The sequence below is a fragment of the Telopea speciosissima genome, chromosome 4, assembly GCF_018873765.1.
Source record: "Telopea speciosissima isolate NSW1024214 ecotype Mountain lineage chromosome 4, Tspe_v1, whole genome shotgun sequence".
Taxonomy (NCBI): domain Eukaryota; kingdom Viridiplantae; phylum Streptophyta; class Magnoliopsida; order Proteales; family Proteaceae; genus Telopea; species Telopea speciosissima.
In genome coordinates this window covers 65,953,851-66,098,029 of record NC_057919.1, presented here as the reverse complement: position 1 = coordinate 66,098,029, position 144,179 = coordinate 65,953,851, and the positions used below count along the sequence as shown (strand labels likewise).

Genomic DNA, 144,179 nt, shown 5'->3' with positions numbered 1-144,179 from the left:
TATCAAATTAAAATATTAAGCGGACCAGATTAAATAAAAGTGGACATTCAAGAATGGACAAAGTTTTCCTCCACCCATAGAGGATGGTTCACCCACCATCCTAGGGTTCACAAACCCCTCCTAGGGTTATGTTCCAAAATACCCTCTCAATATCCATTCCCGCCTTCTCACGCCCCTCAGTGAATGAATCTCATTCACCGTGGGTGGAGGGAAACTCGATCCTTCAAGAATTATAGAAGAAAGTTTTCCTTCTCCTTTCAACCAAACAAAAATGTTAAGTCAAAAATACTTTTCAAGCCATTATGATAACCATCTCACCCCCATTTATTTCATTGGTGAGAAAATTCCTCATTTGCTGTGGCTTAAGGAAAGTTTGATCCAAAATTATAAGGGGGTGTTTCCACAACATGGTAGTAGTGAAGCAGTTTTAAGAACCCAAGGGGTGTTGGCTCACTGGCGAGCTGGGGCAAGCTGTAAACTCGGACGTCCTAAGTTTAAATCCCACTGCCCTCATCTTGGGTCAGCCATCACTCCATCTCAAGCCAGTTGGCCGTTGTGACGGAGGTTTCGTGCAATAGTAGGCACGATGGCCGTCTTGTTGCAGGGGGGATTAGTTGGGCCAATGTGTGCAGATACCTCTCGTTATTAAAAAACAATAAAAGAAGAAAGAAGCAGTTTTAAGAGGTACTAGAAACCAGTAGTAATGAATAAAACCATGAATATGGTGATCCCATCAAAGCTCAAGCCAGCCCACCTGATAAAAATCACATAAAAATCACAATTTGAGTACATTCTTATGATCTTCTGTTTTTTACAGTCAAGCTAAAGCCCAAGCCCAAGCCCAAGCCTAAGACCAAGACCAAGACCAAGGTTGGATAGGGGCTTGGACTGGGCCTCCCCTCTTTGTCGTCAAGTTGGAGTTCAACCACAAGCATGCCAAATCCCACCTAATTCCAAATCCATCCTCATGTGAGTAGTCTTTAGCTTAAGAGGAATCCACAGGTTACACACCCATATATTAATATCATACACGTTTAGAGGAGGAGAAGAGCTTTAATGGATGTCTATTCGTATACAAGAGAATCCACATTAAATGAAAAAAATGAAAGAAGAAAGAGAGTCTACGAGGGACATGTACAATCAGTCACAGGCCCACCTTTTCCCCTTGGACTTTGCAACACGGCTGTGCTATTTGAGGAGGTAACAATTTATATACTGAAACACTAAAAACTTTTATCTTTTCTTGTTGGGGTATCTCAATCTGGTTTTGTCCCATTTAATGGAATTTGTGTGGGGATTTGGAGGGGTCACTGGGACATGTGAAACAGAGAGGGATACATATGAGTGTCTTTTGGCAAGAGATCATGCCGGGGAAGGGTGCGGTGATGGTGGTTTGGGGCAGCAAATTATGTTGAGCTGTTGCAGGAGGAGGAGACCAGAGTAGCTGATAAGAGGCCCCATGATGTATTGTTGGCTTGTTGCTTTGTTTTGGTTTAACATGCATTGTTGCCTTTGTTGGTTCATTCTTTGCTCCACTCACGTTGAGGGATGTAGACATAAGAGGCTATCAAATCTTTTCTATTTTAAATAATTGTAGAGGACCCTTGATATTTCCACCACATCAGAAGCTGGTCTGGGCTGTTTATGATCCAAATTTTTTGTTTTGTTTTGTTTTGTTTTGTTTTTTGTTTTTTCCTTACCTGTAGGGGTAACTTAGAATAATTATCACCTCCAATTCCTCTAATAGGAGGAGTGGACCCCATCTTGGGCAGTGTTTTTGGGCAGAGGGTAAGGTGGTCATTTCCACCCCCATATGAGAAATTGAAGGGGGTAGCAAAATAGCAAATTGGAGAAGATAACGATTCGGATAACTTATTGACTTGCATAGTAGTGGAGGGTTCAACGCAAAACTTTTTAAGGCATAGGTGGATAGAGTTCCTCAAGTATATTAAGGTACCAAGCCATATGTAGAACTATAAATCTATTAAATTCCATCTAAACATATACCCTTGTCCTTGTTAATGTGGGTTGAAGATTTTTACCATCTTCAGAGCCTCTTTAAGGTCCATTAATAAGCTAAGCAAGAGAGGGAAAGACAGAGAGAAGGTAGCCCATGCAAGTGGTGCAAACTTCATCCTTCTACCATTACCTTTCGATTAAGTGAGCAACGAATTCTATTGAGAATGATTCGAGGTAAAAATTCTTCTAGAAGGAAGACATTACCAGTAGAGTGCAGGCTCCTAGGAGATCTCAGGTTTATGTCGGTTTATGTGATAAGTTTTATGATTTTAGTTTGAACTTCACTTTTTTTGCCTCTATCTTTGATTATTAACTCTCCTCATTTCTCTTCGACAATTCCACACTTATGCTCATTTCCTCTTTCGTGTCTTGTTTCATCAAGGCCAGTACAAGATATTCCACAATCTTGTACGAATCGAAGAAGTGAACCAAACGAATCAAATAAACCAAAATACTGAGGCCTATGTATGAACCAAATGAAACTGAATATATAATATCGCATCGACTCGATTCAGTTTCGATTTGAAGGGTTTTTTTCCCTTAGTTTTGATTTGTATATATTATATTTTGAACTAAGCCAAAATTGAATGGAAAAACCAAAACTGAATCAATTAGCACCCCTTGTTTGCGAGCTTCCTTTATTTCAATTAGGGAAAGGGCCGATTATCTAAACAAGAGGTATGTACAATCGAGGCACGATGAAATTATTTCGTACATAGGAGGATTACATAGGAAGGCAACAAGATCATTTCATGTAAAGAAAAGATAGAGTTCCCCCATACCTAGAGAGTCTTTTTTCTTTCAATTATTATTATTATTTTTATGATAAAACATTCCAATTATTATTGATGCTAAAGAAACATCAAGACTACAGGAAACACATGCCATGATGTCATACCATGCCATATATGCATGTATGTCTGAATGTCATGGTATGTGGTATCTAATCAACCATGCATTTTCTTAATTAAAAATGGGAATTAATAAAATTAATCGAGGTTAATTTGTGTTCAAACTTCAAATTGATCTTATTGGGGCAACCATTTCTTAATTTATTATCATTGAAAAAAGCTTCTGAAATGTTTCAGGAACGTTCTTTTGGTCGGTATTGGTCGGTTGAGGTTGGGATTTGACTAATTAGGTTTGAGAAAAGCCTGGAAATATCCACGTGTCATTCAAATTATAAAGATCATAACCTAATCCAAAGGGGTAGAGCGGGAATTAAAGCAAAAGACAAAAGTCCCAGATTCCCAATCCCCATACTTAAGCTGCAACCTGTCTGATCGGCTGTCGGGATGTCTTCTCTGATTATTACACTTTCATTGGTTAATGAACCAAATGGTCTCCTTTTAACTATTTTCGAAAGAGGTAAGCATATTTTGGTAATTTTAAAAATTTTTGCGGGAAGAGAATTAGGGGTGCAAGTTTGGTCATGTCGGCCCGAACTGTTCTGAGCTCGAACATGGACTTGAGTAAGATATCTTGGTCTTGAGGGCGGGTCAGGATTGGAAATTTCTAATCCTGAGTCAGGGTCGAATCGGGTTAGGGTTGAGGCCTCAGGTTGAGTTTGGCCCAGCTCGATCCGGTCTGATCATATTTTAAGTTATACCATAAAATATATATTGATATAGTATATATTATAAATTTTAAATGTCACCCACATTTTGTTATATAATATATTATATATAAAGTTAATAAGTGATATAATCATTTTATTATAGTGTTATTTTAAGTAAAATTGATAATTTTCTCTTCGGCCCAGTCCAGCCCATACATCTCCCTTCCCCCTCCCCATGATCAAGGCCAATCAGGGTCAGCCCAGCCCGACCCTGAGGGTAGATCAGGGTTGGATTTTTCTGGCCCTGAGTCAGGGTCATGTCGGGCTGAGCCTGGGCCCAACTAAGAAAACTTAGGGTTAGGCTAGGATTTTTTAAAACCCAGCCCAACCCGACCCTGTTGCAACCCTAAAGAGAATGATGTTTGATCGTGTGACCTTGCACCAGCATGGAGCCAATGGGAGACGAGTGTGAGGCCCAATAACACGATGTGATTCCATATCACGTCCCTAAGTGGGGGGACTTGATCCAACACGGGGGGACTTGATCCAACACGGACACAACAGATTGGGAAATGGAGAGGATAAAAATCTAAAATTATCATCAGCCAATGCATTCGTGAATGCAAGTATGGTGATGTATGTCCATGTTGATCTTTAACAGTTACAGTTAGTTTTAGTTTTACTTGGTGTAGCTTTATTAACTTGAGTCTTTGTGTCTTGTCTCTTGACCGGAGTCCCAATTCCAAAGTGCAAAGCTCCAAACCCCAAGTCCCCAACCCACGCCCTTTGATTGACCTTCGGAGTTTGTACAAAACGCGCTGCCTTGGGAGGTGGAGGATGGTGGTGGTGGCAGGTGGTGATTGGTTATGTCCACCGTCCACCATCCACTCATCCCACACCACGTCCGCCGACTAGCCGCCCTCCCCCACACACACTTAAAAAAATGCTTTGGTCTTTATCAAAAAACAAAAAAAAAAAAAAAAGCTTTTGCCAAACAAAATGGTTCGGTTTGACTCATAACAGCTCCTTCGGTAGGGACTAAGGAGACAATTGAAAGTTTAGTTATTATCGATTTAATGGATATTGTTGAGAAAAAGGAAAGATAATTTAAGTGGGTCCCACTTTCTCCTTACAGATGGACCTTATTTTATGGTTGTGTTGATGATGTGCTGTTATGTTAGGTAGGGTCCATCTCCATCAACTTCTGGATAATCCTTTAAAATCTTTGTTTCTATCAACTACTTTTAACTGTCATGACCATTGACCATGACTAGAAGGAACCTTTTTTTTTCTTTTCATTAGGTGTTTGTTTGATGTTTCTCTTCATCTTTTCATAAATTCAAACGGCTCACCAATTTATCCTCAACATAGTCAATGAGCTCATATCGTTGGATATTCAAGCTGTTATATGTTAGACATCCACACTAGTATTATAGAAAATTGAAGAGGATAATTTTCTGACTTAGTAACCATGGATTTAGGTATCGATATCGTATCGATCAATATCAGTATCGGTTACAATAAAAAATTGGTTGTTTGTTGTGTTACAATTGATCCAACATTGGCTAATATACAATGATACCATGTTGAAATGTCCAACTCAGAAGCTTAAGTTATTTAAGTGGAGCCCAATTAGTATTACGAAGTCATTTAAGATCCCAAAGTTAAATGATGTAGGGCTATTCCCAACGAATCGTTGTCCCCTCCAATTCGTTGACCTCTCCAGTTCCTCACATGGGGGCAGAAATGACCACCCTGCCCGAAGACACTGCCCAAGATAGGGTCCACTCCCCCCCTATTAGAGGAATTGAAAGAATTAGAGGTGCCCGCGAATTGGAGGTGATAATTATTCATTCCAAACACCCTAAGCTACCAATTTCTGTTTTCTCTAGTTTGAACTTTGAAACAGACTCTCTCATCAGTCATCTCAGGGGTAGAATCTGGAAATCATGGCTTACATGTTCCTTAACTTCCAAGGCATTGAGTCCATAAGAACATGACCCATCAGATCAATTTACTTAATGACTAAGGTAACAGAATTTAACTAGAAAATTAAGAAATTAAAGAAAATAGTGTGGAGATGGGAGAGAGGATTACTGTTTGTAAAATAATGGACTTTAGATTATATTCCTTTACACCAAAGGATTGAGTCCAATACATCCTTCTCACCTTTACATTATTTAGATAATATGTTGGCCTATTGTATATAGAACTGAAATTAACAACCCACAAGCCTTACTTCAAACCTCACCCTAAAACTCAAAACACTAAAACTAAATAGAGAATACAAACATCAGATATGCCTCCACATTCCTCTTTCCAAGGAAGGTCCAGGTTCAGCTTTCCATCAGCAAACCACTCAAAACTCACTTCAATACCATTCAAGCAGCACTTCTTAGGGGACTCATTTGAGTAAGCCAAGAACTTCCCTCCACCCTTAACCTTAATCTTCACACTAATCTCCACAGATGATTCATAGTACTCTAATTCTTGTATGGTCCCTCCACTGTTAAACATGTTCGTTAATCCAATCGGAGCGAATTTAGTAGTGTGGCCAAGCTTCTTGATTGGAACAAAGCTGAAAATCTCAAATGATGATGGTTGGATTGTCATGTGAATGACATCTGATTTAGGAGTTATTAAGCTTAGTTCCTCAGCCTGGTTGAGGTAGACAGCAAACTCTTCTGCTCCACCCATCTCGGCCGCTTCTTTCTTTTGGTCCCATTCAACTTCATTAACATGTGCCGAGCCAGACATTTGCTTGTAACACTCTGAGTATCCCTTAATCCTTTGCTCCTTTGGATCCCAACCGGCTCCCTGACAGTTGAATGCTCCTATCACACCTCCAAACTGCAAAATTAAGAAACAAAGTGAAGATTTATGAACAAAGACTTTTGCACTCAGTAGTATCATAGAGTCTAGCAAAACTTGAAATTTATAAATGCAAACAAGGTTTAGTCTGAAAGGGGATACCTTGTTTAGATTCCAAATCTTGAGAATGGTCTTGCTATCAAACAGAGGGTTCTTGAAGAGACAGTCTCTTGTAGGGAGGGCAAAATGCTGGCACTTGGGGATGGTTCCATCAGGAAACACAAGTTTCTTTATCAGATCAAAATCATGGCCACCCACAGAGTCACTCACATAAACAGGTCCACCACAGATGGCCCTAGAACCAGCATGAAACTTGGCACATAGGTGATCAGACTGAAACATATCCCAATCAGGTTGTATGATCTGACCCATCCACATGCTGTTGTAAGCACAGTGAATCATATGAACTCCTTGCAACCAGTAGACACCCATTGGATCTCCATTGGGATCTTGAAACCAGAAGTCATCTCCTGTAGCAAAACAAACACAAATAGATCCCCAGTAGCTTAATTAATTGTACAAACAAAGGTCAAACTTAACTGGTTTCATTTGATACTAGAGTTACAAAATTCTCACCAACTCTTCCTAGTGATATCTGCCATGTGCCTAGAAAGAAGAAATCATTGCACTGCTGCATGCTTGAAATCAAGCCTGTGCCATTGAAGTTCTTCACAAGGGACTCTGTTAGCCCTTTGTAATAAGCTTTTGCAAGCTCCACACGCCCTCCCTCCGTATTCGTCACCTACATACTCCAGTGTCTGCACCAGAACCACTCATTCTTAGGTTTTGTGCATTTTTTGTTACATAAATAGATATCAGTAGTGCATACATTCAAGGCTCAGGGGTTTATACATCTCAGTATATGCATTTCAAATGAAAAAGGGATGGAAATTAAGAAATGAGTTAAAGAGTCTTACATGAATAACATCGACCTTGAGTCCGGTAATTCCGACTTTGGAGAGGTAAGAATGCATTGAGTCATAAAAATCAACTGCTTGATCAGGATGAACAAGCCCAATACCACCTTCAACGATCTTCACAACAGCAAGATCGTTCATCGTCCAGTTGAGTCCAGGAGAGACCTTAACAGGGATTACCTTTGAATTGAGATGCGTTGCTCCAGGTCTTACACCCCCCCAAGCACCACAGAGTGCTTGCCACACATACACATCATCAAGCCCTTTAAATTTTGTTCTCAAGTCCTTAGTGAATGCCTTCATCCCATATTCACCTGCTTTACAGGAACAACTCCCACAGCCTCCACGTGAAACATTACCAATCTCTGGTTCTCTGCCAAACATCTCATCTAATTCTTGCTTCAATGCTTTGATCTTCAATTCAAACTTCGACAAGTCAGTGACGCCGGACTGAATTGCCTTGTCTCGGGCCTTCTCTGCATGCTCAATCTCAATTGCCTTGGAGATCAGCATCTTTGGTTTTTTGGGATCAAATGATGGGGCATCAGGGGCCAGCATGGTTCCACCCTTATACTTCCTGAACTTTTCACACTCCTCAAACCTGTAAAGCCTGGCAGTCATCTGGGTACCCCCCAGCACAAGATTCTTTGCATCTTCATCTGGGTTCTCCCCATCCAAGTTGATACTCTGCCAGCCATCATCGATTATGAGAAATCTTGGCGAGACACCTCCATCCACGAAGCCCTTCAACCCATGCCACACGCCGACGGGATCTACAGTCAAGTAGAATGCATCCCAAGTGCACCAACCAAACTTTTCTACTAAAGTTGGGACTGACTTCTCTTCTAACAACCGAAAAGTATTGAGATGGACTCTAAGAGCACTATAGGCCTCTTTCATCAAGTTGTATGGGTTGTCAGATATGTGAACATAAGCAATGGCATTGAAACAAGAAGCTTTCACTTGAGTAGAACCACTCTCAGCACAGAGCATGAGATTCCCATCGACACCCGGATGAAGAGCAGACCTGAACTTGCCTTCAATTAGTGGCAGGATCAGAACATAGGACCTTAGTTCAGGGACATCCAAGAGTACCCACTGGGTTTCCATTTGTATATCTGAACCACTATTCCCAACCCACATGGTAGACCACCAGGTCTTGAATCGAAAAATGCTCAAGAAATGCCTATCAGTGAACCTACCCAATGAGTTCATCAACCTATCAGATGGTTCCTCTTTGCTGAAACCAAGGAAGCCACCTTTGTATGATATGGACTGAACTTGCTGGAACAGGGTAGGTGGAGCATCAGAAGACTGACAGATTGAAGAGAAACTAATTAAGGAGACATTACTGGGAACTTCAGAGAGCACTGAAACCCCATTAACACTGAGTTTCCCTCCCAATAACTCAAAACATTTCATATTATCAGTTGGGATCTCACCCAGAACTGAGTTGGAAGTTTCATTCGGAGGCGCCATGAACAGGGGAAAACAGAGGAAGGATGGCCAGATGAGTACTCACAAGCTCGAATTCTAAGAAACTTTGAGGTGGTATATAGAATACCCAATTGACAATTCCAGCAATATAAGCTGATGCAAAGGCAGAAAATTACAGGAAAAAAAAAAACTGAAACAGTAGGGACTGAAAACAAAGCAGATTCAAGGAAATGTGACTAAGATCAAGAAGATGGGTTGAGACTAGAAGTATAGGAAATGGGTTGGTAGTAATAAGAAGGAATGAGAAACAGGTATTTATAGGGAATGGACAAAGAGAGAGTAAGTGGGAATTGAGAAGAAAGAAAAAAAGTAATCTATAAAGATAAGAAAGTGGATAGTTGTCGGTGAGTCATGGTGACTATAATAAGTTTGGGAAAACTATATACCTTCTTCTCCAAGTGTCTAGAGAAGCTGATATAAGAGATTTCCTGATAATGGAAACTCTTTATTCGGTATCCCTGATTAGTTTCTCATTCCTTATAGACTTCTATCTATTAATGGCATGTGATATCACTCATATCTTTCTTTCTTTAACTAGAATCTATTGAATTGAGATGTTGCATTAAGTTTGACCTGTAAAGATCGATGAAACCGTTGGAAAAATGAAAGGGAGAACCAGAGAGAAACAAAAAACTTAAATTAAATTATAGCAAAAGTCGGTGGAACCGTGGAGGGCTTTCAGTTTCAGAAATATGGAGACATTGGAATGCTGAAAGTCATTTGTTTACATTTTCACGTTTTCTTTGGTGGGGTTGTGGGGGAAGAAGGGGGGAGTTGTAGAAAATTTTGAAAAAAAATAATTGAGAGGGACATTCTTATTTATTTATTTTTTAAATTATTATTATTTCTTCTATGAGAGGGTTCTCTGAGTGACATAGAGGAGTGTGTACCAATGAGGTGTGACCGAATGGTTTGGATGTGAGGGCAATGAGGTCATTCCACCCCTAGCGGTTCAAGAATCTTTTCCGTTCTTTTATAATTTTATGAGAAAAATAATTTTGTGGCCGAAGAGTGGTCCCTACACCCAAACACAGAGGGAGGGCGAATGACCGCCTCACCCCCATGAAAGGTGGAAATGTCTGCCCTCTTGATGCTTCCACGTGCGTTCTCTTTGGCCTCCACATGCGTGCAGGGGATACACTCTACCACAAAGAACGCTTCCCCTAAATTTATTGGGGGGGGGGGGGGGGCGCCTTCTCTGAGTGGGGTACACTGGCAACTTCTCTCTCTATCCTCCCATGAAATGATCTCACTGCCCTCTTAAATATTTTTTTATCACATCTTATTGGTGCACTCTTCTCTGTCGCTTGCTCAGAGAATATTCTCTTTTTTATTAGGTTCGGAAAATAATCGCTATAATGCAAAAGTACTATTTTCCTCTCACATGGTGTTCTTTATTAGGGAGAAAGAATGCCACCCGGTCATGCTAGACACGCCGACCCTGTGCCCTGACACAGTGGCGCGTGAAATGACCACTGCACCCTAGTCATTTCCAGGGTTCTAACTTTCTAAGGGGTGTGGTGGTCATTTCACGTACCCCTGTGTCAGGCGTAGGGGCGGCATGATATGGACGACCAGGTGGCATTCTCTTTCCCTCTTTATTATTTTTTCTCTCCTACTTTAACCCTATAGGTCCTATGTGGATGATACTGTTCTTCTATGGCTTTTTTTTTTTGTGATTACATCAGGCTGGCGAAGAGGGAATGGTTGGTGAGACTAGTTGTAGAAGCCTGGAAATGGTTGGTATTGACTCCCCTAAGCTTTTTTAGAAACTTCTTTCTGAGGTATTCTAGTTGATACCAGTGCTTCTCTTCTTCTAAAAGGATCAAGCATATCCAATTAGATGTTAGGTAAAATCTTCTTCATTTTGTTTGGTATCCAATTCCCCAATCTCTCAAGACAGGTTCAGATGAGCCCATAGAGGTGATCTTACATTCATTTGGGGAAGGTAGCAAAACCATTGTACAAATGGTTTTCTAATTTCAGAGGGGAAAACCTTATACTAATACTCTCTCTCTCTCTCTCTCACAGTAGCCCCATGGGCCCTGGCCTACCAAAATAGGCTAATGGAATGATGCAGATGAATTTGTTGGACCTTATATGAAACCAAATACAGGGTGCACCCCTTGGGACCACTCAACCTGAAAACAGTTTCATGGTTCTAATGGACCTCGTTCCCGGTTCATGTGGGTTGCGGGGTCTTTCACGGACGGCGGACCGGGGCCTTGGAATGAACATGTACTAGTCATGAGTCATGACTTGACAAACTTTTGCCAAAATGAAATACCTTTGTTGGATGGAAGGAATCCATGACAAAACTAAGATAACCATATTGATGTTACATTCGGATGAGGAACCACAAGAAGTAAGAAGAAACATCCATATCACGCTTTTGAGTCCTCACCTTAGAACATTCCCTCCCCCTACATTTGTTTCCCCCTCAAAGCAACAACACTTCTTGGACCACTTCTGAATTCCTCCTTTGGCCACTTATCTTTCTTAGTTGGGATATTCTGAAGTGGCTTTGAGTGACTCCTTATAAGTTATAAGAGGTTTGGAGAAAATGTTGTTGCTTCTCTTTCTTTAAAGGAGTAAAAGGAAGAACTTTTGGATATGGATCGAATCGAATAATCTTCATCATTGAGAGAGAAGGTAATCAGCTTCAGTTTTCAATTCCTTCTATTTCTTTCCTGTACTCAACTTCTTTCTTCTTTTCTTTTTTGAAGCTAAATCCACTTTGTTTCGTCAAGAAACCTCTGGTGGGTCCTCCAAGAGTAAGACCTGCATAGAATAGTAAACAGACAAGAGAAATAAGTGTCGGTGGGGGTGTTGGTGAGGAACTCTCCTATGCCTAAGTTAGGTCTCATTATCAAACAGACAAAACAATGAGAATTTCAAAAGTTCGATCCCCTTGACCTTCCCATTTATAGGGTTGATCCCTATAGGTTGTTGTGATAATGTAGAGGTCCTGATGTGACCAATGATGGAGCCCTCCTATCTTGTGGAGGTAGAGTGTTTCTCTGTCTCAGATGTGGAGAGTCCCACGTGAAGAATATTTTATCGAGGAAGGCCTCCAACATGCGTAGGGGCTTCTTTCGGGGGGCATCATTAAATGCCCATAAATGCGGTGGAAATGTGGAGTGGTTTTCGTCACTGGATCACCACATTTGATGGTCGTTGATGTGCCAAGGGCCCCTGTAGAGCGCCCACACCTATTGAGAGGTGATGTTTTAAGGTGTTTAGTGCCTTTGATAGGCTAACTGACCTGATGGATGTGCCAACTTCTTCTTGCTTCTTTGAGGGAACCTTTGGATTTCTCAACTACGGATCTTGGGCGGGTATTTCTTTACCTGATAACCCTAGCTGACTGGCTTTGTCCCATTGCTTCTTTTTTTTTTTTTTTTTTTCATTTGGCTCTATACAACAACATTGTCTTGACAATAATGGATGAAAACAATTCCATTCTGAGTTCCAAAAAAATAATCAATTTTATCCAAAAGAAAAAAAGCTTACTTTATGGATGAAAACAAACAAGTAGATGTGTATATTTAAGTGGATCAGACTTACATGCTCTTTAAGTAGTTGCACAATGTATTTCACAATTTAATGGCCATTTTAACTCTCAGATTTCAGAGACATTATGGCTTAAATCAACATAGTATGGGCTAAAGGCTATACAACTTGATATTTTGCTTTAGTTCTTTATTCACATCTCCTTGTGAGGATCATCAATTTATTTTTACAGCATCAGTAAAAACTCGGAATCAGGTACAGGATTGGTCTCAATTGATTCTGATTCAAATCATTCCAGAATCGGCCAGACTTGGTCTAATTCAGTCAGACTCGATCAGTATGTGCAAAATTGAGGTTAATCGGAATCGGCCCAGATCGATTCCAATTTGAATTGGCCGATTCTGATCTAGGTTTTAAAACCATGACATAAAATGCCTTCCATCCTGACTCAACTTAGAAGCTGCAATCATCCAAAAAAAAAAAAAAAAAAAAAAAAAAAAAAAAAAAAACTACTAACTTAGAAGCTGCTATGGTAGTAAAAATTAGGGGAAAACTAGTTGTCTTGGAAATCCTAACCCTAAGTTGAGTGAATTGATCTGTAGTAGGTTAAGGAAAGAAGTTAAGGTGGAATCATACGCACAGTTAATAGAACATAAGAGACAAAAAAGATATAAGATAATCAATTCATCAAATCAAGATTAATTATAGAATAGGGAGAGAACTTATGTTAGTACCATTCTCTTATTTTCTATTTCTCTCTCTACTTTTTCCGATTAAATGATCAAAAAGCATCTCAGCAGACTATCTAAAATCCCGGGAAACTAATACTGATAAAAGGATAGTTAATTCATCCAATCAAAGATGATGTTCTAACGTTCATGAACATTATCAACATCTTTTCTGAAAGGATAATTAAAACTTGTGAGGGTGTGTGTTTATGACAAAACAATGCCAGTAACTTCAATTCCTTTACCTCATATATATTGATAAACACTAGAAATCCCCATTTGAATATTCAGTCTGTCTCCCATATTTCACCCAACTACTGAAATTAATAGTTGGATCAAGAGAAGACTGGATTCTGGTATTGTATCAAAGAATCAATGTTTAATTTATGATTATCTATCAAACACATTTAACTGAAAAACAAAAACAAAAACAAAAAAAAAACAATTAAAAAGTAAAATATTAATAGTTTTCATCGTTAACCTGTACGCATGTACTGGTAGGGTGAGCATTGAATCAGCATAGTAATAGTCTTCTTTGAAGATCTTTGCTACACTAGTATTGTATGATTTTGTTGTTGTTGATATTGTTTATTGATTCTTGTTGCTGTGTTTTGATATACAAATAATCAATAAACAATATCAACAGCAACAAAATAATGCAAGTGCAGCATCATATCAGGAATTGCAAATGCCGGATCGAGAAGCCATTAATTAATTAAGCATCTCGATCTTCGAGATCTTCGAGAAAGGTAAGCAGCAACAGCAGCAGGAGGAATCGATCGATTGAGAGAGAGAGAGAGAGAGAGAGAGAGAGAGAGAGAGAGTGAGAGAGAGAGAGTGAGAGTGAGAGTAGGGATCGAGGAGGAGGGAGAGTCTTTACATTCCATAGAGAATTCCAAGAGATGAGGGGTTTCAATAAATAATCCATTTCTACAGGAAGAATTTGTGGAATGGCTAGCTGTCGCAACAACATCCAATTTCTAACTAACTCTCTTTCTCTTTCTCTTCTCTTTAACTAACATATCAATCATAAATTAACAAATAAAAAAAACCAGACAAGATTTGCTGCTAGATTCGGGGTGATTGGGTCCACTATCATGCCATGCCACGTATGAAATTACACCATCAGCAATCAAAATATTAGGGCAACCAAATGTTGTCACCTGTATCTATCCTCTCCACCACACTATCCACATGCTATAAGGGTGTCTATCGGTACGGTATTGGTACGGCCGGTACATTATACATATCATACCGTATCTATTCAGAATAGATCGGTATAGGTATTCGGTATAGTATGGTTCATTTTTATTGTTTCGAATACCAACTCAGTACAAATATCTCATATCGATATCATATTGAATTTATTTGGTACGGTATTGTATAAGCGGTATGGTTTCATTATCGGTACACGGTATTCAAGGTGAATTCTTAGAAATTCTAACAGAATTAACAGTGTAAAAGGTTGATGAAGATATCCAATCAAGTTTTAGTGAAAGAGGAATCCCTTAACCACTGCCATCAATTTTAACGGTGAGAATTGTAAACTGAAATCGTTTACCGAAATCGAATTGAACCGTATCCAATAATCCTTTACTAATTGGATCGTTTACCAAAAAAAAAAAAAAAACCAAACTAAACGGTTTAAAATCATTTAAATTGTCGATTTTGAACCGATACGCTACTGAACCGATATACATGATATACCGATTGAAAAATCAGTTAGTCCCGGCATTCTATTTATGCTCTTTTGTATTTTCTTATGGATTTACCCCATGCACCCTATTTTAAAATGTTTTTTATTTTTTCAATCACAATTTGGGCCTAGATGCTGTGGTTCAAGCCCAATTGCATCAGGTAATTTTATTGGATGTTACACATAAGTTCGTTCCTAATTGGGACCAGAATTGTTTACTCAAATCGAAATCATAGGTTATGGTACATCTTTTGGTCCCCTCTTCCCTATCTCCCACACACACACACAAATTGCTGTATGCGCCGGGTGTATGGGTTTAGTCCCACATCGAGTACCATGGTGAGTGTGGTGTGTATTGTGTATATCCACCATTTCGCGATCCTAAAGTTAACCTTTAGGTACTGACGTGTGGTTTGTATGTTTATCAATATCTCTCACACTCCCTCCCCACAATTCCCCCCCCCCCCTCCCCATTTCATTAACTACTTGTCCTCTCTCTCTTCTTCATCTTAAGTTATTTATTCCTCTTCCTCTATCCTCATTTTCTGCTTCTTATTTTTCTTCCAGGAACTTTTTTTTTTTGGTGAATTTTTTTTTTCTTTTATTCCAAGAACCGAGGATGCCAGAGATGGTTTGAAGTATTGGTTTGGTATCGGCCAATCCGATACGAAACAACTAACATTAGAACTGATTTCGATATGAGATGAGACTAACATAGATTGGAGGTAGTGAATGTAATTGGACCGATACCACATTGGAACCTCCTCTCCCTCTTCTTCATTTAAAATTAGTATCGGTATTGGTATCGGCATCTTTATCACTATAAGAACAGTCATTTTCGGGTACAGCTTTGGGTGACAAATTTTTTATTATCATTGATGAAAACAATATAGGGAGACGGAAGCTTCAAATATCGTCACCTAATATATAGTTTTTGCAATAGAAGAAAACCCTAAATTATTTATTTTGACTGGGGAAATATATCCGTTTTCGAAAATAATTTTATATGATAGTAAAACGAAACCTATCACCCTAAATAATTTATTACGATGGTAGAAAAATAAAAATCATTGTCTACATGTATATCGTGACAAAAGAAAATGTCATAATATATAAGTTTACCATGACAGGAGAATAACCGTCAGCAAATATTTATAGTATTTTGTGACCGATTCTTGATACGATATCCATATACATCGATACCAATTCGATCCAATAATGATATAATACCGATCAAGGACTCTTCGCTTCACAACAAAGCCCTTCTGGCGAAAACAGCATGGCGTTTATTCTCAGAGCCGGACTCAGCTTGGGCACTTCTCAAGAAGGATATTTATCTTCCAAAGGTTACTTTTATGGAAGCTCGTCTCGGCCACAACCCCTCATATGGGGGTGGAGAAGCATCATTGAAGGCAGGTCAGTGATTGAACCTGGTTTATACGGAAGATTGGATCGGGTACTAAGGTGAATATTTGGGAGGACCGTTGGATCCCTAGCTTAACTGACTTTCTAGAATGCTAGTAGAGCCAAGCAACATGCCTACCAACCATTCAACCAAAAACCTCACTTACACACATCACATGGGAGTACACTTACCCTGTCACTCCAACGTGTTCAAGCAGAGCAGCAGTACTGGACAATTAAAATCAACACCTTCTGTTGCGCTCTTCACGCGGTAATGGAAGCTATGATGATGAACCCATCTACTGTTCAGTCTTTGCAATACGTGAATTTAAAGTTTTAGGGAATAAGAGTCGGAGGAGGAGGAGGCGGCAGTAGCGACAGTGGTGGTGGTGGTGGCGGTGGAGGAGGAGAGAAATAGGTGTTTTAAGGTTGAAGATGATGAAAAGGGTATCATTGTAATTCTACTTGTGGTGTTTTAGAACAAGGGTACAATTGTCTTTTCAAACCATTAATTGACAACACCCTAACACAATCAGCCATAAGGGGTCAAAATGTAAGGTGGAAAAACCAAGGGGAGGAACGTGTAATTAGAAAAAATATAGGGAAGGGGTACGTAATTTTCCCTATAAACAATGATTTCGCTACAAGTTCTATTTATTTATTAATTTCATTATTAGTTATCTTCCCCTTATAATTTATCCCTCTTTATTCCGTTTACAACATGAACACAATTAAATTTCTATTTTCCTGGTTGTTTACTTGTTTGATTTGGGGAAGATGATTTGAGGTATTTTTGCCGAATCTTTCCATACCATAGGTTATGAATATAAGATTATATTGTGGTTCAAGCCTGAAAACAAACCAATGTAAACCAGTATTAACGCGATATTGAAAAACCAAAATCGCACCGGACCGAAACCGACTTGACAACCGAAGTTCCTTAACGGTTTAATTGTGGTCTCAGTCATTTCCATACCAAAACCATTTTAACCCAATTGAAACCGAGCCAAACCGACCGTTTGATATCCCTAGTTGTGCGTATTTGTGACATTGGACTTCTCTCTAGGGGTGAAAGGACCAGAGTTACTTCTACCCCAAAAAAAAAAGAAGACCAGAGTTCTCCATTGTATAAATGAAAAGGGCGAGGGTTTGATTATCTTGTCTACTTCTTGTGAAGCTAATTTTAGTCAGCAGTGGAATGGTTGAAAAAAATATTAAATATTCAACAAACCACATAATTTTGCGAGTAAACACCGGATCAAACTGAGAGGGGGGTGAATCAGTTTCCCCTTTTTTCTGTTTCCTGTAAACAACACAGTCGCTTACAGTCTCACCTCGCACCACCAGAATGTGGCCAGGTCTACCAAGACTGTAAACCAACTCTGCAAAATAGGGATTAGTCTCCAACAAAAATAGCAGGCAACGAGACAAGATTTACGTGGTTCACCTCACAGTATGTGAAGGCTACGTCCACGGAGCAATACCCCTCAGGGTTTCGTATATGCCCAATACTCAACTCAAAATACAGTAAGCCACCCCTACGGCTAGGATACCCCTTACCTTGCTTCAACCTCTCACCTCAGTGAGGGCAAGGACCTCAGTCCCAATAAAATAATGGCCTCAGCCTTACAATCAATCAACCCAAAAAAAATAGATTCAATCACAAACCCCACCCACAACAGATCACACTCTAGGTTCTACCCAATACATTCAAAACAAGAACTAAACCTAGAACAGAGAAGTAATGGTTTGTGATCACGTTTACCTCCTCAAAGGCAAACCTCCAACTACAAGCGACTACTGTGAGATCTTCAATAGAACGAATCAAGCACTCGAATCCATCGCCAACACCAGATCGAAGCTTTCAGATGATCTCCTTCGCGCCTTTGCTCTCGAATCACGCCAGAACGATGGAACACAACTTCTCCTCGATTTCCTTCTTCTCTAGGGCTCCAAAAGTGCATTTTCGGTCATTATAAGTGAATATATATACTTTCCAATAAATACCCTTTGGGCCAAAAATAAGAAAACGCAAGCCCAAAAATACTGTTCCCACAACCATATGTTGATGACCACTGCTGCCAAACCTTGTTGCCAACAATGATAACACTGCCATGAGCACTAACATTGCGGTTTTTTTTTTGGATTTATACTCAAAACTGCTTCATCACTAAACTAGAAACCACATAATTGAGTCCAAGTACAGAATTTGATAGATGACCAATCTACATGGTTTCTTACTTTCTTATTTATTCAATGGCTAGAATGGATACATCCATCTTCAATACTTTAAATACTTAAATGCCTGAGATGATGAGAAAAATTCAATCTATGGCGGCGAACACCTTAAATGGCCAATAAAATTTAAAATAATTCTATACCAAAACTATTAGAGTGGAGGGATTGGGCAACTTAATCCTACATAAACATTTTTTTTTGGGGTGGTACAAACACCCCCATTGAAGGTGGGGGGGGGGGGTGCTATTATTAGGCCACAAAGGGCAAAAACATGTATACAAGCTTTAAAATATCCTCCGGAAAGGAGTACCCCCAAAGACCCTAATGTGGGGGGTTAAGAAACTGTCCATTTAGAAATGACATGGGGAACATCATTCTCAAATGGGAAGAAGAACTTTGTCCGGGCACTCCTGTGAGTTTATCACTCTATCTACCTCCTCTCCATATGAAAAAACATCTTTGTCCCCATGTTTTGAGGAAGAGAGAGATAACACATGGGAGTGCTGGCATAGGCCACACTCCCCGACAGAAAACTACTTCCTATTGCTTACATGTATAAAAGAGCAGTGCTCAAAACAAGTCTGCAATAACTGAATGTCAACAACTATGGTGGATATCTACGATAGCGAATTTGGGACGAAACCTAAAATATACACTGGATTAGAACCTTACAGTTTGAATGAAGGGTAACTGAAGAAAGAGCAAAGGCCTCGCCAACTAAAACAGGTCTAGGGAACCAACTACTGCCTAGCTCAGTTGGTGGGCCGTGGTGCGCTTCATGCCTATGCTCACCAGGAGGTCTCGAGTTCGAGTCTCCTGGCTGGTACCTTACCCCCTCCCCAGTTCGATCCCCCCCCCTCTATACAAAATATATATATATATATAGCTCCCAATTCCAAAAAGGTCTAGGGAAGAGATGGTCAATGGTAACAAGAATAAGCTTTCTACTAGCATTCTTCATGCCTATGCTCACCAGGAGGTCTCGAGTTCGAGTCTCCTGGCTGGTACCTTACCCCCTCCCCAGTTCGATCCCCCCCCCTATACCAAAAAATATATATATATATATATATAGCTCCCAATTCCAAAAAGGTCTAGGGAAGAGATGGTCAATGGTAACAAGAATAAGCTTTCTACTAGCATTCAGAGCATAGCAATCAATATCCATGGCCTTTGTGGCTTGTGAGATAAAGCTGAATTTGAATAGATGAGATAGGAATCACAAGGGCAAGTGGGGGGGGGGGTATTGAGAGGTGATGTTTTAAGGTGTTTAGTGCCTTTGATAGGCTAACTAACCTGATGGATGTGCCAACTTCTTCTTGCTTCTTTGAGGGGACCTCTGGATTTCTCAGCTACGGATCTTGGGCGGGTATTTCTTTACCCGATAACCCTAGCTGACTGGCTTTGCCAATACCATGTGTTATGCTACCATTGGGTGGCCAGTATATGGTATAACACACTTCATGGTATCAATATTTCCCTCTTCTCTTTCATGGTCCCATTGCTTTTTTTTTTTCTTTTCATTTGGCTCTATGGAACAACATTGCCTTGACAATAATGGATGTAAACAATTCCGTTCTGAGTTCCAAAAATATAATCAATTTTATCCAAAAGAAAAAAGCTTACTTTATGGATGAAAACAAACAAGTAGATGTGTATACTTAAGTGGATCAGACTTACCTGCCCTTTAAGTAGTTGCACAATGTAGTTCACAACTTAATGGCCATTTTAATTGCCATAAGGGAAGGATTTTTGGAGGGAATTAGTCTTGCTGCTGACCAGCTCATGGTTGAATCGAATAATCACAATATTATCTCCTATCTTCAAGATCATGCGAAGCTGGCTCCTTTATCGGTGGAGCCTATCATTGAGGACATCAAATATCAGAGTATATGTGTGTTAGATTGTAAGTTCTATTTTGTTCCCAAGAAAGTCAATTTAGTGGCTGATACTCTAGCATGGAAGGCGTAGTCAACGCCGTGTACGACAGTTTGACCGAACTCCACTCCGTGACTGGTTGAAAACTATAGTTTATCCACCACGTGTACTTCACGAGCTTATCAATAGATTTCTTCTTATCAAAAAACCTCTCAGATTTCAGAGACATGATGACTTTAATCAACATAGTATGGGCTAAAGGCTGTAAAACTTGATATTTTACTTTATTTCTTTCACATCTCCTTGTGAGACTCGTCAATTTATTTTTACAGCATCAGTACAATTGGAAAAATGGTTAGGCCTACATTTTGGAAGGTGGCTTGTTTGAACTCCGACTTGCTATGAACTTCTGCATTTTCTTAAACTGTTCCTTTGTCATTCCATCATAATAGCTTTGAGCTCTCTCCTGGAAATATATAATATAATATATATATATATCACTAGTTAATCATTACATTTTTATCTTATAAAAACTGATAAAAGTTCCCCAACATAGAGTAATTACGGATGACAAACAAGCACAAACTCGGTGTTGCTGCTTTATTCTGATCGGGCTGAAGTAGATGACCTGTAAGAAAGATGGTAGATGGTCGGGTGACCGGGAGGTTAACCCGTGGTAACTCCGATGGCTAAGTCAGAACCGAGCAACGATTAATATTTAATGAGATGAGATTCGGGTCATAAAGTCTGTACTTGCTTCTGTCAGATACTGTTCTTTATATATACCAGGTCGGTTTGCCCTACGATTTGACTGAGTGGATGGTGAGCTGTAACAGACCGACACTGTTGCTAGGTCGGTCTTCTCAGGTCGAGATATTATAAGTGCATTGATGATGAGGGCCCACTTGGTCGTACAATGTCAGAAGTCCTTGTAATTGTATCGACACTTGTATGAGTATATTTTTATGTATATCACTCGGAATCAGGGATTGGTCTCAATTGATTTTGATTCAAATCATTCCGGAATCGGCCAGACTTGGTCTAATTCAGTCAGACTCAGTATGTGCAAAATTGGGGTTAATCGGAATCGGCCCTGATCGATTCCAATTTGAATTGGCCGATTAAGGTTTAAAACCATGACTGAAAATGCCTTCCACCCTGACTCAACTTAGAAGCTGCATTCATCCAAAAATTTTAAAAAACAAACTTAGAAGCTGCTATGGTAGTAAAAGTTAGAGGAAAACTAGTTGTATTGGAAATCCTAACCCTAAGTTGAGTGAATTGATCTGTACTAGGTTAAGGAAAGAACCTAAGGTGGAAGAATATGCAGAGTTAATAGAACATAAGAGAAAATAGAAATAAGATAATTAATTCATCCAATCAAGATTAATTATAGAATAGGGAGAGAACTTATGTTAGTACCATTCTCTTATTTTCTATTTTTATCTCTATTTTCTCTGATTGAATTGTCAAAAAGCATCTCAGCAGACTATTAAAAATCCCAGGAAACTAATACCGACAAAAGATGGTTAATTCATCCAATCAAGATGATGTTCTAACGTTCGGAACATTATCAACACCTTTTCTGTGAAAGGGTACCTCCAACAGTAAGTCCCAATTATTTGAACCTAAAAAGTGTGACAAGTTTTTGAGCCCCAGAGCTGTTTATGGTTCCTGTAGCACTAAACCCAAAATGGTTCTTGTTATTGGTGAAGTCTGATCTCAGTTCTAATCCAGAAAGTATTGTGATTTTTCGGTGGGCTGTTTCACCTTTGAAACACGCCAAAAGGGACAAAAAAATGTATACATCAGTGCCATAGGCCTGACCCCTGAAGAGCTAGTCGAGATCTTAGATTTGATATATAATTCGCCTTACGTTGGTTTGTAACTCGAACCAGACCGGGTGGGCTTCTGGGGGTAGTTTTGTACTTTCGTGGGTTAAGATTTCTCTATATTGTATATATATATATATAGTGGTTATCTCTTTGAGAGATGTAAGGGGTGTGAGAGAAGTTTTGTATTTTTTTTCACAGAAATAGTGGATCTGGACTATCGCTCTGCCGTGAATATAGCCTACCTTCTTGGAAGTAGTATCCAAGAGATACCTCTTTGCTGTGCTGCGCATCACTTCTGCAATGTTTTCTTCAAACATCCAATTCCAAAATTTTTATAGAGTTATGGGAACATGAAGTGCTTAAGCTTAATTCATAAAAGCCAAGGGAATACCTTCTCCAGTGTAAGAGCGTGACCCAAGTCCAGCTCAAAGCCATCATTGATGACAGACTTGTACCCCCAACCACATAACTTTGCGGTTTTCTTTTCTTTTGTACTCAAAAAGGCTTCATCACTAAACTATAAAACCACATAATTGAGTTCAAGTACAGAATTTGATAGATGACCAATCTACATGGTTTCTTATCTATTCAATGGTTAGAATGGGTAGAACAATCTTCAATACTTTAAATACTTAAATGCCTGAGATGATGAGAAAAATTTAATATCTGGCGGTGAACACCTTAAATGGCCAATTAAATTTAAAATAATTACTATACCAAAACTTAATCATGCATAAACATTTTTTTTTGGGGGTACAAACACCCCCCATTGAAGGGCGTTGGGCTCCTCTGTAGCGCGACATGATGTGTAGCACATATCCAACTGCCCACACCCCGCCTGTGTGTTGGGCTGCATGCCTGTAGTGGATGGTGCGTTACACACCATGTCGCACTATGGAGGACCCAAATCCCATTGAAGGGGGGTGCTATTAATAGGCCACAAAGGGTAAAAACATGTATACAAGCTTTAGAATATCCTGTGGAAAGGAATACCCCCAAAGACCCTAATTTGGGGGGTTAGAAACTACCCATTTAGAAATGACGTGGGGAACGTCATTCTCAAATGGGAAGAAGAATTTTTAACACTCTATCTCCCTCCTCTCCATATGAAAAGACATCTTTGTCCCCTTGTTTTGAGGAAGAGAGAGATAAACACATGGGAGTGCTGACATAGGCCACACTCCCGGACAGAAAACTATTTCGTATTGCTTATAGAGCAGTAATCAAAACAAGTCTGCATTAACTGAATGTCAACAACTATGGTGGATATCTACGACAGCGAAGTTGGGAAGAAACATTAAAAATACACTGGATTAGAACCTTACAGTTTGAATAGATGAGATATGAATCACAGGGGCAAGAGCAAGAGGGGGGGGGGGGGAGATTGTGATGAGAAACTAAATGACCCAAGAATGAGTGACAATGCCGGCCTTCACCAATGAAACCATTAGTCCTCTCCAAATCATTTAACCCATTAAACAAATATCAAATAAAACTGTAAAAATCGAAGCAAGCAAGCAAGGCCAATTCTCAAAAGATATATCCTCGATATATTCAAATAGAACATGGCTTCCAAATAATCAGTTTGACAATCCTCCTCTATCTTCATGATTCTTTAGACCATCAAACAAATTTCTTCGATCTGCGTTTCATCATCAAGAACTGCATGGTGGACTTCAGTCAACCCTGACAAGAAGAGTATCTAAGAAAGAAGATAATTCTCAGAAATGAGAAAAAATTAAATACGCCAAACCCTGTGAATCCTAGCCCGAACCATCTCTGTTTCATTCGAAGAATAAGAGAAAATTGCACAGAAAATTAAAAGGAACAATGTTTAATTTATGATTAATATCTATCAAACATATTTAACTGAAAAACAAAAAAAAAAAAAACAATTAAAAAGTAAAATATTAATAGTTTTCATCGTTAACCTGTACGTACGTACTGGTAGTGTAAGCATTGAATCAACATAGTAGTAGTCTTCGAAGATCTCTGCTACATTAGTATTGCATGATCTTGTTGTTGTTGTTGCTGTTTATTGATATATGAACCATCAATAAACAGCAACAGCAGCAACAAAATTATGCAAGTGCAGCATCATATCTATCAAGAATTGCAATTGCTGGATCGAGAAGCCATTAACATGTCGATATTCGAGTAAGGTAAGCAGCAGCAACAGCAGCAAGAGGAATCGATCGATTGAGAGAGAGTGTGAGAGAGTGAGAATGAGAGTAGGGATCGAGGAGGAGGGAGAGTCTTTACATTACATAGAGAATGAAAGAGATGAGGGGTTTCAATAAATAATCCATTTCGATCTACAGGAGGAATTTTAGGAGTGGGTAGCTGTCTATTTCAGTGTTTTGGGCAACAACATCCAATTTCTAACTAACTCTCTTTCTCTTCTCTTTAACCAACATATCAATCAATTAACCAAATTAACCAACAAAAAACAGACAAGAATTGCTGCTAGATTCGTGGTGATTGGGTCCACTATCATGCTATGCCACGTATGAAATAACACCATCAGCAATCAAAATATTACGGCAACCAAATGTTGTCACCTGTATCTATCCTCTCCACGCCACTGTCCACATGTTATAAGGGTGTCAACCGGTACGTACAGAATCCAGTTTTCAGTACGGTATCAATACGATACGTACATTATATTTATCTCATACTGATATCGTATCGAATACCGATCGGTATAGGTATTCGATACGATATGGTTCATTTTTATTGTTTTGTCCATACCGATACTGTACTGAATACCGACTTGATACATGTATCTCATATCGATACCATATCGAATTTATTTGGTACGGTTTCGGTATCGGTACACGGTATACGGTATGAGTTGACACCCTTAATGTTATATAAAATAAACATGAGGCTCGGGTTTCCTACATCTTCTCAATTCTTGTTACGTGCCTAGTGGGGTCCACTCTAGTGTATGGGCGTTAGATTGGGGCAGCCTAATATGGGATAGGTTAAGGGCTTGATTTAAAACATTCCATCAACTCTGGAGCTTTTGGTGTATCGGTTAAGTACCTAACATTTCGTATCAAAACCGGTCACCATGTCACGAGTTTGAGTCACGGAAAGGGCTACCTGGTGTAAAATTAAACCCGTCAAGAAAGGGCTATATGCCGTCAGGTGTAGGTACAACACGCATCGACTGATGACAACTTTTTGCGGGGTGGCCAACGTGAGGCCTCACGGCATTGATGTCCCTTTTTTGTTAGCGACTCAAATTTAATGGTTCTTATGGTTCACTTTTATAAACCGGTGATGGGGGTGCGGGGAAAAATACAATTTAAAATAACAGAAGGGAGTCACGCCTAGGTTGTGAATGGCCAAGAACCCTACATAGGTAGCTCTATCCTAAATCCTGGTTAGAGGATAGAGCTATGATTGATTCCATATGATTTGGCTTGAGAATTGGTAATAGGTCAGGTTAAGGAGATGGGAAGGTTTTACACACTCTGTCTGGAGGAGCCGGTCATTCGTGTTAAATGCTAGGATTCACAAATTCTCTCTAAATAAGGTCTCATATAACAATATGCAAGGTTGATATAAGGTCAAAATATCATGATCATGCATCATAAGATATTAAATATGCAAACCAACATAAAATAACAAAAATTACCCAAATACCCCTATAGGGCATAAAGGCATAAAATTCAAATAAAGTCATGTTTGAACATCACCACTAATCTAAATATGATTAAATGCATTAATAACATATGTATGAGATATTGTAAACATAAAAAAGGCAAACTAGTTTAAAATGACAATAATTACACAAACACCCCCTGAGTGCAGAATTGTGCATAAAACCATGTTTAAACATCACCAATGATATTAAACATGACTAGATATGTTAACAAAACATATGTGAGGTATTCCAAACACCTGAAATGCAATCCAACATAATTTAACAATAATTATCAAAATGACCCTAGAAGGCAGAATTGTGCATAAAACCATATTTAAACCTAGGGGTGTCAATTTTGGATCGGAATCGATAACCGGACCGAAATTGTCCCACTAGAAACCGGAACCGACCCGCCCAACAGCATATTGGTCCAAATCTGGTCTTAGTGATAGATTATTGGTCTAGATCTGGTCTGGTCCCCGAAACCGTTAAGAAATTGTTGGAACCGGAAGAAATGCATACACTTGAACTTATTTTGCACCATTTTTTCTATTTTAAAATGTTAAAGATGATCTTTGCTATTTTAACATACAGTTGAAGTGACTTTTATTATACAGTTGTTGTCCAGTTGCTATTAGAACATGATCCAAGACTAAGCAAGACACTTGGCCCCTTAAATTCCAATATTCTACCCCTTTCATATCTGTTGCACATAGAGGACACACACCAGTAGTTAATGAATTGCTTTTGAAATATTCTAGTTTACTCGAGATTTCTAGTTCCAATGGAAAAAATGCTTTACATTTGGCTACTCAACAAGGGCATGTTTGGACCCAATTAGAAATCGGAACCGGACCACCCATTAGTTAATGGTCCCAGATCTCAAATTTGGAACCGGTGAGCTTATTGGTCCGGATCTTGTCTTGACACCTTATAGTCGGAACCGCTAGAGAATCGGACCGATAGCCCAGAATAGGACCAGTTGACACCCCTATTTAGACCTCACCAATGATATTAAACATGACTAGATATGGTTTTGATATATATATGAGATATTCCAAATTTCTGAAGTGCAATCCAACATGAAATGATGATAATTACCAAAATGCCCTTGGAAGGCAAGATTGCTAAAAATGCATGAAAATGATGCCTTATGTCTCAAAACATGCTTAGTAATGTTAAAACACATGTTACAATTATTAGAAATCCTCCCAGGATTTTAAACAAATTCTTACTACAAAATGACCAAAATACCCCTAAGGCCATAGTGGTAAAAGGGTGTCGAAAAAGACACTCTAGGGGGTTGGAAAGATCAAAAGTGATGTTTATCAACTTAAGATGACCAGACATACTAAATAGTATTACTGGAATGGGATTTTGGGTCTGTAACCCTAACCTAGAAAGTACAAAACTACCCCCAAAACTCACCCGATCTAGCTAGCTTGACCGAAATAAGACGGTATACATATCAAATCGAAGCTCTCGACGAGCTCTACGAGAGTCAGTGCCTAGGGCACTGTTGTATGCACTTTTTGGTCATTTTAGCGCATTTCGATGGGAAACACCCCACCAAAGAATTACCACAATACTTTCTGGACTGAGATCAGGCTTCACCAATAACGCTGGTTGGGCGCGCTGACTGGATGCATGTCGGGATGTGTGTCAGCCAACCCAATCGTTAGATTCCTCATTAATGGGCACTCACTAGGTGATTGCTTCATTGGAGAAGAACCGGATCTACGTTGTAGGGGTGTCAAAACCTTATCTAAATTGGTAAACTAACCAAAAAATGATCAAATCGAACCTGTCTTTGTCGGATTGGTTTCGGGCTGAGATATGATGGGACCAGTTGAAAACTGGACCATACTGAACCGACTAATATTCAGACTTAAAATCACACTGAATGAAATCGATAAAAAAAACCATTTGTGTAAGAGATTATGAATAGGTGAAGTATTATCTATTGAAGGGGAGTTGTTACAAACCATTTATTAGTTGAATAGGGAAATTAATTCGTAAGAATACTTCCATTGATCTCCTTGTTGACTATACAAAATTATTTAGATGGTTAAATTAATGATTTGATAGTAGGGTTCATTTTGTGATTTCTATATTAGTTGTCGTTTCATTGATTAGTTATAATATAAACAATGATTTGATTTCTAACAATTTTGCTACAAACTATCTATCTATTGATTTCAACATTAGTTATCTTCCCCTTACAGTTTATCCCTCTTTATTCTGATTACAACATGAACACAAATAAATTTCTATATTCCTGGTTGTTTACTTGTTTGATTTGGGGAAGATGATTTAAATTATTTTTGTCAAATCTTTCCTTACCATAGGTTATGAATATAAAATTACATTGTGGTTCAAGCCCAAAAACAAACCAATGTAAACCGGTATTAATACGATATTGAAAAACCAAAATTGTACTGGACTGAAACCAAAACCGACTGACAACCGAAGTTCCTTGCAGTTTGGTTTTGGTCTTACTCATTTTCATACCGAAACCATTTTAACCCAACCAAAACTGGGCCGAACTACCCAATTCATAACCCTAGTTGTGTATTTGTGATATTGGACTTCTCTCTCGAGGTGAAGGAACCAAAGTTAGAAAAACCCAATGACTCATGAATTCACATGGGACTCAAATATTTAAGGGTGCGTCATGTTTGTCACCAAGTAAGATACCTAAAAAGTTATGATCTTTCCTTTTTTACCCCTCTTCTTATTCTCCAAAGTTATTTAATGCAGGAGTGCTGTTGTCATTTCACGGACAATGACAACTTTTGAAAATAACTTAATGATAAATTATTTTCAATTTATTTTGAAAATCCTTTTTTTTTATCCATGACTAAAATAATTTTTGAGAATAGGACAATGGACAAAAAAGCAAGGTTACAATCTTGTTGTAAACAACCTTGGTTATTGGTTACAGTAAGATTTTCCAGTTACCAAAAAAAAAAAACAATAACCTAATATTTAAAATAGAAAAAATGATAAATAAATCCAAGTAACAGAAATTTTTAATTCTAGCGTCGTGGGGAAGTTTTTCCCAAAAAAAATTTTATATAAGAATTGTTAAAACAATTAAATTGATACGGTAATACGGTAAGGTTTCGGTACGGTACAAAAAAAGGTACTTAATACCATTACCGTACCATACCGTTTAGGAGTCCTATTTTCAATACCGTTACTGCTATGGTACGATTTTGGTATGGTATATAAAAGGTATGCAAAACGGTATGAATACGGTACAAAACAGTATGAAATTCTATTTTAACAAAACGGTATGAAATTCGATTTTAGGCTTTTAGCTTTAGGCTTTTAGCCTTTAGGTATTAGTATTTAGTGTATCACCGTATGGTGTATGTTCTTTTATTTTTCATTTTTACATGTTTACACCCCAAAACGGTATGGTTATGGTACAAATTCGGTAAAACGGTATGGTTTCGGTACATACCGACGGTATGACCGTAAAAACCATTACCGTACCGTACCGTGATCAATACTGTTTGACCATACCATGCCGTACCATTTTTGCAACAGTGCGATTTGGTACGATTTTACGCGGGTGGTTTCGGTATACGGTTTCGGTTCCAGATTGATACCCTTAATTAGGGACCGGTACAAGAATATTAAACCATGTAAAAACAAAGACAACTACTTGCAGAGTTGGTTGGTGCAGGTCACTTGTTTGCCCATGTTGTGAACACCACAATCTATTCATTTGATAAATTTCAATGATAAAACATTATACCGCATGATATAATGTTCATAATTTTAGTCAGCAGTTGAATGGTTGAAAAAAAAACAGTAAATATTCAATAAATCATATAATTTTGTGGTTTTCTTTTATTTAATATGTGGTTTAAGTGCTCACTTGTTGAACGCTTGGTCATCGATTCAAGTCCTGAAAACAGAGATAAGGCTACGTATATTTGACCCTCTCCAGACCCTACTAAAAGCGGAAGCCTTGTGCACTGGATACAGCCTTTTCTTTTCTTTGGTACTCAAAAAGGCTTCGTCACATAATTTTGTGATTTTCTTTTATTTAATATGTGGTTCAAGTGCTCACTTGCTGAACGCTTGGTCGTCACAGATTCAAGTCCTGAAAACAGGGATAAGGCTACGTACATTTGACCCTCCCCAGACCCTACTAAAAGGGGGAGCCTTGTGCACTGGATGCGGCCTTTTCTTTTCTTTGGTACTCAAAAAGACTTCATCACTAAACTAGAAACCACATAATTGAGTTCAAGTACCGAATTTGATAGATGACCAATCTACATGGTTTCTTATCTATTCAATGGTTAGAATGGATAGATCAATCTTCAATAGTTTAAATACTTAAATGCTTTAGATGATGAGAAAAATTCAATGTATGGCAGCGAACACCTTAAATGGCCAATAAAATTTAAAATAATTCTATACCAAAACTATTTGAGTGGTGGGATTGGGCACCTTAATCCTACATAAACTTTTTTTTTTTTTTTTTGGTTGGGTACAGATACCCCTATTGAAGGAGGTGCTATTAATAGGCCACAAAGGGCAAAAACATGTATACGAGCTTTAGAATATCCTCAAAAAAGAAGTACCCCAAAAGACCCTAATGTGGTGGGTAAGAAACTACCCAGTTAGAAATGACGTGGGGAACATCATTCTCAAATTTGCTTATATGTATAAAGGCCAAATGTTTTCTGTGCCGGAGGCACAGGCTGCGTCTAGACACATTGGGGGTGGGCGAAATGACTGCCTTCTTGAATGGTGGAACTACCACCCCCATGTGTCTAGGTGCAGCCTGCGCTGCGACATAGAGAACATCATCCCATGTATAAAAGAACAGTTCTCAAAACAAGTAAAACAAATCTGTATTAAGTGAATGTCAACAACTAGGGTGGATATCTACGACAGCAGTTGGAAAGAAACATCAAATATACACTGGATTAGAACAGCCTTTACTGCTGAGTGAAGATCAGTCTTAAGAGCAAAGGCCTCACCAACTAAAACAGAAGTAGGGAAGAGATGGTCAATGGTAACAAGAATAAGCTTTGTAATAGCATCCAGAGCATAGCAATCAATATCCATGGCCTTTGGCTTGTGAGATAAATCTGAATCTGAATAGATGAGATAGGAATCAATAGGAGCAAGAGGGAGGACTGTGATACTGGTGGCCATAATGCCCCAAGAATGAGTGACAATGCCGGCCTTCACCAATGAAACCATTAGTCCTCTCCAAATCATTTTACACATTTATTTAACAATATAGATTGAAATAAAACTGTAAAAGTCGAAGCAAGCAAGCAAGCCCAATTCTCAAAAGATATATCCTCGATACATTCAAATAGAACATGGCTTCCAAATAATCAGTTTGACAATCCTCATCTATCTTCATGATTCTTCAGACCATCAAACAAATTTCTTCGATCTGCGTTTCATCATCAAGAACTGCATGGTGGACTTCAGTCAACCCTGACAAGAAGAGTATCTAATCAAGAAGATAATTCCCAGAACTGTGAATCCTAGCCCGAACCATCTCTGTTTCATTTGAAGAATAAGAGAAAATTGCACAGAAAATTAAGAGGAAAAATGTTTAATTTATGATTAAAATCTATCAAACATATTTAACTGAAAAGCAAAAAACAATTAAAAAGATAAAATATTAATAGTTTTCATCGTTAACCTGTACGTACGTACTGGTAGTGTAAGCATTGAATCAACATAGTAGTAGTAGTAGTAGTAGTAGTAGTAGTCTTCTTCTTCGAAGATCTCTGCTACACTAGTATTGCATGATCTTGTTGTTGTTGTTGCTGTTTATTGATTGATATATAAACAATCAATAAACAACAACAACAGCAACAAAATTATGCAAGTGCAGCATCATATCGATCAAGAATTGCAATTGCTGGATCGAGAAGCCATTAACATGTCGATCTTCGAGTAAGGTAAGCAGCAGCAAGAGGAATCGATCGATTGAGAGAGAGAGAGAGTGAGAGTAGGGATCGAGGAGGCCGGAGGGAGTGTCTTTACATTACATAGAGAATGAAAGAGATGAGGGGTTTCAATAAATAATCCATTTCGATCTACAGGAGGAATTGTAGGAGTGGGTAGCTGTCTATTTCAGTGTTTTGGGCAATTTCTAACTAACTCTCTCTCTTCTCTTTAACCAACATATCAATCAATTTACCAAATTAACCAATAAAAAACAGACAAGATTTGCTGCTAGATTCGGGGTGAATGGGTCCACTATCATGCCATGCCACGTATGAAATTACACCATCAGCAATCAAAATATTACGGCAACCAAATGTTGTCACCTGTATCTATCCTCTCCACCACACTATCCACATGTTATAAGGGTGTCTATCGGTCCAGTATTGGTACGGTCGGTACATTATACATACCATATCTATTCGGAATAGATCGGTATAGGTATTCGGTATAGTATGGTTCATTTTTATTGTTTTGTCCATACTGACATCGTATCGAATTCCAACTCGGTACAAGTTTCTCATATCGATACCATATCGAATTTATTTGGTATTATTATTTAAATGGTATGATTTTGGTATCGATACACGGTATTCAAGTTGAGCTCCTAGAAATTCTAACCGAATTAACAGTGTAAAACATCGAAGAAGATATCCAATCAAGTTTGAGTGAAAGAGGAATCCCTTAACCGCTGCCATCAATTTTAACGATGAGAATTGTAAACTGAAATTGTTTACCGAATTCGAATTGAACCGTATCCAATAATCGTTTACTAATTGGTTCATTAACCTATAAAAAAATAAAAATTAAATGGTTTGTTTTTTATTTTAAAAGGTGAAATCTTTTAAATTACTAATTTTTCCTTCTGAAAGAAAACCCTAAAACAGCTAACTAAATAGGAAGAAGGGAGATTGGAGAGGGGGTGGGGGAAGAGACCGATGCTTCACGATGGTGGAATCGGTAAAGGTGGAGGAGTTGGAGGTGGTGCTGGAGGTGGGTCTTCACAGTGGTGATGCTGTTAATGGTGGGTGGTAGTGGTGGTGGTGGTAGTATTGGGTATGTAAAAGAAGAAGATGATGATTTGGGGAAGATGAGGGTATTTTGGTCTTTTTAAATTTAGCAAATAGGTCAGGGCAATTAGGTCTTTTCAAATTTTAGAAAAGATAGAAGAAAGGGTAGTTTGGTCATTTTTTAGCATTTAACACCTGGTCTGGACTTAAATGGCTTTAGGGGGGTAAAGTAGGGGTGGTACATGGAATTTTCAGGGGTGGTACGTGGACTTGTCAGAACCTTAGGGGGGTACGAAGAATATTGGGTACATTTTAGGGGGGTACGCGTATTTAACCCATAATTTATTACGATGGTAGAAAAATAAAAATCATTGTATATATGTATATCATGACAAAAGAAAATGTCATAATATATAAGTTTATCTTGACAGGAGAATAACCGTCGGCAAATATTTATAGTATTCTGTGACCAATTTTTGATACGGTATCCGTATACACCGATACCAATCCTATCCAATAACGGTATAATACCGACCAGGGACTCTTCTGTTACGTGCCTTTATTTTAATAATTAAGATTTTAGTTATTAGTAGTTATTTATATATAATTAATGGGAAGGAGTTAAAAGATAATGGGGGTTGTATTGTACGTGGGTGGTTTTGTGGAGGAGTTGTAGGATTTATAACTAATTGTTTTTAAGCTTATTTAATAGGAGCAAGAGAAGTGAATGGATATGAATTGAATCCCTAAAAATTCTCTATTGAGAAAGAGGCATGACTTCCTCCGTAAAGTCAAGAGGATCGGCTTCCTCCTAATTAAGCCAAACTCATCCCCTATTTTCTCTCTCTCTTTCTTTCTCTCCCTATTTTTTTCTCTTCTCTTTCTTTATTTTATTTTAGATTATCCGTGCACTTATCATTTAATGTTACGTGCCTTTATTTTAATAATTAAGATTTTAGTTATTAGTAGTTATTTATATATAATTAATGGGAAGGAGTTAAAAGATAATGGGGGTTGTATTGTACGTGGGTGGTTTTGTGGAGGAGTTGTAGGATTTATAACTAATTGTTTTTAAGCTTATTTAATAGGAGCAAGTGAAGTGAATGGATATGAATTGAATCCCTAAAAATTCTCTATTGAGAAAGAGGCATGACTTCCTCCGTAAAGTCAAGAGGATCGGCTTCCTCCTAATTAAGCCAAACTCATCCTCTATTTTCTCTCTCTCTCTTTCTCTCCCTATTTTTTTCTCTTCTCTTTCTTTATTTTATTTTAGATTATCCGTGCACTTATCATCTTCACTTCACAACAAAGCCCTTTTGGCGAAAATAGCATGGCGTTTATTCTCAAAGCCGGACTCAGCTTGAGCACTTCTCATGAAGGATATTTATTTTCCAAAGGTTACTTTTATGGAAGCTCGTCTCGGCCACAACCCCTCATGGGGGTGGAGAAGCATCATTGAAGGTAGGTCAGTGATTGAACCTGGTTTATACCAGAAGATTGGATCGGGTACTAAGGTGAATATTTGGGAGGACCATTGGATCCCTAGCATAACGGACTTTCTAGAATGCTAGCAAAGCCAAGCAACATGCCCACCAACCATTCAACCAAAAACCTTACTCACACACATCACATGGGAGTACAATTACCCTGTCATTCCAACGTGTTCAAGCAAAGCAGCAGCACTGGAAGATTAAAATCAACACCTTCTGTTGCGCTCTTCACGCGGTAATGGAAGCTATGATGATGAACCCATCTACTGTTCAGTCTTTGCAATGTGTGAATTTAAAGTTTTAGGGAATAAGAGTCTGAGGAGGAGGAGGCAGCAGCGGCAACGGCAGTGGTGGTGGTGATGGTGGTGGCAGTGGAGGAGGAGAGAAATGGGTGTTTTAAGGTTGAAGATGATGAAAAGGGTATTATTGTAATTCTACTTGTGGTGTTTTAGAACAAAGGTAATATTGTCTTTTCAAACCATTAACTAACAGCACCCTAACACAGTCAGCCATAAGGGATCAAATTGTAAGGTGGGAAAACCAAGGGGAAGAACGTGTAATTAGGGCAAAGTATAGGGGATGGGTATGTAATTTTCCCTATGAACAATAATTTCGCTACAAACTCTATTTATTTATGGATAAATTATAGATCACACCTTGGTTTTCAATCGAAACTCATATCACCCCCTGGTTTTTTAAAAACTCAAATCACCCCTGGTTTAGACCCCAAAATGACAAATTAGTCTCTACCGTTAGTTTTATGCTGTTAAGTGATGATGTCAGCCAGAGTAATAAATTTAAATCCCTAAACTACCCTTGACCAATGTTAAAGACGAAGGAATGGTAGTATTGTAAATTTAATTCTAATATTTTAGTACAAGGATAAAATAGTCCTTTCACACCAATAACTAACAGCAGACTAACACCGTTACTATAGAGACATTTGAGTTTTTTCAAAAACCAGGGGGTGATCTATAATTTATCCTTTATTTATTGATTTCAATATTAGATATCTTCCCCTTACAATTTGTCCCTCTTTATTCTGATTACAACATGAACACAATTAAATTTCTATATTCCTAGTTGTTTACTTGTTTGATTTGGGGAAAATGATTTAAAGTATTTTTGCCAAACCTTTCCATATCATAGGTTATGAATATAAGATTACATTGTGGTTCAAGCTTGAAAACAAACCAATGTAAACCAGTATTAATGCGATATTGAAAAACCACAATCGCATCGGACCAAAACCGACTTGACAACCGAAGTTCCTTAACAGTTTAATTGTGGTCTCACTCATTTCCATACCGAAACCATTTTAATCCGATCGAAACCGAGCCAAACCGACCGTTTGATATCCCTAGTTGTACGTATTTGTGACATTGGACTTCTCTCAAGGGGTGAAAGGGCCAGAGTTACTTCTACCCCAAAAGAAAAAAAGACCAAAGTTCTCCATTGTATAAATGAAAAGGGAGAGGGATTCTCTTGTCTCTAATTTTAGTCAGCAGTGGAATGGTTGAAAAAAATATTAAATATTCAACAAACCACATAATTTTGCTTTTTTTTTTTTTTTTTTTGATACTCAAAAAGGCTTCATCAATAAATTAGAAACCACATAATTGAGTTCAAGTACAGAATTTGATAGATGGCCAATCTACATGGTTTCTTACTTTCTTATTTATTCAATGGTTAGAATGGATAGATCAATCTTCAATACTTTAAATACTTAAATGCCTGCGATGATGAGAACAATTCAATATTTGGCGGCGAACACCTTAACTGGCCAATAAAATTTAGGGAAAATATCATGTACCTCCCCTGAGGTATGACTTATGTACACTTTCACCCATGAGGTTTGGGAAATTTCACGTACCTCCCTTTGTTTCCAAACTTAGTACCAAAAACACCTACTCCGATAATTGTAGACGTTAAACATTAGAATTTTGATTTAAATGGCCAAATTGCCCTCATCTTCTTCCCCAAATCGTTTCTCCAAAACATGAAACCCTAAACAACCCATTTTAGGATTTCAAAACCCCACTGCCACCTTTAGCAGCGGCCAAACCAGAGGGCCGCCCGCCAAATAGTGTTGATCTCAGGTAGCATTTCACTAGGATTTCGTCCAAAGATGAAACGAAATCCAAAAGTTGCGGCCTACGATTCAGAAAACTTCTCTGGGGCTCGCTAGGATCGGCATGCCTCAACTTCTTTGGCGGCGGCAAACAATTAGCAGAGTCATTCGTCGATTGCGAAGACCCAAACTTGATGCTTGAAATACCGAATCCCAGCCATCGTCTCTGGTGATTCTACAATAGGCGAAGGGAACTCTGAAGCATCATCACCTACCTCTTCAGCCACAGGTGCATCTCCACCCTGTAATTTTGCATCTATCTCTGGCTCTGTTTCATGGTAACAATCAAACCCTAAACGAGATTAGGGCCATACCCATTTGGGAATCCTTATTTTTCTGTCAGAGAACCTGTAGTTCTTGGACCTTTTGGTGGGCGCAGTGAATTGTTACCAGGAGGCGTTGATTTCCCTTATGGCTTAGCTACTCCCCGCTTGATAGGGCGTTGACATGTTGGTACCCGTTGTAACCTGGGTTTTAATCTCTATCCTCACAACTTGAAGAATCCAACTTGGGAGAATGGAATTCAAATATGCTTCCTAGGCCACTTAGATGTCTGTGTTTGTTATTTGGTAGGCTTTCGGTAAAAAGGAAAAGCAAGTTGAATATATTCAGTTTCAGTTTGGTATTTTTAAAAAAAAAACGGAGGAAGACGAAGGAGCTTGCCTAGGGGGTTACAGGGTTTGCAACGAATAGGGGAGAGGGTAGAGGTGGCAGTGGAGAGGAGAGGGTAGGGGTGGGGATGGTGGCGCAGCACGTATAGCAGGGGCGGTGTTTGTAACGATGGCTAGGGGTGGGGCTGGTGCTTGAAGAAGACTATTTGGGGAAGAAGATGAGGGCAATTTGGTCGCTGGAACATGGCTATCACTCTCCGGGAATCTAAAGGGCACCCATGAGCTAATTTGGCCGTGGCTGGCGCCGATAAGCAACGATCAAAAAGGGGATTTTCCCCTGTTTTCCTTTCTGGTTCCTTATTTCACGTTTAGGATTGTGGGTTTCAAACCCTAAACAATTTGGGGAAGAAGATGAGGGCAATTTGGCCATTTAAATCAAAATTCTAACGTTTAACGTCTACAATTAACGGAGTGGGTGTTTTTGTTACTTAGTTTGGAAAGCAAGGGAGGTACGTGGAATTTCCCAAACCTCACAGGTGAAAGTGTACATAAGTCATCCCTTAGGGGAGGTATGTGATATTTTCCCTAAAATTCAAAATAATTCTATACCAAAACTACATAAACATTTTTTTTGGGGGGTACAAACACCCACATTGAAGGGGGTGCTATTATTAGGCCACAAAGGGCAAAAACATGTATACAAGCTTTAGAATATCCTCTGGAAAGGAGTACCCCCAAAGACCCGAATGTGGGGGTAAGAAACTGTCCATTTAGAAATGACATGGGGAACGTCGTTCGCAAATGGGAAGAAGAATTTTGTCCAGGCACTCCCATGAGTCTATCACTCTATCTCCCTCCTCTCCATATGAAAAGATATCTTTGTCCCTTTGTTTTGAGGAAGAGAGACATAGACACATCGGAGTGCTGGCATAGGCCACACTCCCGAAGGTACAGAAAACTACTTCCTATTGCTTATATGTATAAAAGAGCAATGCTCAAAACAAATCTGCAATAACTGAATGTCAGCAACTATGATGGATATCTACGACAGTGAAGTTGGGAAGAAACATTAAATATACACTGGATTGGAACCTTACAGTTTGAATGAAGGGTAACTAAAGAAAGAGCAAAGGCCTCGCCGACTAAAACAGGTCTAGGGAACCAACAACAAACTGCCTAGCTCAGTTGGTGAGCCGTGGTGCGCTTCATGCCCATGCTCACTAGGAGGTCTCGAGTTCGAGTGTCCTGGCTGGTACCTTACCCCCTCCTTGGTTCGATCCCCCCCACCCCCCTCTATACAAAATATATATATAAAGCTCCCAATTCCAAAAACAGGTCTAGGGAAGAGATGGTCAATGGTAACAAGAATAAGCTTTCTACTAGCATTCAGAGCATAGCAATCAATATCCATGGCCTTTGTGGCTTGTGAGATAAAGCTGAATTTGAATAGATGAGATAGGAATCACAGGGGCAAGACAAGAGAGGGGGGGGGGGGACTGTTACACTGGTGGACATACGGATGAGAAACTAAATGACCCAAGAACGAGTGACAAGGCCTTCTCCAATGAAACCATTAGTCCTCTCCAAATCATTTGACACATTAAACAATATCAAATAAAACTGTAAAAGTCCAAGCAAGCAAGGCCAATTCTCAAAAGATCCTCGATTCAAATAGATCGAACACGGTTTCCAAATAATCAGTTTGAGAATCCTCTATCTTCATGCTTGTTTCAGACCATCAAACAAGTTTCTTCTGCGTTTCATCAAGAACTGCATGGTGGACTTCAGTCCAATAGTTAACATCAACCCTGACAAGCCCTTGTCAAAGAAAGAAGATAATTCCCAGAAATGAGAAAAATATGAGAAAATTGCACAGTAAATTAAAAGGAACAATGTTTAATTTATGATTAAGAAATCTATCAAACATATTTAACTGAAAAAAAAAAAAAAAAAAAAAAAAAAACAATTAAAAAGATAAAATATTAATAGTTTTCATCGTTAACCTGTACGTACGTACTGGTAGGGTAAGCATTGAATCAACATAGTAGTAGTCTTCTTCGAAGATCTCTGCTACACTAGTATTGCATGATTTTGTTGTTATTGCTGCCGTTTATTGATATACAAACAATCAATAAATATCATTAAAGTGCAGCAACAGCAACAAAATAATGCAAGTGCAGTATCGTTGGATCGAAAAGCCGTTAATTAATTAATTAAGCATGTCGATCTTTGGGTAAGGTAAGCAGCAACAGCAGCAGGCGATCGATTGAGAAAGACAGAGAGAGAGAGAGAGAGAGAGAAAGAGAATAGGAATGGAGGAGGAGGGAGAGTGTTTACATTACATAGAGAATGAAGAGATGAGGGGTTTCAATAATACATTTATACTGGAGGAATTTTAGGAGTGGGTAGCTGTCTATTTGAGTTTTTTTTGGGCAACAAGAACCAATTTCTAACTAACTCTCTTTCTCTTCTCTTTAACCAACATATCAATCAATTTACCAAATTAACCAATAAAAAACAGACAAGAATTGCTGCTAGATTCGTGGTGATTGGATCCACTATCATGCCATGCCACGTATGAAATTACACCATCAGCAATCAAAATATTACGGCAACCAAAATCCTCTCCACGCCATTGTGATCCATGTGGTATAAGGGTGTCAACTGGTACAGTATTGGTACGGCTGGTACATTATACATATCGTATCGTATCTATTTAGTACAGATCGATATAGGTATTCGGTACAGTATGGTTCATTTTTATTGTTTTGTCCATACTGATATCGTATCGAATATCAACTCAGTACAAGTATCTCATATCGATATCATATCAAATTTATATTTGGTATGATATTATATAAGTGGTATGGTTTCGGTATCGGTACACGGTATTCAAGTTGAGCTCTTCGAAATTCTAATAGAATTACCAGTGTGAAACATTGATGAAGATATCCAATCAAGTTTTAGTGAAAGAGGAATCCCTTAACCACTGCCATCAATTTTAACGGTGAGAATTGTAAAATGAAATTGTTTACCGAAATCGAATTGAACCGTATCCAATAATCGTTTATTAATTGGTTCATTTACACCACCACCCCCCCCCCCAAAAAAAAAAAAAAAAAAACAAATTAAACGGTTTGTTTTTTATTTTAAAAAGTGAAATCTTTTAAATTATTGATTTTGAACCGATACCGAATCAATATACATGATATACTGGTTGAAAAATCAGTTAGTCCTAGCATTCTATTTACAATTTACGCTCTTTTGTGTTTTGTTATGGATTTACACCAAGCCCAATTGCATTAGGTTATTTTATTGGATTTTACAAATAAGTTCGTTCCTAATTGGAACCAGAATTGTCAATTGTTTACTCAAATCGTCAACAAAACCGAAATCATTGGTTATCGTACATCTTTTGGCCGACACATGGATTCCACCAAAATCCTAATCCCTATCTCCCACACACACAAGCTGCGCTGTATGCGCTGGGTGTATGGGTTTAGCCCACATCGGATACCATGGTGAGTGTGGTGTGTATTGTGTATATCCGTCATTCCGCAGTTCTAAAGTTAATCTTTGGGTACCGACGTGTGGTTTGTGTGTTTACCAATATCTCTCACACTCCCCCTGAATCGTTATCCTCTCCTGTTACTACATGGTGTTGTACTGCATTGTGCGGTGCTGCAAAGGCCATGTGGTCCAGTGGACCCCACATGATGCACATGGCCTCTGCAGCCGTCGCACGATGCATTACAGCACCGTGCTATAACAGTAGAGGATAAAAATTCCACTCCCCCCCCCCCCCATTTCATCAACTACTTGTCCTCTCTCTCTCTTCTTCATCTTAAGTTACTTATTCTTCTTCCTCTATGCTCAATTCCTCATTTTCTTCCAAGAACCGAGGATGCCAAAGATGGTTTTAAGTATTGGTTTGGTATCGGCCAATCCGATACGAAACAATTGACATTAAAACTGATTTCGATTTGACACGAGACTAACACAGATTGGAGAGAGTGAATGTAATTGGACCGATACCACATTGGAACCTCCTCTCCCTCTTCTTCATTGAAAATTAATATTGGTATTAGTATCGGCATCATTATCACTCTAAGAAAAGTCATTTTCAGCTACAGCTTATTTGGACGACAAACTTTTTATTATCATCGACGAAAACAATATACGGAGACGAAAGCTTTAAAGATCGTCACCTAATATATAGTTTCTGCAATAGAAGAAAGCCCTAAATTATTTATTTTGACTGGAGAAATAAATCCGTTTCGAAATTAATTTTATATAATAGTAAAACGAAACCTGTCACCCTAAATAATTTATTACGATGGTAGAAAAATAAAAATCATTGTACATATGTATATCATGACAAAAGAAAATGTCATAATACATAAGTTTACGCCGACAAGAGAATAACCGTCAGCAAATATTTATAGTATTTTGTGATCGATTCTTGATACGGTATCCGTATACACTGATACCAATCCGATCCAATAATGATATAATACCGATCAGGGACTCTTCACTTCACAACAAAGCCCTTCTGGCGAAAACAGCATGGCGTTTATTCCCAAAGCCGGACTCAGCTTGGGCACTTCTCATGAAGGATATTATTTTCCAAAGGTTACTTTTATGGAAGCTCGTCTCGGCCACAGCCCCTCATGGGGGTGGAGAAGCATCATTGAAGGCAGGTCAGTGATTGAACTTGGTTTATACTGGAAGATTGGATCGGGTACTAAGGTGAATATTTGGGAGGACCGCTGGATCCCTAGCTTAACGGACTTTCTAGAATACTAGCAAAGCCAAGCAACATGCCCACCAACCATTCAACCTAAAACCTCACTCACACACATCACATGGGAGTACAGTTACCCTGTCACTCCAGCGTGTTCAAGCAGAGCAGCAGCACTGGAAGATTAAAATCAACACCTTCTGTTGCGCTCTTCACGCGGTAATGGAAGCTAAGATGATGAACCCATCTACTGTTCAGTCTTTGCAGTGCGTGAATTTAAAGATTTAAGGAATAAGAGTCCAAGGAGGAGGAGGAGGCAGCGGCAATGGTGGTGGTGGCGGTGGAGGAGGAAAGAAATGGGTGTTTTAAGGTTGAAGATGATGAAAAGGGTATCATTGTAATTCTACTTGTGGTGTTTTAGAACAAGGGTAATGTTAGAAAAAAACACTGATATCAAAAGAAGAGGACAAAGAGATAGCCTGAGTCGAACAAGAACGTTCTGTCCTTAAGACAGTATTTGCACCCTTACTACTGCACTGGGTTGCAGCAAATCTGCCTCCTAAGATAAAACAGACTGGACTAATTACTGATTTGCAGAGGCAGTCATCACTTGAAACTATCAAAGAATCAAGAATTTGATAATGCCTGACTGACTGAAATCGTACCATAAAAATTGAATGATCTGGGCTGTCCATTTCACCTCTATTTATAGTGGTGGATGTATCCCTTCAAGACACCTCATGAAATGGGTGTGTCCATTGACATGAGTGGATAGGATTAAAAGATTCTAATCCAAGCACTTATATGTAAGTGTTTCTTGAAGATACCCCATGGTATAGGTGTGTCTCTTGGTTCAATGGATTAGATTTAAAAGATTCAAATCCAAGTGCTATGAATGCACTTATACTAAATGGATACGTCGCTTTGAAGATACATGTCACTTGGATATGTATCTTTGAAGATACATGTTCCTTAGCCAAAAAACCAAGCCAACATTGAACCAAAGAATGATCTAAAATCACCAAAAAATCAGGCCAACATTGAACCAAAGAATGACCCAAAACTGTTCACACAATTATTGAAAAAATTCCAACAAGTAATATTGTCTTTCCAAACCATTAACTAACAGCACGCTAACACAGTCAGCCATAAGGGGTCAAAATGAAAGGTGGGAAAACCAAGGGGAGGAACATGTAATTAGGGCAAAGTATAGGGGAGGGGTACATAGTTTTCGCTATAAACAATGATTTCGCTACAAACTCTATTTATTTATTTATTGATTTCAATATTAGTTATCTTCTTCCCCTTACAATTTATCCCTCTTTATTCCGATTACAACATGAACACAATTAAATTTCTATATTCTTGGTTGTTTACTTGTCTGATTCGGAGAAGATGATTTAAAGTATTTTTGCCGAATCTTTCCATACCATAGGTTATGAATGTAAGATTACATTGTGGTTCAAGCCTGAAAACAAACCAATGTAAACCAGTATTAACACGATATTGAAAAACCAAAATCGTACCGGATCGAAACCGACTTGACAACTGAAGTTCCTTAACAGTTTAATTGTGGTCTCACTCATTTCCATACCGAAACCATTTTAAACCCGATCGAAACCGAGCCAAACTGACCGTTTGATACCCCTAATTGTACGTATTTGTGACATTGGACTTCTCTCTAGGGGTGAAAGGACCAAAGTTACTTCTACCCAAAACAAAAAAATAGAAAGACCAGAGTTCTCCACTGTATAAATGAAAAGGGAGAGGGTTTGGTTCTCTTGTCTACGTCTTGTTAAGCTAATTTTAGTCAGCAGTTGAATGGTTGAAAAAAAAAATTATATATTCAACAAATCACATAATTTTGCGGGGGTTTTTTTTTTTTGTTTTGGGGGGGGTACTCTAAAAGGCTTCATCACAAAACTAGAAACCACATAATTGAGTCCAAGTTCAGAATTTGATAGATGGCCAATCTACGTGGTTTCTTACTTTCTTATTTATTCTGGTTAGAATGGATAGATCCATCTTCAATACTTTAAATACTTAAATGCCTGAGATGATGAGAAAAATTCAACCTATGTCAGGGAATACGTTAAATGATCAATAAAATTTAAAATAATTCTATACCAAAACTATTTGAGTGGTGTGATTGGGCAACTTAATCCTATATAAACTTTTTTTTTTTTTTTGTTGTTGAGTACAAATACCCCTATTGAAGGGGGTGATATTATTAGGCCACAAAGGTAAAAAACAATGTATACAAGCTCTAGAATATCTTCCGGTAATTAAGAGACCCCCAAACACCTTAATGTGGGGGGTAAGGAACTACCCATTTAGAAATGACGTGGGGAACGTCATTCTCAAATTTGCTTATATATATATAAAGGCCAATTAAATGTTTTCTGTGTCGGGGGCACAGGCTATGTCCTGACACATTGGGGGTGGGCAAAATGACTGCTCTGCCTCCTTGAATGGTAGAAATACCATTCCCATGTGTCTGGGTGCAGCTTGCGCTGCGACACAGAGAACATCGTCCCCATGTATAAAAGAACAGTTCTCAAAACAAGTAAAACAAGTCTGTATTAAGTGAATGTCAACAACTAGGGTGGATATGTACGACAGCAGTTGGGAAGAAACATTAAATATACACTGGATTAGAACTTTACAGCTTGAATGAAGGGTAACACAGCTCAGAACAGCCTTTACTGCTGACTGAAGATCAAGTCTTAAAGAGCAAAGGCCTCACCAACTAAAAGAGAGGTAGGGAAGAGATGGTCAATGGTAACAAGAATAAGCTTTGTACTAGCATCCAGAGCATAACAATCAATATCCATGGCCTTTGGCTTGTGAGATATAGCTGAATCTGATACCAAGAATGAGTGACAATGCCGGCCTTCACCAATGAAACCATTAGTCCTCTCCAAATCATTTTACACATTTATTTAACAATATAGATTCAAATAAAACTGTAAAAGTCCAAGCAAGCCCAATTCTCAAATAATCAGTTTGACAATCCTCCTCTATCTTCTTCATGATTCTTCAGACCATCAAACAAATTTCTTCGATCTGCGTTTCATCATCAAGAACTGCATGGTGGACTTCAGTCAACCCTGACAAGAAGAGTATCTAATCAAGAAGATAATTCCCAGAACTGTCAATCCTAGCCCGAACCATCGCTGTTTCATTTGAAGAATAAGAGAAAATTGCACAGAAAATTAAGAGGAACAATGTTTAATTTATGATTAAAATCTATCAAACATATTTAACTGAAAAGCAAAAAACAATTAAAAAGATAAAATATTAATAGTTTTCATCGTTAACCTGTACGTACGTACTGGTAGTGTAAGCATTGAATCAACATAGTAGTAGTAGTAGTAGTAGTAGTAGTAGTAGTAGTAGTAGTAGTAGTAGTAGTAGTCTTCTTTTTCGAAGATCTCTGCTACACTAGTATTGCATGATCTTGTTGTTGTTGTTGCTGTTTATTGATTGTTTATAACAATCAATAAACAACAACAACAGCAACAAAATTATGCAAGTGCAGCATCATATCGATCAAGAATTACAATTGCTGGATCGAGAAGCCATTAACATGTCGATCTTCGAGTAAGGTAAGCAGCAGCAAGAGGAATCGATCGATTGAGAGAGAGACAGAGAGTGAGAGTAGGGATCGAGGAGGCCGGAGGGAGTGTCTTTACATTACATAGAGAATGAAAGAGATGAGGGGTTTCAATAAATAATCCATTTCGATCTACAGGAGGAATTGTAGGAGTGGGTAGCTGTCTATTCAGTGTTTTGGGCAATTTCTAACTAACTCTCTTTCTCTTCTCTTTAACCAACATATCAATCAATTTACCAAATTAACCAATAAAAAACAGACAAGATTTGCTGCTAGATTCGGGGTGATTGGGTCCACTATCATGCCATGCCACGTATGAAATTACACCATCAGCAATCAAAATCCTACGGCGACCAAATGTTGTCACCTGTACCTATCCTTTCCACGCCACTATCCACATGTTATTAGGTGTCAATCGGTACGGTATTGGTACGGCTGGTACACTATACATATACATATCGTATCGTATCTATTCAGTACAGATCGGTATAGGTATTCGGTATTGTGTGGTTCATTTTTATTGTTTTGTCCATATTGATATCGTATCGAATATCAACTCGGTACAAGTATCTCATATCGATATCATATTGAATTTATTTGGTATGGTATTGTATAAGTGGTATGGTTTCGGTATCGGTACACGATATTCAAGTTGAGCTCTTAGAAATTCTAATAGAATTAACAGTGTAAAACATCGACGAAGGTATCCAATCAAGTTTTAGTGAAAGAGGAATCCCTTAACCATTGCCATCAATTTTAACAGTGAGAATTATAAACTAAAATCGTTTACTGAAATCGAATTGAACCGTATTCAATAATCGTTTACTAATTGGTTCATTTACCCAAAAGAAAAAAAAGAAACCAAATTAAACGGTTTGTTTTTTATTTTAAAAAGTGAAATCGTTTAAATTGTTGATTTTGAACCGATACACTACCGAACCAATATACGTGATATACCGGTTGAAAAATCAACTAGTCCTGGCATTCTATTTACAATTTGGATCCTCTACTGCCAAGCTGCTTGGCAGGATCGTGCAGCCCAGACATGGCGAGGCACGCAATGACCGCTTCACCCCTACCCGAGCGCCTTGCCCTAGTGGGGGTAAGGCGATCATTGCGTCTCATCGTGTCTGGGCAGCACGATCCTACCGGGCAGCTCGGTAGTAGAGGATCTGGATCCTGGATTTGCACCATGTAACTTATTTTAAAGTGTTTTTTATTTTTCAATCATAATTTGGGCCTAGATGCTGTGGTTCAAGCCCAATTGCATCAGGTTATTTTATTGGATTTTACAAATAAGTTCGTTCCTAATTGGGACCAGAATTGTTTACTCAAATCGTCAACAAAACCGAAATCATAGGTTATCGTACATCTTTTGCTCGACACATGTAAGGATGTTAATTGGATATGAAACCGAGTATTCTGTCCAGATCCAATTCAGGTCCAAGTAGTGGCAATGGGATCCAGATCTGTACCAAATCCCGAAGCGGTTCTAGAATTGAAAACCAGAACCTTTCCTGAACGATTTCGGTTCGGATCTGATCACAATCTGGTTCTTGTATTTGGATCTTATCGGGCTATTACATCCAGTTACAATATCCAATTTAAATTCGGTTATGCCATTCAGTTCTTGTTCGGTTATGATATTCACGAGACAAAGCAAAGCAAAAGTTTGAGATCAAAATATATCGAGTAAAAGATATATTGATAGAATATTTTAATTGAAAAAGAATATTAATCAAATTGGAACAATAAAGACTAAAGAGGAAGAAGGGGAAGATGAAACGGTAAAGACTAAAGAAGAAGAAGTGTGAATTGAAGGGTTAAGTTAATCACGTAACCGTCAAGGTGTCAACTAGAGTCTTTTAAACCTAATAAAATATTAGGATTTTATGTTAATTTTTAATACGGATATTCTATCCAGATCCAGATAGATCCGCCAGATAGGTGGATAGATCCGGATCCGGATTATAGATCCATTTTCAGATCCATGACTTAACCATATTAAATTTGATCTAGATTGAAATCGGGTATTCGGTCCGGATCCGGATCAATACTTGGTTACCATATTATTTATTCAATGATTAGAATGGATAGATCAATCTTCAATACTTTAAATACTTAAATGCCTGAGATGATGAGAAAAATTCAATATATGGCGGCAAACACCTTAAATGGCCAATAAATTTTAAAATAATTCTATACCAAAACTATTAGAGTGGAGGGATTGGGCAACTTAATACTACAGAAACATTTTTTTTTTGGGTACAAACACCCCCATTGAAGGGGTTGCTATTATTATTAGGCCACAAAGGGCAAATGCATGTATACAAGCTTTAGAATCGCCTCTGGAAAGGAGTACCCCCAAAGACCCTAATGTTGGTGGGTAAGAAACTGTCCATTTAGAAATGACATGGGGAATGTCATTCTTAAATGGGAAGAAGAACTTTGTCCGGGCACTCCCATCAGTCTATTATTCTATCTCCCTCTTCTCCATATGAAAAGACATCTTTGTCCCCTTGTTTTGAGGAAGAGAGAGATAGACACATGGGAGTGTTGGCATAGGCCACACTTCCCAACAGAAAACTACTTCCTATTGCTTATATGTATAAAAGAGCAGTGTTCAAAACAAGTCTGCAATAACTAAATGTCAACAACTATGGTGGATATCTATGACAGTGAAGTTGGAAAGAAACATAAAATATACACTGGATTAGAACCTTACAGTTTGAATGAAGGGTAACTGAAGAAAAAGCAAAGGCCTCACCAACTCAAACAGGTCTAGGGAACCAACAACTAACTGCCTAGCTCAATTGGTGAGCCATGGTGCGCTTCATGCCCATGCTCACCACGAGGTCTCGAGTTCGAGTCTCCTGGCTGGTACCTCTCCCCCCCCCCCCCCCCCTCTCTATACAAAATATATATATAAGGCCCCCAATTCCAAAAATAGGTCTAGGAAAGAGAAATTCAATGGTAACAAGAATAAGCTTTCTACTAGCATTCAGAGCATAGCAATCAATATCCATGGCCTTTTTGGCTTGTGAGATAAAGCTGAATTTGAATAGATGAGATAGGAATCACAAGGGCAAGAGGGGGGAAGGGGGGGGGGGGGGAGACTGTTATACTGGTGGACATATGGATGAGAAACTAAATGACCCAAGAATGAGTGACAATGCCGGCCTTCACCAATGAAACCATTAGTCCTCTCCAAATCATTTAACACATTAAACAAATATCAAATAAATCTGTAAAAGTCCAAGCAAGCAAGGCCAATTCTCAAAAGATCCTCGATTCAAATAGATCGAACACGGTTTCCAAATAATCAGTTTGAGAATCCTCTGTCTTCATGATTCTTCAGACCATCAAACAAATTTCAGTCCAACGAACAATATAGATTACTGAGGTTTTGTTCCAATGAGTTTAGCTCATGGTGAATCAAGTTCTTGGATATGACAGTGGAGATAGATTAATTAATTATCCATCTTCAATCATCAAATCAAGATAAACTTTCTGCAATAGAAACTGAAAACTCAGAAAATCTGTACAGGTAAAACTGGACATTCTATGTATATGATTCAAATTACAGATTTCAACTATAGTCTATATTCTTTCATCATTCCGAATCCTTTAACAGTCATTCAAAAAACAAAAAAGACCAAAGAAACCAAGAATCCTCTGTAAGAGTTTAAGATCCAGATTCAGAATCCCTCTTGGTCATCCCATCAAGAATCCAAAAAAGAGAACCCCCAAAAAAGCAATATCTAGCTTGCAGTTGCAGTAGTAGTAATTAAGGAAATAGTTCAAGGACGGTAGTTCCAAGCTTTCAGTTTCTTTCCAATTTCAAAAGAAAGATTGGAGTCCACGCACGCATACTGCACCTGATGGTCTGTAAGCCTCCGATCGTCCCAGCGGCTCCTACCAATAAACTCAGGCTTCTTGATTTCATGAAAACCAAGGATGTCGCTCGCCATCGTCTCCATCGAAGCACCCCTAATGTTGGCCATCGAACCAAGTTCCACAATACGATTCACATACAGGTTGAAATCTTTACTCAGCATACCAGAATCAACATAATTCCTGACCCCAACAAAAGTAGTAAGATGATCGGAGAGGAATCGCCTCAGAATTCGAGGAATGTTATTTGCGTTTATGATTTGGAAGACGAGGCACTGGCGACCAACACATAATTGCAGAGTTGCTGCAACTCTGTAAGACAGATTTGGACGCCATTGAACACCAAGACCTACCACGAGTCGGTGCCTTTTCAAGCGATGTTGGAAGCGAATTTTGTAAATCCACTTCCTCACAACAGAGGATCTGCAAGTGACGGTAGTGTATACCCTCTTTCCAAATACGTTAACAGTGAAGATTTGACGGAGATGGCCATCCGCATTGCAGTGGGCGTAGATGGAGATGTTGTCTTCGTTCATTTTCGAATCAAAACTAGGGTTCAACAAGAAGAAGAAGAAGAAAGAAAGGCAAAAAGCAGGATTTGGAAGACACAGAAAGCCAGAGAAATATATTTTTCTTTGTCCAAGTAAGTAACCGTGGAAGCATTGAAGAAAAGGATTGAAACTATTTATAAGGATTTTGAAGTTGGAACTTAATAAGATTACTACACTGAAAGTTGAAACTATAAAAGTTTCCCGTACAAGACATTTGATATGGTAACTGGTAAGGGAGTCGCGGCTTCCAGTGTCTTCTTTTCTCTCCCACCAAATTTTAAAAGCTTAAAGTTAAAGGGTTGACTACTTGACTGGGCCAACTTTCTTTGGCCTAGGGCCTAGGCTGGCTTCCCCCACTGGTAGACCCAAAAGGATTTTGTTCAGCATCCTGCTCGGGTTGTATGTGCAGTGTCGGACTTGGTGAGGCGTGAAAAGATCGCCTCACCCTTGCTTGGGGAAGGCACTTGGGCAAGGGTGAAGCGATCTTTTCACACCTCACTGTGTCTGGTGTTGCATATGCAGCCCAGGTAGGGTGCTGGATAGGAGCCGAGTCCAATAGTAGACAACTGAAGTATAACTTCGCAAGTATAGCTAATTTAAGGGTGTCAATCTGATTTTGGTTTTTGGGTTTGGTTTGATTTAAGATATAATTAATTTGAACCAAAACTGAGTAAGAGCCTATTTTACAAATAAAAAACAAATTGATTTGGTTTGATTTTTATTCGGTTCACTATTCACTTTGGGTCCTATTTTAAGTGTTTCAAACAATTTTTTACATCTTCATCCAAACAAACAAACCCCTTTATTGTTAGGATCTTAATCTACTAAATTTTTCCAAAAATTTAATAAAAAGAATAAAATTTATAATCTATATTGATTAAAACATTAAAAAAAGAATATGATTTAATCTATTCAGTTCAATTTGATGGTTTCAATCATGAAATCAAACCGAGAAAAGTTTTCAGTTTTATAAACCAAAAAATGGAACAAATTGTTTTCGGTTGGATTAGATCATAAACAGCTAGTTTCGATTTCGGTTTTTTATTTTCAATTTTAATTGAAACCCTTGAGTTAAGTAATATTATATTGTGTCATCCAATTAAATAAATCCATATATATTAATTAATGACTAAGGAACCTTGGTAGCTAAGAAGCTTTTAATTAAGACTTGGCAAATAGGCATTAGATTAAGATCGATGTCACTTACTAAATCAAGTAAGTTTTACATTGAAAACATTAAGATATAATTATGCAAGAAGTTTCAATTACAAATGTAGTGTTTCTTGAGAATAAGCCTTCATGTATCTTTCTCAGGAAAATACATGAGAAGTTGTCAGTCATTACACAAGCAAGTGCATTAAGTGTATCAATTACCAGTTTAGATCGATTTGTTTTTGGATTTGAACCACAATGAAATCTTACATTCATAACTTATACTGAGGAAAGATTCGCCGAACACATTTTAATTCATCATCCCCAAATCAAACAAATAAACAACCATGAATAGGAAAACTGATTTGATATGTTCATGTTGTAATCCGAATTCCGAACAAAGATGAATAAATAGTAAAAGGAAGTTACTATTATTGAATTCAATGGATAAATAAAGTTTGTAGTGAAATCATTGTTACAAATTATATAATTATTTATCATTAATTGTAAAGGAAAGATAGCTAATATTAATTGAAATCGTAAAATTCCCCTACTATCAAATCATTCATTTGACTATATCTCCAACTAATTTTGTATAGTGAACAAGGAGATCAATGGAAACACAAATCAATTTCCCTACCCATAACCTCATTCTCATTGATTTATAACAATTTCCCATATAACTAGAAATTTTCTCATTAATATTGAAATCAATGGAAAATCAATTCACCTATTCTCTACCCAAAAAAAAAAATCACATATTCATAACCGTATACACAATATTTTTTATCGGTTTCATTCGGTTAGGTTTCCGGTTTAGATATCGGTCGATTCAATACGATGCAATTTTCAACCGGTCCATTCATACCCCAGTCCAAAACAAATTCGATAAGAATCTGTTTGATTCGGTCCGGGTTTTTTCGGTTGGTTTCGATCGGTCTTATCATATAAGAATCATTAAAACAATTAAACTTATTAGGGACCAATACAAGAATATTAAACTAAATAGAAGATGGGAGAAAAAATGCTAATTGGTGTTGTGCCTCGGTGTGTAGCTGGGCCAGGCATAGCCGCATGCAAAATGATCGACACACCCCCTGGAAAGGCGGGAAGCACTAGGAGTGTACCAATCAATTTGCATAGGACTGTGCCTGGAGCCATGTACAGTCCAAGGCGCAACACCGGTTAGGGTTCCTTTTCCCATAGAATAAAGACAACTACTAGCACACTTGATTGGTGCCAGTCACACATTCAACTCTTCTGTCTTCATCATATGCCCATGTTGCTAACATCACCATTAATTCATTTGGTAAATTTCAATCATAAAACATTGGATTGAGTTTCCCTCTACCCACGGTCCATTCATCATGGGGTGTGAGAGGGCGGGAATAGATATCGGGAAGGTGTTTTGGAACATACTAAAACCCTAGGATGATGGGTGAACGTCCTCTATGGGTGGAGGAAAACTGTCCTAAAACTTTATACCACACTATATAATGTACAAGGCTATTTTAATCAACATTTGAATGGTTGAAAAAAAAAAATTCATTAAACCACATAATTGAGTTCAAGTACAGAATTTGATAGATGGCCAATCTATATGGTTTCTTATCTATTCAATGGTTGGACTGGATAAAATTAATTTTTCATAGTTTAAATACTTAAATGGCTGAGATGATGAGAAAATTTCAATATATGGTACACCTAAAATGACCAATAGAATTTTAAATAATTCCTAACAATACCCAAACCATTTGAGTGGTGATAAGAGATTGAGCAATTTAATCCTTCTTTTGTACACACCTCCATTGAAGATAGTGAAGGGTATTTAATTACAACTAAATTGGTATTGCATTGTTCGTATCACCTAAAACGTATCGGTATTGTAAATCCTCGATCTCAATACCATGATGTTACCATATTGGTGAAATCGTACGGACAAGGGATAAAACTAAAGATGTAAACGGATCAGATTCAACTCGGATAGTGCTATATCCGCATCTGCATCCAATTAGCTTTTAGACGGATTCGGATAGTGTTAAACAGATATGAACACGGATACGGATCGAATATTTTATTCGTTTACATGTAAAATAGTTTTTCGAATAGCTATAGCTTATCCGTATCTCTTTAATTTTTAGATGGATTCAAATAATATTAAACAGATGCGAAGAGGAATACAGAAACGGATTTCAACTGTTCATTTACATACCTTAAAAAACAATAGAAAATCAGTTATTAAAAGTGAAAACCATGACTTGGGAAAATGATATCAATGTTTCTCCCGATTTTCTTGTAAAAGTGAGAGAGTGGGGGAGATAACGTGTACAAGTGTACAAAGCTTATGTGCACTGAACGGCCCTGCTGCGCTACCCTGACGTTTTTTTTCTTTTGCCCTCCTTTCGTGTGCGCCGTGTTCCATGGTAGGCGGTGGCGGCCGTAATCACTAATCAGTGGTTAATGGGAGAGCTGCTACGAGAAAGAAGAAGAAAAGAGGAAGAAGTTGATGCGAAGGGACGGAACTATATATGAGTTCAGCTCATGATGAATCAAGTTCTTGGATGTGATAGTGGAGATAGATTAATTAATTATCCATCTTCAATCATCAAATCAAGATAAACTTTCTACAATAGAAACTGAAAACTCAGAAAAATCTCTAGAATTAGGCATTCTATGAGTATGATTCAAATTACAGATCTCACATTCTAAAACTATGCAAGGTAGGGTTCATCATTCCGAATCCTTGGAACAGTCATTCAAAAAACACAAAGACCTAAGAAACAAGAATCCTTTAGAAGAGTTTAAGATCCAGCAGATTCAGAATCCCTTGATCATCCATCCTATCAAGACTCCAAAAAGAGAACATCCAAAGTCGTCGAACCCCCAAAAAAGCAATATCTAGCAGTTCAAGGATGGTAATTCCAAGCTTTCAGTTTCTTTCCAATTTCAAAAGAAAGATAAGAATCTGTTGCGTTAAGAAATCGTCGAGCGGTCCTGCGAGTGCCGTCACCTGCAAGTGGACCAAGGGGTCAACAGAGAGAACCGGTGTGGTTCCGGCCTAGGGCTCTCCGATGCCAAAGTTAGATCTCCTGGCGCAAATAGATGAATAGTGATTATTCATTATGAGTTTAGATGTCCTTGATGGGGTTGTGTACCTTGCCTTTTATAGTAGCATATGGCGGTGTGGAGAGTCCCAGTTTGATGACGATTGTGCCGTTGAGTGGATAGAGGCCTTGGGTAACGGGGCTCTATCCTGATTGACCATCTCCCCGTGGGAGGGAGTGTCCTAGTGGCATTAGGATCCTTGGTGGATAGATACCCGCGTGTGGTGATAACGTCCTTGGTGCTTGAGTCCGTCTGGGTGACGTGACCTCTAAGCGGCGGTCTAGAGTCCTGATAGTGACATGAGTCTTAGCGATACGATCGGATCGTAGATGGGTAGCCCCCACCTCACGTGCCCACGATGTTGTGCCTGGGTGCAGGCCGCGCCTGGGTGAGGCCGCGCCTAGATGTGTGGTCGCGCCTAGGTGAGGCCGTGCCCGCCTGGATGTGTGGCCGCGCCTAGGTGAGGCCGCGCCCGAGTGGTGGCCGCGCCTGGGTGAGGCCGCGCCTAGGTGAGGCCGCGCCTGGGGTGAGGCCGCGCCCCGGATGTGTGGCCGCGCCCGAGGGGTGGCCGCGCCTGGGTGAGGTCGCGCCCTAATATGTGGCCGCGCCTAGGTGAGGCCGCGCCCTAGTGGTGGCCGCGCCTGGGTGAGGCCGCGCCCGGGTGCTGAGACCCGATTCGTTCTCCTTGGCTATGGAACGGGTCGCCTATGACACATGGCGATCGTTGATTGGCCCGGTGAATATTGGATGTATCATTTGCCCCCCACTCTCTTGGGATAGGATGTCCAAGAGAGTAAGTGCCTTTGCATAGTAAAGGGTCTGCTGCGAATTGACTTTCCTTGTGGGGTTTGTCTGTAAATCCACTAATGAGGTAGGAGAGGTTGGGGGTTCAAACCTTTCCTCCTACACTTTTTCTTTTTTTGTTTTTTGTAGGTATATGTTCCTTCCTCTCACTTTCTCTTCTTTCACTTCTCATTTCTCTTTCTTACTTTTTGTCTCCCCTTTTGCTCTCCTTTAATTCCTCCTTTGCATTCCCCTTTTTGTCTTTTGTCCTCTCTTTGGTGCCCACCATGTGCTTGTTTTTGGGTCACCTCCACTAGTATCCACTTTGCTTGATTTTGGGTCTTTGTGTTTGGGTTGTGTTCTCTTGGTGCCTTGGTTTGCTTGGAAGGCTTGAGTGGTGCTTGGCTTGAGTGTCTTGCCTCTTGTGACCTCTATCCCTTGATTGTGCCTCGTGGTGTGGCTACGTCATCGCCGTGTGCTTGTCCTTCCACGCGGTCGCCTTTTTTCTGAGGTAAATTGATCCCCTTTCTTTCTTTTTCTCTTTTTTTTTTTTTTTTTTTTTTTTGTAGGGTGGCTCCTAGGTGAGGTCGTGCCTGCGGGTGTGGCCGCGCCTCGATGAGACCGCGGTGAGGCCTCTCCTGCGGGTGTGGCTGCGCCTGTGGGGGTGGCCGCGCCTCGGTGAGGCCGCGATGAGGCCACGCCTCGATAAGGCTGCGCCTCGGTGAGGCCGTACCTGCGGGTGTGCCCGCGCCTGGGTGGCCGCGCCTGTGGGTGTGGCCGCCTGGCAGCGTTGGGGTGGCCGCGCCTGGGGTGGCCGCGCTGGGGCGGTCGCGCTTGGGGTGGCCAGGCCTGGGTGTGGCAGTGCCTTGCGAGTGTGGCCGCCTGGGTGGGCGCGCCTGGGTGTGGCCGCTCTTTGGTGTGGCCGCGCCTTGCGGGTGTGGCCCGCGCCTTGCCCGGTGATGCCACGTCTATGGTGGCCGCGGCGTGGGTGTGATGGACCCTCGCTCTCCTTCCCTGTTCTTCCTCTTGTATGTGATGGATCTGCTGTTTATATTTTGCAGGTGGCATTCCTTTCATTTTTCTTGCCAGCTTCGGGGAGATTGCTTTCTCGAGTAAGTAGTTCATTCTCCTCTTGTCCTTCATGTCGTTCCCGGGTGACCTTGGCCCTGCTTCAGTCGGGGTTGGATCTTCAGAGGAGCGTTCCCCCGGATCGCCTTCTTCTGTGGGCACTCCCTCCTCTATACCCTCCCCTAGTGATACTGATGGAGGAGTGGGACTTTCTAGTGTCTCCGGTCCCCGTAGGGATCATCAGCCCTCTGGGGCGGCATCCTCAGCCGCCGGTCCTGCTGATAGGTTAGGCCCTGTTGCTAGCATCTTGTCACCTTCTGACTTGGTCTCCCTCCGTGAGGAGTTCCATATTCCCGCCGAGGTCATGTTGCGTGCTCCTGGGCCTGGCGAGTATGCCTTCTCTCACCGTGCGGGTGAGATCTGTCTCTACCGTTCATTTTTTCTCCAAGGCCTTCGCCTTCCTATCCCTCGCTTCGTCGAGTTAGTGTTAGAGCATTGGCACCTCACCCCTGGGCAGGTGTTACCCAACTCTTGGAGGGTGATCTTGGGTTTTTATGTCTTCTTCGCCCGCCTGGAGCGTGCCGCCACTGTTCCCCTTTTCTCCCACTTTTATCTGTTGAAGAAGGGGAACCATGGATGCTATCACTTTGCTCACCGCGGGCTCAAGGGGCCCTATGCCTCTGTGGAGCTTCTCACGGGGATCACTAGTCACGTGAAGTATTGGAGGGATCGCTTCTTTTTTTCCACGGTCCCCCAATGCCCATTACGGACCGTTAGGGAAGTTATTGACCTTAAGAGGGTCAATCAGGGGCTTGAGCTGAGTGAATTTGAGGGTGACTCCCTCAAGCTATGCCTGGGTCGCGATCTGTTCCACGTCCAGGAGTTGGACTCGGAGGCCTTCCTGTCTCTCTGGAAGCTGAGTCCTGGTAAGAGCATTGTCTTTTGTACTTGATTGGCATGTTGGTATTTGAATGTGTATGTCATCTGATTGGTTGGGCGGTCTATGCAGTGGATACGCGTCCGGACTTCAGTTTACTTCGCGGCAATCTACGGAGGAAGGCCGCTTCTCAGGGTGGTCCGTCTGCTGGAGTGACCGACGTTAGTGGTGCCTCTGCGCCTGTGGTTGTTGGAGTGAAGCAGAAGGGGGGACCAGGACATGCCCGTGTGACGAGCTCTGGCGTGCGGGTCCTCCTTCCCCATACTTCTCCTGGTGACGATGGCGTTTCAGGCTCTGTGCCTCTGCCTCCCTCCGTTGTTCCTTCCAGATCTTCTGTATTGCCCCTTTCCAAGGGGAAAGGTGTGAGTTCCTCTGGCGATACTGCAACTGATCTTCCCACGCTGGGTGAGTCCCTGGTGATCACCTTGGGCGTGCCTGAGGGCTCGACCTTGGCCGAAGCAGGCGTGTCGCGGGAGTGGGTGGATAGGGGCAGGCTCCCTACTGCGAGGATGGCCTTGCAGAGGCTTAGCGATGCTTGTCTGGCTCAGACCCTCTACCATGATATGGCTTCGGTGAGTTATTCCTTTTCTGTCTCATCATGTCCATTGCTCCATTTATTTTTATAATGTTTTATCGCTTGCCATGTTGATTGTAGGTCCATCACCGTATTGCTGAGGCGGTGCTTCGACTAGAGGGTCACGCTTCTCGTGAGGTGCAGATACAGCGCACCCTGCGTGACGTGGAGAGGGAGCTCCAGGGTCAGATCGATGCCCGTGAGAGGGCCGAGGCTGACGCGCAGAGGGTGTCGGGGGAGCTCGCGGTGGCATCCGGGAAGCTCCTAGAGGTGTCTGAGGAGCTGCGTGTGACCTCTGCTGGTGCGACCAAGAGCTCGGCTAGGGTTCTTGCTTTGGAGGAGGAGCTTCATTCATTGAGGGGAAGGCATGAGGCGGAGCTGGCATCTGCAGGTGAGTGCGAGCTGTGGCTGAGTTCCAGGCATCCTCTGCGTTCTCGACGCTGTATCAGGCGCAGCTTCAGCCCGCCTATGAGGGAGGGGTCTGGGACTTAGCCGCTTGTGCCCTGGAGGTGACCCCCGATTATGACTTCTCTGTTTTAGGGTTCTCTGAGTTTGCTGCGGCGCTTCCGGGTGTAGCTGTGGTGGAGAGCGTCCCGGTGTCAGAGGTGGAGGCTGTCCTGCCTGAGGGGGGTGCTGCTGCGCGTCCTCTTGAGGTGGACATGATGTCCCCTGCTAGGTCGGAGGTGACCCATCCCTCTGTGATCCCTTGACCTCACGGCTGTACGGATCCTGTAGACGTCTCAACCTTTTTCCTTTTTTGAACTTGAGTTTGTAAATACTATGACTTTTCTATGTGATCGCTTTTGATTTTCTTTGACTGCATTGTCTCCTGGTGGTTGTTTGCACGTTGATACTCTCTGACCCTTGGTAGTCATAGGATTTTATTAGTGGCGTCGTGCCTTGGTGATCCTCGGACCTTGGTTGGTTATCGCCTTAGGCGTAGAGCCTCAGTGTTGGCATCTCGCCTTAGGCATGAAGCCTCGATGTTGGCATGTTGCCTTAGGCATAAAGCCTCGATGTTGGCATGTTGCCTTAGGCATAAAGCCTCAGTGTTGGCATATCGCCTTAGGCATGAAGCCTCCGTGTTGGCATGTCGCCTTAGGCATGAAGCCTCAGTGTTGGCATGTTGCCTTAGGCATAAAGCCTCGATGTTGGCATGTTGCCTTAGGCATAAAGCCTCAGTGTTGGCATATCGCCTTAGGCATAAAGCCTCAGTGTTGGCATATCGCCTTAGGCATGAAGCCTCGATGTTGGCGTGTCGCCTTAGGCATGAAGCCTCAGTGTTGGCATATCGCCTTAGGCATGAAGCCTCGATGTTGGCATGTTGCCTTAGGCATAAAGCCTCAGTGTTGGCATGTCGCCTTAGGCATGAAGCCTCAGTGTTGGCATATCGCCTTAGGCATGAAGCCTCAGTATTGGCATGTCGCCTTAGGCATGAAGCCTCAATGTTGGCATGTTGCCTTAGGCATAAAGCCTCAGTTGAGTAGTAGAAGAAGCCGAGTATTCCCAAATTTTTTTTCAATTCATCCTTGAAATTGTAATGCCATCTACTGCTACTGTTGGTGGTGCCAAACTCCGCTGTTGTTACTTCTGCTGATAGTACTTCTTCAAGTATAGTGAGTTCCAGGTACGGTCTACCTTCTTGCCCCCTGAAGTCTTCAAGCGGTAAGTCCCTGGGCGTATCTGCTTGGAGACTATGTAGGGTCCTTCCCAGTTGGGTGACAGCTTCCCCGCCTTCTGTGGCTGTGATGCACTTGCCCTCTGTAGTACTAAATCTCCCTGGTGGAATAGCCTTTCCTTGACCCTGGCATTATAGTACCTGACAGTACGTTGCTGGTAGGCGACGTTCCTTAGTAGTGCTCTCTCGCGGACCTCATCTATAAAGTCTAGGTTCGCCCGCAGTCCATCGGCATAGGTACGTTCATTGAAGTGCAGAACCCTATGGGACATGGCGCAGACCTCTACCGGCGCCAATGCTTCAGTGCCATATGCTAGGCGGAATGGGCTCTCTCCTGTGGGCGTCCGTACTGTAGTTCGGTATGCCCACAGGACGCTTGGTAGCTCTTCTACCCACTTGCCTTTGGCTCCTTCTAGCCTTTTCTTGACTCCTTCCAGTAGCGTTCTGTTGGTGACCTCCACCTGACCATTGGCCTGTGGGTATGCTACCGACACAGGCCGATAGTCGATGTTGTAGCTGTGACAGAATGCTTGGAATTTAGGGTTGTTGAATTGTTTTCCATTGTCTGAGACGAGGATCCGTGGTACCCCGAACCTGTAGATGACGTCGTCGCGGACGAACTTCTCCATCTCTGTCTCTATTATCTTGGCCAAGGGTTTAGCTTCAACCCACTTGGTGAAGTAGTCGATTGCGACGACCAGGTACTTTCTATTTTCCGGTGCTGCGGTGAAGTTGCCTAAGATGTCTAGTCCCCACATGGCAAAAGGTATAGGGTTGAGGATTGATGTCAGCTTGGTGGCGGGTAGATGGGGTACTGGGGCGAACAACTGACATTGCTCGCACTTCTTGGCATATTGGATGGCCTCCTCTTGCATTCGTGGCCAGTATAGTCCCTGGCGGAGGATTTTGTAGGCTAGGGCTCGTCCCCCCATGTGGCTTCCACATATCCCCTCATGGACTCCGGCTAGGGCGTACTCTGCCCCCTTGGGTCCTAGGCACCGGAGTAGTGGTGCTTGTTGCCCCCGCTTTACGATCAGACCTAGGACGGTGTAATTTGCGCTCTCATCCCGATCTTCCTTGCTTCGGCCTTGTCTTCCGGTAAGACATCGTTCTAGAGGTAGTTGAGTAGAGGGTCCATCCAGCTAGGTCCCTCCATGATCTCGTTAACTTGCTTTTCCTTATACGTTGGCTCATGCAGGATCTCAACATAGACTGCGCTGGCCAAATTTCAGAGTTCCTCATTGGCTAGCCTGGATAGGGCGTCAGCGGCGGCGTTCTCCTCCCTGGGAACTTGAACCATCTCAAACTTCACGAAACCCTCGATCAATGCTTGAGCACGTGCTAGGTATGATGCCATCCTTTCATCTTTCGCCTCATACTCTCCATTCACCTGATTCACCACGAGCTGGGAGTCACTCCGGGTGGATAGGTGTGTGACTTGGATGGCTTTGGCCACCCGGAGTCCAGCTAGCAATGCCTCGTACTCTGCTTCATTATTGGATGCTTGGAAGGTGAATCGAAGAGCATATTGGATACGAAATCCCTCGGGGCTGGTTAATATGAGACCCGCGCCGCTTCCTGCCGCATTGCTCGACCCGTCCACGAACATGTCCCACGATCCGTGATCCTTCTCTTCCGGCTCCCCTGTTTCTGACTCGATCTCAGACAGGGTACACTCTGCAATGAAATCTACAAGAGCCTGGCCTTTGATGGCTGTCCTTTGTTGGAACCTGATGTCATGCTCACTTAGCTCCACCGCCCATGCTATCAATCTCCCGGAGACTTCCGGCTTGTGCAGTATCTTCTTCAGGGGTAGGTCTGTGAGGACTATGATGGTATGGGCTTGGAAGTATGGTCGTAGCTTCTTGGCTGTCGTTACCAATGCATAGGCTACCTTCTCGATCCTAGTGTACCTGGTCTCTGCATCGATCAGGACATGGCTGACGTAGTAGATGGGCCTCTGGACTTTGTCTTCTTCCTTCAACAGTACTGCGCTGACCGCGATAGGGGTGGCAGCCAGGTAGAGCTGCAACTCTTCGTTAGGTTCTGGTCGCCCAAGTAGTGGTGGGCTCTCTAGGTACTCCTTTAATTCTCCGAACGCCTTCTGGCACTCTTCCGTCCATGTGAAATCTTTAGGGCTTCGGAGGTTCTTCAATGTTTTGAAGAATGGTAAGCACTTATCACCTGATCATGACACGAACCTGGAAAGGGCGGCGACCCTTCCATTCAACCTCTGCACTTCCCTGACCGTTCGAGGAGGTGCCATCTCTTGGATGGCCTTGATCTTGGATGGGTTGGCTTCTATTCCACGGACTGAGACCATGAACCCCAGGAATTTTCCGGACGTTACGCCGAAGGCGCACTTTGCAGGGTTTAGCTTCATCTGGTTCCTCCTCAGTACTGCGAATGCCTCCTCTAGGTCGATCAGGTGTTGGTTGGCGTGGATGCTTTTCACAAGCATGTCATCCACGTATACCTCCATGTTGCACCCGATCTGCTCCTCGAACATCTTGTTGACCATCCTCTGATAGGTGGCCCCTGCATTCTTTAACCCGAACGGCATGACATGGTAGCAGTAGTTCTCTTTGTCCGTCCGGAATGCGGTGTAAGACTCATCATCCTCATACATGAGGATCTGGTTGTATCCGGAGTAGGCGTCCATGAAACTCAGCATCTCATGGCCAACGGTGGCGTCGATCAGTAGGTCGATCCTGGGCAGTGGGTACTCATCTTTTGGGCATGCCTTGTTCAGGTCGGTATAGTCGACACACATCCTCCACTTCCCATTTGGCTTTGGTACCATGACCACATTGGCGAGCCAGGTTGGGAACTTCTCCTTTCTGATGAACCCTGATTGGCTTAACTTCTCGACCTCCTCCTTGATTGCTGCTTGTCAGTCGAGGGCGAAGTTACGCCACTTCTGTTGAACAGGCTTCCTGGTTGGGTCGACATGTAGTCGGTGTTCCGCTATGGAACGTGGTATTCCCGGCATGTCGGAGATCGACCATGCGAAGACATCCATGTTCGCTTGGAGGAGGTGTCCAAGCCCTTCTTTCTGTTCCTTGTTTAGCAGTGAGCCAACCTGAACGACCTTGGAGGGGTCTTCCTGGCTGAGGGGCCAGGGGATGAGGTCTTCCACTGGCCTTCCCCTTCTCTCTGTCAGTTCATCTCTCTGGTCACTGATCATGCTCTCTAGGCAGAGTGCCATTCCACGGGTGTTGCCATTGTTCTTTTTCATGAAGTTGGCATACCACTCCCTTGCTTTCCGCTGATCTCCTCGGACTTCGGCTACCCCATTCTTGGTGGGGAACTTCATCTTTAGGTGAAGTGGCGATATGACTCCTCTAAGGGCTGTCAGTGATGGTCGCCCTAAGAGGCCGTTGAAGGACACCACGGACCTGACTACCATGAAATTCACCATGATGGTTACTTGTTGAGGGTGTACCCCGAAGGTGACGGGTAGTTCTATGGTACCTCTGATGGAGGCGGTGGCACCTGAGAATCCATGGAGATAAGTGGGCTTTGGTTTGAGCTGGTCGTCCCTGAACCCGAACTGTCAATAGGCGTCTAAGGAGAGTACGTCAACAGACGCCCCTGTGTCTATCAGTACCATGTGTACAGGTCGATTGGCTACCTCCACCTGTACTACTAGGGCATCTTCATGCGGGAAGTTTAGTCCTTCTAGGTCTTCATCCGAGAAGGAGATCACCGCCTCGGTCCTGGCTATCTTGTTGGGCTTCTCTGCCACTCCCACGAACCTGGCATGAGCTTTAGCTTTTCTGGTGGACTCTTGTCCCGGTCCTCCAAGTATGGTGAGGATAGGAGGTCCCTTGGTGCCACTAGGTTCTGTTGCATCCACCGCTCTTCTGGGCGGTCTCTCTCTCGATCTGTTCTTCTTTCTTCTCATCTCGGTTCCACTCTGTCTCCGTCGCGACCTCTATCTCCTTGGCCTGAGCGGTTGTCACGTCTCCCCTTCACATACTTGTTCAAGCTTCCTGCTCTTACCAGTTGTTCTATCTCTCTCTTCAATTGATAGCACTCCTCTGTGTCGTGCCCATTCTCTTTGTGGAAGAGGCAGTATTTGTTAGGGTTTCGCTTATCTGGTCCTGCTAGCATGGGTCGTGGCCAATGGAGTAGGTCACGGTCCTGGATCTGCATGAGTATCTGGGACCTGGTGGTGTTCAGTGGTGTGAACTCGGGGGTGCTTGCCCTCTCACTTCTCTCTGGGCGGTGGTCTGTCCTCCTAGATGGGCGGTCGCCCTTCTCTTGTCGGCGCTCTGTCCTCGACCTCTTACCCTCTTTGCGGTCATCAGGTGCTGACCTCTTGTTGTCTTGTGGCTTGGCCTCGATTATTTTTGTTCTAGCTTGTAGTACCTCAGCTATATTTGCAAACTCGTTGCACCGCTCCAAGAGCTCTTTCATAGTCCTGGTCTCATGACGTGCCAGGTCCTTGATCAGGTCCAGGTCCCTAATACCTCCTGCTAGGGCTGCATGCTGTGTCTGGTCATCCAAGTCTCGAACCTCCAGGGACTCTTTGGTGAACCTGGTAACGTATTCCCTGAGAGATTCCCCAGGATTCTGTACCACGTTCAGTAGATTGACGGTGGTCTTCTTCTGCTTGACGCTGCTTTGGAAGCGGGTGACGAACTGTTCGCATTGCTCTGCGAACGAGCCTATAGATCTCGGTCGTAGCCTGGAGAACCATGATGTGGCTGCTCCCTTGAGGGATGCCGAGAATGCCCGACAGGAGACCACGTTCGACCCCCCATACAGCGTCATCATGCCATTAAAGTAGTTGATGTGGTCATTGGGGTCAGTGGTACCACTGTAGAGTTCAAAGGTGGGTAGTCGAAACCTGGAAGGTAGTGTGGCTAACATGATCTCTGCCGAGAAGGGGTGTTGCCCAGGTATGGAATGCGTCTCGCCTTTGGTCTGCTTCTTCAACCCTTCGAGCTTCTCATCCAGGTCGCGGAGTCTTTGATCGAGCTCCTCGTCCCGTGTCTGCCCCCCACGCCTGGCCGGACGTTCGCTGCGACCCCGTTCACGCTCTCTCCTAGATGTCCCCTCCCGCCTTGAGTATTGGTGGGATGGGGAATGGTCACGCCGTTATGAATCCTGTCGTGAAGGTGAGGGACTTTCTTCTCTGTAGGTCCGGCTTCGTCGTGGTATGTGACTTTTTTCCAGTAGTCCGTCAAACATAGACCTCCGGACCGATCTCTGCGGGCTAGACACCCTCGCCCTGGGTGTTGGCGTCCTCCCACGTTTTGACCGTGGCGAGAGGTCCCTTGTTCTCCTGGGATGCTGGGAAGGCTCCCCCCGCTGTGGAGTGGAGGTCGCTTGTCGTGCTAGTCTCTCTGATCTAATGCCCCTGGGAGATGATCTCCTCGGGTTCGGCTCTTGTCGAGGTACGGACTCCACCCTTGTTGATGGTGAAGTCCTTCGACGGTGAGACGTCGCACGCTGCGTCAAGTATTCTCGAAAGAGTCGTTGTTCATCGAGGATCTGTCGTTGCAGGTCGTTGATCTAACCCACAGTGGCTGGAGCATTGGGGTCAGGTGTCACCTCCACCACCACATCGTCGGCCTCGTCATTGTTGGGCTCGGCGATCACGAACTGGTCATTAAGGGGGATCTCTTCCTCCAGAGGGACATGGTCCTGGTCGTTGGCTCTGCGGCGAGAGCACTTTGGGGGTGGGGATCCATTCCTTGCTCCGTTGTTGGTGGTGGTAGTCTTTCTTCGTGCCATTGAATGAGTATGGAAGCGAGCTAGTAGTTGTAATGGCTAGCGTCGTTCCCACAGACGGCGCCAATCTGTTGCGTCAAGAAATTGTCGAGCGGTCCTGCGAGTGCCGTCACCTGCAAGTGGACCAAGGGGTCAACAGAGAGAACCGGTGTGGTTCCGGCCTAGGGCTCTCCGATGCCAAAGTTAGATCTCCTGGCGCAAATAGATTAATAGTGATTATTCAGTATGAGTTTAGATGTCCTTGATGGGGTTGTGTACCTTGCCTTTTATAGTAGCATATGGCGGTGTGGAGAGTCCCAGTTTGATGGCGATTGTGCCGTTGAGTGGATAGAGGCCCTGGGTAACGGGGCTCTATCCTGATTGGCCATCTCCCCGTGGGAGGGAGTGTCCTGGTGGCATCAGGATCCTTGGTGGATAGATACCCGCGTGTGGTGATAACGTCCTTGGTGCTTGAATCCGTCTGGGTGACGTGACCTCTAAGCGGCAGTCTAGAGTCCTGATAGTGACATGAGTCTTAGCGATACGATCGGATCGTAGATGGGTAGCCCCCACCTCACGTGCCCACGATGCTATGCCTGGGTGCAGGCAGCGCCTGGGTGAGGCCGCCTCTGGATGTGTGGCCGCGCCTAGGTGAGGCCGTGCCCGCCTGGATGTGTGGCCGCGCCTAGGTGAGGCCGCGCCCAAGTGGTGGCCGTGCCTGGGTGAGGCTGCGCCTAGGTGAGGTCGTGCCTAGGGTGAGGCCGCGCCCCGGATGTGTGGCCGCGCCCGAGGGGTGGCCATGCCTGGGTGAGGCGGCGCCCGAGGGGTGGTCGCGCCTGGGTGAGGCCGCGCCCTGATGTGTGGCCGCGCCTAGGTGAGGCCGCGCCCGAGTGGTGGCCGCGCCTGGGTGAGGCCGCGCCCGAGTGCTGGGACCCGGTTCGTTCTCCTTGGCTATGGAACAGGTCACCTGTGACACGTGGCGATCGTTGATTGGCCCGGTGAATATTGGATGTATCAGAATCCACACAAGCATACTGCACCTGATCCTTTGTAAGACCCCGATCGTCCCAGCGGCTCCTACCAATAAACTCAGGCTTCTTGATTCCATGAAAACCAAGGATTTCGCTCGCCATCGTCTCCATCGAAGCACCCCTACTGTTGGCCATCGAACCAAGTTCCACGATACGAGTCACATACAGGTTGTATTTGTTCTTAAGCATATCAAAATCAACATAATTCCTAACCCCAACAAAAGTAGTAAAAGGATCGGAGAGGAAAGTCCTCAGAATTCGAGGAATGTTATTTGCGTGTATGATTTGGAAGACGAGGCACTGGCGACCAACACATAATTGCAGAGTTGCTGCAACTCTGTAAGACAGATTTGGACACCATTGAACACCAAGACCCACTATGAGTCGGTCCTTTTTGAAGCGACGTTCGAAGCGTATTTTGTAAATCCATTTCTTCACAACAGAGGATCTGCAAGTGACAGTAGCGTATACCCTCTTTCCGAATACGTTAACAGTGAACATTTGACGAGGGAGACGGACACCCCCACTATAGTGTTCGTGGATGGAGATGTTGTCTTCGTTCATTTTCGAATGGAATCAAAACTAGGGTTCCAGAAGAATGGGTAGAAAGACAAAAACAGAACAACCAAGAAAAGGGTTTTTGGAAGGCAGAGAATTATCTTTCAAGTAACTATCCAAGAAAAGGATTGAAATTATTTTTAAGGACTTTGAAGTTGGAACTATTAATTAATAGAAAAAGATTTAAATTATTAAAAATTACTACATTGAAAGTTGAAACTAACTGGGTAACTTTTGTTTGGTCTCCTTGGCTGGCTTCCCACAAGGCCCACTGGTAGACAACTCAAGTGTAACTGTGTTAGTATAGTTAATTTTTCAAAGGTGTCAATCTGATTTCTGGTTTGTTTGATTTGATTTGATTTGATTTAATTTAATTTAAAATATAATTAATTTGAATCAAAATTGAGTAAGAGTCTATTTTTCAAATAAAAAATAAATTAATTTAGTTTGATTTTTATTCAATTTCTTATTCGATTCATTTATTTAATTTTAATCTTATTTTAAGCGTTTCGAACAATTTTTACATCTTCATCGAAACAAACAAAATCCTTTATTATTAGGATCATAATCCATCACATTTTCCAAATATTTAATAAAAAAATAAAATTTATCATCCACACTGATTAAAGCATTAAATATATATATATATATATATATATATATATATATATATATATATATATGATTTAATCAATTCTGTTTAATTTAACGGTTTCAATCATGAAATTAAACCGAGAAAAGTTTCCATTTTTATAAACTAAAATCGAACAAATTTTATTTCGCTTCGATTAGATTATAAACGGATAGTTTTGATTTCGATTAGATTATGTATTAATGTATTATGTATTGAAGCTACTCACTCTTAAATTAACTTTACTTTGTTTATTTCATGTTTTATCTTTTCTAATTTTCATATATTTTTGACCTTTTTTGTCATTGTTATTGATTTTCAAATTAGTCAGCTCTTATGCTGCGTTTGGTAATCATTTCGCATTTCGAACTTCGAGCTGTGATTTTCTTCCTTCGGAGATTTTGTGTTTTCTTGGGGTGTAAATCCTGACCGAGAAGAATTTGGTGGGAAAACAGAACGCAAAGGACAGACAGGTCTTATCGAGCTCTCCAGCAGTTGGATTAGACTCGTAAGGAAATTGATAATATGGGTGTCACTTAAATCCCGTACTACACAGTGCACAAATCCAAACACTACTGTATCGGATAGGGCGTATTGTGTTTTGGATCGGAACCCTTTTTTACTCGTGCCACCCCTACTTTCTAAATGGAGAATGTTCTCTGTGTCGCACCGCAGGTTGCGGCTAAGCACATGGACCTGCCACCTAGGGGTAGGATGGTTATTATGCCTACCTCATGTGCTTAGACGCATCCTGTGCACAGGCACAGAGAACAGCACCCCAATATTATAGGTCAAATGTTATCTGTGTCGGGTCGTAGGCTACGCAGAAACACATGGGAGTGGGTGAAATGACTACCCTCACTCCTAATGGTAGAAATACCCACCCTGTGTCTGTGCGTAGATTGTGTTGCGGCATAGAAAACATGAGCCCAATATTATATAAGTAAACTCAATCTGTTAGTGGTTCCTAAGGGTGTCAAAAAATTGGATCAGTTCGATTCGATTTCGATTGGGTTGAATCGGTTTCGTTTGGTCTTTGAAAGAGTGAGATCAAAACCAAACCGTTAAGAAACTTCGGTTTTAGTTTCGGTTTATTTCAATTTTTCATTAGCAGATTAATACCGATTTAGATCATTTTGTTTTCAGATTTGAACCACAATGAAATCTTACATCCAAACCATAGTTGGAAAACTGGGTTTTGACTAGGGCAAGTCAGAAAACTTGGTTTTCCAACTATGATCCGAACAAAGATGAATAAATAGTAAGAGGAAGATCACTAATATTGAAATCAATGGATACATAAAGTTTGTAGTGAAATCACTGTTACAAATCATATAATTATATATCATTAATTGTAATGGGAAGATAACTCATATTAATCGTAATCACAAAATGACCTTACAACCAAATCATTCATTTGACTATCCAACTAATTTTGTATAGTGAACAATGAGATCAATGGAAGCACAAATCTATTTCCCTATCCATAACTTCATTCTCATTGATTTGTAACAATTTCCCTTACAACAAAAATTTTTCTCATTAATATTGAAATCAATGGATAATCAGTTCACCTATTCTTTACCCCCCCCCAAAAAAATACCTATTCATAACCTTATATTCAATGATTTTTTATCAGTTTCATTTGGTTCGATTTTCAATGTAGATATCAGTCAGTTCGGTGCAATCCGGTTTTCAACCAGTCTCGTCAACCCCAATCCAATAAGATCGATTCAATTCGGTCCGGGTTTTTTTGGTTGGTTTCGGTTGATCTTTTCATATACGAATCATTAAAACAATTAAACTTATTTGGGACCAATACAAGAATATTAAACTAAATAGAATAAGGGAGAAAGAACGCTAACTAGTGTTATGCCTCGACGTGTACTTGAGCCTAGGCAAAGCCGCATGTGAAACGATATACACACCCCCTGGAAAGGCGGAAAGGACCAGGGGTGTGCCGATCATTTCGCGCACGACTGTGCCTAGGGCCATTTACACACCGAGGCACAACACTGATTAGTGTTCCTTTTCCCATAAAATAAAGACAACTACTAGCACAGTTGATTGGTGTCAATCACAGAAGACTCTTCTGTCTTCATCATGTGCCCATGTTGCTAACATCACCATTTATTCACTTGGTAAACTTTAATCATACAACATTGGACTGAGTTTTCCTTTACCAACGGTTCATTCATCGAGGGGCATGAAGGGCGGGAATTGATATCAGGAGGATATTTTGGAACATACTAAAACCCTAGGAGGGGTTTGTGAACCCTCGGATGGTGGGTGAACCGTCCTGTATGAGTGGAGGAAAATTTTGTCCTAAAACATTATACCACATGATATAATATACAAGTCATATTTAATCAACATTTGAATGGTCGAAAAAAAATTAAATAGTAATTAAGCCACATAATTTTGTTTTTTTTTTTGGTACTCAAAAAGGCTTCATCACTAAACTAGAAACCACATAATTGAGGTCGAGTACAGAATTTGATAGATGGCCAATCTACATGGTTTCTTTTGTTCAATGGTTGGAATGGATAAATCAATCTTCCATAGTATAAATACTTAAATGGCTGAGATGATGAGTACAGTTCAATATATGGTACACCTAAAATGACCAATAAAATTTTAAATAATTCCAAACAATTCCAAAACTATTTGAGTGGTGAGAAGAGATTGAGCAATTTAATCCTTTTTTTTAACACACACACCTCCATTGAAGGGTGGGGTATTATTAAGTCACAAAGGGCAAAAACATGCATACAAGCTGTAGAATATCCTCCGGAAAGGACTCCCAAAGACCTTGGTGAGGGGGTAAGAAACTGTCCATTTAGAAATAACATGGGGAAAGTCATTCTCAAATCTACATATATGTATAAAAGAGCAGTGCTCAAAGCATGCAAGTCTGTATTATTATCTGAATGTCATCGACTATGGCGGATATCTTTGATGGCACCTGGGAAGAAACATCAGAGATACAGAAGATCAAAGCTAAGTTTAGTATGTATTTCAAGTCGATTTCACATTCTCGGATAATAAAAATAGTTGTTTTTATCATCCAAAAATACGAAATCGATCTAAAATACATTCCAAAAATGCATATCAAAACACAGCCTAAGTCTAAGAACAAGGCCCTCAACAACTAAAGCTGAGCTATGGCAACAAGAATAAGCTTTCTACTAACATCCAGAGCATAACAATCAATACGTACCCATGGCCTTTGGCTTGTGAGATGGCCTCCTCCAATGAAACCATTAGTCCTCCAAATCATTTAACACATTAAATAGAACATGTTTTCCAAATAACTAGTGGCAATGCTGCCTTCATGTCCACATAGAAAATTATTAGCTTACGTTAATAATCATGTGTGGAAAGAAGAAAGTGAAGGTATTTAATTACAACTAATTAATTGGTATCTTATTGTCCGTATCACCTGATATGTATCGGTATTATAAATCATCAATCTCAATACTATGCCGTGTTACTATATCGGTGAAATGGTACAGACAAGGGGTAAAACAGTAAAAAAATTGGACTATACCAATACTGACACGTAATTGTATCGGTTTTGCAGGTAACCGATACCCGGTCTGAAACCTTGCATTAAAACCATGACTGGGAAGTTGGGAACTGATTTACAATCTGTTGTTCCACGTTAGAACTTTCTCCCGATCCCCTTGTAAAAGTGAGAGAGTGGGGGCGATAACGTGTACAATTGTACAACGCTTCTGTGCACTGGATGGCCCTGCTGCACTGACCCCTTTTTCGGTTTTTCTCCCTCCTTTCGTGTGCGCCGCCGCCGTGTTCTGTAGTAGGCGGTAGTGGCCGTAATCAGTGGTTGCGATCTTGAAAAGTAGCCGACGCCACGAAGTTAACCTTCAAACAGAATTTCGGAATTTCCAATAGGAGAGCTACGAGAAAGAAGAAGAAAAGAGGTAGAAGTTGATGTTGTTATGATTAAAAGCTAAGGAACTGAACTATATATAATTGTTCAGACCATCAAACAAATTTCAGTCCAATGAACTATATCATCCTACAGAAATCAAGTTCTTCAATTATGAAATCAAGATTAACTTTCTGCAATAGAAACTGAAAACTCAGAAAAATTTCTACAAGTAAAACTGGCCATTCTGTGCATGATTCAAATTACAGATTTCAACTAAAGTCTATACTCCTTATCTCACATTCTAAAACTATGCTAGAGTTCATCGTTCCTAATCCTTCAACAGTCATTCAAACAAAAAGACCAAAGAAACAAAACTCCTTCAGAAGAGTTCAAGATTCAGATTCAGAATCCCCTTGGTAATCCCATCTGAAAATCCAAAAAGAGAGCATTCAAATAAGGAAATAGCTCAACGATCGTGGTTCCATGCTTTCAGTTTCTTTCCAATCCTAAAGGAAAGATATGCATCGACACAAGCATATTGTACCTGATCCTCTGTAAGCCACCAATCGTCCCAATCACTCCTACCAATCCACTGAGGCTTCCTGATTCCATTGAAACCAAGGATTCTTCTCGCCAACGTCTCCATCGAAGCTCTCCTAATCCTGGACACCGATCCAAGTTCAAAGATACGATTCACAGACAAACCGTAATCCCTCATCAGAAGATAAGAATCGTTGTAATTATTGACCCCCACAAAAGTGGTAGAATCATCCGCGAGAAATCTCTTAAGGATTCGCGGGATGGAATTTGCGTGTAAGATCTGGAAAATGAGGCAACGGCCACCGACGCAGAACTGTAGAACAGCAACTGGATTGGCCATGCTTGGCCTCCATTGAACTCCAAGTCCTACCACTAGCTTGTCCCTTTTGAACCGATGTTCGTAACGGATCTTATAGATCCATCTCCTCACCACAGCTGCTCGTCCAGTGACGAAGGTGAATACCTCGTTGCCAAATACGTTAACAGTGGAGGTTCGAAGGGTATCCCCATTGTCGAGTTCTTCAATAGAAATGTTGTCTTCGTTCATTTCCGAATCAAAACTAAGGTTAAGAAAGAGAAAAAACAGGACAAAGAAGAAAAAGTATTTCGAAAAAAGAGACAGACAGAAATATCTGTCTTTGTAAAAACTAGGGTTTAAGAAAGAAAGGGGAAAAACAAAGAGAAAAACAGGACAAAGAAAAAGAGGACATGGAAGAAAGTGAAATATCTTTCGTTTGTCCACTGCGGTTCAACTTTCCAAGACAATGATTGACAGCATTTATAAGGATTTGGATTTTGGAAGTTGGAACTTAAAAATAGAAATTGATTTGGTTATTAAATTACTACATTGAAAGTTATAAACTAGGACAAATTTCACGGACACCCCCTATAAAAATTCGAAATGGCAAGTACACCTTAAATTTTACAAAACTATCAACTTTTCCCTTAAAATTAAGCAAGGTTATCCCAAAAGATAAAATGACAATTTTACCCTCTTAGTAAGAGTTACCATCCAAAGTGACAATGTCGATTTTACCTTTTTAGAAAATTTTCCTAAAAATTACTAAGAAATCTATTATCTTCCACATTTCTCTTCCCACTAGAGCGCGTTGAGGGACCGTAGGAGAGCACAACCACCGTAGGCCGCCATCATTGCTCCAACTCCAACTGTCGACAAGTAACTCCGGCGATTTCTTCTCTGGCGACAATTACTTGCATCAACTCATCTACAAAATAACTTCTGAGCTACCAAATCAGCTTCCATTTTGTTGTTGTATAGGATCTTACTTCGTTTTGGATCCAAAAATGTAGCGGGTGGAAGTAAGGGAAAGTGAGAACAGAGGAAATGGCCAAGGAAGTAGCCTGTATTGTAGGGATTGGTCACTACACCGGCCAAGGCGGTGGCAAAACCAAGAACCAGTGAATCCGCACCAACATTCCCACTCGGTGGTGGCAATGGCATCATCTTCGGACCCTGAGCAGCGGCATGGAATGGCCATGCGCATGTGTCAGGGCACTTGATTTCCGGATTCCCAACAATAATGTACGATTGGGATAACTTTCCGGCACCTACCGTGCCGTGTTCCGAGCACTTGCCCATGCATAATCCCACGACTGCGACATCCTTCGCCGTAAATATTACAGGCAACAAGCTCTTGTCACCACCGGTGGCTAGCTGAACAAGTTTCTCAATGAAGTCTTGAGTTATGATTTTGCCGATGGAGTAATTCCTGTCGGTTATCTTCTTCACAATCTAAACATTATTTTTAGGGATTACACCACTTTAGGTGCAGGTTGATAACTCTCAATGGTACGCCACCATGTGGCGACACTTGGTTTAGTGGAGACGGCAACACTGTTAAGAGATTTAACGAAGGTGGTGATGGTTTGTTTATGGCCAAGGCCGAATTTGCCGTACCAAAGAATGGCGAGTTTTAGATTGCCGGTGAGAAGAGGGCCCCCATGGTCTTTAAAGGGAAGGGAACTGAAGTCGACAGATTTAGAGGAACCCAAATGAGGAAGAAGGACGAGAGAGAGAATAGTTAAACTAAGGATAGAGAGAGGGGAAGACGCCATTCTCACAACCTTAATGCCTTTTTATTTTATAGATCTTTTGGCTTCTTCTCCCCCACTTCCTGTAGGTTCTTTGTTCTTATAGGATGTGGTTATCCTATTTTGGTGATTCCATGGCCCTCTTCCCTGTCCTTGCTTCTTCTGCCGTCATTCAAAGAGAAAATGAAAAGGGTTTCAGATGTTGGATTTGGGCTTGGTTGAGTGGGAGAGATAAAAAAATAAAAGAGGTTTAAATGGGGTGTTGGAGAAAAAAATGGGACCGGCGATGGTATTTTGCATTTCAGGAAACAGAAAAACAAATAGACAAAATGGAAGAGAAAGTGGGTCAGTGGGTTCAGTAGTGTGGAGAAGAAATAAAAGGGGTACGAGAAGATGAAGAAGATGCAACGACAGCAGCAACGACAGCGGCAATCGCAACGGCAACGGTTAGCGGCAACGACAGTGGCAGCAGTCAGCGGCAATGCCAACGGCAAGATGATGAAGAGAATGATTTGTATTTGAGGTTTTAATCTTAAGGGTATTATGGGAAATTCATCATGTGGTAAAGGTAATTTTGTCATTATAAAAGAGTTAACAGTGACTTAATTGTGCAGTCCGGTAGAAATAGATTAAGTTGAAATAAAGTCATAAAGTAAGGGGTATCTGTGATATTTTTACAAAATTTAAGGTGTACTTGCCATTTCGAATAGCTATAGGGGGTGTCCGTGAAATTTGCCCTATAAACTATAAAAATTCTGTACTGGACTTTTGATATGGTAACAATAAGGGAGTCGTGGCGCGTGGGGCTCCTCTGTAGCGTGACACAATGTGTAGGACATATCCAACAGACTGCAATGCTTGGACATGCAACCCCATACCCAGTCGCAATTGCGGCTTACTTCCATGCCTTCTTTTCTCCACCAAAATTCTTAGTTAAAATTGAGCGAATGAATTATGGCTGTTAGATTTACTTGTGCCATGTGTCACAATTTCAGGGGAGAAATAATAAGAAATAACAAATGGGAAAATGGAGAGGATTAAAATCCAAAGCTTAAAGGGTTAATTGGGCCAACTTTTGCTTTGCATGGGCCTGCCTCCCACAAGGCCTACTGGCTGACAACTGAAGTGTAACTGTGTAAGTGTAAGTGTATAGTTAAGGGTGTTAATCTGGTTTCGGGTTTTTTGGTTTGGATTTGGTTTGGTTTGGTTCAACTGTGACAGTGTAAGTGGTCAAATTCTGTATGATTTCTATTTTAAGTTCGGATTGATTTTATGAAATAATAAACAAAATCCTTTTGGTAATTCAATTTCTTAGAATAGATTCATTATATTTTTTTGGGAAGGGCGGTGGTGGGTAGTGGATGGGGCATGGAAGTGAAAGTGGTGGTGGTGGTGGTGGTGGTGGTGGAGGCGAGATGGTGGCGGTGGGGTGAGGTGGTGGCATGGTGGTGGTGATAGGGTAGTGGCAGTGGCATGGAAGTGGTGGTGGCGGTGGTGCTAGGTGGTGGCAATGGTGTTGGTGGAAGCAAGATGATGGTGAGACCACTAGGAGGAGAAGGATAGTGTTTTATTTTTAACATAAAATTACTATTTTGCCCATCAATTTGACCATGTACTCAAAAGAGCAAGAATGAAATCAAATGAAATATAAATTTTGAAAAGCTCCTCAGCTTTTTCAGAATTTCTATTCCACTTGATTTTTATTTCACTAAATAAGATGCAAAAATCAAACCAAACAATTTCCGAAATAGAAATCACCTTTTTTAAACTCAAACAAAAATCATACCAAATCAGACCTATGTGTTGTAAGAGTTTGAAAACAAATGGAATCTGAATTATCCCACGCACCTTGTGTGGTGGGTTGAGATCATTTGTATTTATAAAGAATTTGTACATATATATGACTGTTACAAAGGATAAGAGAATACATGGGTTGTTAACTGCAATTTAAGAAAGAGACATTTGAAGAGTTTTGTTGGTTGAGGAGTCTTGTTTGAATTCTCCTTGTAACCGTTGAGGTTGTGCGTTATCATGTGTTACTGTCGGTTTTTTATTCGATTCATTATTCAGTTTTGATCCGATTTATATTCGGTTTGGGTCCTATTTTAAGTGTTTCAAACAATTTTTCACATCTTCACTAACAAAAAAGCTCCTTAATCTTTAAGGCCATAATCCAATAAACTTTTTTCAAACATTAAAAAGGAATTTAGTTTATCATCCGAATTGATTAAAACATTAAAAAATATGATTTATTCAATTAGAAAATATGATTGGTATGGCAGATAGTATCGTACCGCGTCAACAATACAAGTTCTCTCGTGTAATCTGAACAATAAATGGGGAGTTGAGTTACATCAAACGATGCTCTCCTTAAGGTTTTTAGATGTCCCAATTCTGCAATCCGGGTTGACCATACATCTATACCCCCAAAATAAAACAACTCTCTAATCACATAGGTTGCATTTCCATATGATTACCACATGTGTCCAAAAGCTATATTCACTAACTCATTGACATTGACCGACTACAGTGGAAAAGAAAACACAAATTAGAAATGCTTCTAAAGATATTTTCAAAACCAATTGTTAGAGAATAAGCAAGACCTCCTCTCTTTATATAGGAGAGGAGGAGACACCACTAAGAGATGTCTCCTAGAGAAATGCCCCAAAACATGTGTCTTTTCTCATAAAGCTTGTTTATTAGTCATTCAAACAAGTCTTCCAGTAGGCATTCATTGGCTATTTAGATTTCTATTACAAAAAAACATAACCCTCTAACACATCCAACAAAAACGTGTTTTGAATCTTTAATTTTAAATACAATTAAAAATCCAACATGAAATCAAACCAAGAAAAATTTCATGTAATTTTGGTGTAGTAGGAACCTTTCCTACAACATCCACTTTAAATGCTATCAACTTTCACATGACAGATCAGGTCGGGTCTTAATTTTATGAATACGTAGACTCCCACATACCCTACCCACATTAAAAAGTTTCACTCTTATTGGAGTTTGCAACATTATCTAACGAAACTTCGAAAATTCAAGGCTATGGGAGAGTGCACATTTGTGGTCAAAGTAACATGAGCTGATGGGCGTGTTTGGACATATATAAAGTGATATGTGCACTAGAAAGGGAGGAGAGAAAATGAGGAGATGGGAAGGGGGGGGGGGAAATAAAATAAGAATGGAAATAGAAAAGATAAGGGAGAAAATAGGGTGTTTTGGCTTTACAAGTAGTTGCTAACTCCCTACCACTTAAAATCAGCCCTACAACTTCTCCATTACAACACTTACCCATTACTGATAAACTACTCACTTCCCATTATTATTACCTACTTATAATTAACTACCCACGACTTACACTATTCACACCTACAAAACACAACACACAAGTTACCATTCAGCCACATAAGCATGAACCATGCACACTTGTCTATACACATTAAATAGAGATTCATTCCAATACACATGAGGGAATTTGATTGAATTATGCTTAGAGATTTGATATGTGGCTAATAGAGACCATGCCTTTTTCTTCTTGTTTTTCTTTATGTTTTTTAGGGGGGTTGTACCCAAATTATGCCACATTAAAATATGATGTGGCTATTTTGAGAGTTGGAGAGAGAGGGTATGTTTTTATTAGCTTTATGTCAAATTTCATTAGTCCCAAATCAAATTTCAGAGCCTAATTCAATCAAAAACCATTCTATGTATTGGCATGTGTCCTTGTATATCTTCACGCACAGCTATTTGTACTCCACTTGCTACTATATCCATTCCCTCTTAATTCCCCAATACTTTGATTAGCCACATGTTAAATTTTGAAACTTAATTTAATCAAATATCATTCTATGCCGACATCTTCATGTATGTCCATGCACACCTACTTGTACTTAATTTAATCAATATCTCCTAATTTTTCAATGTTTTGTTCTATGGCAAACTCAGTTTGGACTGAAACTTAATATATGAAAGGGGCTTCCACAAAATTTCAACTTGATCCAACCTACATGTGGTAAATATAAACATGCAAACCAAAAACCTGTTTCTAATCCAACAGTCCAAGAACCCTATAATTAATCTTTCAGGCAAGAGATTGCTTTCTCGTCACATGGTCTCTGTACCAGCACAGAGGTCAATGAGAGCATGCACAAGACATCAATATGGATAGGATTTTTATTTCTCTAGGAAGGATGGTAATTTCACACGCTGATGTGTCTGGTTGTAGGGGCCACACGACCAAGCAGCGAGAAAGAAGAAGAAAGGAGGTAGAAGTTGATTTTGTTATGATGAAGAAGAAGCACTACTTCAGACCAAACCAAAGGTAACTATGAACACAGATCATCAAACAAATTTCAATCCAAATAACAGTATCAGCCTGAGGTTTTTGTTCCAGTGAGTTTAGTTCATGGTGAATTAAGTTCTTGAAGATGAAAGTGGAGATAGATTATGTATCCATCTTCAATCGTCAAATCTGGTCACACACAAAATATAGAGACTAAGACAAACTTTCTGCAATAGAAACTGGAAAAAAACTCTGAAAATCTCCACAGATAATACTGGCCATTCTATGTGCATGATTCAAATTACAAATTCCAACTATAGTCCAAATTCTTTATCTCACATTCTAAAACTATGCTGGGGTTCATATTCCTAATCTTTAAACAGCCATTCAAACAAAAAGACCAAAGAAATAAGACACCTGTAGATGAGTTTAAGATTAAGATTCAGATTCAGATTCAGAATCCCCCTTAGTCATCCCATCAAAAATCCAAAAAGAGAGCATCCAAAGGCATAGAACCCCACAAAAAAAAAAAAAGTAAGATCTAGATTGCAATTATAAGGAAATAGCTCAAGGATCATGGCTCCATGCATTCAGTTCCTTTCCAATCTCAAAGGAAAGATAAGCATCAACGCAAGCATACTGAACCTGATCCTCTGTAAGCCACCAATCGTCCCAGGCGCTCCTCCCAATCCATTCAGGCTTCTTGATTCCATGAAAATTAAGGATCATACTCGCTAACATCTCCATCGAAGCACCCCTAACATTGGCCACCGAACCAAGTTCCAAGAGACGATTCACAGACAGCTTGCAATCCCTCATCAGCAGATAAGAATCAATATGATTACAGACCCCAACAAAAGTGACAGAATCATCGGAGAGGAACCTACTCAGAATTCGAGGGATGGAATTTGCGTGTATGATTTGGAAGATGAGACATTGGCGACCGACGCATAACTGCAGAGTAGCAACTGGATTATTCGTGCTTGGACGCCATTGAACACCGAGACCTACCACAAGCCGATCTCTTCTGAAGCGATGATCGTAGCGAATTTTGTAAATCCATTTCCTCACAACACAAGCTCGGCGAGTGACGATTGTGTAGACTCTGTTGCCAAATACGTTAACAGTGAAGACTTGATTGAGATGGATATCCCCATTGTCATGTTCGTGGATGGAGATGTTGTCTTCGTTCATATTTGAATCAAATCTAGGGTTTTAGAAGAAGGAGAAGAACAGCACAGCGAAGTAAAAGGGAAAAAAAAATTTCAAAATTCTTTCTCTGTCCAATCCCCCTTTTCCCTCCTCTGTGAATCTGTGATTCAACGTTCCAAGGAAAGGATTGAGAGAATTTATAAGGATGATTTGGAAGTTGGAACTCTTAAATAGGAAAGGACTTCGTTATTAAAGGGCGCGCAGGCTTCCAGCATTTTCATTCTCCCACCAAAATTTAAAAACTTAAAGGGTTGAGTGGGCCCAACTTTTGTTTTCCCTTGGCTGCCTCCCACAAGGCCCACTGGCCGACAACTGAAGTGTAACTGTGTGAGTATAGCTACTTTAAGTGTATCAAAGTTTCAGTTTGATTTAGGATATAATTAAGGGATAAAGAACGCCACCTAGTCGCGCAGAGCGGTATGTACCTGCGCTCAGACACAATGGCTGTGAAATGATCAGTGCAAACCTGCTCCTTTCTGCCTCTTCAAGAATGCATTGATCATTTCGTGTGCGGCTGTGTCTGAATGCAGGTACAAGCCGTGTTGCGTGACCGATTAGCGTTCTTTCTCCCTATAATTAATTTGAACCAAAACCGAATAACTATCTATTTTTCAAATACTAAACGAATTGATTTTGTTTGATTTTTATTCGATTTTGATTTGACTTATATTCGATTTGGATCCTATTTTAAGTGTTTCTGACAATTTTTTATATCTTCACCAACAATAAACCTCCTTATTTGTTTGGATCATAAACCACCAAAATCTTCAAAACATTAAAAAAATAATAGCATTTATCATCCATATTGATTAAACATTAAAAAAATAATATGATTTAATTTATTCGGTTCAATTTGATGGTTCAATCATGAAATCAAACCGAGAAAAGTTTTCAATTTTATAAACCAAAACCAAAACCAAAGCCAAATCAATTTGTTTCGGTTTGATTAGATTATAAATGGCCAATTTCAATTTCGGTTTTCGGTTTTGCTTCTTAATTGACACCCTTGAGTTAAGTAATATTATATTGGGTCATAAAGTTATGCAAATATATAATCAATGACTAAGGAAAGACGCTAGCTAAGAATCTTTTAAGAATTGGCCGATAGGCATTAGCTTAAGATCGATGTCCTAGCAGAGTAAATCAAGTAACTTTTTATTGAAAACATTAAGATATAATTATGCATCTTCTAATACTAAGAAAGAAATTATGTATCTTTCTCACTTGTATCGTATCATATTATATAGTTGATGTTTGAAGAAACATAAGAAAGAAAACAGAAAAAGTAAAGTTTCCGGTGTAGGGGAGACTATAACCATAAAAAAAAAACCGTACCCAGTGCATAAGGTTCTCGTATTTAGCAAGGATTTGGGGAGAGTCAAATGTACGCAACCTTACCCCTATTTTCAGAAAGAATATTTCCAAGACTTAAACCCATAACTAAGAATTCAGCAAGTGAGCACTTGACCAAAGCCAAGCACAACCTTCAAGGAAAGTACAACCATCAATGATTATAACCCCAGCCCCATATATGTTAGGGGTAATAGTCTAATACCCTATAGAAACTATCCGTTGCACCGTGGGTGTGGGAAAACGATGTTCTAAAAAAAGAGAAATTTCAAACTATTAGTCCTAGCCGTAGCTCATTGTCCACCTACTCAACCGGAGAAATTCAAATGGATGGGGCTCAACTGGAGATACTATTTTTTGGAGGAAAGACTGGAAGAGTTTCCTGTGGGGGAGCTGACCCCTGCATATGTACGCACAGAAGCATCAACAGATGTGAACGTGTGGTCATTTCACCCCATTCTGTGTCTGGGGCAGGCACCATAGTCCCCCCCCCCCCCCCCAAAAAAAAATCATTTTCCCCCTTTATTTTCCTACCAAGATTGCACTACCTTGTTGGTTTCAGCCCTTCCATTTGTATCTGAATCTCTAATGCACTTCCAATATCTCCATCTTTGCCACCGGAGATCACTGTGTTCTAAGGTCTGATTTGCTTCACTGTCAACAAATTCCTTTGCCTTCACACAACCATTTGAAGCCAGATTTGCTTCACATTTCAAACCAAAAACGCTTCTCATCTCAGACCCCAAAACCTTCATCCAAGAGGGCAGATGTGGTTCTAGGAAAATTCTGTGCAGAAGACGAAACTGTGTGTCAAAGAAAACAGAGCCTGCTCATTTCTGGTGTTGCTCTAACAAGTTAACAAATCATTTCGTTTTTAAATCATTCATCAACAGAAAGCAGCCACTAGCTGAAACGGTAATTTGACTTTTCAAGTAAATATGCATTCTGGTGCTGATCACCCAAATTCATTATAAAAGGGAAAAAAATATAGTGACCAGAACTTGTAGCCGACCAACATTTGACCCCCGAAAACTTCCGTAATGAATGTTTAAGCTGAATGAAGAACTGCCATTCTGATTTAGTATCTGTTGTATGTTTTCCCAAAATCCTCATGTCTTTGCCGCTGGAACTCGCCATAGCCATCATGAGGCCTCGAAGTAGGATAATTTTCACCTGGATATGGGTACCCGCCCCTTGAATCCATAGGTAAATTAGCCCCAGCAAAGGGAGGATTGCTTGATGAACGGTCATAGTCAGAGTAATTGGGACGGTTGTAACCACCAAAACCCGAAGCGGACATATGCTGGCGTGCCCTTTGTTGCCTTTGGATATCAAGTTGAAGAAACTCCTCCCACTGCTTTGTATGCATTCCCCTTATGGTAGCCAGTTTCTTCATGTAGTTCTCTCGCATTTCCCTTATTGCCTGGGAAAAATAGTACCACAACAGAGTTAGTGGCAAAGCTATTCTTGAAGTAGAAAAGAAAATTTCTTTTATTTCTACTATTTTTGTACGTCAAAAAAATAAGACACTAAAAATATATCAAATGCAATAATAATACGGTTAACCTTTTGGGATTGGTGTGTGGTTTGTGTGATTACACTTTCATCCAAAAAAAAAAAATGCAATAATAATACACAGCAAAGAAAGTAAGAATTACAAACATGAGTTTATAAATATGAGTCCTACTTTTAATATCAGTGCTACTTTCAATTAAAGAAAAGATAAAGCTATAGATGATGCAGATTTATCACCAAACGGGCTTCTTTGCTTAGGAATAAGTCTAGGGTTGGGTTATATAGATGTTGGGCCTTTGATCCCGAAGGTTATCAATGTAATAGGTCACTTTTATGGACCTAAAGTATGGGTAATTAAGTTGCATACGGAATTAGCTTCTATACTTGGTTTATTTTCATGTTTTAGTGTTATAAATTGAACCGGTCCCAAACTGGTTTGAACCAGTGGTTCAATTTAAGTGACTTGAGTCACCTTTCTTTTAATTAGATTTAAAGTATATTTGGGACCACACCTCTCCACGATTTTGAGAGAGGTTGTGATTTGTAATTAGAATCGGCTAGGAGCTTTTAGACTCCTAGGCTGATAAGGACAGAAGGCCTTTTGGCCATTATAAATAATAAAATTATGGGGACTCTCTTCAGACCTCACTTTTGAAATTTCAAAACTTTTTGAAGTTGCCCTACAACTTTGTCTTGTGTTTGATCAAGGCTGGTGGGATTGGTGTTTGATCCAATCAACGCCTTGCGGTGTGAAGCCCAGGTGGTTCCTTCGAAACTCTCTTCAAGTTCTCTAGTTCAAGTTCGACTTTTTATTCAAGCATCTTCAACCATTCAAGCTGCTGCCCAAGAAATTCTGCAACTACAGTGAGTTGAATAATCCCCAACCCCAACCTGTCTTCTTCTGATCCTCTAAACCACCAAACCCTAGCATCCCCTCCACATCTAAACCTTTTTCCCATAACCCAAATTCTGTCCAGACCAATTCAACCATCAAAAAACCCTTCCAAATTTGGATCAAATTCTCCCCTTCATCCTAAAGGAAACTCGATCCAAGCCCTAGCCCTAGTTGATCACTTTAAACCCTAGATTCCCTCATCTTCTTATTTTCAAAAACCCAAAAGCCTAAACCTAACCTGCTGCTGATTCATTCCAGCACACTTCCAACCATTAAAACTTAACGTAACCCTCACCACATCAACTTTACCTAACCCTACCATCAAACCCTAGGTCCCATCATACCTTAACCCTAATTTCACACTTTTCACCTATTTTGACCTAGCCGAAATCCGAATTACCCAGTTCATAGCCAATCTTGGTTATTGGCTTCTAGTTGGTCTCCTACCAATCTAGAACTACATTAATAGATATATCAAAAATAAACAAAACTTTAAAATGGTAAAAGATGATATGCAATTGGAAACACATGGTTGTGGTATCTTCATATTTTTATAGTTAACATATTTTTCAAGTTTCAGAACTTACACATCTATTTAGTGTGTTAACAAATTAAATGGTTACTGTTCATCTGAAACTCAACTCATTTCTTTGTTTCTTCAGCTCAGTATCTGCTACATATAAAATAAGAAATCATATGCAAATACAATTGTACATCCTAAAACCACACGTACACAACTTTTTTTTACGTGAATACATGTGTGTGTGCATCATGTGTTCCAATAACCTATTCTCTATGTTGTGCTAGAAAATGGATCACAGTGAGTAACAAATAACTTCATTAAGTGCGTTAAATAACAACTGCTCATGGGGTGGTTTTGGGGTCTCCTGCCATGAAATGATTATGCTTGGATTGAATCAAAAAATAATACAAGGTTGACTGAGCCAAATGCAAAATGGGCTTGAACCGGCAATTATATTGAATTATTGATTGATACACTGCCCAAATCAACATGTCCGAAGAGGAATGTTATAACATAGCATGCATCAGACCTGCAAAGGCCTGAGTCAGTAAAAAATCAGTGAAAACCCTCCATTCAGATGGTTTACTGAACCTTGTTGAAAAAAGAGAGGCAAGATAAAACCCAACATTCAGTTTCATGTGAAAACCACTGTTGAAACTATATTCTTTCTTTTGGTTCTGAAAACCACCGCCTCATCACATGGCATAACTTGGGGTGCTAGTGCAAAGACACCCTCAACACCTATTGGTGTAGAGAACCTGCTCCCCCCCCCCCCCCAAAAAAAAGAGCAAACAATAACATCTTTTGCAACAAATTTAAAATTTAAGGCCAAGTACTATAATGATCACAAAGCAAAGGAAAATATATCATATACAACAATAAGCTGGATTCATAAATCAAAGACATGCAATAAAAAAAATGCCTTTTCCAATAAGCCATTTCATACTTGAACCAGAAATAGGATACCATAAAGAGATGCAAATACCTCGCGATGCTTGTAATTCTCTTCATCTTCTTCCTTGTCACGAATTCTTCCGAGTTCCATTGCCTCCCTCTTATATTCCAATTCTAATTCTTCCAATGTCTGAGGATTGGCAGAGTATTCAAACTTATGGCCAGAATGCATGTCAGGCCGATGCCTCTCAGAATCCCATCCATCAGTTCTATGGACCCCCATGCTCTGGTTATGACCATCATATGAATTAAATGCATCAGTGGCAATTGCAGAGCGTCCTGGAGATTTTGAGTGGCTTGAACGGCTTCTAGCTCTATCATTACCGTAAGCTTCATGAAACAAAGAGTATGTTAAGAAACATCCCATTCTATTTCCAGATGTATAACACAGATGGTACCTTTAACTAAACATTCTATCTTATATTTAAACTGTGAACCCACCCAATGCAAACAAGTCCGAACAGCTTTTCAGTAAATCATTTTGGAGACAATCCAATCAATTCACACCCCTGACCCACACCCCAAAACTACTTTCACAATCGAACACATAATGCCTGAAACTTACGAACTTACCTCTTGCTGCAAAACAAAATGATAAGCAACAAGCAACATTATTAAAAAGTCAAGAGGGATAAAAACAATTAGATATGCAATATTTATAAATTCCTAACAAGCTCCGAGCATGGGTTTACCAGCTTTACACGGACGTCGTAAACATATTCTATGCTGTCCCTACCTTGTGGTGAGCCCCTTGACAACTCTTTCAGATCTCCACGAATACGGTCCTCCATAACCTTTTCCTGTCTACCAAACTTGTGTTGTGACTGCACTGTATTACGGAGACTAGGAAAAGGCTTTTGTGAGTCCGAACGCCCCATCCGTGAGCCAACAGGGCTTTCCTCAGGCGACCTGGATCTGTTTCTTTGAGAACTAGAAGAACCCTTTCTCTTACCCTCCTCATTTTTCACTTTGTGCACAGCATCCACACCTTTTGCCAAGCATAGTCTATCTTTACCACTAACAATGATAAACTTCTCCTCCATTTTAATTTTGCATCCAATATCCTTTTCAATCTTCTGGATCACACTCTCGGTGAAAAGTGCCTTTACATGTTTTTCTCTAGCGGGCACCCTCTCAAAGAAATCTTGAGACTTGCTATTGGCTCCAAGAGTGGTAGGGCAACCCTAAACATTGACCCATGTCACAGAATGGGGTAAAATAACATGTCTTTTGAATGGTTTAAACTAAGCAAATACAGAGGATAAAAAACAAGAAATAAGAACAGAACTTTCTTATATAAGTCCACTATTGTATTCATAGTTATCAAGGCGGGAAGGTGACCATGGCGTTTTAGAGGGTAAAAAAACAAGGCGACACCGCCATGGCGGCAAGGCGCCCGCCATGGCGCCCAAGGCGTCCAAGGAGTCTGGACGCGACGCCTTGGCGACGCCTTGATAACTATGATTGTATTATACTTTAAACTATTCCAGACTTCAACAAAGAACCAAAATTTCAAGAATTATATTTCTCTAGGTGCTCAAAGGAACAGCTCACTCGAGACAATAAAGAGCATGCTATTCTAGGCAAGTATGGGAGGAGGAAAAGAGGGACCACCAAAAATCCAAGTGTAGTGACAAGTTATCTTCCTTTTTGGGGTTGGAGATGGGATTGGAGGAAACTAAAAAAGAAACTGTAAATCAGAATATTCACTTCATACAAATATTTGAGGAGAAGGTTAAGACCTTGGAGGTTTATCATGGCCTTCACCAGGATGTGTATGAAACTGAATCCAGTTTCTCTTTTATTTGCACAGACATACACACAACAGACAAGGTGGGGGATTCAGAGAGATTTAAATCTCTCCACACAGAGAAGCAGAAAGTGAATACTCCCTTGCTATAATGCCGGAAATGAGGAAGCAGAAAGAAACATCTGACAAGATAGTATCAAAAAGGACAATACCCAATTTTAGTAAAGGTCAAACACTTATACAGTCTTGTTTCCAACACACGATTCAAAATAAAATAAAATAAAGGAATATGGATCTTTTTCTGGACTCTGGCTTAATAAATTAAAACCTCCATCACCTAATTAAGAACAAACGAAGAAATAAACTACTGTATAAGAAAGAATGGTAGAAACTGGAAAAATGAGAACACAACAAGCCTACAAGATCTGCTACAGCAAGCTGATGAAAGCAGAACATACCCTCATGAATCAATCATACCTGAGTAAAGTGACCTGATTCTCCACATATTTTGCAGATCATTTCTTCTTCCTTCCGTTTCTTCCAGTTCCTCTCTGTAGCCTTTGATTTAGCTTCCCATACCTTAGCCTCTCGGCTGGTAAAATCAGTTGGGACAGCGTTTGGATCACGATGCTCCTCTTCGTCATCAGAACTTGCATGTGACCTTTTGTTTCCTTTTGCTTTCTCTTGTGCAGCGGTGGCAGTTGATACAGGTGGACCAGTATATTCCTTGTAAATGTCATCAAAATCATCATCTGTGTCAGGAGTCGGAATGTTTGCCATTTGAGAAATGTATATTTCACACCTGCATCACCATCAACCAATAACCCATACTTTTATCAAAAAACCTAATGAGTGAATACGAGAAGAGCTGATATATCATGGACAAGTCAAAATTGTAAAAACTAGTCCTATGATATAAGTTAACAGCTACTTGTTAGAAACATTATTATTGAACAGCAACACGCTTTCAGGCATTGGTTACCCGATAAGTGAATACAATAAAAATAGAAGCTCCTTCACCTTTCATTGGAGGATGGTAAAGCAGAGTAATACCTGTTAGACTTAAGTATGATACACTGGTGGATGGTCATTGACATTTAAAACATTGACATAACGGTTATGTGGCAACTGGCAAGTAAGTCCTCCAAATTACAACCAAGCTTCGAATTGCCATTGTTCAAGTATTTCATCCAATTTATCTCTGTAATGTCCCACATTATTAACAACTATTTTCTTTTTAAATCTCTGAACACGTCAAAATTTAGAGATTTACTTGGTGAGTGAAATGTTTTCAGAAGTGCCAATTGATTCACAATCAGAATTAATTCCACGAAATAACAAAAAATACATAAAAATTAGATTCACTGATTCAAGCATAGAAAAACTGAAATAAGACAATACACCAAATATCCTCACTCAAATAAACCAACCAAATCTCGTAGCTGGAAAAGTCAGATAAACCCATTAAACAAGAAATGATAAAAACCTAGTTTTACTGATAATGTATCAAACCAACCACGCAGAGACGAAAACTAGTTTCAAAAAAAAAAAGGAGAGAGATAAAACAATCTTCTGCATATTAATCCAAATCAAATACCAACTAGTTGGGGGAAGCAATTCCTGTAAAAGTTACAGGAGGTTCTAATAATAATAATTATTTTGGTGCATACATGAAAGGGAAACAATAGAAAGCAAAAGAAATGAATCGAAAGAACGAACCTTTATAGTTCTATGCTCTTGGAGGTTGAGGCCCTAAGGGTTCCACAACGATATCAGCTGATTTGCACTTTCTATCCTTCTTAGCGACCCGCTTTTCGCCTCTTCGTCCTCTTCGTCTGTGGAGAGTCACCACTTATGAGCCGTAACGCAGCTCCGCAGCAGTAAGTTGCATTGGTCTTGGGCCTTTCGGTTTTTCCCTCCTCATACGCACGACAGAAACAATGTCGAGGGCAAGCCCTAACTTTCCAATCGAAGGCTCAACGAAGCTATGGTTCAAAGGTTTAAAAGCCAGGAATCGGAATCGGAATCGGATCCGGATCCGTCTCGGCGAAGGTTTTAAAAAGTGAAATCGGGATCGAATTGGTCTGTGACAATTCCGATCCGAATCGGCCAGAAACAGAGCAAAATCAGCAGGAATCGACCAGAATTGGCCAGATCGGTCAGGGCCTCACGGCCAATGCTATCTAAATCGTAAGATTCGACCAATCTGATTCCGATTTTTAAATCATGACCTTGGTTAAATCTGAAATATTTGGAAAACCCTAGATCGGCTTATAGATCCTTAGCCCGACCAATTCAATTGGGATTGGTCCGATCCAGATCGGCCCGAATCGAAATCGCCCTCAATCCGATTTTTAAATCATTGTATGGGCTCCGAAGTCGAAAACTGAAATTGAAACTGAAACATGCATTTAAAATCAAATCAAATTGGACCAAACAAATTGGTTTGGTTTTAATTTTAAAAAGTAAAAGTTTAGGCTAAGATTTTTTTGTTTGAACCGACTTGAACTGAATAAAGTGTAACCCTAATAAATTGAACCTGGATTAAACTTAAATCATATTAAATCTTAAAAGACTAAAATGTGAGTTCTAAGATTTCAATTTTCACTTCATGTCTTTCACCTCCTTCAACTATCAACTATCAACTATCCTCTCTTCTCTTATAAGATAGGAGATGCGTTCTATGTTTGAAAGCATGGCCCCTGTGCCAACATGGCACCAATCAGAGTGTGAGCAAGCATCAACAGGGGGTAGAAACCATAGAATTTTCACCTTTCATGGGGGTGGACCAATCATTTCGCTCCCTACTGTGTCTAGGCGCAGGAGCCATGCTCCCAAGCATAATCATTTTTCCCTTTAAGATATTTGATATTTCACATAAGAAAAAAGATATTTGATATTTAGAGTATCTAACAATGTCTTTGCAAGGTTTTGAATTGTGTAATAAATTTAATTGGACCTTCGTATGTAAAAATTATTTTATATTTTGGGGTCAAATCCTCGTGAAGTTGTAATTTCTCTTCCAACTTTATTGTTTCAATGAGTCATTCCATTTAAATCGAATTTAAACCAAGTAAAAAGCAAACGAAATATAAAACAAAAACCAATATGACCGAAAAAAATCAAACCAAATTGGTTGATATTTGATTATAGATTATGAAACTTGTTCGATTTTAGTTTCAATTTGTACATATTTTATCTTAAACCTAACCGAAAAAACTAAAACCAAACCAATTTACACCCTTGATAAAATCATAAAGAGAAAAAGGCACGATGTTATCCAGATCATAAAGAGAACGGATTACACTCCTAGAATCCAAAACAATAAGTTCAGATAACCAAGGATTGGAAAATGGGGCACATTGTCATATTCACAATAGACATAGCCCTAGCACTCCTAGCAAGACAGTCTGCAACACAATTAACAGCCCTTGGGATAAGTACAATGATCAAAGTAGGATGACAGATGACAGATAATCCTCATAACTGGCCTAACATGGAGAGTTGATGCTTTAGGAATAGCTTGAAAGTACGAGATTACTTCCAGGTTGTCACTCTGTCGTAAGTTGTAATTAAGCTCCACCAGATAGTGCCTCTAGCATGCCTTCCCGAATGGTCATCGCTTCCCCACTAAGATATCATCGACATTAATTGGACTAGAAACAACAATTTTTTTTTGGTAAAAATACTTTATTAACGAGGGAACAAAGTTCCCGAAGAGTCTACAAACATAGATAAGGAAATACAGCTTGGAGGGGAGCCATTCCAGATACAATTTGATTGAGAGGCTGCACCAATGGAGGCAAGATGATCAGCAACTCTATTTGCTTCTCTGAGAGTGTGTCTGAAAAGAACTGTTGCGAATAAGGGAACTAGTGACCAGCAATCATTGATTAAAGCCGAGATCCTCCAAGGTATGGAATTGACTTTTCGAGAGAGAATATCTATGACCATCAGATTATCGCTCTCGATGATCAAGTAGGAGAAACCCATGTTTGAGGCAGTAACAAGAGCGTGTCTAATTGCCATAATTTCTGCTACTAGAGCGTAGTTCTAGCCAATCCCCAAAGAAAAACAACAAACGAAAGCCGAGTTGAACGATCTACAGAAACAACAACTCGAGACCGTCCAAGGTGCCCACGGATGAGGAATCCCAGCCCACTATTCCTCTTCTCCAGACTTGAGGAAGCATCATAGTTTAGATTAAAAAAGTTTTTAGGCGACGAAGACCAAGCGAAACATCTCAAAAGAAACTCTTGACAAGCTTGTTGTGCAGCCTTGATCACGTCCATAGGAGTCCAATTCTTTCTTGCAAAAATGAAATCATTTCAAGTGTACCAGAGGTACCAACAACTTAAAGAACATAGAGGAGGTGGTCTCCTTGTTAATCCTTTCCCAAGACTGAAAAACGAATTACAACCTTGAATCCATTTACAGACCTCAGGATCTTTATTGAATTGAACAATATACGTCAAGCTACACCCAAATCACACCACACGAGCGAATGGACATTGAAGAAGAATATGATGATCCACATGTTTGGTACTTAGCATCAATTGGTAATTGTCTCTATTTTATGGCCGTTGATGTGGCTAGTCCATCCGCACAAGATTTCAATAAAAAACGTCTGATTTTAGAGAATGTATTACAACTCCAAATCCTTTGCCAGGATGTGCATCGGGATGTTTGCTAACATGCGCATTATGGCAGTGAAAAAATTATCTTCTCCAATTTTCTGTAGCTCGACAGTGAGGCCATGTAAGTGTGGATGTTCGACACGTGGCAGCTTGGACATCCAATGGTCCAAGCTCATTGATTATTTTGAGCTCAAACTGTTGGATGTCCAAGGATGTCCGAGCTGCCAAGGGTCGGACACCCACACTAGCACTGCCGCTATTACACCCCCATCCCAGAAAGGGATAAAATACAATAAAAAGAGTATAATTAGGATGACACGTGTCACCTCACACTGCTAATCATAGTCAACTCAATACAACTCATATGTACATCAGAGTGCGGGAAGAAATACATTTACAATAAAAATAAACGTAGATGCAAAGAAAGGAAGCGTTTACAATAATAGAAGCGTTCAAAAGTCTATGTGATAGACAAATAATATATTACATCCTTTCTCAAGAGATTAATTAAAATTAAGAACAAATAGTAATTATTAGAGAGTTTATACCATACAATTGATGAAACTAAAAAGGAATAAAGAAATAAGTATCTCGATCCAAGTACCCCATTGACACAGTCATCAACATCTTATCAATATCATAGATATAAATCACCGATTGCACGTCAGCAACACCGAGCAATACATATCCAAGAAAAAGAGCCACATAGATTTCCACCAAAACATCACCTACAATGCAACTAAAAAGGTTGTGCAAAGAGGGATAAGCTCCACTAAGCCTAGTGAGGGGATGGGGAACATACAAGCAATAACATATAGTCCATTATGCATGAATTATTAAACAGTTATCCACCTAGCAAGCATATCTAAGTCACTAGGTACTTGCTACTGCAACAACTCGGGAAACATCACGGATCACTTATCTTATCACCGTCGATAAAGCCTCAATTGTTACAAGGGAGCTCGCGTCGGTAGAAGCCACTCGCCACCCAGAGGCAAACCCCGATAACCAATGATCTCACCTGACCTGGCCTCGTATCACTCCTCAGGCACCACAGGTAGCTTTGGTTACCCAACACCTAAACCACTGTTGGTAAGGGTCGTAGCAAGGGGATCGAAAATCCTAATCATTCTATATAAACTATCGTGTCGAGAGGTATTCTGGCACATGACGTCCCATACCATCTTGTACCGGGTACCAGCACAACACGGCGCATGACAGACCATATAATAGTACTAACTGTATGATGCAATATGATACTATCGTAACGAGAGGTATTACGGCACATGACGTCCCATACCATCGTGTACCGGGTACCAGCACGACACGGCGCATAACAGACCAATTATAAGCATGATGAAAATATTAACAAGCCACATCCATAATGCATACATTCGTAATTTCCACAAATATAGTTATAAAAATACAAGAATGAGTATGCATGAGAAATGACATACAAGCATAACATAATGCAAAACACTCCCAAATTAAGTCAAATCCCAACCCCACTCACCTATTAGTTCGCGAATTCGTTTATTAGGGTTCATCGTTGATCAACTTATGATAAGCCTCACCGTAAGAGTAATGGTGCCTAAAGAAGTGTAACAAAGTGAGTTAGGAGGTAAGAGGGGTCTCGAAGTCTAGGCTTAAAGGTAACACAATAGAGTTTAGGTGGACTTTTGAGTGGAGGCACAGTGCCTGGGTCCACCCCGGGCAAAATACTCTAAAATCCAAGACTGGACTCTGGGGTGGATTCTGGTCTGAGTCCACCACTGGGTCCAGCATGAACCAGCAAGCATGCGGACTTACGGGGCGAACTCTGGTCTGGGTCCACTCATGGGTCCAGCGCGAACCAGCAAGCATACGGACTCACAGAGCGAACTCTGGTCTAGCTCCACTCCTGGGTCCAGTGTGAACTAGCAAGCATGCGGACTCACAGAGCGGACTCTGGTCTGGATCCACCCTTTGCTGAATCCAAAAATCCCAAGGTTTGAGCTCCCAAACCCGATTTCACTCGGGTTTTAGTTCGCAAGGACTTGGGGGAAGGGTCTTTAAACCACCAAGGGTCATAATACCCTAACCTAATCAAGGGATTGTTGGGTTCAAAGAGTAAATCAAACCAAATGATTCAAAACTAAGGTTTCTCCATCAAGAACCCTAGAACCAAGAAATAGATCCCAATAGAAGGTAAAGAGAGGTCTTAGAGGTGAGCTTAAAGCCCCCAAGAAGGTATGATACCAAATCCAAAAGCATCATTGGGTTGCAAATGAAACCCTATGTCAAAAACCCCCAATTGAATGGTTATTTCCCAAACCCAAAAGAAATAAAGAAGAGAGAGAGAGAGGGAGAGATTTAAGGACCTACCTCAGCCAAGACAAACACTCCTAGGGTAGAGCTACACAAGCCCTAGGGTTCTTTTTTCTTCCTTTCTTCTTTCTTCTTTGCTTTCTCTTTTTCCTTTCTTTTCCTTTCTCTCCTCACCTCCACGGTTTTGTTAGGTTAGAAGAATTAGTAGCTAGTTAGTGGGTGCATAGTGGTTTTGTGAGTGGATAGATGGATTAACACATGGCTTAGTGAATGGATAGATAAGATTAATCCACAAACCCCAAAAAGCTTATTTGTCTTTAGTGGGTCCCTAAGATATTTGTAATAGGTAAATGGATAGTTGAATTAATCCACATAATTCTTAAACCCTTATTTATCTCTAGTGGATCCCTAAGATATTTGAAGACCCCACACTAAAATACAAAAGGAGATGATGCGGCCCATAATACCTTATCCACAATAAATAATATGGTAGGTGTGGATTCACCACCGGATCCAATTCAGGGTCCAATCCACCAGAAATAGGGTAAACCCAAGGTAATAAATTCCAGACTTTGGCCCACCTTTTGAGGGTTACAAAGGGAGCACGTACACATGATATTTAAGGATTACATGCTCACCTTCACGCAGTCACATCACCCATCACATCGAAATTCTACCTTTTAATTCTAGTTATCTTGTTGACTGTCACGACCCAAAGTCATAGGTGTTGACCGTTGAATTAAGGTTCAACGTGGTCCGAAGAATTAAGGTGTAGTTTGGGTGCGGGTATAACAGCCGCACTGCCGAGCTACAGGGAATTGGAGAGGATAATAATCCTATGGCAGTGTGCATCAGGATGTGTGCTGGCATACGCATCATGGCAGCCCAGCTGTTGGATGCGCTGGTACCGCTCCTGTGCGGAGCATGGTTCTAAGTATTGATATCGTATCGTCTGTAACGGGCGATATGTATCAATTTTGCTAGTCGTCGATACTGATACCGAATCGGTAGCATAGTACGGGCAAGGGGTAAAATGGTCAGAAAACTCATTTTTAAAGAAAATTTAGGGGTATTTTTGTTCGATACAGCCGATCCAGGCTGATACTGTTTCGATATCGTATCAGTTTTGCAGGTCACCGATGCCCGTTCCGATACCGTGCACTAAAACCATGCGCGGGAGAGGATCCTTTTCCGACCTCTGAAAGTGGTTACTCGTTTCAACGCGCCAAATTTCCGTATCCAGATCCGGGAATATTGGGGATTAACATTACTCGTTTATCGTTATTATGTACGTCGTATCACTAAGCATCAGTTCCATCCTACTTTGGAATCTTTGGCTGTCGGAGAAAATTGCTTCAGTTGTCACCATATAAGGCGAAACGGTGGAGGTCAGTATGAACTCCGAAGACTATGAAGCTAAAACTATTTGGCTATCTCGTTAATTTCGGTATTCTCCACTAATTTTGGAGGTGTTTATCCAGTCATTCTCTATTTTATTTTGCGTATCATTAGTTTCTGTAATCTAATCTAATCAGAAGAAGTGCGGACACTCTTCGCAACTTCATTTGAGTTGTACAGGAATCTAATTATTCTTTAATGGCTAAACACGAAGAGCTCCTCGTTCCTGTTTTTTCCACTCTCGAACCGGTCTATGGAAGTGGTTTTCAGCTTGAAGAAGCTCAGCTTCGATTCGAGAAAATAAAATCCAAGTTTCTCCAGATTTTTGGTTTCCAGCCTGACGTTTATGCTCGATCTCCAGGTTTTGTACTCTAATCCGATGTTGTTGTGTTTTGGAGCATTCGAAGATTAGAAGATTTGGTAGAGTACTCAAATGCTTGGTCATTTTCAATGCAGGTCGAGTGAACTTGATCGGAGAGCACATTGATTACGAAGGGTACTCCGTGTTGCCGATGGCCATACGTCAAGATACGATCGTAGCTATCCACAAACGCGATGCTGGAGAGTCTCCAAAGCTTATTCGAATCGCAAATCTAAATGAGAAGTACACCATGTGTACTTACCCCACCGATCCGAATCAGGTATATCTTCTTTTTTTTACCCCAATATTATTGTCCGTAGGGTAAATTACATGTCACCCCCTAGTTTTCAAATGAAACTCAAATCACCTCTGTATTAGACCCTAATAAGACAAATTAGTCTTTACCATTAGTTTTATGTTGCTAAGGGATGATGTCATCCATTTAAATAAATTTAAATCCCTAAACTACCCTTGGCTAGTGTTTTATGCTGTTAAGTGATGATTTAATTCTAACGTTTTAGTACAAGGGTAAAATAGTCCTTTCACACTAATAACTAATAGCAGACTAACACCGTTACTGTAGAGTGGAACGGATGAGTATTTTCAAAAACTAGGGGATGATTTGAGTTTCGTTTGAAAACCAGGGGGTGACGTGTAATTTACCCTTGTTCGTATATTTCTATGCGCATGGCTTTTGCTTACCAATGGTAGTTGAGATTCCATCAGTCAACATAATTTGAACTCCTCCTATTCCAAAGCCATGGCAAATTGGTATGCATATTTTTCTATTAAAGAAGGTGATATAGAAGATTTTGTTTCAAAGAGAATTAAAATAGGATGGATGAAGTGAAGAAGTGCATTCGGAGTTTTATATGATCGAAATATTCCTCTAAGGCTTGATGTATGATGCGGAATGTTGGGCAGTTAAGAAGTGTCATATAGATAAATTAAGTGTAGCAGAGATGAGGATGTTGAGATGGATATGCAACCTGATCTGGGAGTAGCCCTGATACATGATAAGCTACCCAAAAGTCATCTGAGGTGGCATGGCCATGTCCAACGGAGGCCATGGGGACGCACCAGTACTGAGGAGTGATTTGATTCATGTTGAAGGAACTAAAAGATCTAGGTGCATGCCTAAAACATCCCTAGGAGTATGATCGAGGAAAGACATGCATAGCTTAGGCCTTGTATTTGAATAAAGCTGATTGAAGGGCAAGAATCCATGTAACCGGCCCCATTTAGTTTGGATAAGACTGAGCTGTTGTTTGGATCATCACCTTTGAGGCCTGTTAGTCAAGAAACTACACATTATTTTGAGTTCTGTTCTTTCATACGCGAATTAACTGTTGATGACCGTTCTGATGCCATGCTACCATGCAACTCAATGATAACTGATAAGCACATCAGCAAGGAGCCTGTTTCAAATTGTTTGTATTTCCTACCCACTGAGAATCATCGGAAATTCAGTAGCTCCCCCTGCGTGCCAAAATACTTTTTGGCTGGTGGATAGTTTGCACATTTTTGTCCCTTGGCTAAAGTCCAGTGTTGAGAGTTGAGACTCGAGTAGAGGTGCCAATAGCCAACACATGGACTCTACTTCGTCATCATTGAGTTGCCATAAACAATGTGATCTTTAATGTTAGCAGGCAGTGCTGATTCTGAATTGGGTTGGACTGAGCTGGTCAATGCTAAAGAGCTTTAGAAGCCGAGACATTTAAAATAGATCAAATTTAAACTGCTTTCTGCAGGGGGAGGGTCGGTCCTTCATATTCAGTTTCCATGTCCTTTGCTAAGACTGAATCTCTGAATAGTTAAGAGAGCATGGATTCTCTGGTAAGCTTGGCAAGATACCTCAGATACCAAACAAAATTTGGGATATTAATTTCTGGGGTAAAGGGAGAGGTAAAAGTATGGAAGGTGGATGGAGAGTTATCTCAACAAAATATTAATATTGTCTTGTGAATATAATTGAGCGTCTCAGGATGAAAGATGACTTTAACATAGAAGCAATGTTAAATGTTTATGTGACGTTGTGAGATCCAAACATGGAAGACCAGTCTTGCTGACATGTTGAGTCATAAAATGGGGGCAGATGTGCCTCTGTTGGGGGTATTTTGTTGCTGCCGGAGGCACCATTGATAACAAAGTAAGGTGCAGGGTGATGGGGTTCATTCTATACATAGCATTTTTTCTCAATTTATAATGATGTTGCCCCTGAGGATCTGTTTGGAAAAATTATGAGTGGTTTGTTGGTAAAATATGGGGACTTAGAAGACATCCCAAGTGCTGATTGTATCACCTTTCAGATTGGATCTGGTACATAGGACCTTCAGCCTTTGGGTAATCTTGTTTTATGTGGATGGCAACAACAAGGGTGTCAATCACACCCCTCATCATAACCTAAAGGAGGAAGATCTCCATTAATAACAGAGGAAATCCTCCTAACTCACTAGATCAGACAGCCATTACTCTCTAGCTACTTCATTCTGACCATCAACAACAACAACAACAAACTCAGCCTTATCCCAACTTAATGGAGTCGGCCACATGGATCCAACAAAACCAAATTAGGGAGAACTGAGGTCTAGACCAAAAAAAAAAGGGGAATAAAGAGATGGGGAATGAGATGAGAAATGAAAAAAAAAAAAGGAAAATGACAAATGAAAGACGGAAAATAAAAAGAAAAATGAAAGATGAAAGTAAGAGGACAGAGGCACAACCCTGCAAGTCAAGAGAATCTCAGCTAAATGGGGTCTGCTACATGGATCCTTTCCCTTCAATAGGCTCTATCTGAGGTCAAATTTGATACAAGACCTAGACTATGCATTTCCTTCCTCACAACTTCTCCTAAGGTCATTTTAGGCCTGCCCCTAGTTCTTTTAGCTCCTTCAATCGGAATCATATCACTCCTCCTTACTGGGGCATCCCTAGGCCTCTGTTGAACATGCCCATACCACCTCAAACGACTCTCTTGGAGCTTATCATTGATCGGGGCAACTCCCAAGTCAGCTCTAATACGATCATTCCTTACTTTATCCTTCCTAGTTTTTCCGCACATCCATCTAAACATCCTCATCTTTGCTATACGTAGCTTCTCAATATGACACTTCTTAACTGCCCAACATTCTGCCCCATACATCATGGACGGTCGTACAGCAGTCCTATAGAACTTTCCTTTAAGCTTTAAAGGAATACGTCGGTCACATAGCACTCCGGACGCACCTCTCCACTTCATCCATCCTACTTTAATTCTCTGTGACACATCATCTAGTACTTTATTCTGACCATCATCTCTCTTAAAGATCCTCTGTTCTCTTGCTCTGGCATCTCACACATTTGTCTCCCTTCCATTGGTTGTTTCAGACCCTCATAAAATCAGACAGCCACTATTGTTTTTGTCTTTTGACTACTTCTCCATATCCAGATTCTATCTTAATGACCCATAATTATCCTGCACCTTTTCCTCACTCTTTTGTCTCTCTCTTGGGGGTTGTCTCCTTGCTCAATGATGTGTCTGCAATGGAATCAAATGGCCGGTGATCTGACAAGGAGGTAGTCCTATCCTCATTATTCTCAAGAACACAGTGTGTCTAGATACATGGTTCTACACCTAGATGCATCACCAGCCATTGAATCCAGACAACAGTGTTCCAAAACCCACGCTGACTTTAACTTATGGTGGAATGTTAATTTTTTATGATTTACCCATTGGAATTTAAGCTCTTCAATGATCCAAAAATGTACGTACTACCAGTCCTGAACCTCTGCTGCATATGAAAGCATTCATTGCAGAATTTTCACCAAAACAAAATAGCATGTAGGCTTAACATTATATTTCTACAAGTTCAAATTCTCAAGTTTAGACATTGCACAGTCAATGCTTTGACTATGCTGGAGAAGTCAAACATTTACAAAATTATGGAGGAAATTTTATCATGTTCATACATTGCTGCTATACTATGCCTTACTTTGACTGTCCAAAAACTCACTTCTAGTTTTGGAGTGCATCTATTTTTTAAGTTTTCTCTTTGTTTGAGAACTCTAATGTGGGGACACATGCTTTGCGATCCATATGTTTGTGAACTGTTAATAGTGTTCCAACCGCTTATCCCAAAACCTTGAGCTGCCAAGGGGCCACAACAATGTATATCAATACATTACAACAACCCCTGCACATGCAGGTCCACACGCACACACAAGGCTTTGCACTTAGCACCACACGCACACACAAGGCTTTGCACTTAGCACCAAATGAGCACAATCAACATGTAGGGCCACAACAACGCATAACACAAACCCCTCGCACTTACCAGGGATAGAACACCCGTCCTCCTGTCTCTGATACCATGTTACTACTGCTTATCCTGAAAGCTCGAGCTGTTAAGTAAGATCCACAACAATGTATATCAACATATTGCAACAAATAGTATGATTTTAAACAAGCATTTACTTAATGCATTATGCTTTCATATGTACTTAATGGAGTAGTGTAATTACTAATTTCTCATATACTTCTATAGTTCTATCCTCATTTCCACTTGTAAAGAACTTTATAGCATGTCAAAACATATGATCTTGTTCATCTGTGCAGGAAATTGATTTGAAGAATCACAAATGGGGTCATTATTTTATTTGCGGGTAAGACATGGCACTCTAACAGAAACTGATACTCTCTTGCTGCATGCTATGCCGCATTTTCTAAAAGTTAGCTGTTCAACAAAGTGGAGTTTTCACAAATCACTAGAATAATCTGTTTGTTGCATTTTTACTAGTTGTAATTCTTTTATATGTATTAGATGTTTTGTTCGATGATTTAAGTTTCATGGTTAGGGTATCAATTTCTGTTTATACCTTCCATCTCCTGCTAAAAAAGCAATAATCATCTTAGTTGCTGAATGAAACAGCTTCAATAACAATCATTGTACCGAAAGCTTCAAGCTATTTTCTCAATCTATTTTGTTGTTTCGAGCCTGTAGTGACATTCGAACTGAACAACTTTAAGTGCCCGACAGTGCATGTCTTGTTGAACTACATAGAACATAATTAGTGTATGTTTTGCACTTGCTTATGAGCAGAATGTAGCTGTGATTTCACAAAGTTAGAAAATATTTTTTGACATTTTATATTTTATATTATATTTTAGAAAAGAGAAGAGGATGATTTTCAAATACGAGGTCGATGACCATTGTCAGTTAATGACATTAATTCTTTCTTTTATTTTAGATTTCTCTTTACCAAAATTCTCAACTTATGTTCTTGATATTGACCTTCCCATATTGGTGTCTATTACCAAGAACTATAATAAATTAATGTAAGATTATCTGGGCCTATTCTCCTATGACTGGTCTCTGTTAATGCAGGTACAAAGGATATTATGAATTTGCTAAATCGAAAGGCATAGATGTTGGTGAACCAATTGGACTTGATGTCCTTGTTGATGGGACAGTTCCTACAGGTATTATTCATTGTCATAGCTTTATAGTTGGTTTCTCAAGGAATAAGATCTAATTCATGTGGCATATTGTTCTTATAGGTTCTGGACTGTCAAGCTCGTCAGCATTTGTTTGCTCTTCTACTATTGCTATAATGGCTACCTTTGATGTGAATTTCCTAAAGGTATTCCGTTATCCCCTTTAAGTTCTAACTACCACATTTATGGTTTTTCTAAGCTTAAAACATCTATGCCTTCAAAATAAACCAGAGGCCGAGCTGTTTCTGACTGCTGGTCACAGTCCATTAATCGTCAGTCTGTCTGGTCTAAAATGTGATCTTAAAATTAACAAAAAAAGGAGATAGAATAAAAAGGGCGTACCCAGTGCACGAGGTTCCCACCACTGCGGGATCTGGGGAGGGTTCATAATGTACACAGCCTTACTTCCACTTCGCGGAGAGGCTGTTTCTCGGCTTGAGCCCGCGACCACTAGATCACAATTGAACAACCTTATTGTTGAGCCTAGTGAATTGGCAGCTGGACCTGGACAAGAATCTGCCACTGGGTAAGACAAAAATAACACATGCAATGATACTTTAGTAAAGATGGAACCTCTCCTTACTGGACCTTCTAAATCATCCACTATTGATTTGCCTTATTTTGGTGTAAGGGAGAACATCTTTTGCAACGAATAGAGAAATAGACTTGTGGCTTCTGTTTTGAATTCTTGAATTATTTTGATACTTATCCATTCTTCTTTTGTAGATCAAATAGGTTTTTAGAGAACCTGAGGTATTCTGTTGCAATAAACACTGGTCTGAACCTACTTAGGAATAAAAGAGTCTGAATTTTTTTATAATTGGTTCCCAACAAGCCCTTAATTTTTTTCTTTTTGGGTGATGAATTTCTACCGCGTTCTGGTTTTCAGGGAAATCCATTTGCTATAGCATCTATTATGACCTCATGAACAGATTCAATCTAGGTCCCTTCTCTATTTCTCTCTTTCTATATATATATATATATATATGTGTGTGTGCATGTGAAAATTTGGGTTTTTAAAGGATTTGCCTTGGGTGTTTATAATTCATAATCGGTGTTTCATATTAATACAATTCCATGTTTGATGGCAAACCTAGTATTTGTTTGAATTAATCATTTTTCCTTTTCTTGTATTTGTTTGAATTAATCATTTTTCCTTTTCTTCTTTTTGATATTTTTAAAAACTTTTTTATATGTTGTGTCGTAGTGATTCCTTCATCTTTTTCTTTGCTCTGTTCTCTTTTTTTATTATTTTCTTTTGAATACATTCAATAGATGGCATACTATTTGTGTGATCTCAATTTTCTCAGGGGTTCCCTGGTAGTCTATCTCAATTTGCTATGGGGTTCACTGTCTGGTAGTCTATCTGAATTTGCTCTGGGGTTCACTGCCTAGTGGTTAAGATTTTGCTCATCACTACATTTGTTACCCTTTACCAATGATCATACTTTCTTACTATTTATGGAGAAGATTTGCACTTTTAACTTTCTTACCGTGCACTGGCTGATTGTTTATTTGATACTATCTTGGTTGTGGCTTGTTTAACAGAAAGAAATTGCCCAACTTACCTGTGACTGTGAACACCATATTGGAACACAATCTGGTGGTATGGACCAGGTGAGGATATCTCTTATTAGCTTCTTAGTGTTTTTTTGTTCTCCTTTTTTCTTCTCCCTCATGTGGATAGACAAACATAATAAGTAGGTAATAAATGGGCTACACAGGTCAATTTCAGTTTGGTCGGTTGAACTTGAAAATGACCTGTTTGCTTAATGACTATTTCTGGTCAACTCAAAATAGAGTCAAACCCACCCTAACCAACCAACTTTTACAGAGTTCGACAAACACACACTTTTTAGGGCCTTGACCTTCCTGAACAAACCTCCCCCCCCCCCCTCCCACCCAAAAAAAAAAATATCATCACCTAGGGTAGACATTCGTCCTCCTTAGTCTGTTCCGGTTGTTGAGATGAAAAAACACGATAGTGCAGACTCCACGTGTATAGACATAAACAGGCATAAAAAAGAGCAAAACTAATTTGGTATGCAAGCCAGCTCAACTCTAATCAATCCTGGATCACTTGAAGTATGGGATAACCCTGCAGGCTGCAGCTCCAATTAACTGATGCTTCTTTCAGTTAGTTCTTAAATCCCCTTCAATAACTTTAGGTTCTCTGGTAGAACTGTGGAAGATTTGGGCCGACAGTACCCACATCAGTAGTCTTTGCTGACTATCATCAGGTACCTCTCGGGCTAACTAGCCTCTCCTTTTTGAACTTTGATGGCAGAAATATTGAAACATGCATAACTTGTCAAAAGTTATGAGAAAGAGGTTCAGGTCCATAACCTCCACTCTGCTAGCAAGTGTAGCCTTATTTTAAATCTTCTCCTCCAGTTTCATGGGGAGTTCCTTGTGATGCAGTAGGTGGAATTGCAAAATTGTGATAGCCCATGGAGATATTTATCTTTTTGAAATAGATCCGTTCCTGCTTATCATGTTTATTTGATCTTCTTTTTTTTTAGTAATTTCCCATTGACTTGATAAATTCTGATTCCTGTATCAGTTTCAAGTTCCCCCTCTATAGACTGAAAAGCAGTGGCATGATTTGCAAGGCAGATGTATCTGATTCCATATGATCTCAATCAACTTGGCTGCTTATTGTTCCTAACTAGTATTTTCATTTTGAATCAACAGCTTAAAAGCTTGTGATGTGGGGTACTGCTTTAATGTGTCTAGACTTGCCTGATGTTGAAGTATAATTAATATTGTTCTGCAATGGGACTTAATTTGTATTGCTTTACACTGCCTTAGTTCATGAAGGGACTCACTTCTTGATTATAGTTTTATTATTTCCCTATACTGTCTGATTTATTCATTTTTATTAATTTCCGTATGACTGGAAACATTTCTTATTTGCTGATTTGAGTTCCAAAATTTATTGAGCCTCGTCTTGTTTTATTGACAGGCAATTTCCATCATGGCCAAATCTGGATTTGCAGAATTGATTGATTTCAACCCAATCCATGCAACTGATGTGCAACTTCCTGCTGGTGGATCTTTTGTGATTGCGCATTCCTTGGCAGAATCCCAGAAAGCAGTAACTGCTGCAACAAATTACAATAATCGTGTTGTAGAATGTCGTTTAGCAGCTGTAAGTTTTGATTTCTCATCGCAGAAATGGAAAAACAGTTTTATTCAGTGTCTTGTATTTTGAACATCATAGTCTGTGCCTTGATTTCATCGAGAGTTTATTTTTTTATGGGGATATGTAGATTGAAGGCTACATCTGGGAAATTTTACCCTTCCATCCATATTCTTCTAAGTTTTTTTTTAGGTGAATAAAAAATTCATTACCAAAGAGAGAGAGAACTACAGAGACCCCCAAGGGGGAAAGAAAAAATACACAAATACACAAGCTAACCCAACCTCAAACAGGGGAGGTGGTCGGCTGAAGAGTGGAGAGGGGAAGGCCCCAGGAAACAACAATATGCTTGTTCCTTGGGGTGACATTACAAGGGGAAGTAACAGCAGTAAGCTTTGCTTTAATGTCAAAGGAGATGGAGTCCCAAATCTGGCTAAGAGGCCTAGAGTTGGAAGTCCATTTCCTAATATTTCGCTCCATCCAGATCTGGTTGATGGTAGCACAAAAAGCCAGTTTACCAATTGTATCACAAATCGTGGAGCCAGCAAAAGTGATGTCTATCTATAACCATTCCCTTGAGAAATTGATATTCTTCTAAGTTTATTGTTGCAAACAGAATCAACTAGTCTTAGCCCTCCACCCCTTTTAATCAATAATTGAATTTATCCTAGCAGGTCCCGTTGAATTGATGCAGTATATTTTCAAGGGATAGCTTCCAAAAGTGCTGGCATATCTAGGATTAGTGTTTGAGAATATTTGAGGAAGAACTAAATGCTAGCATATCTTTTTGAAAGGATTTTATGTCTGCATCTTTGGGGGGCTAAAAATTGTGTAAAGAAATTTATAATGGGCAAATAAATGAGGTTTATGTGCTCAATAAGAGCAAGACATATGGCAAGTTTGATGGTGTATGGGAGTTGATTGGGTGGTTAGTTGATATATGTAACACTGTAACAGGTTGAGACCGTTGGGTATGGAAAATAAATCCCATAAAATACATCCAGTCCCACAGACTCACAATCCAATTGTAGGACAAGAGTGCCCTTGGCCCAAGAGATGTTAGCTTTGAAATGGATCATCCTGTTCAGATGGTTGGATTCTCTTGACTTTTCAAACCAGATGGCCAGTCACAGTGGCCACTGCAAGTTAATGATGAGGCTAAAACTGTTTTATTAGATAAACGTATTGCAAGACTGGACCTGCATCACCCTTTATAAAGTATAATGGTGCCCTCCAGCCCTCCAGGGCTGTTAGTTCAGTGAGACCCACTTGTCCCCCCTGGGGATCCACCTGGAAAATGACCCCCCTTTTGCTGGGTCCTGCCTATGTTCTGACCTGGATCACAAACAGGGAGAACATAAGGAAATTACTCCTAAGTTTTAGGAATCATTTATTCATCCAAAAACAAAAAATTCGTAATAATTAAACAGTAAGAAAATAATTTACAGGGGGATGACCCCTTCTTCTCCGGCATGACCCCTCCTTCTCTGGCAGCCCCTACCGCTGCCTGCTCCTTTGCTTCATTTCCAGCCTCCCCCTCTTCCTGCCCCTCGGCCTTCCACTCTGACCCACCCATCCCTGTTGACGACTAGCCTACCTCTGTTGCTAACCCCTGGACCTCTCTCTTCTCCGGCAGCACTTCTGCGAAACCTGCTGGACACCCTCTCCATTTTGTTCCACCTACCTCCGTTGATGATTCCAAGATTGGGTTCTGCCCCAGAGGGTTACTCGACGAAGAAATCTCAAAATGGCAATGCTGCCTAGTGGGGCATTTCCTTGGCAGTTGCCCTCCTTACCATGTTGTCAAGTCCTCCCTTCTCAAGCACTGGCGAGCTGCTGGCGCTGTATTCATCTACGTGCTTTCAAGTGGGATGTTCATCTTCAGATTCTCAGACGATTCCGATAAAACTAGTGCACTGGAAGGTGGCCCCTGGCAGATTGGCAAGAAGCAGATTTATCTCAGGCAGTGGGACCATCGATCCTCTCTCAGCAGGATTGACCTCAAGACCATTCCAGTCTGGATTAACCTACCTGGTCTCCCTTTCCATTACTGGTGCCCCACTGGTCTAAGCATCATTGGATCGACCATCGGCAACCCCCTCTTCTCCGACGAGCGCATAAGAAAGATGGACAGTCTCTCCTTTGCTCGCATTTGTGTCGAACTGAATGCTGAGAACCCTCCCCCCGACTACGTCACTATCCAGGAAGAAGATGGCCACTCCTTCTCCCAGCGTGTCCTCTACGAAGGCCTACCCCATCACTACTCCTCCTGTAAGCTCTTTGGCCACACCTTTAAGAACTGTGTGCCAGGTCCTCTCTCTTCCAAGTCGAACCCGTCGTCCCCGGCTCCTGTGACTCTGGTCGAAGATGGGACCTGCACTGAAGACCTCCATGCTGCTTCTCCTCCGTTGGTAGGGCCTGCTTCGCCTATGGCTGTCATGCCTTCTGCGAGATCTACAGACCTTGGAATCCCCATGCCTAGCCCATCTCTTGCAATCGCGGCTTCAGAAGACACCTTGACCGACTCCATCCCTACTGCGATTACGGGTCTGCCATCGGTGGTTTCCATGGTGTCTTCCATGGCCGAAGGGCCCAAAACCCCCTCTCGTGGTTGGAAAAAAATGAGGAATCGCCGCCGGAGAAATCTTAGGGACCCTGATGAAGCTCCTACCCTTGGCGAAGCTCCAGTCCTTGGTAAGATTCCCGATGCTCACCTACCTCGCTGCCCTCCTGACGCTGACCACAATAGATTTGCTGCTCTCATGTGTCTCGATCACGAAGCTGACTGTGGCATCGCTGACTCTCTGGCTCCCCAGGACCTCAACGAAGACCTGCATCCTCCCTCTGCAAAGCCCCTTGCAAATGGCCTTTTGCCCCTACTTTGTCCCCCTTCCATTTCCACTAGTAAAACCACAAACCCCTCCACTGACCCCACCTCTTCTATCTCTTCCTAAAAAACCCATCTGACTTTCCCACGTGGTCTCCCCACACAAAACCCCTCTCCCCCTGACCCACTCCACTTACCACCGCCTCTTGTCGACCCGACCCAGACATCCACCTCCCAAAACCACCTATCTCCTCCTTTCCCATTTAACCCTGTCCGAACCGAACCAGGACCTGCTCCTCTAACCGGTTCAATTGGCCCCTTCTCTCCCCTGGTTTGGTTCCCCCCCTTGATAGATTATCGCCTCCGGCCCCGTAGTGTCCCACCGGGATCCAGAGTTAGTTCCTCCAATGGTTGGTTGCCCCCTCCTCCCCCCCTCTCATGATCCCTTGGACCATTTGGAAAGTCCATGGGCTCAATGCTTCGGCCAAGCAAGCTGAAATCCATGTCCGCCTCAAATCCACCAAATCCCTCCTTTGCTGCCTCCTTGAAACCAAAATGCTTGAGCAAAATTCCACTCTCTTGCCCCCTCTTGGTCCTTCCTTTCCAACTATGATCACTCCCCTGTGGCCGAATATGGATTCTTTGGGATCCCACCAAATTCCACATCTTGGTCTCCTCCTCCTCCTCCCAATTTATCCATCTCTCTATCTCAGATCACCTTCGCAATCATCTCTTCTTCTTCACCATGGTTTATGCCCTCAACCGTCACCCTGATAGGATCCCTCTCTGGGATGACATCAGATCCATTTCTTCCTCTGTTGGTTCCTCTCCATGGGGCATTGGATGTGACTTCAATGTTGTCCGTTTTAGCCACGAAAAAGTGGGTGGTTCTCCTATCGACCACCAAGCAGTTGCAGCCTTTAACTCTTGTCTTGAGGACTCTGGGCTTAACGACCTCAGATGGTCGGGTACTGATCTCTCTTGGCACAACAAGCGCTCTGGCGCTGACAGAGTTTCCTGCAAGCTTGACAGAGTCCTCGTCAATGATCCTTGGCTTTACTCTCTTCCTTCCTCTTACGCCTTCTTTGACCTTCCCGGTCTTTCTGACCACTCCCCCCATTTCTCTCTTTGTCCTTCCTTTCTTTTCCTTTCCTTCGGTTCTAAACCCTTCAAGTTCTTTGACATGTGGTCCTCCCACCCTGACTTTCTTCCCCTTGTCCAAGTTGCCTGGAACATCCCAGTTCAATCCTTCTCTTCCCCTCTCCTTGCCTTCTCCAAAAAGCTCAAAAATGTCAAGATGGCTCTCAAAGCCTGGAATTCCTCCACCTTTGGCAACATTTCTTCTCATGTTTCCTCTTCCCGGGACACCCTCTCCTCCATCCAGCTTCGCCTTCAGTTTGACCCCCTCAACTCTTCCCTCGCTGAGGAGGAGGTCCTTGCTGCTTCTGACCTTGCCTCCTCTCTCTCCCAAGAAGAAAGCTTCCTTAAGCAGAAATCCAAGATTAAATGGCTTGAGCTCGGAGACTCAAACACCGCCCCCGCTCCCTCAAAGCTCGCTCCAACTCCAATTCCATCCTCTCTCTTACCTCCTCTGATGGCTCGATTCTCTCTTTTGTTAATGCCATCAAAGCCGAAGCCGTGAACTTTTTCACTGGTAGCTTTTGCCCCCCCCTCATCCACCCATTCCCCTCTTCCTATTGACCTAATCAATAAATTCATCCCCCCCACCTCCTGAACTCCCTCAGTTCCATCCCCTTTGACTCTGAAATCACCTCCGTTGTTCGGTCCCATAAGGCTAGCAAAGCCCCTGGCCCCTGGCCCCGATGGGTTCAACATTGGCTTTTTCTCCGCCTGCTGGGACATCATCGGTGTTGAGCTCATCAGTGCCATTAAAAGCTTCTTCTTCAACCCTCATCAGATCCAATACATCAACCATAACTTCCTTTGTCTCATCCCCAAGTCCTCTGGTGCTTCTTCAATGTCTGACTTCAAACCTATCTCCCTCTGTAATCTTCTTTACAGGTTCATTGCCAAAATCCTTGCCAACCGGCTAAGCCTTGTCATTGATTCTCTTGTCAGCTCCAATCAATCCGCCTTCATCGCTGGGAGAAGTATCTCAGCTAATATCATTCTTTGCCAGGAAATTGTCCGAGGCTTTGACCACAAGGCCCACTCCCCTGCTGCACGCTTAAAAACTTGACATCTACAAGGCTGTTGACTCCATCCGATGGGACTTCATCTCCCAAGTCCTCCTCAAGATGTCCTTCCCCCCCATTTTTGTCAACTGGATACACTCCTGCATTTCCACTCCTCGCTTCTCTGTCCTTCTGAATGGCAGTCCTGCGGGTTTTTTCCCTTCCTCTGTTGGTATTCGCCAAGGCTGCCCCCTCTCTCCTTTTCTCTTTTGCCTGTCCCTTGAGGTCCTCTCTCGGAGCATTCAGTCCAAACCAATCTTTGCCTCATCTCCCCCATCCCTAAATGTAAGTCGACCAACCTCACTCAGCTTGCCTTTGCTGATGATCTCATGATCTTCTCAAAGGCTGACCCTCTCTCCATTGAGTCCATCATGTCTTCCCTCCACCTTTTTCAGGGCCTTTCTGGTCTCCGCGTTAACCTATCCAAGTCCCAAATCTTCCTTGCCGGAGTTTCAAACATCACCAAAACCTCCCTATCCTCCCTCACTGGCTTTACCATTGGTACCCTCCCAGTCCGTTACCTTGGCCTCCCCCTCATCCCTGCCAGACTTTCGCCCCACCATTGCTTCCCCATCCTGGATCTCCTTCGCAAGAGGTTGCAGCTGTGGAAAGCCAAGCTTCTATCCTATGCAGGTCGCCTCGAGCTCATCCAATTGGTGCTTCAGTCTTGTTACATTTATTGGAGTGGTGTTTTTGGCCTTCCAAAGGCTACCATCAAGGCGGCTGAATCTATTATGTGCGCATTCCTTTGGAAAGGTGTGGACTCTGCCAGGTTCCTTCAACCCATGAGCTGAGCTCCCTCTGTGTTCCCAAATCTGAAGGAGGCCTCGGGCTTAGGAGAATAAAGGATGTCAACATTGCAGGGTCCATCAAGCTTATTTGGAAGATTCTCAACAACAGAACCACCATTTGGACTTCTTGGGTGTATGTTGGTCCCCTTCGTAGAGATTCTATTTGGTCTGTTAGCCCCGGGGCCGACTCCTCCTGGGTTTGGCGCAGGATTCTTCAGGTGAGGCATCTAGTCAAGGACCCCATTTCGTGCAGGATTGATGATGGTTCGTCCACCTTGCTTTGGTTGGACAAGTGGCACCCTTTGGGTGTCCTATCTTCCATTGTGAGCCCCCGTGATATATACTCCTCCGGGCTGGACAGATCCGCTCATGTTGCTGCTATTATCTCCAAAGGTTCTTGGGCCCCGCCCCCTCCCCCCCCCCTCGCAGACCTTTGGAGCTCCCTTCCCCCCATCCCCCCTGGGCATCGCGGAAGAGGTGACACAATTTTGTGGCTCCCCTCCCACTCGGGCAGATTCAGCTCTCACTCTGCTTGGGATTTGGTTAGACATAGAGCGACCACATGTCCTTGGCATAGAGTTGTTTGGTTCGGCAGCCACATTCCTCATCATAGCCTCACCACTTGGCATGCTCTGGCAAGCTGCCTTCTTACCCAGGCCTTCCTTATTTATCGGCATATTCAGGTCCCTTCCAGTTGCTGTCTCTGTTGGAATGGGGCTGAAGATGTCGATCACCTTTTCTTCACTTGCCCCTTTGCCTCGTTCATCTGGAGCCGGGTTCTTCACCATTGCTGGCCCGGTAGGCGCACTCCTCTCCCTCTTAGCAGGGAATGGATTTGGATCGACATGACATTCAGAGGGAAGTCGATTTGCGACTCGGTTGGCAAGATTGCCTTTTGTGCCACTATCTCCCACATTTGGATGGAACGCAACCTTAGAAGATGGACATCCAACTCCCGCTCTCTCGACATGATTTGGAAGGCCATCTTTTTTTATGTTTCATCTAAAGCTAGATCCCTCCCCCTCATGGATGTGAAGGATTCCCCAAGGAACAGGCTCATTGTTGTCTCCTGGGGCCTCCCTACTTCCATCTTGCGCCCTAACTAGCTTCTAGTTTCGGCTTGTCTGCCCTAGGGCTTGTATATTCCCTCTTTTTCTTTGCATTAATATTATTTTTCATCCAAAAAAAAAATCCTAAGTTTTATAGCTAGGAATTTATCATGATTTTGGTTACCAAGTTGTGTTTTCCTGTAAGTTGGTTGAAAATGAATATGATCCCAATAGTTGAAAACTATTGTGGTTGTGTCGAATGTATTTAAGCTCCACTCCTGAGAATTGTTGACCTTACAAAGGCTTCTTTCTGGCGTAAGATGGTACAAATCAGTGATTGTTTATTAACAGAACTTAGGCATGACCTAAAGTTTATTTGTATATTTTATATGATAATCGATAGTGCACTGATATGAAGTTCAGAATACTGAAAATGCAGTCGTGTATAGTTTCTTTCATTTATTAAATGTTTCTAAATCATTGCAGTACATAGAGGCACGATTTGATGAAAATAAAAGATTGTAGAGAAGTATTTACTAGGTAGTAGAGTAAGTTTTGTTTGTGAAGAACGTATCCTGTTCTGTCATGGAAGTCTTCTACTGTCACATGAAGGATTGGCCTGGCAATTCCAAGCTGTCCATCTGAATGAGTACTTCCTGGACTAGCCACATGCCTAATGTCTGAGTCCATGTTAGGTTCATAACCCACCACCAATGTCACATTTAAGTTTTTCCTGTGAATAAGATGAAGAATTTTGGGGAAGCGTGACTTGTGTCTATGAGACAACAGCCCACCCCCAAAGGACAATTCGGATACTCATATTACAACATAAGGCCATTGAATTCTCATGGGGTTTAAAAATTGTTTTTCAATTCAATAAAGTTAAGAAAATGATTCCCATTTTCGTTTGGTAGAAGCTAGTGGGCAAAAAGTCTCTACAGGATAAGTGTAATGGAGAAAGCCTGTGAACCATTTTTAGCTCCTAGTTTCTCACTTCATCTGCAAGGTATAGAAATTGTCTATAAACAAGTGCTTTAGCACGTTTTGTTTAAAATGTTTACCTGACGTTGGTCACTAAATATAAGTGCTGGCTTGGATCTCAACACATTGTTGGGATTGGCCATATTTCAGAAATAATGGATTTCTTTGTATAGATCTCCCTATTTTTGCAGCAATGAAATTCTTGGCCGAATATGGATTTTGCATTCTTCTTTTCTTGACTATGTGTAATTCTGAGCATTATGGTTTATGGTTCTTGATATTCTTCTTAGATACGTGAGAGAATCTTCTTGATAATCTTGTTTAAAGCAACTCCAGCTTAGCCAATAAATGTAGGGGGAAAAAACAACTTAATATGGAGTGGCCTCAGGCGAACAAATATTGAAGCAATTCAAACTTACGAATACCTTAAGTTCTGTCAACAAATATTTTCTCTCCCTCTTTACATTATCCAGCAACATGGCATTCTCACTGTTATATCCATGCATCTTATAAAACTGAAGCATGCCATGGTCTTAAAGATGAGCATTGGTTTGGTTGGGTGTACAATTGGTATTGCCAATGAATGGGAGTGGTCTGACCTATCATACCCATTGGATCAGCTTTTCCAGTGTTATGATTAGGTTTTCTTCTGAGTTGATTGACCAATCCTTTGTTTGGATCACCTGATATGGAATGATCCAGATCTGTATCTCAGCCTTTCAGGCACTATTCGATCTTCGACCAATGCTTAAATTCTTGCTCATAACCAGCTAGACTTTGATTATGGGCTGATTAATTTGTTCAGTAGGACATTGTGAGGGTCAACAATGGTCCTAAATTATCAACAATGCATTTTGTCAAAACTTCTGCAGATTGTTCTTGGCATAAAGCTTGGTATGAAACCACTGGAGGCAATCTCCAAAGTGAAAACTCTTTCTGATGTTGAGGGATTATGTGTATCTTTTGCCGGTACTCATGGCTCTTCAGATGCTGTCCTTGCAGTCAAGGTATGTATCTATTTTTGTTATTCCTATTGTCTTTTGATTGCTTGAATTTTTTTCTATATTATATATATATATATATATATTTTTCACCTTATAGTACCAATTTATTATTTCCATGGTTCAATTATCTATAATCTCAAATGATTTCTTTCTCTTGCTTCTTGAACTATTGTTAGTTTGACTTGATTCATGGAACTTCATCGAACAAGCTCTACCTGGTGTCCACATTTCACTTTTAAAAGAAGATGAAGCCAAAGTCCCTGATCGAAGGGAACTATATGCTGCTATGGTAGGCCAGTGCGTGAATGAGCAATGGATGAAATAGAACTGATTGATAACACTCTAAGAGGATGATGTGGGTTGGACTGTTATGGTTCTCTGAATAGTCAGCTTGGATTGTACCTTAATGGAAAATAAAGAAAAGGAAAGAAATGAAAGAAATAGGAGAGACAGAGAGGGATTGATGAACCTAGGTACCACTTAGGTTGTATAACTAGTACATTTAGCTCAAACTAGTTTCGTCGATTCAATTTATAGGTGAGACTACAGCCAGTTTAATTTATCAAGTTCTATTACAAATGAGCCTGAAAGCACATATCTACAGGTGAGACTTAACTCCAGGTTACCTAATCATTTAGAAGAGCTAACTCTTTAATGGCACTTGGGAACAAAATTTGTTGGAAATGTTCCTAGTTACCCTCTAAAGCCACACAAACTACAAGTTCCGTGCTGTTATTGAGAAATATTTTATTGCATGCAAGCCCTGGATTTTTATGTCACTGGTCAAGCTGTGTCCCTGAGCTGACTCATGTCTGGAACTCCAAATTACAAATCGTATTCTTTGACTGTACATTGCAAGCAAATTTATTACATGACCCATGAAGATGACACTTGAGACTCTACAAATCTTTGTATTCACTTGCACATGAAAGTTGTTAAGTCCATAGTTCTTCATCCACTTCTTCACCCCCATCCCCTCTTCTGCTTTTAAGACAATAGTAGTTTATTTGTTATAAACAATTGATTTTCACTTTAGGAAGCATGAGGGGTATTTCCCTAGTGGTTCCCCTAATATTACTTTCTCTCAAGGGGGTAAAAAAATTTGGATTTGCAGTATTTTTTTTTTATTTGGATTTTCAGTAGTCATTTTTTTTGGGTGCAAAAATCCATTTACTATTGTAGATATTCTCATTACTTTTAATCCTCTTATTCTACGAATCCATTTTTTTTCTCTCTGCATCTTTATTTGCTGTTCCTGTCTTTCTTAAAGGAATTCTTGAATGAGGAGCCATATACAGCTGAAGATATTGAGAAAATCACAGAGGAAAAACTTCCTTCAGTCTTGGGCAATGATCCTACTTCATTAGACGTGCTAAGAGCTGCCAAGAACTTCAAGTTATATCAGGTATTTCATTGTTTGTGAGCCCTGTTCTGCAAAATACTATGTTTGATTTGATATTCATTTTAAATCTTGCTTCCTCTAATTCCCCTTCTATGTGAAGTCCTCCACTGAGGGATTTCCATTTTTTGTTTAAACAAAGTGATATTTCATAATAGGGAAAAAGAAGGCTTCCAGGCTGCGTGATCCCACCCCCGTTGGATGCCCCATGCTGGTGCAGGGGCCACACAGCCTGGCAGTGATCCCCCTCCATAATATTAAGTTCTCTTCTGTTAGCGCATGTTTTACTTTTCTTGGTTTCTGGGAGTTTCCCCTCATCTTTGTGTAAGGTCCAATTCCTATTTATTGAAATATCTTTAATGATATACATCTGAGGAGTGCAGACCATCTCTCTCATTCTTTGGATCATCTTAATTTCAAATACTATTTGGCAATGTAATAACTCTCTGGGTGGATACCATCTGTCTATTTTACTTCAATCATGAATAGTTTCAGAAATTTTCATTTAGCAGTTAGCTTTATCTGGAACATGTGATCATTTAATTGCTAATTCAACATGCTATTGGGCAGACACTTTTTTCAAAGTCGTGCTAATTATGATTGATGTTTTTGTTTTAGCGAGCCTCCCATGTATACTCTGAAGCTAAGCGTGTTCATGCTTTCAAAGACACGGTTTCTTCTAGCCTAAGGTGCTTTTCATTTTAGTACTCCAGTTCATCTGCTCCATATTGCTTGTTCACGTGCACAATATACTGTCAGATTCCTGTTTGTCTCTTTAGCTAGCCTGCAAACACTCAGCATGTCTATATTACATATATGGACATGTTCCTGTTGACTCCCCACTTGTTTAAGATTGGGATCTCTATTCTGGTCATAGCTTCCAATCTAGTCCCCTACTGTGGTTTCCTCTTGTTGACCAAATATTATATCCAATTTCATGAAAGACGAATAATTTTCTCCAGGAATGATGTCACCAATAAATTTTGAAATCTATTTATGATTCTAGTAGATGCAGATAAATTAATGAGCATCAAGGAGGGGGTTGAAGTTACATTTCATGTTTCTCAAATTCTGACTCTTAGCTTCTGTGCTGTAGTGATGAGGACATGCTAAAAAAGCTTGGTGATCTCATGAATGAAAGCCATCACAGCTGCAGTGTTCTCTATGAGTGCAGGTAAGTGTCCAATTTTCCATTTGCATGCATGATTCGGATTTATATAAATACAAATACTCACCTTCTGTGGCCATGAGAAGAGATTTTGCATAATTAATCCACTCTTGGGCAAGGATATATCTAGTTGCACAGATGCATTCATGACTTGTATATTCCAGTTAAGGAGATACAAACAACTATATTCAACTAAGTCGTATCGCAACTACTTAGGGTTGCCTACATGTCATGTACCATCATGAAACTTTTGACACCTTAAGCTTGCACCATATTACACCTCAACTATTTGGTACTTCCCCTAATTTCTTGCATATGTTTCTAATTCTGCCCCTCTTCAATCTCAAGATCAGAAAATTTGTGTCTTGGTTCCCAATTCTTGCTCTGTGAAGCATGGCTGGTATCATACCAATCTTACAATTTAATGGTGTGTGCCAATCGCACAGGATGCTAGAAAATGCCTCTCTCCCCTTCATTCAGTCTTATTCCTATCACACTCTTTTGGTCATCCACATAGATCTCGGATGATTAAAATGAGTACATTTGTGTATCTCTTGGTCATGAATCTTAATTATTTCCTTGTTTCCTGTTTATGATTAATTTTGTCTTTGTCGCTTCCTTGAAACCTTTTTTTGGTTCTAGAATATGCTTTGGTAGTCTTTGCTTGTCATTAACACTTCTCTAGCCACATCAATCAACTTATGGTTATAGCAAATACAAATTTGAATATCCCCACACCCCACCCTCCATGCCCCCCAAAAATTTTAATTAATTCATCTATGGTCACAAGATGGTCTACTTTAATCCCATCCTTCTTGAGGTGCTTGTGCATATATTGCTAAAACAAGTTCAATATTATCCTGTTCTTTTAATTCCTGTAATTTCATCCTTGGGATCTTCAACAACAACAAAAAATTCAGCCTTATCCCAACTTATTGGGGTCGGCTACATGGATCCAACAAAAAAAAAGTAGGGAAACTAAGGTCTGAACAAAAGGGGAGTGAAGAGATGGGGAAAGAGATGAAAATTGGAAAATGACAAAAGAAAAATGAAAGATAAAGCAAGAAGAAAGAGGGCACAGCCCAGAAAGTCAGAAGAATCTCAGCTAAATGGGATTTGGTACATGGATCTGATGCAGATTTATCACCAAACTGGGCTTCTTTTATTAGGAATAAGTCTAGGGTTGGGTTACATACATGTTGGGCCTTTGATCCCATGGGTTTCTAATGTAATAGGCCACTTTTATGGACCTAAAATATGGGTAAATGGGTTGCATACGGGATTAGCTCCCATACACAGTTTTATTTCCATACTTAGCTTTTTATTTGGTGTTTTAAATTGAACCAGTTCAACCAATGGTTCAAGTAAAGTGATTTTATTACTTTTTTCTTTTAGTTGTTTAGTTGGGCTGGATTAGGACTCTATTTTGAGTCTATTTCAATTTCCTAGTCAGTTTAAGTTAGCTAATAGGTTAAGAATTGGGTTAGGCCTTTCCTTTTCAGTGTCTAAGTCTATTTTTGAGTCTTTTATATAAGTTTGTAAGGGAGGCCAGCATTGAATACGAATTTGATTAATAAAAACTCAGCTTTATGCTTGCTGCATTTGTTGCTGCTGTTGCTCCTTGAGAGTGTTGCATTCTTGTGGGTATATCAAGGTGGAAGGGATTAGTGGATCTCCAATCGATTCCTTGCATCGTGAAAATCGGGAGGGCTGCTACTTATCTCCTTGCATCATGAAGATCGGGAGACCCCATTGTTCATCTTTAAAGCTGCTGCCATTGAAGATCTCTTCAAATCCAGTAAGTTTGAATCTGAACTTTGTTTAAACCTTCTTCTTCTCACTCCTACCCTAACTAGGATTCCTTCATAACTTAAAATCTGTCCATTAATTTCAAACCAAACTTTCAGCATACATCCCTTGCATCATTATTGATACTCGATCCAAGTTTCATCAAACCCCCACCACCCTAAACCCTAGAATCCCCTACTCCTACCTCCATTAGGAATTGTCTCCAATAACCTTATCTTGCTGTCCAATTCATCTAACCTACTTCCATTCACTCAAACATCATAAAACCTATACCATTAGACTTCCCTACACCTGCCTATCATTACCATATAAGACAACCCTAACCTAAACCTAACTTAACCCTAATTTTGACCTAAAATTCAATTCTGCCCAAAATTGCAGAATTTCAAAACTCATCCAAACCCTAACCTTTTTATACGATATAGCCCTCTAGACCTGCCCATTAATACCCTATAAACCCCTTTCCCAATATCCAACCCTAATCCTAGTTTTACACTTTTATCCTAAACAGCCCCAAATCTGCCTAATTAGCAAACAGTTTCAGGACTCTGATCTTACCTGGCTCCTATTAGGCCTTGCCTATATAGGAATACATTAGGATCATTGCCCTTCAATAGGCTCTATCTGAGGTCATACTTGGCACAAGACCTAGACTATGCATGTCCTTCCTCACAACTTCTCCTATGGTAATATTAGGCCTGATCCTAGTTCTTTTAGCTCCTACAATCGGAATCATATCACTCTTTACTGGGGCGTCCCTAGGCCTCCGTTGAACATGACAATACCACCTCAAACGACTCGCTCGCAGTTTGTCGTTGATTGGGGCAACTCCCAGGTAAGCTCTAATACACTCATTCCTAACTTTATCCTTCCCAGTTTTTCTGCACATCTGTCTTAACATCTTTGGGATCTTCATCTATGATTATTCCCACCTGCTTTTTTATTATCGTCTTTAGTTGCAACCCATCAGTCCTTAACATGTCCTTAGATTCTTACTGACAAGCTACCTTGACTTTCCTCCTCTCTTTTTTTTTTTTGTTGTATCTACCAACACCATTGTCTTTGGATTGACTGGTTTGCTCGCACAATATGGGAGCCTTACATTCAATTCATTACTTCCAAGGGATGCCCTAGCTGATCCTTGGTGGATCCAAGGGAGGCTTTGGTATAAGGTTGAACCAGTGAAATTTCATGATTCGTGTTCAAATTGTTTGGCTAAAGGTCTTAATGCTATCACCAACCTGATATGGTTATACTTTTCTCTGGGCTTGGGACTAATTGAGTGTAAGAATAAACTCAGTACATCTTTATATGCATCACTTTGTGTATCATTGAACATACAAATGCATTCATGAGTAAATGCTCCATGGATTTACAGCCAAATACTGTTCATTTGCCAAAAATAATTGTACCTGACAGTGTAAAGGCAAAAAATTTGTTATGTTAAAAAAAAAAATCACTTTGCTTCTATATCTTCTACTAGTTATTTTTTGTTTCTACAATTAGCTGTCCAGAGTTGGAAGATTTGGTAAAGATTTGTCGGGATAATGGAGCTCTTGGAGCAAGACTTACAGGAGCAGGATGGGGTGGATGTGTTGTTGCATTGGTGAAAGAGAATATTGTCTCACAATTTATCCACAACTTGAAGGTTAGTCATGGGTTTCTTAGACTGGAAATTTTGCTTGCAATAAAATCTGTGATGCGCTTCACTTTTCTCTGTCATTGACGTGAATTTTGAATGCTTACCTACTTCAGGAATTGTTTTATCAATCAAGAATCGAAAAGGGGATTATCAATAAGAATGATCTTGGCCTCTATCTGTTCGCTTCCAAGCCATCTAGTGGCGCTGCAATATTTAAGTTCTAGTTCCCTGTTCCTCTTTCTCTCCACTCCAACCCATGGTTATAGATATCGGTTTCGTCAAGATTCGAATCCGTCTCAGTTGATGTCGAAACCAATATGTATTGGCCATTTCGGATGGTTTTACCCTCACTTTTTAATAAAAAAATTTGTTTTTGAACATATATATTAAACAAAAGGAGAATGGATATCGATCGTTACCTTCATAGCGTGATATCCACAACGTAGTGGAAGTGGATCGAAGTGTTCTTGATTGATGTCTGAATGAACAGCGAAGCGACTTCCTTGTGACGGTGCACTCGATAGGTCCAAAGGCAATGCTGGAAGCCTCTTGGAAACACAACCACTCTCAATGGGAGAAAGAGAGTGACTGCCTCTTAGAAACACAACATCTAATTTTTGCCTCCTTCTCTCTCGTATATATAATAATTAGTAAAGTTGCACATGCAAATGCACGTGTTTGCTTTTTTTTCATGTATGAATCGTCGAAATGAACACCCAACATTTTAGATGTTTTACTTAAATAATAAAATTATTTATAACAAATATTACAGTAATCTATTTTTTCTTTTATTTCTTTAAAACTTCTTTTCATTTTAGAATATATACATTTTTAATTATGCCTTGTAATATATATATATATATATATATATATATTTTATTTCTTTAAAACTTCTTTTCATTTTATAATATATACATTTTTAATTATGTCTTGTAATATATATATATATTTTAAGATAGGATGTTATTAATGGCGAAAGAATTGAATTTAGCTTTAAAACCGTGAGAAAACTAAGTAGTGAAACGAATGATACCTTAATTTTTATAAAAGAATAATTAATGCAACATTGCGAGGGGTTTTATCATGGATAATATTGTAATATTTTTTTTAAGATAATATATTATTAATGGAGGAAGAATTGAAGTTAGCTGAAAATTATAACAATTAATTGAGGGGGGGTTTATCGATCGTTCAAGGAATAATGGATAATATTGTAAATTTTTTTTTGGTAAGATAAGATGAGATTATTTTATACATTGGAAAGTGGGGTTTTATAGATTGTTCAACGAAAAATGGGATTATTTTACTCTCTTTCTAATTTCTAATTTTTAATTAATAATTAATAATTAATAATAATGATCTCTTATTGAATTTATCTAAACAAACGTGAGAAAATTGAGTAGAGAAACGATTGGTCCTATAATTTTATAAAAGAATAATTATTGTAACATTGAGGGGGGTTTATTAATGGAGGAAGAATTTAATTTAGCTGAAAATTATAACAATTAATAATTAATGAAGGGTATTTTCAAAATTATAACAATTAATTGAGGGGGGGTTTATCGATTGTTCAAGGAATAATGGGTAATATTGTAAATTTTTTTTTTGGTAAGATAAGATGAGATTATTTTATACATTGGAAAGTGGGGTTTTATACATTGTTCAACGAAAAATGGGATTATTTTACTCTCTCTTTATAATTTCTAATTTCTAATTAATAATTAATAATAATTATCTCTTATTGAATTTATCTGAAAAGACATGAGAAAACTGAGTAGGGAAATGATTGGTCCATTAATTTTTATAAGAGAATAATTAATGTACCATTGAAGGGGTTTATTAATGGTGGAAGAATTTAATTTAGCTGAAAATTATAACAATTAATAATTAATGAAGGGTATTTTTTTGGGCTTATTGATATTGTTGAAGGGTATTTTTGGTAAGAAAAGATTTGCCATAATTTTTGAGTTCCTACATTTATAATATAGTATGATATTGGGGGACCACAATGTGGCCCCCATCCTCTAACCCTAACCCTAATGGGCCATCTTGACCCATAGCTTCCCCAAGTGGGTGCAGGTATGGGCTTGGGTCCAAACCCGATTTGATTACAATATATATATTTTTTTGGTGGAAGTTTTTGAACATATTAATCCCTAGTAAGAACCGTTCCACCAATACAGAATCAAGCAGGTTGTTTCACCCAAAAAAAAAAAAAAATCAAACAGGTTGCATCGGGCATGGGCGGACAATACCAATACGAATTGGGCGAGATTGACACCGAGATTTATAACCATACTCCAAACCAAACCAACCCCCACCCCACCCCCCCCCCCCCCTTCAAAAAAAAAAGGAAAGAATTTAACATTGTGCTTTAGTTTATACTTTGTAGATCTGGTTCTTGTTTCAAAAACCCAGTTATAACTTTTGACAGATTAATAAAAAATTATTTTATAAATTTTTTATATTGATTTTTAAGATAGAAGATTTAATTAAAAATATGATGTGAGGAGGCTAACATTGTTAACTCTTATTATACTCATTCAAAATAAAATTCAAAAAAGAAAGATAAGAAAAGGGAAAAGGTTGGCGTGTACATTTTTCCCACATTTTCTTTCCCGGAGTATACGGCCCTTCTTATACAATCATAAGACATTTTCTCTGTTATTGGCTTGACGTGGAAGATATAATTACTTACTGAGTTGTGTGTATATTCCTTACTCGAAAGAAAATTTAGGATGTTTTTTGAAAATTGCTTAGTTTGATTTTGGTTTGTGTTGAAGATAGATCCGCTACTGGATCAAACTAAAGAAGATGCAGCTTTGGTTTTTTCCAGTTGTGACATTTGGTTTAGCTTCGATTTAAAAACTATGCTCATGATAGAGGTTCATGCCTTGGCACTTTTCTAAATCGAACTAGTTTTAATATCCTTTTATGAAATACAATCATGGTATAGGATTTTTAGTTACTGAATCTTTGGCATGATTCAAAAAAATTTGAATATACCCAATTCATAAAATTTTAATTTGGATGGTCATGAATGCACATAGATATCTCGTTTTTTTAAAACAAAATTTTCCTTTTAGTCACTAAAATGCAAATGAACAATCAACATACACCTCTTATAGCTAGATCCATAAGATTTTTAAATAAAAAGCTCCGAAAAACAAATATATTTGGAAATCTATAAATTTTCTTCCTAATTCCATTTTCTAGGATTTTGGCCGATTCCATCTGTTTATTATACGAATCAATGGAGAACAATCCAGTAACTAATCCCAAAATTTTCCATTGGTTGCAATGAAATGGTCAATGATTGATTTGACCATTTTGATTTCTAAACACACAAATGTCAACCATTGTCATTAAAGGCTGATTGCTTGTGAAGAAAGTCTACTATAAATCGAAATCTCTCACTATGTTTTGGATCAGGATAGTCTCCAGGGAGCAGGGAACGCTCAGGGCACTGCTAGCTGTTGGACTGTGCCACACATATCCCTAGACGTGCGGCACAGCTCAACCACTGGATGCCCCTTGGCAGCACCCTAGGCGCACGCCTCCCTGGAGACAAGCTAAATTCCTTTGTTTTATATCTTGTAGGTTGTTAATATGTTGGTACGTGGTTTTCTTTCTTTTTCTTTTTCTGACCTTTTATTTCCTAGGATGAGGCATTACATGGAAACCCCTAAGCCCACACAACCCTTCCCCCCACCCCCCAACCCTTTACAAAAAATATATATATTAGATTTGGGATCATGTTGTTTGAGGTTGAGGTTGAGGTTGGGATGGGGGTGGAGGAAGATGGAGGATGTGGGGTAAAGGTGAGGGTAGAGGGCGGAGATGGATATGGACAGAGTTGAAAATATATTTAGTCTTTAATAGAAGGGAGTGTCTGAATGACACCTCTATCGATAAATTTAGAATATGACTTCCACAGAGAGAAAAAAAAAGAAAAAAAAAAGAATATGACGTCTTCTTTTAATTGCTTCTTATCTTATTTTCAAAAGGTTTTTAAGATAAGGATATAAAAGAGTTTCCAAAAACAAATTGAAAATGACATATCAAAAGGTGTCATTGTTACGTATATGTTTTTTAGTACGCATGTAAAACGATATTATTATCCTCATTAAATAAAAAATTTATGTCACATCCAATAAAGTAAAATAGTACAAATTATTTGACACCTTGAGGGATGTCAATAAGAAAATCCTTCAATGGAATTGATTAAAATAAAAAATCTCAACCATAATGTTCTACGGGAAAAAGGTTCTTTGTGCCACCACTCTCTCCTCTTTACATGAAATGACCTCACTGCCTTCTCATGTACGAAACTGCTTTGTTGCACCTCAATGGTGCATCCTTCTCTGTTTTTTTTTTTTTTTTTCCCTCCTTAAGTAAATGCATTCCTCTCTCACTCCGCTTGGTCAGCAAACCCTCTCCCTCCCATATTTTAAACATGAGATATCCCAAACGTAATTGTCTTAAACATTGGATACCTTAAGCTATAATTTCCTAGATAAAAAAATTAAAAATAAGTTTAAGACTTGAATAGTAGAGTAGGCTGAGGAGAATGTTATGAGCCCATCATCCATGAGTCCATGACATCTTTCAGAATTCTTCATCTCTAGTGGTGGGCCTCTGAATCAAACTCTGAGGACCTCCACAAAAGTGCAAGGCTGAACCACTGAACCATTTGACCTTGACTCGCCCTTGATATCTCTACACACGTGCCATAGCTTCCTGCCAAACACTTTAATTTGTATACGCATGCTACCTCTACAGTAAAGTGTGAACTTCTCTCTAAGGGTTTTTCCAAAAAAAAAAAAAAAACTTCTCTCTAAGGGTGTGAATGCTAAAGTATCTGGTCACGTACCTCGCGCAGCTCAGGCCGTGCAAAATGCCTTCAGGGATTTTCGTCTTTTCATGGAGTACGATGGTCATTTTACATGGCTTTGTATATAGGCACAAGAATGTGTGCTATGCATGACCAAGTAACGTTCTTTTCTCCTCTTTTTCTAATTAGGGGTATCAAAAATTGACACGCACCGAATTAGATTAATAGGTTTGTAAATGATTGGGTGCAGAGCTTAGACTGATTAGTATTTTAATGTTTATGGTGTTTGATTGTAGTTTAATGTATGTCTAATTGGGAACGATTGATATCGGGATCAATTGTTTATATAGGTAGCTAGATCAACTCGTTTATGACTTGTTTATAATTCATTTGTAGCTCAATCGACTGGTTTAAAACTCAATTATAGCCTGATTACTACCAATAATTGACAGGCCAAATATAAGCATGTACATTCCTAAACTATGAAGCATTGAAGCCTGATTAACTAAATGATGCGGTGTGGGACCTAAATTGATGAGAACTAATTAGATCGGACCAAAAATCAACTAGACTGACCCGCTTAGGGTGTCAATCGGTCTGTTCGAGTTGGTTTTGGTGTGAGAATGACGAATCCGAAACCAAATCAATAAGAAAAGTTGGGTTTGGTTTCAGACCGGTTTGGATTCGGTTTAACATACATATTTATATAAAAAAAGTAAGAAAAAAATCTGATTATTTTAATGGGTTTCGGATTGTTATCGCTTTCTTATCAGGGTAGATTGATTTGGTTTCGGAGCATCTGTGTTGCATCTAATTAATTGTTCTTTCTTTTGATTGAGCGTTGATAATCGTGGAGTCTCTCTCAGTTGGCATGTGTCACAACTGAGTACTGCTCTTCGGGGGAGGGGGACAATTCCTAAACTCGGCTTCAGAGGAACAACCTTGGTTGAATCGATACGGTTGCACTCCTCAGCTGACCTTCCTTTTTAGGGATGAGAGTGCGGAACCCCTGTATAATCGACATTCGATCATTACTCCCAATCATTTTGAACATAGCTTTTTTTCTTCCTTTTGTGTTATCTGGCTAGTTGTTCCAAGCGCCGGGTAAAGTGGCAAACCATAGTAAACACCGAATGGGGTACAGAATGAAGTGTGCTTCTGATCAAGTTTGGTTGTAACCAGAAAAACCACACCAGGTTAACATTGCTAACTCATATCATACTCATTCAAAATAAAATTCAAAAAGAAAGATAAGAAAAGGGAAAAGGATTGTCTCCCACATTCTCTCTCTCCTTAAGATTATACGGCCTTTCTTATACAATCATAAGGCATTTTCTCTATTATTGGCTTGACGTGGAAGATATAATTACTTGCTGAGTTGTGTGTATATTCCTTACTGGGAAGAAAATTTAGGACGTTTTTTGAAAATTGCTTAGTTTGATTTTGGTTTGTGTTGACGATGGATCCGCTACTAGACCAAACTAAAGAAGATGCAGCTTTGGTTTTTCCAGTTGTGACAATTGGTTTAGTTTCGGTTTAAAAACTTCGCTCTTGATAGAGGTTCATGGCTTGGCACTTTTCTAAATCAAACTAGTTTTAATCAACTTTTATGAAATACAATCTTTGGCATGATACAAAAAAAATTGAATATACCCAATTCATAAAACTTTAATTTGGATGATCATGAATGCACATAGATCTCTCTTTTTTAAAATAAAATTTCCCTTTTAGTCACTAAAATGCAAATGAACAATGAACATACACCTCTTATGGCTAGATCCACAAGATTTGTAAATAAAAAGCTCCCAAAAAACAAATATATTTGGAAATCTATGTATTTTCTTCTTAATTCCATTTTCTAGGATTTTGGCCAATTCCATCTGTTATTATACGAATCAATGGAGAACAATCCCGTAACTAATTCCAAAATTTTAAACCATGATCTTTGGTATAAGGTTGTATCCATTGGTGCCCATTGTTTGTAATGAAATGTTCAATGGTTGATTTGACCATTTTGATTCTTAAACACACAAATGACAAACCATTGTCATAAAAGGCTGATTGCTTGTAAAGAAAGTCTAATATAAATTTAAATCTCTCACTATGTTTTGTCTCCTGTAAATTGTTAATATGTTGGTACGTGGTTTTTTTTCTTTTTCTTTTGGGGGAAGTTTTCATACACGGTCGTGTAAGTGTGCACGGTCATGTCCCCTCTCACAAACAGTTAAAAAAATCATAAACCCTCATCCATTAATTAATGCCTTGAAACTCCCACCTTCTCATAGCTGTGTATGAAAACTTTCCCCTTCTTACTTTTTATTTCCTAGGATGAGGCATTACATGGAAACCCCTAAGCCCACACAACGCCCCCCCCCCCCGGTCGGCGGAACCCTTTACAAAAAATATATATAGATTTGGGATCATGTTGTGTGAGGTTGAGGTTGAGGTAGAGGAAGATGAAGGATGTGGGAAAAAGGTGAGGATCGAGGGCGGAGACGGGTATGGGCAAAGATGAAAATATATTTAGTCTTTAATAGAAGGGAGTGCCTGATGACACCTCTATCGGTGTATTTAGAATATGACATTTTCTTTTAATTATCCTTTGTCTTATTCTCAAAAGGTTTTTAAGATAAGGATATAAAAGAATTTCCAAAAACAAATAGAAAATGACATATTAAAAGATGTCATTGTTACGTACATTTTTTTTTAGTATGCATGTAAAACGATATTATTATCCTCATTAAATAAAAAATTTATGTCATATCCAATAAAATAAAATAATACAAATTATTTGACACGGAATGTCAATAAGAAAATCCTTCAAAGGAATTGATTAAAATAAAAAATCTCAACCATAATGTTCTACGGGAAAAAGGTTCTTTGTGCCACTATTCTCACCTCTTTACATGAAATGACCTCACTATCTTCTCATGTACGAAACTGCATGCTTTGTTGCACCTCAATGGTGCATCCTTCTCTGTTTTTTTTTTCCCTTCTCTATAAATAAATGCATTCCTCTACCTCTCCGCTTGCTCAGCAAACCCTCTCCCATATTTTAAACATGAGATATCCCAAACGTAATTATCTTAAACATTGGATACCTTATGCTATAATTTCCTAGAAAAAAAAATTAAAAATAAGTTTAAGACTTGAATAGTAGTGTAGGCTGAGGAGAACGTTACGGCAGTTGAGTCCATGACATCTTTCAGAATTCTTCATCTCTAGTGGTGGGCCTCTGAACCAAACTCTGTGGACCTCCACAAACGTGCAAGGCTGAACCACTGAACCATTTGACCTTGACTTGCCCTTGATATCTCTACACACGTGCCATAGCTTCCTGCCAAACACTTCAATTTGTATACGCATGCTACCTATACAATAGAGTGTGAACTTCTCTCTAAGGGTGTGAATGCTAAAGTATCTGGGATCCAGATCCTCTACAGCCGAACTGCCCGGCAGGATAGTGCTGCCAAGACTCGGTGAGACACGCAATGATCACCTTACCTCCACTCGGGCAAGGTGCTCGGGCAAGGGTAAGGCGGTCATTGCGTGCCTCATTGTGTCTTGATAGCACGGTCCTGTCGAGCAGCTCGACAGTAGAGGATCCAAATTGAAGTATCTGGTCACGTCCGTTGTGCGGCTTAGGCCGTGCAAAATGACTGATGTGCCTTCAGGGATTTTCGTCTTTTCATGGAGTACGATGGTCATTTTATATGGCTTTGTATATAGGCACAAGACTCTGTGCTAAGCGTGACCAAGTAACGTTTTTTTTCCCTCTAATTAGGGGTATCAAAAATTGACACGCACCGAATTGGATTAATAGGTTAATAAATGATTGGGTGCAGAGCTTAGACTGATTAGTATTTTAATGCTTATGGTGCTTGATTGTAATTTAATGGATGTCTAATTGGGAACGATTGACATTGGGGTCAATTGTTTATATAGGTAGCTAGATCAACTCGTTTATGTCTTGTTTATAATTCATTTGTAGCTCAATCAACCTCTTTAAAAATCAATTATAGCCTGATTACTACCAATAATTGACAGGCCAAATATAAACATGTACATTCCTAAACTAAATGATGCGGTGTGGAACCTAAATTGATGATTACTAGTTAGATCGGACCAAAAATCAACTAGACCGACCAGCCTAAGGGTGTCAATCGGTCTGTTTGGGTCGATTTTGGTGTGGGAATGGCGAATCCGAAACCAAACCAATAAGAAAAGTTCGGTTTGGGTTCAGTTTAATATACATATTTATATAAAAAGTATGAAAAAAATCTGATTATTTTAATGGGTTTTGGATTGTTATCGCTTTCTTATCAGGGTAGATCGATTTGGTTTCGGAGCATTTGTGTTGCATCTAATTGATTGCTCTTTCTTTCGATTGAGTGTTGATACTTGTGGACTCTCTCTTAGTTGGCATGCATCACAACTAAGTACTGCTCTTCGGGAGAGGGGGACAATTCCTAAACTCGGTTTCGGAGGAGCAACCTTGGTTGAATCGATATGGCTACACTCGTCTGCTGACCTTTCTTTTTGGGAATGAGAGTGCGGAACCCCTGTATAATTGACATTCGATCATTACTCCCAATCATTTTGAACAGAGCTTTTTGTCTTCCTTTCATGTTATCTGACTAGTTGTTCCAAGCGTCGGGTAAAGTGGTGAACCATAGTAAACACCGAATGGGGTACGGAATGAAGTGTGCTTCTGATCAGGTTTGGTTGTAACCAAAAAAACTAGACCAGGTTTCAACCAATTTTCGATTTTGTATGTGCTTCAATTAGATTTCAGAATCGTAATACCCCAATCCGAAACATGTCCAATGAGACATTGGTGCGATTCGGTTTACCCAATTCGATCTCAATTTCGACACCCCTACACCTGCCGGCCTGGCCCCTTCTCTCTCCTCACTTGACTCGTGAGAGAAAGGGAGACGGAAAAAGCAAGTCGCCGCGTTCTACGAAGGTAAGACCCACGTGTGCTGCTGCAGAGACTCCAGACATGTAAAGAAGAAAGACAGAGAAAGCAAGCAACGGCAAACACTTATCCATTTACTAAAAATGAACTCACATCAAAACCGTCAGTTCTTAAACTATAAAAGATTATAAATTAAATTAGACAGGTGGCAAATGGTGGGGACAGGTGGGGAGGTGGGACCCATCAACCAAGAGAGATCTCAAGTCTCACCGACGGATCATCAAATCAAAGCAAAGGCCCCCCATCCTTCTCTCTCTCTCTCTCTTGCCCTTTATTATTATTATTTCTAACAAATTTCTTCCCCTTCCCCCCTATTTCCTCCTCTTTTTTTTTTTTTTCCATGCTCAGAGTGAGAGGCAGAGCTGTAAAAATCTGGGAATTTCTTTCGTAAACCTCACACTCAATCCGTTTCTTTCGCTCTTTCTTTCTTTGTTTCTTCCCTCGTCTTAGTCTTAAGATTTCGTTTGTTGAGATCTTTTCTAGCTCTCGTTTTCGATGAGGAGCCACTTTTCATAATCTTGTCTGCGTTGGATCTAGGGCTTCTCTGTTTTCGTTGAGAAGGTATGTATAATCCTCTACCCTCTCTTTTTATTTTTAATCTTCCGTTGGTTGCATTTCGCCCCTATTTCATTGGTTATATTTTGATTTACGCATATTTTTCGCAGCAGTTGGGGTTTTGATTTTATCGTCGGAGGGATTGCTATGGTTTTGTGATTTGTTTAATGAGCCACATTTCTGTGTCTGGGTTAATTTTCTCATTTTCTCACCCTGGGGCTTACGGTGCAGTTCCCTTTGATCATGAATGGGTTGGGTTTTTAGCGTCTTCGGTGCTGCATCTAAAGCTCCAGCTCGTTTCCTTTTAATCCAAGCATTATGCTCTTTTGTATGTACTTTTTCTATCTCTGGTTTTGAACCTCTGTGTTTTTTATTGAAACCTTTTGTGTTTATTAGGTTTCAGTTTATTTTGTATCCTTTTAAGGGCATGTGCAAGCCATATTTTTAAGCTCTTTCTTTAATTTTTGGCTCTTCTCTATGTCTAAGTTTTCTTTTAATTTTTTTCCATATGTTTTGATTCCTTTTAATTGTCAATGCAGGATTCTGTTTCGTAATTAAAAGTTTGGTATAGATACTTAGATTTCGATTCCTATTTGCTGGACGTGAAGGAGGTTTTGACAGATATGAAAAGGAGAATGAATAAGAATCTTGAAGGAGGTTTTTAGCTCTTATTTTCTTAATTATATATTGAAATTATAAAGGTTGCTTAATTTTTTATTATCGAGATTTGGTGTGTGGAATCTTCATTAATAGGAGAGCAACGAGGTGAGGGATACCCTGTGTCAATGGGGTTGACTGTAAATGTCTGAACTTTTGGTATTGCCAAGCAGAGTGTTCAGTTTCGTGATTTAGAAGGGGAGGATAAGGAAGCTAACAGATTGGGGTTATGTGTTGGTTGGCCATGGGTCTGAGAGAAAGAGATCTTTTAGTTGATCTTGAAAGTGGTGGGACTACTAGTGTAGAAGCAAATAAAGAACCGAGTGCAGGTGTTAAACAAACAAAGAAATTGTTGGGTAGGGTATTGAATGGGGTTGTCAATTTTGATGGGGCAATCAAAGGTGAAGATGGCACGAGTTTAGTCAACACTTCAAGTTCTGCTGATGTTTGTCCCGAGAATCCAGAAATGTTGACAGATAAGAAGTCTAGTGAAGAAGAGCCGTTGGTCCTTGGAGAAAAGAAAGTGGTAAAGGAGAAACGTAAGAAGACAAGCGCTAAGCCTCCAAAGCCACCACGGCCCCCCAGAGGTCCATCATTGGATGCTGCTGACATGAAGCTGGTTCGAGAGATCTCTGAGCTTGCTATGTTGAAGCGGGCAAGGATTGAACGGATGAAAGCATTGAAGAAGATGAAAGCAGCCAAGGCAACATCACCAAGTGGCAGCCTGTGTGCTATGGTCATCACCATACTCTTCTGCCTTGTAATAATTTTCCAAGGTAACGTTGCCCTTTGTGATGAGCTGACTCATTTGCTTGTGTGTACAGTTTTACTCCTCATCTTGGCATGTTTCTTCTATATTTCATTTTAATTTCTTTGTATTCTTGTATACTTCATAATGTTGGTTAGACTATTACTTTACCAATGATTCAAGGTTGCAGAAGGTACAACCAACCAACTGAACCTTCTTTCCCGTTATTATTGATTGATTTGATTCTACCTGCTACTCTAAATTGTTGAATCCTTTTAGGTGAACGTTTGTTACAATGTGAGATGAATTTTGGTGTTTGTAGTTATCTTTAAGATTTTAGTCTCCTTACGAGGCTAATTATTAGGGGCATTCTGTTCTTAATGGTTGATGCCCAACATCTGTTGGCATATTGACAAATATTCTAGTCAATCTTTTTCTGATAGTTAGAATTTAGAATGACAGATAATGTATATATTTTTTTTAAAAAGGTAAACACTATTAGCTTAGTAGTATTGGTTATCCATTGTGGATAACATATATGTGTTTGTAAACTAGAATATGATGCATCTTTTAATGAGCTCAGTCATGTGGTTAAGCCCAGTGATCAGAACGGAAGTTTGATCTGAGCCCTCCTGTCAAATAATACTGGAATTTCATTTGGTTGAGTAACTAGGATCTCTGAACTGGGTTTCTGGATGGGGGTTTCCAAGTGCCAATTTATTTATTAGATATTGTAGAAACTCTATATCATCCACATATGCTGTGTATTTATAGATATAATCCACATATGCTGTTAGGACTTCATGATATTATCATTGTAGCACAGAATGAAGGTAAAAATCATTTCTAAATACTGCCTTAATTCGGGCATCATAATTGTAGTTTCATCTTGCACATTAACCTGTTGATTGGATTGATTGCACTTACGAAGCATTTAAGTAGTTTAAATGGCAAGTTTTGATGTTGTATTAGTGGTACTAAGCATTCAAGAGTTTAAATGCTGAATTTCAATGTATTTGGCAGTATAGTTAGAACTTATTTTTTAAAAAACTTTAGAAACTTGACCTCTGAAGAGGCAACACAATTGGCCTTTACCAGCTTATGAGGCTTGGTTTTTTAATCATTCTCTTCTTAAAGTTTGTTCTTTAACACTCTTTGGAGAGTACTTGCCATTTTTAAGTTTTAACAGTTTGGATCGGGCATTTATGAACGTATTATTTGCTTTTGTAATTTAATCATTTTCTTTCAGTCTGTTAAAATTATTGCACTGAAGCATTCAGTGATGATAGTTTAAAATAATGTAATAAATCTACATGTATTTCGGCTTTCAGGTTTCCTTGGTTCTCATGTATCACGCCCATAGACGTTTCGGCATCCAATTGCATTCAGTAAATCCTTGTACCACTTCCTCTAGAGTCTTCTTTTGCTGTCATAGCGATTGGAAATTGATAATCCACAAGTTACATCGATGCTTGATAGCTTGATGGATCTAAGTTGTCAGCCTATCTGTATGTTAGTTCTGTTTCACTTTCACTAGTTTATACATATGGGCTACCATCTTGGAAATCTTGTCCCATTTCTGACCTTTGCATTATCGGCTATAAATGGTTTCACCTTCTTGTGCTGTTCCTTGGGCATGTGGCTTGTACTAAGCTATAAGTTGGATATTCTGCTTAACAAAAGGCCAAGCAGAAGAATGAATTCTCATTCTTATGTCACATATAGCTGGATTGGAGCTTTTGTCATTGTTTTTCTGCTATAATTTTAAAAACCTAAAAAAGAAGTCTTTATTGGTAGATGATCTGTCTCGCAAATAAGGAAGAAATAACTAATGGGATTGCAGAAATGTTACAAAAGAACCTGGTTGATAGTTGGATCTGGCACATGTTGAGATTGCTAGATCTGTTCTTAAACTGTTTCAAGAGTTAGAGTCCATGCAACAAAGCAAGCCACTAGGCTGGTAATCTTTAGATTTCATGATTCCCCTTTCATGTGTATGCCCGTCTGGCCCATGAATCTTATTTTTTTGGTGAAACCATTTCGGGGTCTTTGATCCTGCCATGGATTAAATGTTAATCCTACTGAGAGATGGCAACATATTTATTGATTTGTTATCTTAAGAATTCTTAAGGTGATGTATGGGGCATGCCATGCCCAGAATCCAGTTTTTCTACTTCAGGTTTTTTGCTGATGCTTTCTTTTAGAACAGGGACTGACACTTTTTTAGAATTGGCTCTTCCCCCTTCTTCCCTTCTCATTTGGGTTAACATATCTGATCTACAGGTGTATCTTGTTTTTAGTTTCTATTCTACTCTGTCAATTTGGAACTTTTTGGGCATAAAGCATTTGTTCCAAAACCACTAGGCTTGACAGGAATTGTCTACCAAACTATATCTGCTCATAAAGCAGAAATTCTATGCTTTCGCCCCTAACAAGCCGAGATAGAAACTGGGAGAATAAGAAAGCTGACTAGGGCTGCGAATGGGGAGTTCAGATCTGCTACCCACATGGGGACGGGTGGGGACAGATCTGAACCCTTCATGGGGGTGTGGGACCCGCCTTTAGGGTGATCTGGATTTGCGAATGGGGAGGGTAGGGTCGGATAATGGTCTTACCCCCTTCTAGTCATTAGAAACCTCTTACGCTTACTCTAGGTATTTTAAGAAATGCCATTACCCAGTGGGTAAAACCTATTTTCAAATCAGATTCCACACATTTTCTCAATGCACATGATAATTATTTTCCAATATATATAGAATACTACGCTATATCTTAATAAAACCTGATAAACAACCCCAAAATAACTAATATGTAGGATTATTATGTTAGCTGGTCTTAATACTACACTATTTATTTATTTATCAGGCGGATAAATGGATTAGACTTGTCGGAATAAACCTTGTACCCTACCTGCCTAGCTAAAAGGTATAGAATTTCTACCCTTGCCCTCCAAAAAAGGGGCTAGGGCGGATAAATGGGTTTCACTTGCAGCCCTAAAGCTGACTTAACTTGCTGGCAATGTTCTACAAGAAAGAAAAAAATTTCAAGTCTTGAATGGGTATTCTTTTTCATGTTTTAAGATTTTTATTGCAGGAATATGCTCCAAAAGCAGCTCAGCTGTCAGCTTCCAGGGATCTCCTGAATCAGCCGTTGGATTGATTTCAATTCAATTTAATAAGAATCTTTCCACTAGTGATGCCAATGGAATCAGTGCCCGGTCACCCAAGTAAGTTTTTAATCCTCCTTTTTCCTTTCTGAACTGCTTGATTAAAACTCAACATTATAAGAATATTTTTGCATGATTTAGGAGTATTTACTGTGTTTTAGTTCTTCATTGCGTTAGGGCTACAATTTTTCTGTGGTCTTGCTGACATGTATATCCCTTATTGTTTTTACATTGCAGTTTCATGGATCAGGTTGCTGGGTCTAATTCTCGGTAAGAAGAAACTAGAGGTGCTGGGTGAAATGGAACGCCATGAAAGTTCTGAAGGTGCTAATGAGGTCTTTCCTGTAGAATATAAGTAGGTGCCCTATTCCAGTTTTGTTACAGAGATACAGATTTGCATCCTTGTCACATTGTGGACTGAAGCACTTGACAGCTCGTTTTGATGATTCCGGTTTGTGTATATATGTGTAGAAATTTTGCCTAATGCGGCTGGAAAGTTTAGGGGAAGTTATTTTCCCCTGTACAGTAAGTTGAGATTTAAGCTATAAATTAATGATCTATGAAGCAACACTTGTTCTTCAATTCTTCTTGATAATGGAATTTGTGAGGGATGATCTCACCTTGGTTGGACCATCTGGATTGTGGACTTCTATCTATAATGTTCAATTGATCAGATTATATCTACCCGATGGGATGGTTGGATCAAGTTTTCATATTGGTTGTCACTTGTCAGAGCTATCAAGATCTACTGCATTCATAGCAATCAGGAATGTGAACTGAATTTTGAAACCTTTATACAGTGTTTTATTGCTTTCCTGGAAAGAGGAAAAGAACTAGTGTTTGGGTAAAATCCTTTATTACTTTCCCCTTGATTATCGAAGTGAAACCAAACAAAATGGAGGGGAAACCTCTTCTGTCATCTCCTTTTTTCTCACATTTATCATTCAAAAATCTTCACAAACACAATAATTAGTATTAAATTAGAATAAAAAATGGAACCTTTTCTTCAGAAGAGTAGTTTTTTTTTTTTTTATGAAAAGAAATAGGAACCCAAGTTAAGGACAGACAGGTCCGTTAATACAAGCATTCCTGGCCAAGTTCTTGGCTATGACTATACTAAAGTTCCGATTACATAACCTAAAATATACATTCTGAGTTAAGTCTGATATGTGAAGAAGCGTAGTGAACATGTGTCCCGGCCAATTGCATTTGGTTGGAGATGGAAGAGATTCAGTGATCCATGGATTATCACACTAAATTTCCTTAATCTACAACCAAATACTGGTAGCATGGTCCAAACCCTTACGGATTGCAAAAATGTAGGAGACCAAGTCATCAGTTGCAAGCAACGGTCCTACATCAAAAAACTTAAACTTGCCATGAACCAAAAAGAGAAAGGCCCATCCGGCTGTAGTCAGTCTAGGGGAACTGAATCCTGCACAGATTAAGATAAGGAAATCATAACGTGGTAAAGCGAAAATGGAAGGATCCAACGGAAATACAATATTAGTCATCAAACTAGACAGAGAATCACAGGTAAAGTCATATAATTTGAGATCTCTAATCCAGTGAGCAGTGACCTGAATGATCCATGAGGGATTCAGCTGCACAGAGTCTATTAATAATTTATTTATACATGTCCAAATAAAATAACAAGTGATAATGAAAATACTAAAGAACCAGATTGCAACAGATTTTGTTGAACGAAAGTGAAGATAGAAGAACCGGCAGAAAAGGGTGAAGTTGTCAAAGTCCAAACAATCAGGCCTTAGCCCCAATGGTCCAGCTGCCCATATGTGTTTAACCCAATCACAAGAAATGAAAAGGTGCCATAGCGATTCAACACCAGTTCCACAGAAAGCATAGGTCGAGTCAATCGGTCTCCATTTTGATAAAATATCCTTGGTAGGTATTCCTGCATTGAGCACACGCCAAAAGAAAACTTTAAACTTAGGATGAATAGGGAGTCTCCAAAAAAAGTTCCACCAACCAACTAAATTTTCAGAAGTTTCAGCAGAACAGGAAATTAAGTGCCTTACAGCCATTTTTGTGGAGAACTGGCCAAATTTAGGCCTGAGACAGTACCATTGATCATCAGCACTAGAGAGTCTTAAAGATTGAATTTGAGAAACAATACAATGAGGGAGGTATTCCGTGAGGAGATTACAGTTCCACTCCATACCACAGGTGAATTGATTAACAGTTAGTAACTTAGATTCCTTGGAGAGTGGTCTTGCAACCAGATTAGCAAGATTAGAAGTGGATGGGATCCACCTGTCATACCAGAAAGAAGTTGAGCAGCCATTACCAATACGTCTACCCACGAGCTTGTGAAGGACTGGGGAGAGTTGTGTTAAACTGCTCCAGGTCCAAGAACCTTTCTTAGCTCTTGTACGAGGATCAAAGAAAGTTGTGTTGGGGAAGTACTTGTGTCACGCCCCCATCCGGACAAGGGATAAAATACATTATAAGGGGTGACTAGGACAACGCTTGTCATCCTATTAAGCCGCCAGGATCACGACACGGTGTCCCAACGCATGATCATAACTAATATTAAAACAATATAATATCGAGTGCGGAAAGAAAAATATTACATTCCAAATGATCGGTAGTTTTGCGGAGCGTATAAAATCAATAATTACAAGATGATCAAAGCCTAGATGATAAATACGTAGTTAATCCATTTTTCATTACCATCTAATAATGATTAACAAGGGTATAACGATAAATGTTTTTACATGGGCCTACGCCTAAAATAAAAAAAGGGAACAAGTCCCTAGAGTTCTCACGGCCCGTAGGCGCAATTGTCACAAGGACACCGTTGCCATGTTCCTCTAACACGACTTCGGCTCCTCCGCACTGCATCATAATCTAAAAATTTGTGTACACGAGGGGTTAGCTCTCCACGAGCCGGTGAGGGGATGGGGATGCACAAACACACAATTCACATAGTCCAATGATGCATGCATATGTTAAGTAAATTTTCCACCTAACATCACAACTAAGTCAATGGCATATGCTCTTGTGACAACTCGGGAGACAACTTGTGGGTCACTTAACTTATCGCCACAATGAAACCTCAATTGTCACCTGGGACCTACGCCGATCGAAGCCTCCAAGACCACTCGGTGGCGGACCCTTGATAACCAATACTACCATGATGGCCTCTCCCACCTCCACGAGAATCCGGTGTGCGATTACCCAACACCTAAACCCCTGTTGGTAAGGGTCGTAGCATAAGGGTATAAAATCCTAGCCACGCCTACATGCAAGTCCTATCGTCCCGAGAGGTAATCCGGCGCATCAACTTTTCATCTGGTTTAGTGCCGGTTACGACGGCACGGCGTATCTGATTCAACATGGCATTCAACATAATTTCTTCATAAATATATATATTATCCGGGGTTTCACGCACCACCAAACACGAGACCCATCAAAGTAAAGCATCTCCAATTAACATCATAACATTCATATATAAAAGTATGCAATATGCGCAAGCATGCTTAATAATTTATAATGATGACATAATATACAATGCAATAATAATATCAAGCCCAAACAACCAAACCCACTCACTATTTGTGTTATGTCCGATGTTATGAGTTGTCGCGCAAATCAAGTAACACGTCACAAGATGAAAACTTTAAACCTAAATAAAGAGTGCAAACAGGATTAATTAAGTAAAGGGACGGATCCCCAAAAGGTCTCCCATTAATCATTTAAGTATAAGGTTTGAAGTGAAGTGGTTGCGAGTGTGGTTTCATGCCCAAATTTGCAACCACATGTAAATCCTAGGAAACCGGGGGCCCGGGCAGTTTTAGTCAAGGTCGGATGCGGATGTGGTTTAAAATGAATCCGAGTGTAAATCCTAGGAAACCAGGGGCCCGGGACGGTTTTAGTCAAGGTCGGATGCGGATGTGGTTTGCGAATCCGAGTGTAAATCCGACCTTCACGGGGCCTTCTCGAGAAGGTAATTTCGGGGTGGTTTCTTGTAGGTCTAAAACCACATGTAAGTCCTAGCTAACCAGGGGCTTAGGATAGTTTTAGTCAAGGTCGGTTGCGGTGTGGTTTAAAAGCGAATCCGAGTGTAAAACCACATACTGCGAGCGAAAATTGAAGGGTTTCTCACTAGGGATTCATTTTTCAAGGGGTTTAAAGGTAGGGAGGCTTCAAGAAAGCTTCATCCTAGGTCCATTAGGGTTCTCGGACCTCATTAGGTCCATGTAATCCCATGGATTTAAGAGAAAACAAAGAGAACCTAAATTAGGACATAATATGGTAGAAAACTTAAATTTCTTAAATGGAAAGAGATTACTTAGGCTTAGGGCTTGTAATGGAGTGAAATAACTCCACCATAATCTAGGTTTAGAGGTTCCATCGATTCCTTAGGTTCCAAGAGAACCCTAGGTCGAATTTCTCCCATTTCCCAAACCCCAAAACCCAAAATAGAAGAAAAGAGATGGGATTGAATGGCTTACCCACCCCAAGGTAGAAGGCTCCATGTTGAGGCTCCAAGAAGTGATCTTCAAACCTCCAACCAAGATTCTCCACCCTTCTTCCTCCTTTTCTCCTTCCTTCTTTCTTCTTTCCTTCTTTCTTCTTTCTTCATTCTCCTTTCTCTCCTCTTTCTCTCTTCCACGATTTAGGCTAGATGGGAGAAGAAATGAAAATGAATCCTTCTCCCCCCTTTGTCTTATTTATAGAAAATGGGCCTTGGGTCCTTTAAGTTAAATGGGTCAATAGCTAAATGGGTTGACCCATTGGTTTTAAAAAAAAAAGAACCCACTTGGGGATGGGTCCAATTGGTTGTGTAAGAAATAGAATAAAACCCATTTTTTTTATCTCACATGTCAAATGGGTTAAGAGTTAAATGGGTGGATCCAAGATGGCTTAATGGGTTGACCCATGGTCTTATTTAGGGTAAAGGAATGGGTTAACCCATCTTTGGGTCAAATAGAGTCAAATGGGCCCTTAAGTTGAATGGGCCTCTTAACTAAATGGGCATGCCCACGGGTTTCAAATAGAAAAGAACCCACTTGGGGATGGGTCCATCCACCATGGGATTATAAGCCCATCACACGCTCCCTTAAATAAGTGGGACCCACAAATAGAATATTCCCAACTCAACTAAAATAGCCCGGGCGGTCCCAATCTTGACCCGCACTTCAAGGGCATCGAGAGAAAGGGTAAATAAATAAACTTAAGTGCTAGGACTTACTATTTCCTTGTCATGGTTTGTCCCCGTGACCCGAATAGTTTCCTCCACGGGTAAATCCGCCTGTGGTCAATAATTTTGTAGTGGGTTTGACCACCGGTGAGAACAGACTCACCGGCATACGTGGCGTGATAACCACACATCACGGGAAGAAATAATAATTAATTATGATCCGAGTGCGGGTGTAACATCCTCCCCACCTTACAAGAAATTTCGTCCCGAAATTTGAGGCAACTAGGGTCTTAAGTGAGAAGGGCTCTTGGATAACAACATCCCAAGTCACCCACATCTTGAACTAAGTCAAAGGTCGGGTCAAGATGAGGCGGTGCCTACGTGGCACGACAAGTCGGTTCCACAATTCTCTTTTCCTTACGGGTCACATTACCACCGGGGTGTGGTTCACAATGACCCTAGAAAACAGGGTTCCAACTACTAAGTTAAGTCTCAAGGAACAGAGTTCCTAAATCTTCCGGTCGGTGATACCATTCTAGCCTTCACTACTCTGCATCAGTCTTGGGTTACAGGATTTAACTTGTCCATGTCCCAACATAGGGTTCACATTCAAGGCTTTCACATCTGGTTGTCTCATTACCTAACCCAACTTTAGAATGATTTGGAATATTGATGGAATCTCCTATTGTTCACTCCCAACGGAGGGAACGCATTTGGTGATCCATTACCCCATTCATATCGTCGTTGGAGAAGGTTTTGTTACATCCTTCGTTTTAGCTTTCACAACCTTTAAACCTACTACACGGTTATCCCACAGAAAGAGTCCACATCAGTCCTCTTTCGAGAACCAACAACCTTTACTAGTTTTGGTCCAAGTCAACTCTTCAAGCATGTCTCAATAATTTAACCTACTCGATCATTAAATTCATTATTCATTTCCCTAAGGTTTGGTCAACCAAGGTCGGGGCTCCAACTAGTTTCACAGCAAGGTCGAGGTAAGTCATACTTGTAGTACCGGAGAATCACTCTAGTCACACAAGTCCAGGGTTCTAAGGGATATCTATATATATTTATCACACCAATATGTAGGCATAGATTCAATAATTACATTCAAATCCCTATGGACATATCTGTCATCTAGGTCAATCCACCGAACAAGAAGTTCTCGGACGGTTCACTAAGTCTTTTTTTGGAAAGTCAAATCACGGTGTAGGACTTTCTCTATGAGTCTAAACAAGGTTTGGATGGACCAAGTAAAGTTCAAATAGAGTCGTCACTAGCTTGAGGTGTTATGAATGACTTCCAAATACACGTGACCTTCATGACTTACTCAAATAAACCAGTCTATTACTTTCCTTTCCTACGCACCCCATTCAGGGTCTCTACCCGTATAGGTTTAGGTTTCTCTATCCATAAGGTTCGGGTCTTTAAATTCATAGGATCGAAGGTCTTTATCCTCAAAGGTAACTCTTCTTCCTTTATGTAAGAGAGGAGTCACAGCGGTTACCAATGCCTGCTACTTTTTATTAGCTGGCCCATCAGGGTACAAGTCCTAACCTCTTTCAATTCAAGGTATTGACTAGACTTAGGTGGTTCCCACAAATGGGTCACACAACGGGGTGTCCGATCTAGGGTATAGGCACATAATCATCACATATAAGTGTAGTCAAAGGTCTCCAAAACAAGCTAAAAATCCTAAAAGAAATCGGGTGGACTCACGAGCGACGTCGGCACTCACGGTGCATTCATGGCCCCTCCACGAAAATAGGGAGAGTGGACTAACGGGCTGATGTGGAATGCGAATCCGTTCGTTTGTCCAATTCTCAAAAGTCTCAATGGCCGAGAGGGTTTAAGTCAAACGGATTTACGGACGGATGCATGAGTGTGGATCCGTTCGTTGATCCGCACGATTTTTATAATGATAATTTCAAGTTTTACGCGGAGCGGATTCACGATAAGTGGATTCGCTCGTTCGTTCATTGCAGAAATTTAACATAACGAGCCGCGAGTTTTAAAACTCACTTTTGGCTCCAAAGAAAGGAACATAACCGCAGGAAAAAAGCTCTACAGGACTTCCGTTCAAGCTTCCTCGGGTGGTTTTTGTAATCTTAAGCCTCAAGGTTTAACTCTCACTTGTTCAAGATATGGCTTTCTTCCCATTTCTACTTTCTCTTTTCTTAGATTTGGGATGAATCATCTCAAGTTGTGATCATGTCTTGATTTTGCTTGTAATCCCATAGCCATGTACACCAAATCCATACCAAATCGATTGAGACTAGGGTTTTTGGGTGTAAATCAAGTCCTATTTGATCGATGACACTAAGTTGTTGGATCCTTGTTTGATTATTGCATCTTTTATAAATTTACAAGTCTTTGGAAATATTTTAGGGATTATCACTATGCTGTCATGTCTAGTTGAATTTTACTTGGATTATGCCCAGGTTTTGGTTGTGGTAAAGTCCTCAATTCACAATATTTTGAAGAAACTCTTCAAGTTCAAATCTAATCCTTTTACATGCCATAAAAATCTCATAGAAAATTATCACATTGTCTTATCTTCAAGCATATTCTCTTGTATACATGATCGTTGATAAAAATCCTTAGAATCTTTCCTCTCTTCCTCAAATAAATAATTCTTGTCTCTTGTTGAGGTATTTTCATCCAATAACTTGCTTGTTTGATATTGGTTGGGATGTAAAATAGCCAAAAGTATATGTTGTTCACATTGATCTCATTATTCACATCCACGCATTAGGAATCTCACATGGATTTTACATGTGCATTGATCTTATTCATTTCTCTTCACTCCAAACATCTTCCTATGGTTATCATGTCTCATTTCCCTTATGTGCTCTTGTCACAATACCATTTCCACATCTTGTATACATTTCACTTCTATACTTTTATTTGTCAAGCATAAAGCTTAAGTTACCGGGGTAAGAAATGCCACAAGAGGCGAGGAAACATCAAATAGAGGTAATAAAAGCCTAACATAGGTTGGTTCATCAAGACAGGGCAAGAAAATCCTTTCGGCTTGGCGGTTTTAGGTGTGGTTTCGGTAAGTTGCAACCACGGTAAATCCGAGCTTTTACGAGAACCAAATTTTGTTATTAGAAATTCACGGATTCTCATGGTTTCACAAAATTGAATCCACGGATGAAACCGCATGGCCCAAAAATTAAAATTTTAAAACCCACGACTTAGAGGTTTATTTTTCTCCTTCAAAACACAACTCTAAAGCTCCGGAGAAACCCCAACTGCGACCATACTTGCTCTCTCCTCACTCCTTGGTGGATTTTAGTGCTCCAAATTACTCCTCAACAACATCCAATCGCATTCGGGTAAGATCTCTCTCTCTCCCATTGATTTCTCTCAAGGAGAAACCCCAAAATCGATTTCAGTTTATAAAACTTGGGGTTTTTGTTTCCTTTTGCTTGGTAGGTTACTCACAACCTAATCTTAACCATTTTCTCATCATAAGCAACCTATACAAGGGCTTGCATACAATCTTGGCATCTAACTCAAGGATTTAGGTTGGATTTTGTAAAAACCAAAACCTACTCGAATTTTCCTCTTCTCTTTTGCCATGTATGAATCGGTCTTACTAGATAGGGCTTAGTTTACATCCTTTGAGTTGTCACAAGCCAACTTTACTTGTTTCTCAAAATTCAAACTTCCAATCACAAAATCTGAAATTTTTTTTTTTTTGAAGCCCAAGGCATGCTCCATGATCGAACAAGTCTACTTCTTGTTTGAACTTACTACTTTGTATAAAATATCATGTCCTAGGCATAATATGGCCATGAATCTTCATTATTTATCATGTCATTCACATAATGGCCATGCCTTCCCTTTTTCCCAACTTCTTAGATCACAATTGGATAAAATCAAAAATATTTTTTTTTTAGCCTAAGAATCCTGCTGAAATTTAATTTGCTTTGGAAGGAAAATCAAGGGCTAGGTTTTGAACTTCACAACCTTACATTGATCATCTACTTAGGCCTTAGCATTCAAGGTACAAATTTGCTATCAATCTTGGCTTTTAGCCGAGTTAAAACAATCAATGGCTCCAAGCACGTGGCGTGCATGCGTGGAACAAGTTGCACCAACTGTCCTAGATCCACTATGGTTTCAAAAGATAGAGGACCAAGGGCTTTACCAAGACTACTTCCGCTTCAAAAATATAGTGGAAGGGCGGGATGTAGTGTTGGATGATCTCAAAGCTTACATGGTGGGGCGGAGATTCAAGGCATTGGGGTGGACCAACATTCTCAACCTTCCTGAACCATACTACGAAAATCATTCGTCATTTCTATGCAAATCGGATCACGAGAACCTGAGCACACAAAACTATCGGGTTGTTTCATGTGTCAAGGGGGTTCCTATAGCCTTCATTGCGCACGATTGGCAGGCGTTATCAACGTGTCCATTGGAGGAGCAAGGACCTATTGTTCACTTAGAAGGAATCCTATACCTTAATCAAGTGGGAGGTATTGACATTCGATGGCCATCAGTGGTGAAATGCGAGTGGTGGATGACTTCGATGAGGTCACGAAGCAACTCTCCAATCGAGACTTGGCGCCTAGAGGGTATCGAGAGAGGGTAGGTGACATCGACACCTTTCTTGGTTGTGGTGGTGGCGGTGGTGTAAATGACTAGCCCACTTTCTCTCAACAAATTGAAGTTATCTCGGATCGTTCTTCTAGTTCTGTCTTAGGATGAACAATGGGGACTTTTAGAAATGATAGACTTGTATATTTAATCGAGATGAATAGAATCAAATGTTTTGAGTTGGAACAGATGAGATCTTGCATTTCGAGTTGGGGAAAGACACGTTATGCCAAGGCAGAGAATCTGGAACAATTATGGTGTTTAGATAAGTATCTTTTGATTGAGCGGGATAGAATCATATGTCTTTGTTGGAATAGATGAAATCATGAATGTTGAAATGGGAAGGATATGATTGCCTCCCAAGAAGATTTAGAATAATTGAATATTTATAATTAATCTTATATGTATCTCTATGTATTTGCTTAATTCTCTCTTATTTAAATCATTGTTGATAATCATGTTTGGTTATAATTGGTTCATTATTGTTTATGAATTTTAACATATAGTTACTCATTTATGACCTACTTAAGGCTCAACCAAGCAATTATATAGTTGTAGCTATGACTTATGGTTCAGTCTAAGTTCCATGTTACCTATTATCTTCTAAGTTCTTGTTTCACCACAATCGCTTCTCCTATGTCGCACACAATCATTTATGTTCTTGAAGATTTTTAGTTTAGAACCTAATTGTGGAGAGTAAATCAAGAGTCCGCGAGGCGTGGTCGGTGCGAGCATCATTGCTCGATACCACTCTCACGCCCCATCCCTCATAGACGGGATAAAATACATTATAAGGGGTGACTAGGACAACGCTTGTCATCCTATTAAGTCGCCAGGATCAGCGACACGTGTCCCAACGCGATCATAACTAATATTAAAACAATATAATATCAGTGCGGAAAGAAAAATATTACATTCCAAATGATCGGTAGTTTTAGCGAGCGTATAAAATCAATAATTACAAGATGATCAAAGCCTAGATGATAAATACATGTAGTTAATCCATTTTTCATTACCATCTAATAATGATTAACAAGGGTATAACAAAATGTTTTTACATGGGCCTACGCCCTAAAATAAAAAAAAAGGGAACAAGTCCCTAGAGTTCTCACGGCCCGTAGCGCAATTGTCACAAGGACACCCATTGCCATGTTCCTCTAACACAGCTTCCGGCTCCTCCGTACCTGCATCATAATCTAAAAATTTGTGTACACGAGGGGG

The 144,179-nt window shown here is 40.1% G+C and overlaps 7 protein-coding genes and 1 long non-coding RNA gene across 10 annotated transcripts; 3 read left to right on the top strand and 5 right to left on the bottom strand.

Annotated features, from left to right (window-relative positions):
* Positions 1-5,836: 5,836 nt before the first annotated feature.
* LOC122657465 (stachyose synthase-like) lies at positions 5,837-8,920 on the bottom strand. The gene is given in 5 exon segments (XM_043852170.1): positions 5,837-6,427; positions 6,551-6,918; positions 7,025-7,178; positions 7,180-7,206; positions 7,366-8,920. Coding segments are annotated over 5 exon segments (2,619 nt in total). The 5' UTR covers positions 8,845-8,920.
* Positions 8,921-49,199: 40,279 nt separating this feature from the next.
* On the bottom strand, positions 49,200-49,829 carry LOC122659556 (Werner syndrome ATP-dependent helicase homolog). The gene has a single exon (XM_043854658.1). The coding sequence runs from the start codon at positions 49,827-49,829 to the stop codon at positions 49,200-49,202; it is 630 nt and encodes a 209-aa protein (XP_043710593.1).
* A 3,324-nt stretch (positions 49,830-53,153) lies between these two features.
* On the bottom strand, positions 53,154-66,457 carry LOC122659555. The gene is made up of 2 exons (XM_043854657.1): positions 65,898-66,457; positions 53,154-53,208 (listed from the first exon to the last, which is right to left on the bottom strand). The coding sequence occupies exons 1-2, from the start codon at positions 66,455-66,457 to the stop codon at positions 53,154-53,156; spliced, it is 615 nt and encodes a 204-aa protein (XP_043710592.1).
* Positions 66,458-71,379: 4,922 nt separating this feature from the next.
* Positions 71,380-72,064, bottom strand: LOC122659554. The gene is made up of 2 exons (XM_043854656.1): positions 71,522-72,064; positions 71,380-71,403 (listed from the first exon to the last, which is right to left on the bottom strand). Exons 1-2 carry the CDS (start codon positions 72,062-72,064, stop codon positions 71,380-71,382), a joined length of 567 nt encoding a protein of 188 aa, XP_043710591.1.
* Positions 72,065-81,455: 9,391 nt separating this feature from the next.
* LOC122659885 lies at positions 81,456-87,968 on the bottom strand. Of its 2 annotated transcripts, XM_043855038.1 has the most exons (6): positions 87,776-87,968; positions 86,534-86,858; positions 85,043-85,490; positions 84,880-84,885; positions 84,338-84,636; positions 81,456-81,842 (listed from the first exon to the last, which is right to left on the bottom strand). In XM_043855038.1, the coding sequence occupies exons 2-6, from the start codon at positions 86,834-86,836 to the stop codon at positions 81,498-81,500; spliced, it is 1,401 nt and encodes a 466-aa protein (XP_043710973.1). In that variant the 5' UTR covers positions 86,837-86,858; positions 87,776-87,968; the 3' UTR covers positions 81,456-81,497. The 2 variants fall into 2 exon arrangements, with proteins under 2 accessions (XP_043710973.1, XP_043710974.1); XM_043855039.1 differs by lacking the exon at positions 84,880-84,885.
* A 6,563-nt stretch (positions 87,969-94,531) lies between these two features.
* Positions 94,532-128,325, top strand: LOC122660528 (galactokinase-like). The gene is made up of 14 exons (XM_043855871.1): positions 94,532-94,759; positions 94,855-95,039; positions 99,354-99,400; positions 100,123-100,217; positions 100,296-100,378; positions 101,781-101,849; positions 103,198-103,383; positions 112,090-112,224; positions 113,492-113,626; positions 114,239-114,309; positions 114,717-114,794; positions 118,104-118,245; positions 118,353-118,484; positions 128,303-128,325. The coding sequence occupies exons 1-13, from the start codon at positions 94,597-94,599 to the stop codon at positions 118,461-118,463; spliced, it is 1,500 nt and encodes a 499-aa protein (XP_043711806.1). The 5' UTR covers positions 94,532-94,596; the 3' UTR covers positions 118,464-118,484; positions 128,303-128,325.
* Positions 128,326-128,381: 56 nt separating this feature from the next.
* LOC122659798 lies at positions 128,382-133,869 on the top strand. 2 transcript variants are annotated; one of them, XM_043854932.1, is made up of 4 exons: positions 128,382-128,941; positions 129,149-130,042; positions 133,108-133,240; positions 133,418-133,869. In XM_043854932.1, the coding sequence occupies exons 2-4, from the start codon at positions 129,496-129,498 to the stop codon at positions 133,452-133,454; spliced, it is 717 nt and encodes a 238-aa protein (XP_043710867.1). In that variant the 5' UTR covers positions 128,382-128,941; positions 129,149-129,495; the 3' UTR covers positions 133,455-133,869. The 2 variants fall into 2 exon arrangements, with proteins under 2 accessions (XP_043710867.1, XP_043710869.1); XM_043854934.1 differs by lacking the exon at positions 128,382-128,941 and having other exon boundaries at positions 129,121-130,042.
* On the top strand, positions 131,374-132,804 carry LOC122659799. The gene is made up of 2 exons (XR_006332553.1): positions 131,374-132,502; positions 132,611-132,804. It is a non-coding gene; the product is annotated as an uncharacterized LOC122659799 (long non-coding RNA).
* Positions 133,870-144,179: the final 10,310 nt, after the last annotated feature.

Coding starts and splice junctions, on each gene's coding strand:
- LOC122659885 (XM_043855038.1), bottom strand. CDS start 86,836: ATGGCAAACATTCCGACTCCTGACACAGATGATGATTTTGATGACATT. Junction 85,491..86,533: donor AATCAGGTCACTTTACTCAG/GTATGATTGATT, acceptor GTCAATGTTTAG/GGTTGCCCTACCACTCTTGG. Junction 81,843..84,337: donor AGAATTACAAGCATCGCGAG/GTATTTGCATCT, acceptor TATTTTTCCCAG/GCAATAAGGGAAATGCGAGA.
- LOC122659555 (XM_043854657.1), bottom strand. CDS start 66,457: ATGAACGAAGACAACATCTCCATCCACGAACACTATAGTGGGGGTGTC. Junction 53,209..65,897: donor CTTACAAAGGATCAGGTGCA/GTATGCTTGTGT, acceptor TTGTTTTTTAAG/GTATGTAAATGAACAGTTGA.
- LOC122659554 (XM_043854656.1), bottom strand. CDS start 72,064: ATGAACGAAGACAACATTTCTATTGAAGAACTCGACAATGGGGATACC. Junction 71,404..71,521: donor GGTGGCTTACAGAGGATCAG/GTACAATATGCT, acceptor TTGGATTTTCAG/ATGGGATTACCAAGGGGATT.
- LOC122659798 (XM_043854932.1), top strand. CDS start 129,496: ATGTGTTGGTTGGCCATGGGTCTGAGAGAAAGAGATCTTTTAGTTGAT. Junction 130,043..133,107: donor CCTTGTAATAATTTTCCAAG/GTAACGTTGCCC, acceptor TTTTTATTGCAG/GAATATGCTCCAAAAGCAGC. Junction 133,241..133,417: donor ATCAGTGCCCGGTCACCCAA/GTAAGTTTTTAA, acceptor TTTACATTGCAG/TTTCATGGATCAGGTTGCTG.
- LOC122659556 (XM_043854658.1), bottom strand. CDS start 49,829: ATGAACGAAGACAACATCTCCATCTACGCCCACTGCAATGCGGATGGC.
- LOC122660528 (XM_043855871.1), top strand. CDS start 94,597: ATGGCTAAACACGAAGAGCTCCTCGTTCCTGTTTTTTCCACTCTCGAA. Junction 101,850..103,197: donor AATCTGGTGGTATGGACCAG/GTGAGGATATCT, acceptor TTTTATTGACAG/GCAATTTCCATCATGGCCAA. Junction 114,795..118,103: donor AGTGTTCTCTATGAGTGCAG/GTAAGTGTCCAA, acceptor TTCTACAATTAG/CTGTCCAGAGTTGGAAGATT.